A 113,926-nucleotide genomic window follows, 5' to 3' on the forward strand; every position below is an offset into this window, starting at 1 on the left:
AGCCACATCGGAGCCAGAGCTTTAGCTAAAAAAGTTCTGAGATGGGGATATTATTGGCCAACCATGGTACAAGAGGCAGTGCAGCTCGTCAAGACATGCCCGAAGTGCCAAATCCATGCAAATATCCCAAGGATGCCGCAGACCGATCTATCCACTATGCAAAGCCCTTGGCCTTTTATGCAATGGGGTATAGACATAGTAGGACCACTACCACAAGCTCCTCGGCAAATAAAATTCCTAATCGTTGCCGTGGACTACTTTACGAAGTGGGTGGAAGCTGAACCATTAGCTACGATAACGAGCTCGAAGGCATTGGATTTCGTCTGGAAGAACATAGTGTGCCGATTTGGCATACCCCACATCCTCATCTCGGATAACGGGACTCAGTTCACCGACAAGACGTTCAAAAATTGGTGCCAAGAGCTGAATATTCAACAGCGGTTCACTTCGATCTCTCATCCACAAGCAAACGGACAAACGGAGGTAACAAATCGTATCCTGGTGAAAGGGTTAAAAGCTCGGTTAGAACAAGCCAAAGGACAATGGGTAGAAAATCTCCCTCAAGTCCTATGGTCCTACCGAACTACACCCACAACCTCCAACGGTGAAACTCCGTACAGTCTTGTGTACGGCACTGAAGCCGTGATTCCGGTGGAGATCGGCATACCCAGTCCCCGAACTCTAAATTTCTCAGCAGAAATGAATGACGACGGACTGAGAGCCGAGCTAGATCTTGCCGAAGAAAGAAGAGAATTGGCATGCATAAAAGCAGCCAAGTACAAGGAGCAAGTAGCCCGGTATTATAACCAAAGGGTGAAAAAGCTGCAATTTCAAGTGGGAGATCTCGTCTTGAGAAACAACGAAGTAAGCCGAGCAGAAAAGCTGGGCAAACTCGAACCCACATGGGAAGGTCCGTATCGGGTGTCAGAAGTCCTCGGCAAAGGGTCTTACAAATTGGCTCACATGTCAGGAGAACAGGTACCCCGAACATGGCACATTTCCAACCTCAAGAAGTTCCATTTGTAAGAGACAGTCCGGTCAGTCAGTCAGTCTTGAGTCCTGTTCGGTCAATGTGCTTTCTTTGGTTTGCTTGGTCTTTTTGTCTATGTGCGTTTTGTCTGTCTATGTGCGTGTCGTCTCTTACAAATGTTGCTGAGGTATCTTGTTCTTCGAAGGCTGATCCCCTTTTTAGAACATATATAAGCTAACGATTGTGAGTCAAAGCTTCTAAAGAAGATACAAGGCCGCAATTCAGCTTAAACAAGCAGTTCGTCTGAAACGAACTGCAATAAGCCAACGATTGTGAAGTCCAAGCTTCTAAAGAGGATACAAGACCGCAATTCAGCTTAAGAATCAAGCACTTCGTCTGAAACGAACTGCAACGAAAGTCCGATTCTCGCGATAAAACTTGCCTGAATTAGGACAAGGGAAAGTCCGATCCCCAAATTAGGACAACGGAAAGTCCGATCCGAGCGATAAAACTCGCCAAATTAGGACACAAGACAAGTCCGGTCAAAGATGTTTATTTCATCAGACCAAAGACGAGTCCGGTCAAAGATGTTTATTTCATCAGACCAAAGACGAGTCCGGTCAAAGATGCTTATTTCATCAGACCAAAGACGAGTCCGGTCAAAGATGTTTATTTCATCAGACCAAAGACGAGTCCGGTCAAAGATGTTTATTTCATCAGACCAAAGACGAGTCCGGTCAAAGATGTTTATTTCATCAGACCAAAGACGAGTCCGGTCAAAGATGTTTATTTCATCAGACCAAAGACGAGTCCGGTCAAAGATGTTTATTTCATCAGACCAAAGACGAGTCCGGTCAAAGATGTTTATTTCATCAGACCAAAGACGAGTCCGGTCAAAGATGTTTATTTCATCAGACCAAAGACGAGTCCGGTCAAAGATGTTTATTTCATCAGACCAAAGACGAGTCCGGTCAAAGATGTTTATTTCATCAGACCAAAGACGAGTCCGGTCAAAGATGCTTATTTCATCAGACCAAAGACGAGTCCGGTCAAAGATGTTTATTTCATCAGACCAAAGACGAGTCCGGTCAAAGAAGAGTTCACTTCATAAGACCGAGGACAAACATCAACTTACCCCGTACCTTTATCCAGAATGCCGAAGTAATTCACTTCGCTTTCCGGGGGGGGGTAGTGATGGAGTACGTACTAAACAAGCCCAACAGCAGTAAAGCCCATCAGCCTAAAGCCCAAGAAAGAGTATCAGTTCGGCGTTACCAAAGAGTTCGGCCCCAGCCTATAGCTCGGTAAAAGCCGACCAATCAAGCTCTACAAAGCTGCTCGGCAATAGTTCAGCAGTTCGGTCTCAGATCGGCAAAAGCTGCTCGGCAATACCGAACTGGGAGCCACGACCTCCACTACACGATCTATCTAGTGGTGGACCCATGCAGGCTCTCATGACCTCCACGACATCCACGACATAATTACTGATGATGTAAGCCACTGCCTAGTTAGTGGCCATGCAGGATCTCATGACCTCCATGACCTCCACGACTTAGGGTGGTGATGCAAGCCACGATCTCAGTTCAATATATAAATAGAACTCAGATCTGATAGACCAGGATTTACTAACTCTAGAGATAAAAGATCATATAGCAAGTCTGTGTTGTAAGCTGTAATCCCAGATCAAGCAATACAATCTTGCCCTCCCTTCTTCCCGTGGACGTAGATTTACTTCAGTAAATCGAACCACGTAAATTCTTTGTGTCGTAGTCTTTATCTTCTACCAGCATTTACAAACATCAGAAATTCGCGGATTCATCATACTACACAAAAACTTTATAGTTATACTATAATTACATTACATGACTATATAGTTCACATTTCCCACAACAAAATACACCCAAATGCAGTGATTGGTAAAACATCCAGCACGTGCGTTCTGTTATTACCGTTTATCGGTTTCCTTATTACTCCATTTGAGAAAGAATGAATATTATTCTTTTATTCTGATCATTCATTAATTAGAATATTATACTTAGAACCATATCATATTTCTCACGACAACAAATGATATAGAAATAAAATAACTGTAATAATAACAATATTAATCTAAGACATTCACCTCCTCATTATCACCTTTACAATGGCCATCCTTTTTAGAATTCACCCTTTTTCTTTTCGAGTGGTGCTAAATGGCCATATTATGGCAAGCCATAATTTATCTTTTAGCTAAAAATTAAATGAGTTCACTTAATAATTAACTCACCTTAAAAGTATCAAAACTCTTAAGACAATTCTACCCCCTACCTTAATTTATAAAGTAAGTACTTTATATTCATCCATCCAACAATGTTTTTATTATTTTTAGAAGATATTTACGTTTTATTAGAGTACTTTATATTCTTTTGCTTTTTATTCAGATGTTTATTTAAAATAATATTACTCGACATATACTGTAATCTTAAGAAATATTTTTATCATTACTATTATTATTTTTATTTTTATAAATTAAGTATGACGAAAAAGCTATCATAAATTCATAATTTAGTTATAACTTAATATTAAGTTTCAATACTATGTTGTCATAATATTTCACAATCTAATAATCGTATATCATAGTACACTATAATATATTATTATTAGATTATAATACACCTTAGTGTTTAATACATAAATTATTGATAGGGCTCGTAAATTGTGATGCTAAATGTAGAGAAAATGCTAAATAATTATGGAGAGAGAATGCTAAATAATAATGATTAGAAATAGACAAATTAAAAGGTAAGTAAAAATAAATTGTGCATAAATTATTATGGAGAGAGAATGTTGTAAATTTAAAGTTGAAGTAAAAAAATTGAGAAAGGGGTAATTAAGTAAAATTATCTTAGCACTAACTATTACTATTAATTTATTGCATTGACTTTAATAATTACTCCATCTGTCCCATTAGAAATGAAACGTTTTCCTTTTTGGTCTGTCCTATTAAAAATGAAACGTTTCTGAAAATAGAAACAATACTCTCTCTACTTTTTCTTCTCTCTTACTTTACTCTCTCTTCATTAACTCACAAAACAACACTACATAAAATCTCGTGCCGAAAAGCAAATGGTGCATATTTAATGGGACGGAGGGAGTATTTACAAAAATGCCATTGTGTGGCTGGTCACATTATGACCACATAGCATTACTCTTTTCATTAAGAGCTCTGAATCTGATTCAGAGCATCACACACAAACATATATATATATATATATATATATATATATAATTTATATTTTATTATAAAGTTTTTGTTGCATACATGTGCCTTTTGTGGCCCCATTCCCTTAACCTCTAGCAAATTGTTTCCTTTCCCTCAAAGATTTCTGTGTTTTTCTTTAGTAAACAATAGAAGAAGAAAAAACAAGAAAAGTAGCACCCAAATCTTGATCTTTCCCCAACAAAACTAGGGTTTGTTTTTGTTTTATTTAATCAAAAACATATCTCTAGTAGCCCTTTTGCGGTGTTGAAAGAAGGCAGGGCAGAAAAGGTGGCTCTTTCTTCACAACAAAGGAAAAATGCTTTTAGGCTTACTTTTTAGTTACATGAATATAGTAGGTATCTGATCCAACAAGGAAAAAAAGAAATGTGATGTTGTTGATTGAATTAAAAAAGAAAAGTGAACAAGTTTGAAAAAAAGCTAATTTGATGTATTTTGGCAAAAACAGACAGCTTTCCACATTGAGTGCATTGTTGATGATTGTAATGAGGGTTGTTGATTGAATGTAGGTGAAAGATGTTTTTTCTGATTTGGGTGTTTGAGGGGAGGAAGAAAAGGATATTTTGACAATAGATAAGGGAAGGGGGTTGAAGATTGTGTAAGAGTGAACATGGAGGCTCCTGCCAACCCCCGGAAGAAGATGGTGAAGCAACTGACCGGGAAACGGGAAGACACAGCGCTGCATTCTGCGGCTAGAGCAGGGCAGATTGTGGCTATTAGGAGCATCATCGATGGTACTGAGGGAGAGGAAGAGCTTAGTGCTTTGCTGTCGAAGCAGAACTCAGCTGGTGAGACGCCGTTGTTCGTTGCTGCTGAGTATGGCTACTTGGAGGTGGTGCGGGAGATAATCAGCCACTACTCTTTAGCCGATGCAGGAATCAAAGCCAAGAATGGATTTGATGCCCTCCACATTGCTGCCAAGCAAGGCGATTTGGGTAATACATATATATTATGTTTTGACCCCCCCCCCCCCTGTCCTTTTTTTGGGGTAAGTAGTGGTACTAATAGTTTTGTGTGTTGCAGGAGTGGTGAAGGTGTTGATGGAGTCGCATCCGGAGCTATCTATGATGGTTGATTCATCGAACACGACAGCTCTGCATACAGCGGCGACGCAAGGGCACATGGAAATAGTGGAGTACTTGTTGGGGTGGGAGAGAAATCTGGCTACTATAGCCAAAAGAAATGGCAAAACAGCACTCCATTCTGCAGCAAGAAACGGACATTTAGGCGTTGTCGACGTCCTTCTGGAGAAGGAGCCCTGGATCACTACACGAACCGATAACAAGGGCCAGACCGCACTCCACATGGCCGTTAAAGGCCACAATACTCATGTGGTTGAAAAGCTTATCACGGTCGATCCCTCCACCATCAATATGCTCGACACTAAAGGAAACACTGCTTTGCACATCGCCACTCGCAAAGGCAGAGCTCAGGTAAGGTATCTGACAGAAGGAGTGACCTATAGACTTATATAGTCGTTTCAGTTATCTCTTTATGTGTGAATTCTAAGCAACTCTCTGCAGATTGTGAAAATGCTGCTCGACCGGAAAGAAACAGACACGAAGCTAGTCAACAAGTCTAACTGATGGGGTACGTACTAAACAAGCCCAATAGCAGTGACGGCCCATCAGCCCAAAGCCCAAGGAAGAGTATCAGTTCGGCATTACCAAAGAGTTCGGCCCCAGCCTACAGCTCGGTAAAAGCCGACCAATCAAGCTCTACTCTCAGATCGGCAAAAGCTGCTCGGCAATAGTTCAGCAGTTCGGTCTCAGTATTCGACCGAACTGGGAGATAGTGGACTCATGCAGAACCTCCACGACCTCCACTACACGATCTATTTAGTGGTGTCAACTCATGCAGGATCTCATGCAGGATAGCGGACCAAACAAAGAGATAGTGGACCCATGCAGGATCTCATGACCTCCACGACATCCACGACCTAATTAGTGATGATGTAAGCCACGACCTAGTTAGTGGTGATGCAAGCCACGATCTTAGTTCAATGTATAAATAGAACTTAGATCAGATAGACTAAAGGGGAAAAAAGCTCTCTAGACATCAAATATCATATAGCAAGTCTGTATTTGTAAGCTGTAAACCAGATCAAGCAATACAATCTTGCCCTCCTTTCTTCCCGTGGACGTAGATTTACCTCAGTAAATCGAACCACGTAATTCCTTGTGTCGTGATATATATTTTTTACCTGCATTTATTACCATCAAAAATTCGCCCATTCATCACTGGCGCCGTTTGTGGGAAACAGAGAACCAAATTTGTGATAAAGCGAGTTTTTGATCCTCTTCCACCAAAAAAATGCATACCAGATCACGTAACACCCATAATACCGTTCGTGATAACCATGAGGAAGCTAGTCCAGCCCGCAGGTCTGGAAAACAGCCTCGGGAGAAATCTACTTCCAGTTCTCACGGAGAAGGAACAAGCCGCTCAAAGACTCATCGCACCGAGTCTTCCCAGCAGCCCGATTTGAACGAGGCTGTCAAGTTGTTTTTGGCCGAGAAGCAGGAAGAGTTCTTAATTTTCCTGCAAAAGGGCCAAAAGCCGGAAACGAAAACGATGGATTCTCCCTCCTCATCCAGACATGAAAGTCACTACCGCAGTAGTGCCGTGTCTTCCAGGAAGAAGAATCCTCAACCCCGACATGTTCATGTTCCTCCTCGGTACCGGAATCACAGGAGAACTCCATCTCCTCCATACCGAAGAGATGTCGGGTTCGCCATGTACGGAGCATTGAAGACTCTGTTCTCGGACGATATCACCCGAACTCCCTTGCCGCAGAACTACCGAACTCCGTCGATGACTTATGACGGGTTAGTGAATCCTCGTGACTTCCTGGGACGCTATCAGTATAACATGGCGAACCAGGGTCTCAATGAGGTCCATATGTGCAAGCTGTTTCCCGAGCTGCTTATCGGGAACGCAAGAAGGTAGTTCGATAGCCTCCCCCAAGGCAGCATTAGATCTTACCGAGATCTAATGGATGCTTTCCACAGAAGGTTCTTTCAGAAAGCGGAAGCCCGAATCACTTCGGCTCAGCTGCTTTCTATACGTCAAGGTCGCGACGAAAAGATCAGCGACTTTATGACGAGATTCCACAAGGAATGTCTACAAGTAGATGATCTCAATGATCTACTTGTCATTTCGGTATTCCAAAATGGAATCCTGCCCGGAGCTCTCTACAGAAAGCTCGTGGAATGCAGTCCGCAAACAGCTCAAGAGATGTGGGACATTGCGGACCAGTTTTCTCGTGCCGATGAGGCAGACCGTCGAAAACGGTCTTTAGACAGCTCATCTAGAGAAGACAAAAAGAAGCCCGATCATAGCGATCAGAGGCTTCCTCGCCGAACTCCTTCCCCACTAAAGGAGGGATAGCGGTCATCCGAGGTGATCAAAAAAGAGCAAAAGAGTGTTTGCAGATTGCGCTTAAAAGTGCCGAGCAATCAGATCGGCACCATCAAGCATAGCAATCACAGCAGCCGGAGTCAGAGGCAGGCGAAATGACCGAAGTCACACCGGAGCCGAACTCGATGGAAGTTCGGTTATATGAAGATGATCCATCCAGAACGGTGAAGATCGGTTTCGCGGGAACACCTCTACTCCGGGAAAAGACCATCCAGCTCCTCAAAGAGTACAAAGGCGTCTTTGCGTGAACTCCGTACAGTCTGGTGTACGGCACTGAAGCCGTGATTCCGGTTGAGATCGGCGTACCCAGTCCCCGAACTCTAAATTTCTCCTCAGAAATGAATGATGACGGACTGAGAGCCGAACTAGATCTTGCCGAAGAAAGAAGAAAATTGGCCTGCATAAAAGCAGCCAAGTACAAGGAGCAAGTAGCCCGGTATTATAACCAAAGGGTGAAAAAGCTGCAATTTCAAGTGGGAGATCTCGTCTTGAGAAACAATGAAGTAAGCCGAGCAGAAAAGCTGGGCAAACTCGAACCCACATGGGAAGGTCCATATCGGGTGTCAGAAGTCCTCGGCAAAGGGTCTTATAAATTGACTCACATGTCAGGAGAACAAGTACCCCGAACATGGCACATTTCCAACCTCAAGAAGTTCCATTTGTAAGAGACAGTCCGGTCAGTCAGTCTTGTGTCTAGTTCGGTCCTAGGGGTATGTGCTTTCTTTGTTTTTTACTTGTTTTTCATGTTTGTCTTTATGTGCGTTGTCTCTCTATGTGCGTGTCGTCTCTTACAAATGTTACTGATGTATCTTGTTCTTTAAAGGCTGATCCCCTTTTTAGAACATATATAAGCCAACGATTGTGAGTCCAAGCTTCTAAGGAGGATACAAGACCACAATTCAGCTTAAGAAACAAGCAGTTCGTCTGAAACGAACTGCAACAAAGGGAAAGTCCGATCCACGCGATAAAACTCGCCGAATTAGGACAAGGGAAAGTCCGATCCCCAAATTAGGACAAGGGAAAGTCCGATCCGAGCGATAAAACTCGCCAAATTAGGACACAAGCTTAGTCCGGTCAAAGAAATTTACTTCATAAGACCAAAGACGAGTCCGGTCAAAGAAGTTTACTTCATAAGACCAAAGACGAGTCCGGTCAAAGAAGTTTATTTCATAAGACCGAGGACCAAGTCCGGTCAAAGAAGTTTACTTCATAAGACCAAAGACGAGTCCGGTCAAAGAAGCTTACTTCATAAGACCGAGGACGAGTCCGGTCAAAGAAGTTTACTTCATAAGACCGAGGACGAGCACGATGAAATAGGACTATTCTACTGTCCATGGTTGCTAAAGTTGAGCCATCTATTCACAAAATCCTCGTGAAGCCGAGTTCGGCCATTCCGGGCAGCTGAAGAATAAGCAGGTCGACGAGATGCTCTAATCGACCTACCGCCTCTTCCCTGAGCCCGGGAAGCTCTAGCACCTCGGCGGCGAAGAGTCTCTTCACGAATCATTTGCCGATCTTGCTCACTCATAGTCACCGCTCCTCTGCGAACTTCAGTCCGTCCTCGTCTTGACGTCTCCGGTTGTTCCTGAGTTCGTTGCTGACTTGGAGTAGGGTTTTGAGCAAGTGAATCAGAGGTTCGAGCTGGAGTGCGACCATCTGTTGGCGGGAAATGCCTAAGGAATCTCTCGATTGAGGGACGCCGGGAAAGAATGATGTCGTACCGAGAAGCCCAGCGCCGCAATGATTTCACGACTTGTTGGCAAGCCGAGCTCTCCAGCGCATTGTTCCTCCGGAGTACATGATATTCCTCCCACAGTTCGTCAACTCGTTCCTGAACTTCAGAGATGGTCATTCCCCCGCGCCTGCAGATGAAATCCTCATACGCAGTCCTCTCAGCGACGGCAGTATTCAGCTCGGCCTCCAGATCTTTCTTTTCGGACTCTAAGTCCTTATTGTCGGCCTCCAGCTTCACTAAACAAGCCAAGAGATCGTCATTCTTCATCTGGTCAGCTATGGCTTTTTTCTCAGCTTCGTCTAAAGCGGAAGAGTACAGCCGCTTCCAGTGAAGTACCTCCAGCTCCTTAAGAGTTAAGAATACAAAGCAGCTATGTCAGTTCGGCATTTCATTTTACTGAGCAGGTAGTAAACCACAACACGAGTAAAAGAGAGTACGAAAAGCTATACGAAGACACAAGTGTAGAAAGAAGAATTTTTTCATTCATAAGAAAAAAATTTTTTTTTACACAAGGAGGGCTTCAAGGCCATTTTACAAGAAGGAAGAAACTAAACTAAGAGAAGGGAGACGAAATCATACTCCGCCAGCTTCGTCTCCGGCTCCTCGGTGAGGTTCAGCTTCCTTCTCCTTGTCTGCCTCAGCTTCAGCCTCGGCCTCCCTGCTCCCCCCAGCCTGCTCGGTGCCCCCATCACCGATCAGCAGCACCTCTTGCTCGGCCTGCCTGTCTCCGGTCTGCTGATCAAGCTGCTCGGTCTCACCCTCTCCGTGGAAAATTGGAGCGGGTGAAACTGGCCCTAAGGAGGCAAAGATAGCCTCCATATTCTCGTCCCGGTCAGCTCGGCAACTACGAACTCGGTCAGCAGAAAGCAAGACCGAGGACGAAGCAAGCTCCTCAAGGAGCGGCAGACTCTGGAGACGAGCTGCTATCTCTCGGCCGTACAGCGGCAGGACGACTTCGGGCCCCTGCTCGGCATTATCGGTCATCAGTTTCAGCAGATCACCGACAAAGGCCGAAAATTGATTGCTCAGAAAGAGTTTCTCCGCGAAAGCACGGAGAACCTCCCCTTGGGCAACCACGGCGGCAGCATCCCTCCGTTTCGTCTGCTCTCGCTGGATGACGAGCTGGTTTTTGGCAAACTGGGCTTCATCCTGGGCCGAGATCCTAGCAGCTCTGGCCTTCTCAAAGTCTGCCTTAGCCTGTTCGGCCTGGTGACGAGCAGCCGCCAACTTCCTCTGCATCTCAGCATAGTCGCTGGACGCTTTAGAGAGTTCGACTGCGACGAGCTTGCTGAGCATGCTATTCCTCTGAAAATGGAAAAAGGAAAGAGTCAACAGAGGGGCCACCAAAAAAACATACGAAAGAAGCAAAGCCAAAGATTCAAGAAGAGAAGTTACCTCGGCAAAGTCCGTTGGCCATGCAAAAGGCTCACAGACATGCTCCGAAGGGGGCGCCAAGACGATGTCTCTCTCCGGCGCTCTTGGGGGCTTCTGGGTCTTCCCCGTCCCCTTTGCCGAAGTGGACTCCGGCTTTTTTGGATCCGAAGAAGAGGTCTTCTGCCTCTTCGGATTCTTCTCGGCATCAGGCGCTGAGCTGGTAGCCTTCTGTTTCTCCGGCTCCTTAAGCTCGGAGGATTTGCGGCTAATCTTATTTAGCAAGTTCACTGCCAAAAAGCAAGAAAGCAAGGTTAGTTTTCGCCACAAAAGCAGTAGGGCACAAAAAAGAATTCCTCACCCTCAGTCTCTTCGTCCGAAGACGAGGAGTCGAACACGAAGTCGCCCTTGACGAGCTCAGACTCCAGGTACTGCTTCCTAATCATAGGAATCTTATTGAGCTCGCCCTCGAGCTCGTTCAACGGTTCTAACCGAGGATGAGGAATCACGGACTTCGGCCCTCTCCAGGGAAAGCCCGGAGCCGCTGTCCTATTATAAAAAAAGAAGCGATGTTGCCACTTTGGCCACTTGGTTTTGCAGAAGGCCCTAAAAGGCTGTAAAGGGATCAAGTAAAACCAAGATCCTTTTCTCTTAAACTGGAAAAAATTAAGGATTGCCCTCAGAGACAGATCCTTATCTAGCCTACGCAGTTCGGCAGCAAAGGCCGATAAGTGCCTCCAAGAATTCGGAGTCACCTGACCTAAAGGGAGTTGGAAAAAATCAAGCAGCTCTACAAAGGCAGGGGGAAGAGGGAAACGAAGCCCGCATTCCAAGCCGGCTTCATAAACGGTGGCGTAACCCTCCGGCGGCGAGTCAGCCCTATGAAGGTCGTCGGGAATCGCAACCTTCCCCCCAGGAAAAAAATATTTTTCGTGTAGGGATATCACAGTATCCTTACTCAAGATGCTGTGAAAATACTCTACGGTCTTCTCCCCGGATTCTTTCCGGCTAGAAGACCCCTTACCCCCTTTCCTACCGCTACCTGACTCAGAAGAAGAAGAAGAAGACATGGTTCTTACTCTTTGAAAGTCTGAAGAAATTCTGAAGAAATTCTTGAAAGCGGAAGGAAATTTTTACGCAAAAGAGAGAGAATGCAGAAGAAGCAATAGCAAAAGTGTTCAAATGATGAAGAAAGGACGTATTTATCAGATTCGGAGAAGATTTCAAAATCATCGCACCGTTTCGAATCCCACCTTTTCAGGATTCAACGGCCGGATTTTACTGTCGCATTTAATGCAGTCACGCGCAAGGCACGTCCCCTGACGTCAGCCTCCCCCGTACCTTTATCCAGAATGCCGAAGTGACTCGCTTCGCCGAAGTGATTCACTTCGCTTTTCGGGGGGGGGGGGGGGTAGTGATGGGGTACGTACTAAACAAGCCCAATAGCAGTGACGACCCATCAGCCCAAAGCCCAAGGAAGAGTATCAGTTCGGCATTACCAAAGAGTTCGGCCCCAGCCTACAGCTCGGTAAAAGCCGACCAATCAAGCTCTACTCTCAGATCGGCAAAAGCTGCTCGGCAATAGTTCAGCAGTTCGGTCTCAGTATTCGACCGAACTGGGAGATAGTGGACTCATGCAGAACCTCCACGACCTCCACTACACGATCTATTTAGTGGTGTCAACTCATGCAGGATCTCATGCAGGATAGCGGACCAAACAAAGAGATAGTGGACCCATGCAGGATCTCATGACCTCCACGACATCCACGACCTAATTAGTGATGATGTAAGCCACGACCTAGTTAGTGGTGATGCAAGCCACGATCTTAGTTCAATGTATAAATAGAACTTAGATCAGATAGACTAAAGGGGAAAAAAGCTCTCTAGACATCAAATATCATATAGCAAGTCTGTATTTGTAAGCTGTAAACCAGATCAAGCAATACAATCTTGCCCTCCTTTCTTCCCGTGGACGTAGATTTACCTCAGTAAATCGAACCACGTAATTCCTTGTGTCGTGATATATATTTTTTACCTGCATTTATTACCATCAAAAATTCGCCCATTCATCACTAACGAAACAGCCATGGACACTGCAGAGAAGCTCGGGCAGGGAGAGGCAGGGGCCATCCTGCAGAAGTACGGCGTGGTGAGCGTGAAGAAAATCAAGCCCGACCCAGCAAGGCGGGCGCGCGAGCTCAAGCAGACGGTGAGCGACATCAAGCACGAGGTCCACGGCCAGCTGGAGCACACGCGCCAGACGAGGAGGCGAGTGCAGGGGATCGCGAAGCGGCTCGACAAGATGCACGCGGAAGGGCTGAACAATGCCATCAACTCGACCACGGTGGTGGCGGTGCTCATTGCCACGGTGGCGTTCGCGGCCATCTTCACTGTCCTGGGGCAGTACACGGACGACCCGCGGGACCTGGCCCCGGGGGTGTCTCTCGGTGAGGCAAACGTAGCGCCGCAGCTGCCGTTCCTCGTCTTCTTCCTGTTCGACTCGTTTGCGCTCTTCAAATCGCTGGCGGTGGTGGTGGTGCAGACGTCGGTGGTGGTGATCGAGTGCAAGGCAAAGAAGCAGATGATGGCGATCATCAACAAGCTCATGTGGCTGGCGTGCGTGCTCATCTCGGTGGCGTATATGGCGCTGGCGTTTATAGTGGTGGGGAGGAAGGAGCGGTGGCTGGCTATTGGGGTGGCGGTGATCGGAACCACAATACTGGCGACGACGTTAGGCACCATGTGTTATTGGGTGGTTGTGCATCGGATTGAGGCGAAGAACAAGAGGAGTTTGAGAAGGAAAAGCTCTCGAGGCACCAGATCCCGGTCGATATCGGCGCTGTCTGATTCTGATGTTGATTTCAAGAAAATGTATGCAATTTGAACAATCCATGCATCTCAAATGGTCTTGTTTTTCTTATATACACAAGGCGGAGATAGTTGCAAATTAAATCCCAACAATGGAATTTGAAAGTTGGACACCAAAATTTTCATTAGTTTTGATACAAAAAGTAAAAATAATAAGAAAGACAAAATCTAGTATTTAACAGCCTGTCAAATAATTACTCTCTTTTGATAATTTATGGAATGGAACAAACGTCTACTCTCTTTTTACCATGAATAGACTACTTTATTTTGGGTCTGTTCTAGGCTTGCACAATCCGGCCCGGCCCGCCGGTTCGGGCCCGCCGGTTCATGAACCGGAACCGGGCCCGGAACCGGCGGGTTGAACCGGCTGAAGGGTCGGAGGGTCATAAGGGCCGGTTCAGGTTCGGGCATAACTTGAACCGTGAACCGGCGGTTCGGCGGTTCGAACCGACGGTTCAAAGGGTCGAACGGCTAGGGTTCGTAGGGGTTCAAAGTAGGGATAGGTATGAACCGGCGGTTCGCCGGTTTTGGGCGAAAACCGCCGGTTTTGGAGGAAAACCGCCGGTTTGAACCGGCGGTTCCGACCGGTTTCAGCCGGTTCCGGAAGCTTTTCAGGCGTAGGGGGCTAGGTGAGGTCAGAAACCGGCGGTTTGTGTCGGAAAACCGTGGACCAACCCGCCGGTTTCGTGGAAAAACCGCCGGTTTTGAGGTTGAACCGCCGGTTCAGGCGGTAAACCGGCGGTTCGGCCGAAAATTTGAAAGTTTGAAATTTGAATTTTTTTTTTTATTTCTTCCAATTTTACTCCTATAAATACCTCACTTCTCCTTCATATTTCCTTACCCCATTCTTGTGTTAACAAGGATTTCATTCTCAATCTCCATTTCTCTATTCTCTCATCATTCTCTCTAATTGCGCAAGTTTAATTCTACACTTTCTACTCACTACTATATTTGTTGTGCTCATAATTTACCACTTCTTTTATACTTCATACATATTTTATTCCAAGTCCATATTACTTTTCATTTATCAATATATTCAATATGTCTTCTTCTCGTGGTGGATCGGGACGTGGTGATCGGGGCAAGGGAATAGCCCAAGATCAAAGCACTACGCGTCCCTCAAAATCTCGACGACCTAGTCGTCGAGATGTTATGGACGAGGTTTCCCGATTGGCAGCCGAACGCATGCAAGTAAGTAATGAAAAATTTGTTTTCCAATTCACATGCACAAAATTTCATTAATTTTTTTTTGTGTTCATACTTTTAACTTCTACGTACATAATATTTGTAGATGGAAGAAGATCATAGGACCGCCATGCTACTTGCTGAAATGCAACAAGGCGGGGGTAGGGGAGATGAGGAGTTCGACGTTACTATATCGTCGGACTCGGACAACAACGAGGATAGATCGCATTCTCGTATTCCTTCTAGCACCGGCGGAAATGAGGAGATGCCTCCCCCTGCACCCACTAACACGGCAAAACCTTTGAAATCGGACATTTTTATCAAACACTACAAGAAGGTGGCGGTGGTGATTCCAAGTCCTCACGATCCGAACTCTCAAGAAGAGACTTCGGACTTTCATGTTTATTGCAACTATTGCGATAAAGTGTACAAATGGTCCGCCGGTGGTGGATATGGCACCCTCCGTCGCCATTTAGTGGCAAAGCATCCGGTAGAATGCGGCACTGCCTCTACCCAAAGCCAACTAAACTTCCAACCCGCCGGCGCCGGCTCGGGTTCGTCAGGTGCGCCTCTATTTAAATATGATAAAAAGAATTTTGATGATACAATGACTAGATGGGCGGCTATGAAGCATATGCCCTTTAATGTTTTTGATGACAAAAGTTTTGAGGTTACTATGCAAAGTGGGTTGAATGTAGCAATCAAAAGAATAGGTCGAATGACCGTGCAACGATCTACCGTTCGGCAGTGCTTGGAGAAAAAGGTAGAATTATCACGTTATTTAGTTAACATGGGCCACAGGGTGAACATTTGCTCAGATGTTTGGACGGATTGTTTTAACCGTCATTCATACATGGGTATTACGGTTCACTTTGTGGACAACAGTTGGACTTTGAACAAGCGTTTAATTGGTTTTAGAGAATTTGAAAGTCCACACACTGCACCAGAAATTGCTTCTTTGATTATACAAGTGTTGAATGAGTTTCAGCTATGCAACAAGATATTTTCTATTGGTTTTGATAATGCAACTGCCAACACCGCAAGTATTGCCGATTTGATTGCGGCTTGTACACCGGTAATTGGAGGTAAGTATTTTCATCAAAGATGCATTTGCCATATTTTAAATTTATGTGTACAGGATGCGCTTGAATTATGGCAAAAGCATGTCTCTCCTATTAGAAATGCAGTTAGATTAATCCATCAAAAGCCAGCTATTGGCAAAGCATGGAAGAAATATTGCCATCAAAAGAATGTCAGGTACACGAATTTTACTATGGATGTGTCTCATAGATGGAATTCGACATATGATTGTCTGAATTCTACCTTGACACATAAAGATGCTTTATGTGATTTTTATAGAACTAACCCCTACCGTGATTTATATCTTTCGCATAGTTGTTGGGATAACAGTTTGGCTTTATTTAAATTGTTCAAATATTTCAAAAATGCTACTGTTGAATTGTCGGGTGTTTATTATTGCACTGCTGTTCGTGTTTTGGACCATTGCATGTACATATCCCTTGGTTTTAAAACTTCAATGAAAAATGCTTCCTCTTCTCCCGAGTTAATGTGCGTTTTGTATTATATGATTGAAAAATGGCTCAAGTATTTCAGTGAGATTCCTAACGTGTTTTTGATTGCAAAGGTATTGGATCCAAAATGGAAATTAGCAGGTACCTCTAGAATTTTAGATTTTTATTATAACAATTTGAGTTCAATTGATCTTGGTCCCCTTCAAGCAATCCAATCCGATACCAGTGACGAATTTGGAGTCGACCTCTCAGAAACCTTTCAAATAAACCTCCCGGACCGGTCAGTTGTGCAACAAAACCTCGAGTATAACTTGCGCTCTCTCTACACCGAATATGAAACCAAGTATAACACCACTCACCAAGTCAGAAGACCCCCTCCTCCACAACATAACTATGGCTTTGCATTTCAAGCCGATTATGATGACCCCGACGCGCAATCCCAACTAGCCGACCTATACAACTAGAGCACCGGCGGAAGGTCCTCAGGTATGGTCAGTGAATTAGATTTATATTTTGAATCACTCTTTTCCTTTGGTGATGAAGGTCCTACTCCTCCCGCCCAAATCGACGTCCTCGATTGGTGGGGAACCCACGAGAAAGATTTTCCCATCCTTGCTTCAATGGCTAAGGAGATTTTTTCTGTTCCGGCTTCCACCGTCGCCGTCGAGTCCGCTTTTAGTGTTGGCTCGCGCGTTTTGGATGAATCAAGAAGTAAGCTCTCGGCGAAAAATATGGAAGCCGTGATGTTACTTGATGATTGGGCCAAAGCTGACGTCCGAGAACAAGAAAATGATTGGAATGATCGTCAAGAGGGATCACAAGATGAATTCACCGGGGATGAAGATTAGGCCAACCGTCAACCGCCGCCGGCCAAGCCAAATAGGTATGTAAGGTAAGAGAACTACGTGGACTTTGATTCCCTAATGCAAATGAGCAATTGGGATACGTAGGCACCTCAACTTAAATTTTTAATTTAAGTTGAGTTCAAGTCCTTTTTCTTTTATTTCTTTTTTTTCCCATTAATTCCTACTTTAAAAATATGCAAATACAATTGCATAATTGTATTTGTATATACTCTAGTCGATGAAGTATATTTCTCTATACGGCTTAATGAGGGAAACTTTTGACAATTCTACTATAATTGTTGATTGTTAGACGAAACTCAACATTTAAAGTTGAATTGCTAAAGGTGTCCTTAATTTAGTTATGTAGAAAGATCTTCTTCGCCGGTTAAGAGTATATATATAATACACTTATACGTTTAAGAACTTCAACGTCGTTTCTTGTCATTTGTAATTAGTTCTTCACTAGTAGTCTCATTTGTATTTAAATTTTGTTTAAGACTTCAAGACCGCCATATGTTTTCAATTTGTAATTGTTGTAACTTGTAACGTGTAATTTGTAAATATGCAATTTCAATAAAATTGCAACTTTAGCCGTATTTTTTTCAATTTTATTTACTCACATTGCATACAAAAGCAAACTTGAAAAGTGTAATGTAATTTGATTAAAATTGAAAAGTTGAAAAATACAAAAAAATAAAAATAAAAAAAATCGTCAACCCGCCGGTTCGAGCCGAAAACCGCCGGTTTTGAACCGGCGCGTAACCCGCCGGTTTTTTGAACCTGAACCGGAACCGCCGGGAGCTAGGCGGGCCGGTTCAGGTTCGCGAATTTTCCGACCCTTGACCCGCCGGTTCGGGCCCGGAACCGGCGGGTTCCGACCCTTGTGCAAGCCTAGTCTGTTCTATAAAAAAAATAAGTACTTTTATTTTTGGTAACATTTTTCCATCTCTAATGAGATGGATCATTCTCAATTAATAGTATTTTAATTTTTTTTTTCTATTTAACTTTATCCTAGTTTATTAATTACAGTATGAATTAAACTCGTGTCAATCCAAAATACTTCTTCCGTTTTGAAAAAATAGACTAGTTTATTATTTTGGGTTGTCCTCCAAAATTAGATTAAAGGGAAGTTCTTAACCAATTACACACCACTAATAATGTGGACCCAATAATCTACTAACACTACTTTCGTTACATTTCCCTCTCTCTTACTTTTTCCAATCTCTCTTTTACTAGACCTAGTGCACATTAAAAACCATATCATTACAAGTTTGTTTACTTTTTAAGGACGGAAGAAGTATGTTATTTTTATAAGACGAATAAAGTATGAAATTGTTAGTACTATGTGGGCAACAGGGCAAGTGCTAGGCTCAACACAGTAAATTCGAGGCTCCTTGCATCAAGAGGCCACATATATAGAGTCCATCTTTTGAATTTGAAACTCCTCAAATATCATTAATTCGAAAAATAATACTTCCCCCGGTATCCATAAAATGTCTCGTTCCATTTCAAATACACATATTTTTATGGGACGTAGAATTGAGGTCGGACATGTCTTGGTTCCTCTTGTAGTTCAACTTCGACAAATATCACAGCTCAGCAACCGTGGCGCCCACTGCCTAACTTGATCATTGTATATATGCATCACCCAATTGTTCCACATCAAAATGAGTCCACTTGATTAGTTTCTACACCTCCAAATTTGTGTATAAATTGTGAAAAAAGTAGTACTATAATATCCTAAATGTTGTAGGTGAAATTTAGCTATATATGGGAGAGAGAGTGTGTGCGGATGATGAGTAATGAGTAGTTGGTTTGATCTACAGCGGTATACCGTTGTTGGTTGAAACGGTTGGAGAGAGAGTGTGTGCGGATGATGAGTAATGAGTAGTTGGTTTGATCTACAGCGGTATACCGTTGTTGGTTGAAACGGTTGGTTTGAATAATGAATTAAGTTTGTGCATTTAATTTTGGAAGGATACAAAATAACTTCATCACAAAGTATACCTACAACTTGTTCGCATTTGTGGTGTCAATTTATTGTCATATGTGTGTGTGTGTTTACAGCACGTGCACCTTATTAACTTTGATTAAAGATCTGGATATCTGTTAACTCAAATATATACTTCATGTCATGCCCTAGAGTTGCCATGTATTATATCTTAATTAAGTGTCGCTTGCAAACACATACATATAGTACAAAAATAGTTTCATTACGGCGTATGTTTGGTTATACCAAAGTGCTAAAGTATAAAAGAGACAATGATAAAGCGATTGAAGTATTATTAGTTGATTTTAAAATTTATATCTTGAAATAAATTTATCATAAATAAATAAATACTAGTACTAATTTTGGAAAGTTGACCATAATGAAAATGCAAAATTGTTTTTTTGGAAGATGTAATATAGATATTGGCTGAATATTACGTGTAGCTTTTGCACATGTACTGATGTACACAATCTATTGGATCTTGATTGCCTAAATCAGAAAGTCGAAGTGTCATAAATCTAAGTGCATATTTAAAAAGTGTAGAAAACTGATAGGGAGACTATAACTTTCCCTTTAATAAATCCATCAATTTGACTATGCATATATCACACAAAATGAGATATTCATATCATGATGAGCTACTTAAAACACTCAAATAGAGACATTGGGGCCCCAAAATTAAGTTTTGGGGTGAAAGATATCCCTTTCGATCGACTTTTCCAATAAACATATATGCCCCGTAGGCACAATAAGATAAAATATATATATAAAAACAAATCATATAGCTATAACAGTTACTCCCTCTGTGCATAATTAAAGGTTTCATATTTGACCGGTACTATTTTAAGAATTGTTTGACTTTATAAAATAAAGTGGATTATAAAAAGCTAGTGGAACATGATACTTACTTTCATATACTCCTTCCGTCCCGCACTACTCGCACTTATTTCCTTTTTGGGCATCCCAAGTTACTTGCACTCTTTCCATTTTTAGTAAAAAATTTCACCTACAGCCGTCATTTTTTACTTTCCTATACACTCATTCCTTAATCTCCGAGCCGAAAAGGAAATGAGCGAGTAGCCCGGGACGGAGGGAGTACTATTTATTAGTTTTATAATAAAATATGAGTGAAATGAGTTAATGAAATTTAGTGTCCACTTACTAAATATAATAAAGGTAAAATGTGATATTTATTGGTGGATGAAAAAAAAATAAGACACTTAATGGACGGACTGAGATAGTTAAGTATTTTAAAATAAGCGCATGAATATATTATAGGGTACAAATTCCATTTCCAAAAGTGGTTAGTATCCTCCACTTCATCCATCAAACCACCCCTATGGAAACAAACAATGCCAGAGGAAGGGATCAGAAAAATATAATAAAAACAAAACACACGTAATATAACAAATGATTAAAACATAAAAACAAAAAGTAGTGATATCACTCCAGAATCTGATAATCATCTGGAATGTTGAAGTTATCATCCGCATCCTGAACCCATCCAAATTTATCAAAGAAGGGATTGGTCAAATTCTTCTTTGGGTAACAATCAATGAAACTCTTCCACACATTATCACCATTCAAATCCCTGACAACCTCCCAAACACAGCTATTGCACTTGAACCCTGCCCCAAAACTTATCATAAACACCCTGTCTCCCTTCTTCAACCTCTTCTTCGCCTCCATGTACGCCAGCACGTACCAAAGGCTACTCGCCGACGTGTTCCCGAACCGGTGCAGCGTCATCCTCGCCGGCTCCACGTCATACTCACTCAACCCCAAGTTCTGCCCTATCGCATCGATCACCGCCTTCCCCCCCGTGTGCAGGCAGAAGTGATCCACCCCGCTCTTGAAGTTGATCGTCGCCGCCTTCCCCGCCGCCGCCTTGTTCCATCTCTGCCGCAGCTTCCGGAGATTCTTCGCCGTCAGGAACCGGATCAGCTCCCGCATGGGAAGGATCTTCGGCGCTATCTCTTTCAAATTGTCGATGAACGCCCGCGTCGCCGCCTTGGGGAGATTCTTCCCGAGGTGGACGCCCACGAACCCGAGGTCGTCCTCCTTCTGCTCGCAGCACCCATATGCCTCGTCGTTGGCGCCGTGGTGGGTCCGGACGAGGGTTTTCAGCTTGAACATGGCCTTTACCTTTAACGATGGCTTGTTTGTTAGGATGAGAGCGCAGCCGCCGGTTCGGAATAGGCAGTTTGCGAGCATCTTTGACCGGTCTTTGCCCATGTACCTGGTATAACAATATTTCGTAAATAGAGAACTGAAATCATTATATAAAAGTTTGTTAGCTTTTAGGATGAAATTCTATGAATTTCTATTACCAGTTAGGGCTAAGGGATTCGGACGTGACCACCATGGCTACTGAATTCTTCCGAGTTTTGAAGACGTTCTCGACGACGTTGATCGCGACGACGCTGGCGCTGCAACCCATTCCGGTGAGGTTGTACACCTTGACGTCGTCTCTCATTTTGTAGAGATTGATTATGCGCGCCGAGAGGGACGGGGCAGTGGAGAGCATGGAGATGTTGACGACGAGGAGGTCGATGTCGGAGGCGGGGATGGCGGTCCGCTTGAGCAGGGCGGCGATGCTGTCGAGGAAGAACTCGTCCATCTCGAAAAGGCCGTCGTCCAGCGTGGCGGAGGCCTCGCGGCCGTCGAAGACCATCTGCGGGGCGTAGGTCTCCTCGCCGATGCCGGAGCTGACGATGGTCTTGAGGAGGAACTTGTACTCGTAGAGGCCGAGTTGTTTGTTGCGGTGGATGACCTCGCCGGAGAATTTGGTGCTGAGCTTCCTCTCGTCGCCGGGCTTGTAGCACTCGTAGTCGAGGATGTAGCATTGGCGGCGGCGGCGGCGGTCGTAGGCGGTCCACAGGGAGTAGGAGAGTAGGAGGAGGAAGAGGAGAGAGGAAAACAAGTCTATAACATCCATGTTTTCTTCAAAATAATGTGAGTTGGAAATGGAGTGGAGACTTATATTAATGGTGGATGACAAACATTACTTCAAACTTTTATTACATTTGGGAACAAGTTGGGCATGTGAAACATTATGTATATAAAGAATTTAACATTGCACAACTTCCACCTACTGAGATTGGTGAGTAGTAATGTAGTAAGTTTAATACAATGAATCATAGGCCGCCCCAACAGTGATCTATCTACATACATTGAGAGCAACCCAAAGTAAAAAATGACTATAAACAAAATATGTGAAACCGAAAGACAATAGGGCCCTACTTGATATGGTGGAATGGAACGGGGAATGGAATTACATTCCTACATTCATTTCATTTCTTTGCTTGATAAATTTTTTTCTTAGGAATCACTATTCCATTCCACATGGGAATAGTCATTCCATCCATTTAGCTAAGGAATGACCATTCCATTCCATTTCATTTTTCTTTCTTCTTATTTTAAATTTTAACAAAATTATATAAATATTATGTAATATTATATTGAAATATAACAAAATTATATAAATATTACTATTTAATATTACATGTAAATTTAATATCATCTCAATTTTATAATAAAATTAAAATTTTAAAATTTTTAATAATTGAAAAAAATACACGTGCGCGCTCGCACACACACTAACACATATGCACACACACAACACCACATATGCACACACACCGCCACACGTACACACACAACACCACATATATGCACACAAGAAAAATATTTGGCAAAAATATTTTTGAATAAATATTTTTTTTAGAATCAACATATTAATTATTCGTATTTCATTCCATTCCATTTATATTATTTGTAGTTATCAAACATAAGAATGGAATCAATCAAGGAATAACAATTCCATTCCATTTATATTATTTGTAGTTATCAAACATAAGAATGGAATCAATCAATGAATAACAATTCCATTCCCTTTATATTCTTTGTGCTTACCAAGCACAAGAATGGAATGGAATTGTCATTCCATTCTCATCTCCATTCCATTCTCATCTCCATTTCATTCTCTCCTCATTCCATTCCATCATACCAAGAAGTCCCTAAGCCTTTTCTTAAGGAAGTACCACTACAATTTGTGTACCAACATCTATGTTTCTTAATTAGTGTACTTTTGCATGTCCCTAGCTCATTAATTTCCGAAATTGAAAAATCATACATCTCCGAAATATATGAAATCCATGAATTGAGATATCGAATATATGATGCAGTTTCAGGTCTCAGCAGACGACACCGAAAATGTCGACGGTATCACAATGACTTGAAATTTGACCGATGTTTGCGAAACGGGCTGAGAAATCAAAATCATAGTTACGCCATGTTTTACAATGGATGTTAGTCATCCGGCATCGTTTAGAGGAATATAATTGTAGCCATCTATATTTCAACTTTTATAAAATATCATCATTCAAATCAACATGTGCATCCACATAACACAGGTAATGGAAAATAACTGCTTTTAATACTTATATGCAGAGTGCTAGCTTTTAATACTTATATGCAGAGTGCTAGCTTTTAATACTTATATGCAGAGTGCTAGTAGTACTAGTATATTTTGCAAATTATAAAGGCCATTAGAAATTTGTATGTAAAGAGTACAGTAGATATACCTATATCTGCCTAACTTAATTAATGTTGAAACTACTTGTCCTTTTTTCTTCTAATATAAATAAATATGAAAGAAGTTAAAAATAAAAATTATTTTTTATCGTAAGAACGTAGAACTATTTTTAGCCCTTCGATCGTTATTCGTTAATGTCTACTATGGAGAAATCTCATTTGTTGGACCGTGGACGAGTGTAGTATCAAGATTTAAACGTTAACCTTATGACCTGAATTTTTTTTTGAAATATTGTTTATTGTCAGCGTTAATACAGTGATTTAAAAATGCGATGTATCCATAGGAGTACTTAATTTTTAGGATAAAAAAGTACTCCCTCAATTCCATACTAGTAGAGTCATTTTGGCTTTTCGCTACGTTTCCATAGTAGTGGAGTCATTTATTCTCTCTTACTTTATTTTCTCTTTATCTCTCTACCTTTTTCATTTTCTATTTTATTCTTCCTTTAGTTAACCCACTTAACAAAATTTTTCTTAATCCCCGTGTTATAAAGAAATGTCTCCACTACTATGGAACGGAGGGAATAGTAATTTTTCATCATCCTACCCTATCAAAATATAAAACTCATATGTACAGGTCACGTTAAAATGCATATAATATATCAATACATAATTAAGATTGATTTTTACATCATTAGTTAAAATAAGTGATGAAATTAAATCTCATGGATTTCAATAAATAATAGTACATAAAATATCAATAAAAGGGAAGATAGTCAATCTGTTATAATGTGATAATTTTAGTGGTTTTTCTTATATCAATATATTGTATTAAAAATATCAATACAATAACATAAGTATTTCAACACAGTATACGAAAATATCAACACAATTTTATTAATATTATACATGTAATATATTGAAAACTTTTGATGCATTTGTTGATATAAAACTGCTACATATATACAAAAATTGAAATTTCATTATCTGATCATCGTCCGAACATATGTAATTGAGATCTCGTTGGATTCCTTATAAAATTATCTTTAATTTGCTACAACCTCCGTCCCTTAAAAATAACAATTATTTCTATTTTGAATCGTCCCTTAAAAATAGAAACTTTCTAAACTATTTCTTATATTTACTGTTCTTACAAAAGATTGAAAATCATATTCAATATTGGATTTTCTTATGAATAAAAATTAAATATAATGATCCTTCTCAACATTTAATTAAGAGGTCAGATTAGTTGCACAGGTAGTTGTAAGGTGATAGGGACCCAACTAAGGAAGACGAGCCTCCGTCGATCGTGAGGAAGGACCAAGAACAACCACAGAGAGGCCGGCGTAGAGAGAGCGACTCCGACACAGGCAAGGAAAGAGAGACCACGAAGGAATGCTTCTCGACCCATGAAGTTTCAGGATTTCACGTCATATTAGGATTAGGATTTACCATCTTTTATTTAATTATCTTTATTTGTTTTTGGCATTATTTTTGGAACAATTACCTAGTTTAGTTTATCAAATCTTTTCGGGTTTTCTTCTTGATTCTTTCCCGAATCGAAGAGTCGAATCAAGCAGGGTCCGAGCCAGGAACACCGAAGTACGCGTGCCAGATCCAAAGCCGGTAGTCGGCAACGGCCTCGAGTACAACGGTTGGGTGGGTGCCTTTGTGGCCGCTCGTGTAGGACCCCCTCCAAGCCACCGGGCAATTCTTCCATTGCCAGTGCATGCAATCGACACTGCCAAGCATCCCGGGGAATCCGTGCACTTGTTCGTGCAGGTTGAGGAGGAACTGACAATCCTCCGTGGTTGGCCTCCGGAGAAATTCGTCACTGAAGGCTGCCCGGACGCCTCTGCAGAAGTTGAGCAAGCACATGCGCCCAGTGGTGTCTCCGATGTGCAGGTATTCGTCGAATATGTCGGCCGTTTGTCCAGTCGCAAGCTGCCGGATGGCTGCAGTACATTTCTGCAGCGTCGTGTGGCTGGGACGGCCGACCGCGTCGAACCCTTCTTGGAAGAACTCTTCCCTGGCCGCCAAAGTATTCGCTATGTGGAGAAATAGCGGTTTCCGCATGCGAAAACGGCGACGGAAGTAGGTATCTCCCCAAATCGGGTTATCGCAGAAGTAGTCGCGTACTAACCGTGCGGCGGCTTCCTCCCGGTTCCGATTGATGTACTTCCGGGAGCGTCGTGGGGGTGGCGCGGCTTCCTCCGCCTCTCGTCGTCGATCTTCTTCGAGTGATTGTTCCATTAATTGACGCATTTGTTCAAAAGGATCCATTTGTTTGAGTTGATTGAAGATGGAAATTGGAGTGATAGAGAGGATTTGAGAAGAATAGATGTGTGTTTGTGTTTGAAATGAGTATGAGATAGGATTATTTATAGAGTAAAATATATAAAAAAAATTAAAAAAATGAAAATAAAAATTTAACGGTAATATTACCGTTTGAATTTTTTTTATTAAAAGTCGAATTAAAAAAAAAACGAATTATTACGTCATCAGTGACGACGCCCACTCGCGGGCCAGCGAGTGGGCGTCACGCACGCATGGGGACGAGACACGTGTCGCTGGCGCGTGGTGGGACAGCGCGTCCCGTGTCTCGACGAGACGGGCTACGGGACGAGACGGGCGCGGGCTAGGGACGGGATGGTCGCTGCTACGCGTCCCTCGGAGGACCCGTCCCTCCGGGACGAGACGCGAGCCCGGCGCGGGACGCATAGTGGATGGTCTAATACTAGTATAAAATTTGTAATGTATGAAAGAGGAAAGATAAAGTGAGTAAGTAGAAAAAAGAAAGAGAAAATGTGGATTAAGTTGGAGAGTAAATAATATAAAAAAGAATGTTTATTGAAAGTAACTTTTTATTTTTATCACGAGACTAATTTTGATGGATGGATGGATGAAAAATAGATACATGACTGTATATTTTTTTTCATAAGAAAGGAGTACATAATAATAATAATACTCATCTTCCAAATTGGGACTAATTATGCTCAATTTTAATTTAAACTAAAATTGGTGGGTCCCAAATTCCACTACCACACACCATTTATTATACACTCTAACAACTTTCTTAAAACCCGTGCCCGGGAGAATTGGGACTCCTATTGCTGGACGGAGGGAGTATTTTCTTGAAACAAGAATCAAGTCAGTGAGCTTTTTTATTGGTGGGGCGGCTTCTTATTGGCTGGCGGCGGGAGTTATGGTCTAAATTGAATCAATTGATCATACTGGTCTTATCCAAAAGGATCATCCTTTACAAATCCACAGCATCAAAATTAATTATACGTACGATTTGGGGACAGAAAGATTTGGAAAATAGAAGAAGAGTGATATCAAGTCTTCTAGCATGTGGCATTTTTTGACTTTGGAGAAAACGAAATCAAGAGAAAAATAACAAATTAAAGAAGTTGAAGTGAGAAAAGAGAGAGAGATGCGGGAGAATTCATTAAATTCATGAGGCTTTGGTTTAATATAAATTATTTGAGGAGTTTGTTAACTACTTCTGCGACTGCAACTTGAGGCAGTATTTATTGGGATACTTCCAAATATTATTCATTACAATTTTTATGTAACACTATGCATTGTAGTATAGTAGAGTCGGAGTATTATATAGTGGGCCGTCAAATTTATACGATATGGAGTAGTATTGACTTTTTTTTAACTATAATGAAATTTGTTTATGAACATTAATTTGAAAATCTTTTCTATAGATGGTATTTAAAGATGCAATAAAGGATCCAGCTTGCATAAAATTTGTTTGCCTAGTTCAAAATGGTTCAAAATCGTTTCCAAAGTTCCTATTTTTAGGATACGGAGGGAGTATTATATTTGTAGTTAGAAAATAACGACTTCTTTAAATAGATTAAAACCCATCTATGCTTTTACGAGTTCACTTTTCTAACTAGGTTTCATTGTGTATTTTTCCCATGAGCTAACATACATGATACCAAAATCAAATTTCGTTATTGGATCCATACAATCCTAGGCTCCTAGCAATCGGCATATTTGCATTAAGAGTGTGAATTTAATTAATTGCAGCAGTATTATAATTAATAAATGTAGCACTTAAGAATAAATCCAGTACTTACAAAGTTTGCACTACAAAAAAAGTCATGCTAATTAATGGGAATTAGTGACGAAAAAGCATAAGACACTAATTAGTGACAGATTAGTCCGTCACTAATACAAACTTACAATAGCAGGTATCCTATGTTTTCCGTCAGTTAATTTAGTGACAGACTAAGTTGTCACTAAAGTTTTAGTAACATGCTTTTTTATTACGGCTCTGTCCAACACTAATCTGTCACTAACTCTATTAAGATCATCCCCAACCATTTGCACCAAACTCAAACTCATTTTTGAGTATAGGTCGCACCAAAAAGTAATTCTACTCCAATCGTTTACACCAAACTCAAACCCAAAAAAATATTCCATATTCACATACTTTTTATGCCTTTTCAATTATATCTACATACTTATTTAAATTACATATTAGTCCCAAAATATTTTATCAATAATTTATATATAAATTAAATAATTATATAAATGTTTCTTATTAATATAGTATTTATGTATTAAATTTTTAAATATACTTTATATTGAAAAAAATACACTACTTTTAACATTAAAAAAATACTATAGTAAAATTCTAAACACTAGTAGTACTTAGACAGATTTCAAAAGTCAAAAATTTGTTCTACATAAATAAAGAAGGACTTGGACTTTATTATATCAAAATAAGCCTAGCTATAAAATAATTAGTGGCCCAAATTCGAAAAGAATAGCCGTCTTCTGCAATAGACATATCGTCTTTGATGGAGTACGTACTAAACAAGCCCAACAGCAGTAAAGCCCAAGAAAGAGTATCAGTTCGGCATGACTAAAGAGTATCAGTCCGACATGACTAAAGAGTTCAGTTCGGCACAACCAAAGAGTTCGGCCCCAGCCTACAGCTCGGTAAAAGCCAACCAATCAAACTCTGCTCTCAGGTCGGCATCAAGCTCTACTCTCAGATCGGCAAAAGCTGCTCGGCAATAATTCAGCAGTTCGGTCTCAGTATTTGACCGAACTAGGAGATAGTGGACTCATGCAGGATTTCCACCTCCACTACACCCACGATCTATTTAGTGGTGTCAAGCAGTCATTAACTCATGCAGGATAGTGGACCCATGCAAGATCGCCACGATCTCCACGACATCCACTACCTAGTAAATAGCTGCATGCCACGATCTTGGTCCTTTGTATAAATAGAACCTAGATCAGATAGATAGGGTTAGCTTCTATAGACATTTCTCTCGATCTCTAGAGATAAAATACAAAATAGCAAGTCTGTATTGTAAGCTGTAGAAAACAGATCAAGCAATACAACTCTGCCTTCTTTTCTTCCCGTGGACGTAGATTTACCTCAGTAAATCGAACCACGTAAATTCATTGTGTCGTGATCTGCATTTTCCTGCATTCATCAACATCAAAAATTCGCAGACTCATCACTGGCGCCGTCTGTGGGAAACAGAGAACCAAATTTGTGATAAAGCGAATTTTTGACCCTTTTTCCACCCCAGAAAAATGCATACCAGATCACACACTACCCGTAATACCGTTCGTGATAACCGTGAGAAAGCTAGTCCAGCTCGCAGGTCTGAAAAACGGCCTCGGGAGACATCTACCTCCGGTTCTCACGAAGAAGGAACAAGCCACTCCAGGAGTCATCGCACCGAGTCTTCCCAGCAGCCCGATTTAAATGAAGCTGTCAAGCTGTTCTTGGCCGAGAAGCAGGAGGAGTTCTTAACCTTCCTGCAGAAGAGCCAACAGCCGGAGAAGACAACGGCGGATTCTCCCTCCTCATCCAGACATGAAAGTCACTACCGCAGTAGGGACGTGTCTTCCAGGAGAAAGAATCCTCAACCCCGACATGTTCCTGTTCCTCCTCGGTACCGGAACCACAGGAGAACTCCATCTCCTCCGTACCGAAGAGATATCGGGTTCGCCGTGTACGGAGCATTAAAGACTCCGTTCTCGGACGATATCACCCGAACTCCTTTGCCGCGGAACTACCGGACACCGTCAATGACTTATGACGGGCTAGTGGATCCTCATGACTTCTTGGGACGCTATCAGTATAATATGGCGAACCAGGGTCTCAATGAGGTCCATATGTGCAAGCTGTTCCCCGAGCTGCTCATCGGGAACGCCAGAAGGTGGTTCGACAGCCTTCCTCAAGGCAGCATTAGATCCTACCGAGATCTAATGGATGCTTTCCACAGGAGGTTCTTTCAGAAAGCGGAAGCCCGGATCACTTCGGCTCAGCTGCTTTCTATACGTCAAGGTCGCGACGAAAAGATCAGCGACTTCATGACGAGATTCCACAAGGAATGCCTACAAGTAGATGATCTCAACGATCTACTTGTCATTTCGGCATTCCAAAATGGAATCCTGCCCGGAGCTCTCTACAGAAAGCTCGTGGAGTGCGGTCCGCAAACAGCTCAAGAGATGTGGGGCATTGCGGACCAGTTCTCCCGTGCCGATGAGGCAGACCGTCGCAAACGGTCTTTAGACAGCTCATCTAGAGGAGACGAAAAGAAGCCCGATCATAGCGATCAGAGGTTTCCTCGCCGAACTCCTTTTGAAAGAATTCAAAGGGCACCGGTACAAGGCAGATTGGGGCCACGTCTCAATCCTGAGAAGCCGCCCGCTCAGTTCGTACCATTGAACAAGTCAAGAGCGGAAATTTTCGAACTGCATTCCGATATGTTCGAAAAGCCAAGGCGGACGACGAAATCGGCTGCGCGCCGACCTCAGGATCAATATTGCTCCTTCCATCAAGACTACGGTCACGATACCGAGGAGTGCCGACATTTGGCTGCAGGTATTGATGCCCTTGTGAAAGCAGGGACGTTAAAAAAATACCAAAGCAAGCAGCCGAAAAAGAACAAAAAGCAGGGAGGTGCGAACTGCGCTCCTCAGGATCCGAAAAGGCAACAGGATCCCGAAGACGACAACGAGCCGCAATATGATGGAGTAATCCTAACTATTGACGCTCTCCCTGCCGGGAAGACTAAATCGTCTCTGAAGTCATAGAGCAGAAAAAGGCTTTTGACGAGCTCAAAAGTTATTTAGCCGAGCTTCCAATTCTCTCTGCTCCAACAGATGCCGAAGTGATTTTCTTATACTTAGCGGCATCCGATCAAACCATTAGCGCGGTGCTTGTACGAGAAGAAGGCCTAAAGCAGTTTCCCATCTACTTTACAAGCCGAGCATTAAGAGGTCCAGAAACAAGGTATCAACCTCTGGAAAAAATTGCTCTGGCGTTAGTAAATGCAGCAAGGAGACTGCGGCCATACTTCTATGCTCACAAGGTATGCGTCTTAACCGATCTGCCTCTTCGGCAAGTTTTGACCAAGCCAGAAGCATCAGGCAGAATCGCCAAATGGGCCATAGAGCTGGGAGAACACTCAATCGAGTACCTACCTCGGAAAGCCATCAAGGGACAAGCCTTGGCAGATTTTCTTACAGAGGCCAAGTTCGATCAAGCAATCCCTGTCATTGCCGAACAGAAAAATTCTGCCAATGCCGAACTAGCACAGCCCTTGGAATCCGAAGTAGAGCCGCCAGACTGCTGGAGCGGATTCGTAGATGGAGCTTCAAACAAGATGGGAAGTGGAGCTGGTATTTTACTCGTCGCTCCCGACGGACACGAGGTAACCTACTCACTTCGGTTCCTATTCCCCACTACTAATAATGAAGCCGAGTACGAAGCCCTCCTTGCCGGACTCCAGTTAGCGCAAAGTCTGCTCGTCAAATCTCTCAAAGTCCATTGTGATTCACAAGTCATAGTAAATCACATGTTGGGTACAAGTGAAGCTCGTGACGAGAGAATGAAGAAGTATTTGGACAAAGCGCAAAGCATCAGCCGAAGTTTCTCCTATTTTCGGATAATCCGCGTTCCCAGAGCGGAAAATAGCCGAGCAGATACCTTAAGTAAGTTGGCCTCAGATCCGAGCTCAAAGGCGGAAGAATTAATGCATCGAAGCATTGATGAAGCCGAGGTACATTCAGTATCCAGCTCGCCGAACTGGATGACGCCGATCTTGCAGTATCTGGATCAAGGACAATTGCCCGAGGATAAGAGAGAAGCTCGGAAGATCACGTGCCGAGCACTTCGGTACGAACTTCATGAAGGAGTCCTCTTTAGAAAGTCTTACCTCCAGCCGTTATTGCGGTGCGTAGAACCAGAAGAGACGGACTACATCCTCAGAGAAGTTCATGAAGGATCGTGCGGCAGCCACATCGGAGCTAGAGCTTTAGCTAAAAAAGTTCTAAGATGGGGATATTATTGGCCAACCTTGGTACAAGAAGCAGTGCAGCTCGTCAAGACATGCCCGAAGTGCCAAATCCATGCAAATATCCCAAGGATGCCGCAGACCGATCTATCCACTATGCAAAGCCCTTGGCCTTTCATGCAATGGGGCATAGACATAGTGGGACCACTTCCTCAAGCTCCTCGGCAAATGAAATTCCTAATCGTTGCCGTGGACTACTTTACGAAGTGGGTGGAAGCTGAACCATTAGCTACGATAACGAGCTCGAAGGCATTGGATTTCGTCTGGAAGAACATAGTGTGCCGATTTGGCATACCCCACATCCTCATCTCGGATAACGGGACTCAGTTCACCGACAAGACGTTCAAGAATTGGTGCCAAGAGCTGAATATTCAACAGCGGTTCACTTCGGTCTCTCATCCACAAGCAAACGGACAAACGGAGGTAACAAATCGTATCCTGGTGAAAGGGTTAAAAGCTCGGTTAGAACAAGCCAAAGGACAATGGGTAGAAAATCTCCCTCAAGTCCTATGGTCCTACCGAACTACACCCACAACCTCCAACGGTGAAACTCCGTACAGTCTGGTGTACGGCACTGAAGCCGTAATTCCGGTGGAGATCGGCGTGCCCAGTCCCCGAACTCTAAATTTCTCCTCAGAAATGAATGACGACGGACTGAGAGCCGAGCTAGATCTTGCCGAAGAAAGAAGAGAATTGGCATGCATAAAAGCAGCCAAGTACAAGGAGCAAGTAGCCCGGTATTACAACCAAAGGGTGAAGAAGCTGCAATTTCAAGTGGGAGATCTCGTCTTGAGAAACAACGAAGTAAGCCAAGCAGGAAAGCTGGGCAAGCTCGAACCCACATGGGAAGGTCTGTATCGGGTGTCAGAAGTCCTCGGCAAAGGGTCTTACAAATTGGCTCACATGTCAGGAGAACAGGTACCCCGAACATGGCACATTTCCAACCTCAAAAAGTTCCATTTGTAAGAGACAGTCCGGTCAGTCAGTCTTGAGTCCTGTTCGGTCAATGTGCTTTATTTGGTTTACTTGGTCTTTATTTGTCTCTGTGCGTTTTCTCTGTGTGTTGTCTGTCTATGTGCGTGTCGTCTCTTACAAATGTTACTGAGGTATCTTGTTCTTCGAAGGCTGATCCCCTTCTTAGAACATATACAAGCCAACGATTGTGAGTCAAAGCTTCTACAGAAGATACAAGACCACAATTCAGCTTAAACAAGCAGTTCGTCTGAAATGAGCTGCAACAAGCCAACGATTGTGAGTCAAAGCTTCTACAGAAGATACAAGACCACAATTCAGCTTAAACAAGCAGTTCGTCTGAAACGAGCTGCAACAAGCCAACGATTGTGAGTCAAAGCTTCTACAGAAGATACAAGACCACAATTCAGCTTAAACAAGCAGTTCGTCTGAAACGAGCTGCAATAAGCCAACGATTGTGAAGTCCAAGCTTCTAAAGAGGATACAAGACCACAATTCAGCTTAAGAATCAAGCACTTCGTCTGAAACGAACTGCAACAAAAGTCCGGTTCTCGCGATAAAACTTGCCTGAATTAGGACAAGGGAAAGTCCGATCCACGCGATAAAACTCGCCGAATTAGGACAAGGGAAAGTCCGATCCCCAAATTAGGACAACGGAAAGTCCGATCCGAGCGATAAAACTCGCCAAATTAGGACACAAGCTTAGTCCGGTCAAAGATGTTTATTTCATCAGACCAAAGACGAGTCCGGTCAAAGATGTTTATTTCATCAGACCAAAGACGAGTCCGGTCAAAGATGTTTATTTCATCAGACCAAAGACGAGTCCGGTCAAAGAAGAGTTCACTTCATAAGACCGAGGACAAACATCAACTTACCCCGTACCTTTATTCAGAATGCCGAACTAATTCACTTCGCTTTCCGGGGGGGGTAGTGATGGAGTACATACTAAACAAGCCCAACAGCAGTAAAGCCCAAGAAAGAGTATCAGTTCGGCATGACTAAAGAGTATCAGTCCGACATGACTAAAGAGTTCAGTTCGGCACAACCAAAGAGTTCGGCCCCAGCCTACAGCTCGGTAAAAGCCAACCAATCAAACTCTGCTCTCAGGTCGGCATCAAGCTCTACTCTCAGATCGGCAAAAGCTGCTCGGCAATAATTCAGCAGTTCGGTCTCAGTATTTGACCGAACTAGGAGATAGTGGACTCATGCAGGATTTCCACCTCCACTACACCCACGATCTATTTAGTGGTGTCAAGCAGTCATTAACTCATGCAGGATAGTGGACCCATGCAAGATCGCCACGATCTCCACGACATCCACTACCTAGTAAATAGCTGCATGCCACGATCTTGGTCCTTTGTATAAATAGAACCTAGATCAGATAGATAGGGTTAGCTTCTATAGACATTTCTCTCGATCTCTAGAGATAAAATACAAAATAGCAAGTCTGTATTGTAAGCTGTAGAAAACAGATCAAGCAATACAACTCTGCCTTCTTTTCTTCCCGTGGACGTAGATTTACCTCAGTAAATCGAACCACGTAAATTCATTGTGTCGTGATCTGCATTTTCCTGCATTCATCAACATCAAAAATTCGCAGACTCATCAGTCTTCTTCATTAATCTACTGCAAATTTTACAGATAGAACAACAAAAAAAGCTCAGAAATAAGACATCCTGCAATATTTACAATAACGAAATAATAAGGGCTGAAATACAATATTTCAAACTTTTTGCAGTAGCTACCCATTTTTGGTGTTTACCCTAAATTTGGTGTTATTTAATACAAAAACCCAAAAATGGGTTTGGGCATGGTGTATGGTTGGAAAAGATTTTTACACCAAAAATGGGATTTGGTGTATGATGGTCTAAGTGACGGAAATGTGCTTATCAGTGACGGAATAATTCGTCACTAAATACCAAGTTTTTTGTAGTGGTTTGTGAGTTGGTCTAGTGATAAAGTGGTTAATATCCGAGGATAAAGTCTTGGGTTTGTTGGGTTACAAACCTATCCCACATCGGATGAGTGATGGAAGTTGGAAGATGTACATAATTCCTGTCCAACCCCAATTAGTTTGAGGCCTTTTGGGAGTGACCCAAAACAAATCCGTGCGGGCTTGACCCAAAGCGGACAATATCAAACTAATGTTGCAGTCGACGATCCTAACAAGTGGTATCAGAGCCCAGGTGGCTATGGGTTGTGCCTGGATGATCCCCGGTTAGGGTCGAGCCTTGAAGGACTCGGGTTAGAGTCGGGCCCAGGATGACCCAGGGGCCAGGGTTGGAACGACCCACGTTTATGTCGACTGCGTTCCCGATGTGGTCTCGGTTTGAGGGGAGGTTTGTTGGGTTACAAACCTATCCCACATCGGATTAGTGAGGGAAGTTGGAAGGTGTATATAATTCCTGTCCAACCCCAATTAGTTTGAGGCCTTTTGGGAGTGACCCAAAAACAAATCCGTGCGGGCTTGACCCAAAGCGGACAATATCAAACTAATGTTGTAGTCGACGATCCTAACAGGGTTCAAATACATTGTTAAATCATTCTGAAATTATATAGTGAAATCTATTGCTTGGCATCACCCTCAGATGTAGATACACATTGTATCGAACTGGGTAAACAATTTCTTGTGTTCATTCTCTTTCATATTCGTGATTGCCTGTGTGTATTTCCCAACAGCTAGTATCAGAGCCCAGGTGGGCTATGGGTTGTGCCTGGATGAGCCCCGGTTAGGGTCGGGCCCTGAAGGACTCGGGTTAGAGTCGGACCCAGGATGACCCAGAGGCCAGGGTTGGAACGATCCATGTTTGTGTCGACTGCGTTCCCGATGTGGTCTCGGTTTGAGGGGAGTGACATGTCTAGGGCAAAGATTCTAGATTAATGTATATATGTTGGTATAGAGTGGTTAACGTCTAGGCTACTGGTTTCAATCTAAAATGATATTTTAATATTTTAGTTATAATAGGAGTAGTATTTACATTATGTTGGTATAGAGTGGTTAACGTCTAGGCTACTGGTTTCAATCTAAAATGATATTTTAATATTTTAGTTATAATAGGAGTAGTATTTTTGGGATGAGATCCCCTACTATGCAATAATACATAGCAAACGCTGTTGCACAAGAAACACACAAATAATAAAATTTATTTTCAAATAATTTATTTACACTAATAAATATGAAATATTATAAAATTTATTTACATTTTTAATTATGATAATTCGAATATGCAAATATGCTAATTTATGAATGTAAAAAGAAGTTATTAATACTTTATTGTTTAAATAGAAAAAAACAGTTCACAGTAGAAATGAAAAGAGTATAAACCTTGCGTTTCATTCATTGAGTTGTATGCACAACAGCATTTCCTGTTTATTACTCCCTCCTTCCAAAATTAGACTAGTTTTGCCATTTTAGAATATCAACAAATAAGTCTTATTTCTAAAAATGAAAAGTTTATCTTTCATAGTACTTTAGAGCATTAACAGTGGTATGAGTCCTCCCACAGCCTTCCCAATAGCCCTCCAATTTAATTGTTGGTGTTTATCAAATATTAAAAAAATGAAGTGCAATAAGTTGTATATATAGAGTATAATAAAAAAAATTAAAAATCGGGAGGGCTCGGCTGTGCGCGCGCAATAGGCGTCGTCCCGACTCGGCCACCGCCGTGCTATAGGCACTTTCTCTCTCCTCGGGAGGGCTCGGCCAATGGGAGCCTTCCTGACCGCCTTCCCGAAAGGCGATGGGAAGGGCTCCCATGTGGGAAGGCGGTCGGAAGGGCTCCCATAGTGAATGTTCTTATCCATTTTTAGGGCTCTTATCCATATTTTATCCACTTTTTCTCTCTATCTTTCTTACTTTACCTACATTTTCTCATTCTCTCTTACATTATCAATTTTCTCATTAAAACTCGTGAGTCCGTGACTCATAATTGGAATTTTTTTTGGAAGAAGGAAGTATAAAAGTGCAATTCAACCTGTCAACCCACCCCTAAATTCCTCTGACGTATATATATTTATAATAAACAAAAACGAATTAAAGTAAAGAAATCACATACTATTAATCATTTCACCATCCAAAATACTATAATTACAAAATCCATCATTTATAAAGCGTATTTATAAACATTCTAATCCGCACATATAAATGACATCAAATATCATAAATAATTTCAGACCCATATGCATATGCCTCTTTGTTCAATTTATTATTATGTGACAAATCAAGTCTGGTATCTGCTCCGGATTTCCATTGTATACGACCCGAAGATCCTTTTTTTTATTTGACCTTTCCACGAAGGCCCTTCTTTGATTTGACCTTTTCACGAAGGCCCCTCTTTGCATTTGACCTTTCCACGAAGGCCCCTTTTTGATTTGACCTTTCCACGAAGGCCCCTCTTTGCATATTTTCTTTGACCCGTAGGTCCATTATTATTGTATATGACTCGTAGGTCTATTTCCATTATCATTGACATCAGACCCAGGGTAAGACTGTCATATATCCTCTTTAATCCAATGATTCAAGAAATTCTAATACCATATATAAACATATCAATAGCACCATTCACATATCTATTGCACCAATCACATATCTATGTCATATTCCACCATCGATGTCAAATAACACAACTATATCATATTTAAATCATATAATCCAAATATTCACTTCAAGTCAACACATAGCAATTAACTACATAACACGTGTAAAATTAAAAGTGTGATTTATTTATACACATCTGATCACGAATATAACCTAACTGAATATTACACTTTCCGTTCTCCATCTACAACTCTTGATCCTATTTGTCCGTAAAATTTAGAGCTACAGTCAAGGTCAAGGAATCTCTCCCTTTCTCCCTCAACACCATTTCTTCACAACTATTTTATTCCCCTCCCTATTCTAAGTCTCAATCTAAATCAACTATCTTTATACATATATGAATACGGTTCCGCACATATACGAACGATCTCTCCGCTGCCCATCTAAAATTGAAATCTAATAATTGAAAATTACCTAAGTAGAAAAATATCACTAGCATGTAAAGCTAGCAAATGATTCATCATTATTATGTGTTGTACTTGTCCAAAAGTGTACACGTATTACTTATTAACCATCATAAAATACATATATATTGCATGGATATATTAATAATATAATATCTTCAATTTAGTTTGTAAAGATATATATGCACCTACATTATTATGAGCTTTTCACAATTGCAGGTCTTACATAGTGCAAAATGAACTCACTACTTAATATAATAAAACCCTTCTTCCACGTACACATAATATATATAACCTTTGGCTTCATTTAATTTATTTTAAAGTTAACAATAGGAGTATAAAATAAAAATCTATCTACTGTATGTAATATATAATTATATGTTACACTAGTCAAACTAATTTAGTTAAATAATTAACTATTAAATCATGTTTAGCCTTATGTGCATTGGCTTCTCATCATTAATTAATTTAATCTCAATGATACCTGATTAGTATTTCTGTAATGAAAATGAAACCATATTATGAAATGAAAAAAATTATATACAAGTAAATAATCATATTTTGAGTCAGGGATGTGACACATCCCTCTTTTAGAAACCCTACACTCCTACCACAATTACCATATCAATTAAGAGTATTTTGGGAACTATAGTAAAAAAATCCCAACTTTTTCACTGTCTTTGCTACTACAAAATTGATATATTTAGTGGTAGCATATTACTACCTTTTAATGATTACTACGAGTAATAGATAATTGACATAATTGTTTTCTACTTAATTTATAACCATCAAAGAACTAATGTAATTTTTTATAGTTGAAGTTAAATCCAAGCGAACCAAATGATACTTCGATGCCTTTAGAGCATCCTTAATGCGTAAAAAAATTGGGGCCGGACCGCACCTGGGGTCCGGCCTAGGCCCAGCAGAGTTCGAGCATGGTTTGTTGCGGCCTAGGCCACGCCTGGTGACGCAGGTGTGTCCCGGGCCCGCGCCCAGTTCCGGCCTGGCCCGGCGATGGAGCTTCTGGGGCCGTGACCCGTTGCGTCCCTGCCCGGCGTTGGAGGGCCTTCGGGGCCGAACCCCCTACATTTTTTATTTTATTTTTTTCTTTATATATCTCATTTCTTCAACATTCTTCAACTACTTTCTCATTTCTATACTTTAAATTATATCATTTTTTGTTGTTCAAATGGATTGGTTTAACAGCGACGAGCGCGAGTTGAACGAGTTCGTCAACGCCAACAAATGGTACCTACCGGGATCGCCGCACAGAAATGTTGTGCATAGTCCGGGGGTGGCGTCCACCACGGGCCCCATGGACTTGTCATCGCCGCCGGTTAGCAGTGGTGAGTTTGACATCAGTGATATGGAGCCTGTCGTAGGCTAGGCTGCAGTAGCTGATGATCAGGGGACGAAGAAGTATAGCCCAGAGGAGACATTGTGGCTGGCCAAGAACTTCGTCGACATCTCCGAGGATCCTATCGTCGGCAACCGGCAGAGCGACAAAGTGTTCTGGGAGCGGATTTCCCAAAAATATAACGTTGGTCGACCAAGAGGGACGTTCGAGCATAGCTACATGAAGCTACGCAAGCATTGGTGTCGGGTCCAGAAGGATATGACGAAATGGAATGGCAAGTAGACTAACGTAGTCCGGATGTGCCCGAGCGGTCACAGCGAGATGGACCTCGTGGCGAAAACCAACGAGGAGTTTTATGATGACGGGAAGAAGCACTTCAAATACTACGACGTTTTGATGCTTATCAATAAGAGCCTAAAGTACACGGGCGGGACAGGAGCGGAGGGAAGTGGGATGCCGAAGAGAACCAAAGTTTCCGCCACCAAAAACTACTCTTTGAGCGAAGGAGGTCCGACAATCGACCTCAACGTGACAGACGACGATGGGAACTAAAGCGACAAAGAGGAAAGGGAAGGGGAAGGCCGCTACGAGTTACCACACTATGCTGTCGCCGCCACCCAATCTCTGGATAAGATATCCGGCTCTATGTCGGATATGAGTGGTACCTTGCAGATGGGCCATCTGATGGAATTGACGTCGAGGGGTACCTCGACAATGTCGGAGTTCGAGCTCGAGTTGCACCATGAGATGATCTCCTACCTTCGCGCACAAATGAAGTAATTTTTTTTTTAATTTCTAGGACTTGTAATTTTAATTTTTCTATGATTTGTAAGTTTTAATTTCTAGGGTTTGTAATTTTTTATTTTCTACTAAACAATGAATTTTTCGTGTTTTAATTGTTCAACGTTTTTTATTTCACACGTAAAATAGGTGGTAAATTGTGAATAGTGAAATTAAATATGTGGCTTAGATGAAAGTTAGAGGAGTCGTGACCTGAGACTGAAATTTAGAGAAATGATGATATGGAGGGGACTTGAGGCCTGAAACCGGGACAGGATTAAGGATGCTCTTAGAACCCACCAAAAAAAACAATTGAATAGCTGATGCAATTACAACCAGGTCTCCAATTCCAATAACAAAAGGGAAAAAAACGATTATGACAACCAAGTTGAGAACCAATTTGTCAAGAATGGACAAGGCATTTATCCCACCAATGAAACTGATAAACCGAAGTAATATAAAATAATCAATCAGAGTTAGTTAGCTATCAGATCAGACTATCATGATCTTTCTTGCATGGAAGATGATAATGTAAATGCAAAAATTGGGATACATGTCTCAACAACACCATTGAACAAAATGCAAATAGCAAACTTCATTGCAACAAAATATTGTCATTCCTTAAGATTGGGAAACAGAAACAAAATCAGTTGAATTAAAAGTCTAACTTAAACTTTGATGGCATACTTCCTTAGAGGGAAATACATCTCTTTCTTCTTCTGCTTTTCTGTCTTCAAAGATGCCTGAAACAAGGACAAATATCAAGTCAGAAATTTTGAAAATCGAGTTGATAATTCGATCAGGTACAAAGAAACTAAGGGTGTCCACAATGGTGGCCCTCGAAGGCCACCAAATGTGGCCCGGCCACTATTCGTGGCTCTTTTGTGGCCCTCTGCAATGGTAATTAACAAAATTTAACAAAAACAACAAGGACCACCAAATGTGGCCCTCTAAAAAAAAATAATTTGTTCACTTTTTTTAATGTTATTTTTAATTTAACTTATTAAATTTTATTAGACTTTAAATTTATGATATTTATAAATTTAATTAAAATAAAATAATTAGGATTGTAAATAAAAAAATTCACAACCTAGAAACAAAATGTAACAAGAACTTCGTTGTATTATATTAAAATAGGAAAATTATACAACGAAAGTTTTCTAATTTAAAAACAACCCGAAAACCCATATGACTCTGTGGCGCCCCTTCTACGGTTCCAGACCTCTTCAACCATATCAGCCTGCAGTGATGTATGCGATATTTGGCTCCGCATATCGGTGTACCGCTGGATCAAGTATTCATTACTACGTGGTACACCCATCTGCAGGGGCTCCATGGCAATACCCGAGCTCGAACTAGCACCATCTTCCGGTGTCCATCGCTCTGCAGCAACTCCTTCGTCATCTATTATCATATTGTGCAATATGATACATGCAGTCATGATGTCTGCGACATCATTTTCGTGCCATTGTCGAGCCGGGCACCGTATAATGGCTCATCGCGCTTGGAGTACACCAAAAGCTCGCTCAACATCCTTCCTAGCACCCTCTTATTTTTTCGCGAAGTAGGTTTGCTTCGGCCTAACGGGTTGTCGGATCGTCTTCACAAACACGGGCCAACGAGGGTATATCCCATCGGCCAAATAGTACCCCATGTTGTACTGAGTGCCGTTGGCCATGAATCTAACTTGCGGACCCTCACCCCGGCTCTCGTCATTGAACAGGTGTGACGATCGTAGAACGTTGATGTCGTTGTTCGATCCAGCGACCCCAAAATACGCATGCCAGATTCGCAATCGGTAATCAGCAATGGCTTCCAGAATCATCGTGGGATGTCTGCCTTTGAAACCAGAAGTGAACTGCCCCTTCCAAGCCACCGGACAGTTCCTCCACTCCCAGTGCATGCAATCGATGCTCCCCAACATCCCTGGAAAATGATGTGCAGTCCCGTGCATATCAATCAATCTCTAGCAATCATCGGCCGATGACTTCCGTAGATACTCCCCTTTGAAGATATCCTTAATGCCCCTGCAAAACTGCCTCAACGTCTGTAAGGCAGTCGTTTCGCCCATCGGTAGGTATTCATCGAACATGTCAGCGGGCTCGGCATAGGCAAGCTGCCTAATTGCCATCGTACACTTCTAGTATGTCGACAAGCCGGGTCGGCCGATGGCATCATATCGCAAGTTGAAGCACTTGAACCGCTGCGTCAAACACGTCGCTATATGGACGAAGAGATTTTACGACATTCTGAATCGCCTACGGAAAACCTCTGGCGGATAACGGGCGTTCTAGTTGAAGTAGTCTTCCATCAACCGGCGGTCAGCCCCGGCATGATCACGGTCGAAATACCGCCGATGATAGAATGGCCGAGGGACTGCCACCGCCGCCGCCGCCTCCGCCGCATCTTCCGCCTCATCGGCTTCACGTTGCACCGCTGCAACAAGGTTTTGGAAGTCCAGATCTACCGCTTGTTGGAATTGTTCATCGTCGGAATCCATAATTGCAAGGTTGAATTGAAATTGGAAGGAAATATTGGAAAGATTGGAGGAAAATGGAAGTAAAATGGAGTTGGAAAAATGGAATGGAAGTGTAGTATTTTATAAAGAATTTTCGAAATTTACAAAAAAAAAATTAAAATCCGCGGCCCGCTGCAATGGAGGGCCGCGGCTCACACGGCTCAGCCGCGTGAAGGCCGCGGCCGCAGCTCGCCCTCGGCTCTCGGCCCTGCGCCCCGCCTCTCGGCTCTCTGCAATGGGGGGCCGCGCACCGAGCCGCGGGCCGCCGCTCCCCATTGTGGACACTCTAAAACCCCCGAAACAACTGACACACCCACGAGGTAACTCAAACCCATGAGTAATTGGCTGCAGGAGGAAAAAGGTTAACAACTAAGTCGTGCTTCATCATCACAACAGCCACAAATATGTTTAAAAAACAGTTATTCATTAAACATGCAAACAATGGAAGGGCTCAGACTGAGTATGATATCAAGAATTGCCATACTCTTAATTTACAGTTGAACATATAAAAATTCATTAACACCATTTAAAAGTCTATCGTTTATGGAGTATAAGTTTAGTCACTATTGAAATGTGCCAGAACAAAGTCAAGTGAATTAATTATGAGCTAAGGAGAATCAATAGCTGAAAATAAAAAGGAGTGCAACTCAAATGGAAAATATTAGTCTAAATTCTGAAAGCCTTAACAAAAAATAAACAGTGATGATTCTAAGGCAAAGAATGAACAATATTGCAAGCGAAGTTAACTGCCCAAGATTTTATTTTTTCTCATTAAACAAAAGTACTCTTAAGAAATTGCATTATATTCAAATATTATAAGATAAAAAGAAAACATATATTCAAATAAAGAACATAAACATTCTCAATTAACTATGATTGAAAGGAATGATACCTGGTGCTTGGTGAGGCGGCGGCGGATAGCGCGAGTCTTCTTAGGGCGGAGATCAAGGGGCAAGTATTTCTTGTTCTTGTAGGCTTCTCGCAGCGCGGACTTCTGCTTCTGAGAAATCACGGTCAGCACCTGCGCAATCGACAGCCTAACCACCTTGATCTTCGACAGCTTGTTCGGAGCGCCTCCGGTCACCTTCGCTACGCGCAGCAGCGCAAGCTCCGCCTTCAGATCCTTGAGCTGCGCCAGCAGCTCTACCTTGTTCTTAAGCCTCAGCTCGTGAACCTTAATCCTCGCTAGACATTTCAATTAAAACAAAAAAACTATCAATGCATGAAAAATAAAATATGACAAACATTAATCTTTTTTCTAATTAGATGGAATTATTGTTCTTACCCATCCCTTTCTTTGTGATGGAATGGAGGGTTGTGGGAGATGAGCAGAGTGAAATGGTGCTCCTCAAAGAACCCTAATGTATTTATCTGTTATTGCCTTGGGCTTCGTTTCTTTTGAAATGAGGCTTTGATTATACTATAACAAAATGTGCCCTTAAATTGAGAAAAGCCCAAATATTTTTTGAGTGATGGGCCCATATCAATTGCATCTGTCAATATTAATGTATTTTCGCTATAAATCTCAAATCATTTGATTTTCACACTCAAGAAAATGATTAGACTAAAATCTCCGATTTCTATAAATTGGAAATAATTACCCATTTTTTTAGATTATTCTTTGGGATCAACAAAACCATATGGAAGGCGTGCACAAATAAATGTAATTGATTCTGGAAGAAAATAATAGAGCGGATGAAAGTGTAGTTTGTGTCAGGTGTCGTTTCGAGCAAATGATGTATCCTACTGATCAGGATGAAAATCTCAGCTAAGCCTGAACCTGGTATCAAAAATTCATCAACCCACTTCTACTGACTAGTATAGTGGACGTAAGGGTCGAATCCCACAGAGATGATGCATTTTGGTATCGTGGTGATATTCTGGAAGGGTTGGTTAGCTACCACGCTTTGGGTTGAGACTTAATCTAGGCTGGAATTTAAGATGTACTCTACTGACTAAGAGGTGGGAGAGATGTTTGACAGGCGGCTGTGTACGTGAGAGTGGGGAACATTATGTTTCAGAAATTTTGTGGGAGGTACGAGGTTACTATAAAAGGCTAAACGGAATATCAGAGGAAAGGAGGTAGTTAGGTGACTAGGCCTACAAATCTGAAAAGTAACAACTGAAAAGTAAAGGACAAAAGTAAAAGTGGTTAAAAAGCAAAAGTGGTCCCAAAGTGGATGGAGATGCATTCTTCTTCAACATGAATCAATTCAGATAAGCAAATCCAGACTTATCACCATAGAAACACAGATTAACAACTTCATGAACACAGATCTACAATTAAAACTTCAAATTAAAAGATCGAACACCGAAACTGTAACTAAACTTACTGGGTGACATGCAAGGTGGCAGAAACTACGTAAACTAGGCCTTCACACTTAACCATTTCAGATCTAAAATCTAACAGCAAACTGAACTCATAAACTCAAATCTATCAATTCGGAAATGAAAACAAGCTCGCAACAACTGGAAATTACCGTAACAACTGGATCTAAGCTATCTAGGCAGAAAAGAACGAAATCAAACAAGAACCGATGCAGAAAAACAACTTCATAGCAATAAAAACGTTCAGATCTTAACCACAGTACTTCAAGTCAGAAAGTATTGAAAATGCAACAAATCCAACGTAAGAAAACAAGTGTGATTAACTAAGAAAGCAAGTAAAGATTGTTTTGCCACTCTGGGCGATGAAACTGTTAACACTACGAAACACACTAACTGGAACGAGAGGATAGGGAACTCCGGCGAACTGATGAGCTTCAGGTGACCATGGCTATGGAGAGGAACGAGAATATGAAGGATAATGCTGTAGGAACTGATCTACCGAGAGAGGATTCTAACTAAGTGTGAAAGGTTGATGATCCGATCTCTGTTCTCTCTCTAAGTGGCTTCCTTTTATAGGGAGGTCTGCCCTTGATTTTTAGGGTAGACTCTCTTCGCAAAATGACCCCTTTGCCCTTACTTGTGGCTGATCTTCCCAGCAATCCTTCTTCTCCATCTCGAGCCTTTTTTGGCATGCATACTGGTCAGTATAGCAACATTCTGATGCCCTTTTCACCTGAGTTATCCGATACCTTTCCTTCTAACTGGAACCCTTTCCCTGCACACTTTAGTAACTGTTTTGCAGATATAATCTAATTATGCACGTCATACTGACCAGTAACCAAGGCCTAGAATACAACTTATCAAACTGCTCACACTTACCACATGCTTGTCCTCAAGCGTGAAGAACAAACAAAAAGAAATAAGTCGAATTCTAGCCTGGTTACACCCCTGACCGACTCTATCCTAACCTAGACCCTAAACTATGACGCAAAGAAAAACATTAAAATAAAGACAAACATACATAAAAAACAAAAGAAAAAAAACTTAAACACATTAATCGGGCTCAGGCTCTTGGCTGTCACTTCTGCTTGGCTGGACCTTTCCTGAAGTTGCTTCCCAACTGGTCAGTAGCGTCTTGGGGCTTTGCCACCCTTGTTCCTTCTCATTTTATTATTTTTTTGTGGTCAAGTATTTTCGACCATTTTCTTCACATTTTACTTCTTTTCGTGGCTTCGCCACCCTTATTCCTTCTTGTTTTTTTTAAGACCTGGAATGATTTCCTGGTCGATTTTCTCCTTGCCTCTCAATTTCTTGCTACAGTTGGTTTCTTTTTTGTCTGTCCTTCTGGCAAGTGGCCTCCTTGCTCATGCCTTGCACACAACAGTCCCAGTGGCTAGGGGTTATATCTGGGTATATACGACTAGAAAGTGTGGTTACAGGGTGGTTTTTTTTGGGGGGGGTTTCCTACTGCCTTCAGTGTTTGCTACACGTGGTCACTTCACCCTAGGCAACTTGTGGCAGCCACTCTTTTCTTTCCTGAATTAGTGGAAAGTGGTTCCACTTTAGGCTTTTATCTCACATTTAAAGAGGGTTTTTGTGTTTGGGCTCTAAGGATGGGCTTTTCTCTCATACTTGCATCATCTATACTGCCTAGGAGATACTAAGGGGGTCGGTTTCCATTATCCAGCATGTCTTATCTCCCTCAATTCCCCTCACCGTCAGACAGTTGAGTTTTAAGCCCAATCAACACGTATAACAGACCTAAAAAGACCTAGAAAGAAACTAACACAAACACTAAACAAGAAAACACATATGTACACATGTCATACTGGTCATTGCATCCCCCCTCCCACTTCACAAGTGTCTGTCCTCAGATAGAGCTGTGAAGTGGAAAAAAGGTAATGGCCAGTATGGCTGACACACAAACACACCAAACAAGCAAAACACATGCGTCTACTAAAAACTTCTCACACTTAGACTATATAATAGGCTAAGTGGGTGAAGTTTAAAACCTAAACAGAACACAACAAACACAACACATATACACCAAACTCCTCACACTTAGACTACGCAGTAGGCTAAGTGTGAGCTACATGGACACGAAAACAAAACAAAGAAAACACGAACACATGCGTCAAAATAGTAAACCCTTTACTTCTCACACTTAGACTATTATATAGGCTAAGTGTTATGAAAGGGGTTTGCTCACATACTACACAGATTATATTACCTAAAAAAAACACACATAAAAATGAAAAATGAAAAACTAAAACTTAAGAAAAACTAACTTGTCAGGTGGGGTGGTGGTCACGCGTTTCTCCTGCTCCTCCTCGGTGCAGGGAATGGTGCAGGTGGTTCCTCCAAATCCTCTTCCTCGTTTCCGGATGGTTCTTCCTCAGATTCCTCTTGTTCCGCTTCTTCTTTCTGCTCTGCTTCTTTCGTCTCGGGTACTACCTCCTCTGATACTCGTGGTTCATTAGTTCGGCCTCCGTGGCCACTCGGTCCGGCTTCTCTCACTAGCTTCCCCGTTCCCAACTCCTTCAAGATTTCTTCCATCATGTTAGTCAGGCGAGCCAACTCTGCCCTAGCTTGTCGATTTTCTTCCGCCAACTATTCCACTGCCTTCTCTAGCCTCTCCTGTCTCTGCTCACGATCTTGTGTCCCCGGATGTGCTGCAGATCTCCCAGGTATAGCTTCCTCACCCATCGCGTAAAACCGTGGTACTTCTTGTCTCATGTACACAGTATTCGTCCGGACGAAAAATGGAGTATCAAACAACCCAGGGGGGTCTACCATGATCTGGGGAGATAAGCCTTCAGCCTTTGTGATGATGATGTTGTTTCTGACGAACACTCCCAAGATATGGCAGAGAGTGAGGTTTCTCGCTGGGTGGGTGGCAATTAGATGGCATTGGTACGCTGTCCAGAATCCTAGATGTAATTTCCTTCCGCGCTTCGCGCACCACAGAAGGTATAACTCTGTCATTGATGTTCTTACCGCGGAGTTCGACTGCCCCAACAAATTGAAGTCCAAGTGAAGCTGGACTAGGCGTAGGATTGAGTTATTGAAATGGATTGAGCGAGAGAGAGTGGATGCAAATTCCCCGGAGGTTGGGTGAGTTAACTCTACCCACGCCTCATGGGGTTCGAAATCTACGTGGCTACAGGGAATTCCCCGTTCCCTGCTCCGCCACTCCGATCCTATCGCCTCCTCCAGACTGCACATCCCCAACCTTACTATCCACTCAATCAGATTCATACTTATTTCCCCCTCCAAACAACCGGAAACTTATAGAAACCTCATCCAAATCTGTTGTGACCCTAAATCGGAATGTGGTAAAGAACTCCTTTGCTAACCTAACACTGATGTTCGGATTCCCATTCTCCAACAACCATTCGAATCCTAACACTTGCAAATAAGAGAGAAACTGCTCGCGGGCACCCAACTCATCTAAAGAAGGAATATGAAGTACCTTCCCGCTCTTCACTTGCTTACTCTCTTCATCCTTGCTATCGAAAACTTTTTGTAGCTTCTTCGAGTCGAATAGCTACATCTCCTCCACCAGATCATCAGTAAGGTGCACTGTCCAGCGCCGGTACCTCAGTCTCTCTACCGGGGAATGTACTAGCTCTCGATGATCGTGCGGAAGCTGTTGCTCACTGTACTCCTCATTTTCCAAGGAAATATCACTGTCCGATTCTGACTCTTCACTGACAGCGTATTCGCTATCACTATGTTCCCTGCGGCTTGGTGGGGTTCTCTGAACGGCTTCAGTTATGACTACGCCTGTATTTGTTGTGCGCTGCCTCTTGACACTGGGTTTTTTCTTCATAAGAGCTTTCCATTTTCGCTTCCTTTCTTCCTGATATCTAGCTTCCTCTCCATCATCCTCGTCTTTCTCTTCTTCGGGTTCCTTCTCAGCTTGTGTTGAAAATTGATCCTAGGCAGTAGGACTGGTCTCCTTGTGGCCTACTGACCTGGATGCGAGGTCCAGACCCTCAGCCATCCCGTCAGCCTCTTCACCTTGGCCACTCAGTGTTGGAAAGACCGCTTCGTTTTCCCTTGCAGTATCCTCTAAGTCAGTAGTAGGTAAAAACTCCTCCCCAGGTTTTGTGGGAGTAGCCCTTTCCTCATCACTCAAGATCTCCACCGGATCTGCCTCTGTGTTTGGGTTCGCCTTGCTAGATGCCCACTTTCCGAGACATCTTTGTGATACCCTCTCTGGCTTCGGCCTCTCTGCCCTCGGATAGCGCTTCAACACCAACTTCCTCTTGACTGCCTTTGGTTTCGTCACTGGAGGTGCTACTGGTTCTGGTACCTCCGCTCTTGGTACTGACTCTTCCTCAATATGCTCATCACTCTCCCGCACCTCTGTCTGGGGAGGTTCTAACTCTGGCTCTTCCTCTCCTACTGCCCTAGATGTGAGGTCCAAATCCTCAACCATCGTGGCAGTATCATCTTCCCTCTGATTCACTCCATCCAAAATTGCCTGAAATTTGTCATCAGTCATTAAGCCTTGTTTCTTGGCCGTCTCATTCAAATCTATCTCTTCCCTTGCTGCTTCTTGAGGAATGGGTTCCGCCGTTGGCGTTTTCTCTAGTTCATCGCCTCCCTTCTGGCCCTTTTCCTCCTCCCTTCTTCTCGCTTCACGTTCTTCTGCGTCGGAATCGTAATGGGCGGAGATGGGGTCAACCTCCATCGAATCACTCTGTTGTGGAGTTTGGGAGGGTTCCGCAGACTCAGGCGGTGCGATAATTGAGGGAGATTCTCTTCCTGGTGGAATTTCGGAGGAAGTCGGAATGGAGCTGGGTGGTTGTACCGTGGATTGCACAATCGGTTCAGATGGGGTTTCTCCGGTCATGCTCCCTTTTCCCCCGATTTGACTAAAACCGGCCAGCGCCGCCCCCCAATCTCTATTAGGGTCCTGCTGTCGAAGGAATTCCACCATTGCATCCAAGGAGACCATTGTTGGCGCCTGAGGAGTCGGCTCCGGTAGTTGCGATTCTGGAGTTTCTTCCCCACGGGTTGAAGTGGGTTTGATTTTCTTTGCCCGTGCTTTCTTTCACATGGCTTAGATTTGTGATTTTCTGTGTGTAATGTGGAGGTTTGGTGTTTGTGGAGAGATGGTGAGAAATTTTGCAGAGAGAAATTGCATGTGAGGGTTTTGAAATGAAATGGGAGAGACGGTGTGGTTATGGAGTTGGAATAGGCAGTTGTGGGTTGTAATTGGCTGTAGGCGGTTTCCAGGTTGCGCCGATTCGAGTGAGAGACGGTTGGTAATGCTGGTCTCTGATTGGACGTTGCCTCTCGTTTCTCTGCTCACGCGCCCTGCCAGCCACTGTCACCCTGCAAAAGCTGCAACAAAGTCCCAATTCAAATTCTGCCCTTTAATGATTTCCCCCTATGTTTTCCTAGATTAGAAACAAAGTAAAAAAAGGACACTTAAATAAAATATGAGTTTCACCAAAATGGGATTCTGATGGTCAATATATACTCCAAATTAATAGTTGAGGTCCGAAAATATTTTTGGGTTTTCTTAAAATTAACTAACAGGCAAAGATTAAATTAACTACTACGTATTTACACTATTTACATCTCCCTTGGGAAAATTGGAATTCTACTTTGTCAGCATATGTAAATTACGCTAAAAGGAGCTAGCCCAGTGGAATTCCAATCCATATCCTACCGGTCAGTATGAAACCTGAGTATGTGGTTGCAATGGAATCTCATCCACCACAGCCATATCACTATTGTCCCTAAATACCTTTAGCTTATGCCCATTCACAATAAAAGGTTCAGAGTTAGGAAAACTCCCTGAAATCTCCACTGCTCCATTAGAACGGAGTGCAGTGATGACATAAGGCCCTGTCCACTTCGACTTGAGCTTCCCAGGCATGAGCTTCAGTCTCGACTGGAAAAGTAGTACTTTCTGCCCAACATGGAGATCCTTGGTCCTCAGATTCATGTCGTGCCACAACTTGGTTCTCTCTTTGTACCACATGGCTGAGTCGAACGACTCCAATCTAAGTTCATCTAGCTTCTGCAACTGCAGCTTCCTTTCATCTTCACAGGCTGTAGTATCCACATTTACTTGCTGTACTGCCCAGTATGCTCGATGCTCAATCCCGACGGGTAAGTGGCACATCTTTCCAAAAAACAATTATGTATGGGGACATTCCTATGGGAGTTTTATAGGTTGTCCGATATGCCCATAGAGCATCCTCTAACCTCACGCTCCAGTCTTTCCTAGAAGGATTGACGGTTTTTTCCAGAATCTTCTTTATCTCTCGGTTAGAGATCTCGGCTTGACCGTTTGCTTGCGGATGGTAGGGGCTGGATAATCTGTGGTGCACACCGTACTTCTTCATCAAGGCTTCGATGGTACGGTTACAGAAGTGGGTGCCTTGATCGGATATTATGGCCCTTGGTACTCCGAACCGACTGAAAATGTTACTTTTGAAGAACTTGGCTACCTCTCTTGCTTCACACGTACTTGTGGCCTTGGCTTCTACCCATTTGGAGACGTAGTCAATTGCTACTAAGATATACAAGTTCCCATACGACGAGGGAAAAGGCCCCATGAAATCCATCCCCCATATATCGAACAACTCACAAACAATGATCGGGACTTGTGGCATTTCATCTCGTGCTGATATTCCACCGGTCAGTTGACAACTCTCACAACCTCTACAGTATTCGTAGGCATCTTTGTTGAGGGTTGGCCAATAAAATCCGCTATCCAGAATCTTTCTTGCCGTTTTCCTGGGACAGAAGTGTCCTCCACATGCCAAAGAGTGGCAATGCGTCAATACGTCCATCTGCTCCCACTCAGGAACCTTTCTTCTAATCACTTGATCTGCTCCTACTTTCCAAAGGTACGAGTCGTCCCAAAAGTAGTATTTCGCTTCACTCTTGATCTTCATTCTTTGAGCTTTGGTGACGTTCGGCACTTCTGAAAGCTCTCCTGAAACCATGTAGTTGGCTAGGTCCGCATACCATGGCTCCTGCCCTATTTTTCCCTTTCCTTTTTCTGTCACATCCTGGCCAGTAAGTTTCATCACTCCTTCCCAGTCAATTTTTCTAGCGGCGAAAATCACTTCACACAAGTGTTCCTCAGGAAATCGATCTCGCACCTCATCGCTATTCCCATCCTGCACTATCCTGCTCAAATGATCCGCAACCTTATTTTCAACCCCCTTCTTGTCTTCCACCTCCCAATCGAACTCTTGTAACAAGACTACCCATCGGATTAAGCGGGGTTTGGATTCTTTCTTGGTAATCAGGTACTTAATGGTTGCATGGTTAGTATAAACGATGACCTTTGACCCCAACAAGTACTGCCGAAACTTCTCGAATGAATAAACCACGGCCAGCACCTCCTTCTCAGTGGTATCATAATTCCTTTGGGCTTTATTTAAAGTTTTAGATGCATAGAAAATTATATACCTTCTTCCCTCGATCTTCTGACCCAGCACAGCTCCCATTGCATAGTCGCTGGCATCACACATGACTTCGAAAGGAAGCTCCCAGTCAGGAGACCGAATAATTGGTGCAGATACCAGCTTCGCTTTGAGGAGGTTGAAAGCAGTCTTGCACTGTTCATAAAAATTGAATTCCACTTCGTTTTGAAGAAGTCTGGTAAGGGGTTGGGCAATTTTGGCGAAGTCTTTAATAAATCGGCGATAAAACCCCACGTGCCCCAGAAAATCCCTTATTTCCTTCTGGTCAGTAGGGAACGATAGTTTGGAAATGACGTCCACTTTGGCCTGATCCACCTGGATACCTCTCTCTGACACCACGTGCCCTAGGACGATTCCCTCTGTGACCATGAAATGACACTTCTCAAAATTCAAGACTAGGCTCTTCGCTCGACACCTCTCCAAGACTACATCCAAATGACGAAGGCATGAGTCGAAAGAGTCTCAGTAGACTGTGAAGTCATCCATGAATATTTCTATACACTCCTCAATTAGATCGGAAAATATGCTCATCATGCATCGCTGAAATGTTCCCGGAGCGTTGCAAAGTCCGAACGGCATGCGTCTGTACGCATAGTTTCCAAACGAGCAGGTGAAGGTGGTCTTATCCTGGTCTTCAGGGTTCACGTAGATTTGAAAATACCCACTGTACCCATCCAAAAAACAAAAGTACTTCTTCCCAGCCATTCGCTCCAACATCTGGTCGATGAACGGTAGAGGGAAGTGGTCTTTCCTGGTCGCGGCGTTCAGCTTGCGGTAATCTATGCACATCCGCCAACCAGTGACTAGCCTTGTCGGTATCAGCTCATTCCTCTCATTTTGAACCACCTGAATCCCAGACTTCTTGGGAACCATGTGCACAGGGCTGACCCACTCGCTATCGGGCACCGAATAGATAATCCCTAATGACAGTAACTTCAAGATTTCCTTCAATATTTCATCCCGCATGTTGGGATTCACCTTTCTCTGCGAATCTCGATGTGCCTTCGCCCCTTCTTCTAGCCTAATATGATGCATGCAGACGTTAGGGCTTATTCCCACCAAATCTGTAAGGCTCCATCCAATTGCTTTCTTGTTCCTGCCTAGGACGGTCAGTAGCCTTGCTTCTTGCTCCTTTGTCAGGCTGCTGCTTATGATCACCGGATATGAATTTTCCTCCCCGAGAAAGGCATACTTCTGGGTTGCTGGTAACTTCTTCAACTCAACTTGTGAGAGAAGTGTGTCTGCTGGTAGAAAGTTCCTTGCAGCATCCCCTTCCCTTTCTAATTCTCCCTCTGAAAATTCATCTGTACTGACTGGTAGCTTAGCCCCTGCGGCTCCAATAAATTCTGATTTCTGGCAGAAGTCCTTAATAGCTCCTTCTATCTCTTCATCAGTTAACCCTTGGCTACTGATCAGGTCACACCATGCAGCTGCCTCTACATCAGCCTGCCCATATACATCCAATGCTTGTAGCTTTTCCTGCAATAATTCAGTCTCAAGAAAATCTTGGACTAGGGGGTCAATTACTTCCACATAGCATAGATTTTCAGAATCGATAGGTTTTTTCATGGCCTCATTGATATCGAAGGTAAACTTTTCTCCATGAAAATCAATGCAAATTGTTCCCTCAACCATATCTACAATCGTCTTGGCTGTCCTAAGAAATGGCCTTCCCAACAATACACCGCTAGACTCCCTAGTTTCAGACTCACCCATCTTGATCACGTAAAAGTCAGCAGGATAAGTAAAATCATGTACTCTCACCAACACATTCTCTAACACACCCTCAGGACTTATACATGACCTATCAGCCAGTTGGATTAATACCCTAGTGTTAGATAACGTTACTACCTTCAGCCGATTATAAACTGACAATGGCATAACATTTATAGAAGCTCCCAGATCACACATTGCATGCTCGATTTTTACATCTCCTATAGTTATGGGCAAAATGAACATACCTGGGTCTGCTCTCTTGGGCGGTAGCTTTTCTTTCACAATTGCCGACGCTATTCCTTCCACCATGATCTTCCCATCCTTCTGGGCTTTCCCGGCTATGAATTCTTTGATAAATTTTCCAAGCGGGGGTAGCTTCACGGCTTGGAGGAATGGTATGGTGATATCCAGCTTCCCAAAAATTGACATGTAATCCACTGGGTTTTCCTTCTTTCTCTTGGTCATGAACCGGTAAGGGAATGGTTTTTTTTCTTTCGCCTCTTCAGTTGGTCCTTCAACAGCCTTCCCGGAGTTTTCCTTGGGTACATTCTGGGCTGGAGCCTCATTCGTGGGTTCCGTTTCCTTATGAGGGTCTCTCCTGGGCAGTACTTCTCTTGTTTCATTCTTTTCCAATGGTGTTTTATCCAAAACGAATAGATCCTGCATTTAAGGTAGAGGTCTGTTGAGCTCTCCCTCCGAGACTACATCCTTCAGTATATTCGTCCCACTGGGCTCTCCGTTGGACTTCTTCGGTTGGGGTCCCTCATAGGCAGTACCGGACCGCAATGTGACCTTGCTCACGTTCGCCTTTTCAGGAACATGGGTTGTAGATGGGAGTTTTCCTAAATTTCCCTTCATTTCACCCATTGAACTCGCCAGCTGAGCCAATTGCCTATTCATCATGTCTATGTTCGCCTTATGCTCCTTCTGGGCATTGTGCATCCCTGCACTACTTCATTATTGGACTGCAACTCACCCTTGATACTTTGCTGCGAAGCGAGCAATTCTCCCATCATGTCCTCCATAGATCTCCTCGACCTGTTAGGATATTGGGACTGATTTGGTCCTTGGTGATGGTTATACTGGGGGTTTTGGTTGGGTTGGTAATTTTGGAAGTTTTGCTGGTTCTGGTTAGATGGGTAGTGGTTATACTGGCCAGGAGGGTTGTACTGGTCTTGATGATATTGATTCTAGTTCTGGCCTTGGAAATGGTTCTGGCTTTGGAACTGGTTTTGGTTCTGCTGATGTTGGGAACCTTGATTATGCTGACTCTGGTAATTTTTGAAGTTTCTCTGGTGGGGTGGTACATAAACAGGGTTTGAGTTTTGGTTCTGTGGGTTCTGGTTATGGGTTTGTTGGTTCCTTCCTGACCAGTTGGCCTGGTGGTCGGGATTTGCTGGGCCACGATTGGGATTTTGGTTCGGGTGGGAGTTGTATTGGTTCTGACCTTGACCTTGGTTCTAATTTTGGTTCCCGTCTCCCCATCGAAAGTTCGGATGGTCCCTCCATGGTGCGTCCCGCTGCCTTCCCTGGATCCAATGCCCACTAGAATTGTAGTACCCGGCAGCATTAACTTGCCCCATATTGACGAAATCATTAGGCTGATCATAGCCCAGCCCTTGAATTCCCTGCTCTGCACCTTTGTAGCTCCCAGTTGGGGAAGGTGGTGGTGCGTTCTTCTCGATCGCGCTCACAAGTGTCTTCTTCAATTCGTCTATCTTCAAATCCATCTTCTGCTCTATTTTATGCTCCTGGTCAGTAGACAAGGCACTAGCAATTCTTTCTCTGTTGTAGCCATCCCTAGAATTGTCGTACTCCTTCTTTGCACTCAATAACTTCCGTAGGACCCTTTTAGCTTCGCTGACCCTTAACTGCGTGAAACTTCCTCCTGACGAAGAGTTTGCCAAGTCTTTCGTTGCCTTGTTCATCCCCTCATAAAAGGTATGATGTATTTCTATATCGGCCATACGATGATTCGGACATGCATCCAAAAGACTCATATACTTCGCCCAATAATCACTCAAGGGTTCATCATACCCTTGCTTCACACTGGTTATCTCTCTCTTCAATGCACTCGTCTTCGATGACGGGAAGAATTCCCCTAAGAACGCCGACTTGAAATATGCCCAACTCTCAATGGAATTGGGGGGCAGTCGCATGAACTAGGTGTTAGCCTCCCCTTTTAGAACGAACGACAAAGCCTTCAATCTGTAGTCATCCTCGGTCGCCCCTGCTGGTCTTCTCTGTGCCCTACAAATCTTACAGAACTCATGAAGGAATTCGTAAGGGCCTTCATAGCTCTTTCCACAGTACGTGGGCAGGATTGCAATAACATGGGGCTTCACATCACAAGCTGTCTGCCCCGGGGTGACTACTATAGCTTGCGGTGGTTCTCCTTCGGTATGCGCGTTTAGCATCCCGATCTCTGGATCGTCATCATTGTGGTCTGCCATTCTCCTTGGGTTACCCTCCAACTATAGTACATGTTCTGGTATTCCTCCTTCTATGGTGTCTTGCTCCTCGTCACTACTCGTGCATATGTCAGACAGAGCTGTTGACAAGCCAGATCGAGTGGTATTTTTTTTAAGCCAGATCGAGTGGTTACGAGTATAGATCCTCGCTGAAGTATCTTCGGTCTCCGATGGTCAAGAGCCGTCAAACTGCTTCTCATAAACTAAAAGAAAAAGAAAGAGAAAAAAAATTTATGGACAATATATACGCCAAAGTATCACAGACAATAACAGCTAATAACGCCATTCATCCCCGGTAACGGCGCCATTTGAAAGTACAGGTTTGTGTCAGGTGTCGTTTCGAGCAAAGGATGTATCCTACTGATCAGGATGGAAATCCCAGCTAAGCCTGAACCTGGTATCAAAAATTCATCAACCTACTTCTATTGAATAGTATAGTGGATGTAATGGTCGAATCCCACAGAGATGATGCGTTTTGGTATCGTGGTGATATTCTGGAAGGGTTGGTTAGCTACCACGCTTTGGGTTGAGACTTAATCTAGGCTGGAATTTAAGATGTACTCTACTGACTAAGAGGTGGGAGAGATGTTTGACACGCGGCTGTGTACGTGAGAGTGGGGAACATTATGTTTCAGAAATTATGTGGGAGGTACGGGGTTACTATAAAAGGCTAAACGGAATATCAGAGGAAAAGAGGTAGTTAGGTGATTATGCCTACAGATCTGAAAAGTAACAGCTGAAAAGTAAAGGACAAAAGAAAAAGTGGTTAAAAAGCAAAAGTGGTCCCAAAGTGGATGGAGATGTATTCTTCTTCAACATGAATCAATTCAGATCAGCAAATCCAGACTTATCACCATAGAAACACAGATTACCAACTTCATGAACACAGATCTACAATTAAAACTTCAAATTAAAAGATTGAACACCGAAACTGCAACTAAACTTACTGGGTGACATGCAAGGTGGCAGAAACTACGTAAACTAGGCCTTCACACTTAACCATTTCAGATCTAAAATCTAACAGCAAACTGAACTCATAAACTCAAATCTATCAATTCGGAAATGAAAACAAGCTCGCAACAACTGGAAATTACCGTAACAACTGGATCTAAGCTATCTAGGCAGAAAAGAACGAAATCAAACTAGAACCGATGCAGAAAAACAACTTCGTAGCAATAAAAACGTTCAGATCTTAACCACAACACTTCAAGTCAGAAAGTATTGAAAATGCAACAGATCCAACGTAAGAAAACAAGTGCGATTAACTAAGAAAGCAAGTAAAGATTGTTTTGCCACTCCGGGCGATGGAACTGTTAACACTACGAAACACGCTAACTGGAACGAGAGGATGGGGAACTCCGGCGAACTGATGAGCTTCAGGTGACCATGGCTGTGGTGAGGAACGAGAATATGAAGGATAATACTGTAGGAACTGATCTACCGAGAGATGAGTCTAACTAAGTGTGAAGGTTGATGATCCGATCTCTGTTCTCTCTCTAAGTGGCTTCCTTTTATAGGGAGGCATGCCCTTGATTTTTAGGGTAGACTCTCTTCACGAAATGACCCTTTTGCCCTTACTTGTGGCTGATCTTCCCAGCAATCCTTCTTCTCCATCTCGAGCCTTTTTTGGCATGCATACTGGTCAGTATAGCAACATTCTGATGCCCTTTTCACCTGAGTTATCCGATACCTTTTCTTCTGACTGGAACCCTTTCCCTGCACACTTTAGCAACTGTTTTGCAGATATAATCTAATTATGCACGTCATACTGACCAGTAACCATGGCCTAGAATACTACTTATCAGCGGATAATATGAATAATGGTGAGTATTGACATTAATTAGTTAAATGATATAGTAGTAATTGATTAATAGTGATTTGAGTGGCCCGTTTTCATGATCTTCTTATATTGACATGCTCCGAAATCTAGACGTATCCTCTAATTTCTTCCTCATGGATAATTGTCATAAGCTGAAATTTTTTAAATGCCAAATTTTCTATCCACGCAAAATGTTATCATTTTTATAATACTCCCTACGTCCCATAAAAATAGGTACAATGAGTATGGCACGAGAATTAAGATAAAATTGGTAAAGTAAGAGAGAATGAGTAGAATTGTATGGTAAAGTAAAAGAGACGAGGAAAATGACAGTTAAAGTAGTGTTAGTAGATAGTATGACCTACATTATTAAATAGATATAAATTTTCAAAAATGGAATGCACATATTTTTGTGGGACGGACGATAATGGAAAGTGCACATATTTTTATGGGACGGAGGGCGCATATTTTACTCCCTCCATCTGTCATTACATATTCCATATTTCCTTTTTAGTCCGTGTGCCAATAAATATCTCATCTCATTTCACTTTTACTATATTTAGCAAGTAAACCACACATTCCATTAACTTACTAAACTTACATTTTATTATAAAATTAATATTTAAAAGTAGAACTACGTTCCACTAACTTTTTCTACAACTTTCTTTTATAAAGTTAAACAATTTCTTAAAACTCGAGCCGACAAAAAATGAGATTTTTATTCATGTACGGAGGGAGTAGTTAACTTTTATGGGATACTGTTAATAGTTACATGCACATCCATACAATTGATGACAAGAAATTAATACACGTTATAACCTACTGGACGTAGGATATAAATATAGAGTTAAATAGTTATTTAAATTATGAAGTTTAATCAAATTATAGTTTATATTATAAAATGTTGAAATTGGAATTGTTTCATTCATGCGCAATGGTCGTTTTTTAATGATATTCAAAATGACATGTTTTATAAATAAATATTTTTTCATATTTTTTTATTTTCTTATTTATCTTCTAATCTATTGAAATATTGTTATTTTTAATATTATTACCAAAAGACATTGATTAGGAGACAAATAAGGCATTGTACGCCGTGAGGCTCTAATAAATAAGGTAAGTGGTGTTTTGGGAGTTTCAGTTTTGTAGACGAATAAGAAGATCCAATAAAATAAAATGCAACTCACAACAATCAAAGAAAGAAAAATCCAGAAAGTAATCAATAAGCAAGATAAGCAGAAAGTAATCAATAAGCAAGATAAACAGTGATCTGCAGCAGCGTCTCCATCCCATCCGTCTCGTGCTGCCCCCCGGGAAAGGTCTTTACGGTGGCGAAACCCTTTGCGTTGACATGCTTCCCGGTGCCGCCCATGATTGCGAGATGCGACTCCGCCACAGCTGTCCGGTGGACCCCAAAGAAGGTGATGCTGTCAGCGTATCCTCCAGCGGCGAACATGACCGTGAAGGCCATGGTCTGGCTGTTTCCGTCGACGGAGCTGTAGATGTAGAATCCCTGCGCCTTCCCGACCAGCCCCGACCCGAGCTCGTGGCCCTCCGTCACCTCGTCGTCGAACACGGTCATCGTGCCGAACATCAGCTTCTGCAGCGTGCTGCCCGACGGGAACTGCGCGCTGTTCAGCACGGGGAACCCTGGCATTCCCCCGATGATGCCGTTGTTGTTGTTATTGCTGCCGATGTTGGAGGTGAAGCCGCTGAGGCCGGTGAGGAAAGGGACGTTGTTGTTGTTGATGATGCCACCGTTGGCATTGTTGGTGGGGACGCCGTTGTTCACTGGGAGGACGGCGCCGTTAGGCTTTGCGAAGGGGACCTGCCCGCCCACGGCCGGGTTCGCCACGATGCCGGTCACCGCGATGGCCGAGGGGCGGCTGCCGCCGAGTATGTCGTGCATGAAGAAGGTCAGGGGTTGCTCATCTGGCCCTAAGCCGGGAGTTGTGGCGGAGCCGGCTGCGGCCGGGGCAGCCACCTCCTCGTCGAGGATACGGGCGGAGGTGGAGGAGGAGATTGCGAGGGCGAGAATAAGAAGGGAGAAGGTGGTTTTGAGTTGAAATGCCATGAAGAAAATTTGTTGATGTTTTTGGTGGTGTTGTGATGAGTTGTAGGAAAAGAATTTAGGTTGGGAATATATAGAGGTTAATATGGGGGATTAAGTAGCAATGATAATCCTAAAGTGTGCGATTATGGAGTTGATGGAGATGGATTAGTTGTGTGTATTATCTCTTCATTTAAGGTGGTTGGGTACTGGCGATGGTGGTGAGGGTATAATGTACAACTAAGCTTTTTCATTTTTCAAATTAAAAATGAAAAAAAGATTTCTTAATTTTTCATATTGCAAAAAGAGAGAGAAAATATTTATGATCATTTTTTCTTTGTTAAAGAAGTATAGTAGTTGATGGATTCTTTAATTTTCAAGGAAACTAAATAGGGAAAAGATTTAAGATCCAAAATTGATTATTAAGATTCCCAGAGAAGTAGATGGTTCACGTTTTAAATCAGTATCTCAGTTCTTTTTCCATTGACTTTCTACGATTTTTCGATTTTGAACCAAAATTAGATGTTCATTGTCAATTTTTGATTCGAAATATTTTGAAGGAAAATAGATGGCTGCAACTGAAATCATGTAGCCCCAAGTCAATTGCTGCGGTACCGCAAAAATCAATTCAGAATCGCAGATTGGCATGTGAGAGAGGGGAAGCAGAAAAAAATAAAAATAAAAATAAAAAAATCTTTGGGAGAAATTGGATTTTAATTGTAAATCCTAAAGAAATGAAAAGAGTGTTGTTTGATGAAACTGTCTGCGAGTCCACCTTAGCATCCCAACATGCCACGTCGAATCAAATCTTTGTGTTTTGCCAACTAGTATAATGTTTGTAGAAAAAAAATCATGTATTTTGGATATGTTTCATGTAATAAAAACCAAATTTTATGTTTCAACCAAATTCTTAATATGAATAAGGCGATAGGGGAGTATAAATGAAGAAGCAACTACTCAATCTATTGCCAGACACAACGGACATTTCTCAGCCAATTTGAAATTTCCAAGCTTTGGTATTGCCTCCTATCTAAATGAAAAGCTCTTCATACACCATATATTTTGCGTATCACAAACAAGCAATCAAATCCCTCTTCAGACTAACACACCACTTAAAAATTAATTAAAGAGAAGCAATAAGATTAGATAAGCACTCAACTGAATATTTATCATCCTTGCATAAACCAGCAGCTAAAACCTCCCATAAATCCTGCCCCAAGCTCATCTTCCTCTTCTGCATCTCCTCCAAAACAAACCAACCTTCATCCGTTTTTCCACACCTCAACAACCCACTACACAAACAACGAAAAGTTTCAACTCGTGGTGAATGATCGCTATGAAGCATCGCATTCAACACCTTCAAACCGCCTGCAAAATCCTCAACTCTAATGAAACCATCAACCACCATTCTATAAGTGGCAGCATTTGGTTTCAATCCCTTCACCTGCATCTCAACCAAGAGCTTATACCCCTCAGAAACTTCACCTTCTTTGCACATACAACCAATCAATATGTTATACATCACCATGTCGGGATTAATCCTCCTCTTCTTCATCTCAAGAAGCAACCCTTTTGCTTCATCAATCAATCCTCTTTTGCAAAGATCAGTCATCAAAACGCCGTAGTTCACAAGCTCGGCTTTGCATCCATGGTACTCCATATCGAACATCAATTTCTTCGCGTCGTTGAACCTACCTAATGAGCACAAACCTTCCATCAGTACAGCGTATGTGACTGCATTTCCTCGCCTCCCCTTCGACCTCATATCCTCAAACAACGTTTTCGCCTCATCCACATCACCCCTTTTACACAAGAACCCAATTTGAGAATTGTAAGTCACAACTGTAGGCTCAACTTCTCTCTCAAGCATTTCATCGAACACCTTCATCGCCTTCTCCCAATCATTATTCCCCAACCACATTTTGATCATTACATTATAAGAAACCGAATTCAACCTGAATCCCATCTTCGGCCCCTTCGCGAACAACTCGGTCGCATCAGAAATCCGCCCGCCGTTGACCAAAACATTCAAAATTGTGTTGAACGACTGCGTCGTGCGCGCGCAGTTATACGACTTTCCCATCTCGCGGAAAACCTCGACTGCTTTGTCGATCAAATCGACCTTCCCGTAATGCCTAATCAATCCGATAAACATAGGCTCGCCGCATCTAATGTCGTGGGTCCGTATAAAATTGAGGACGGCGTCGACATCGTCGAATCTTCTGGCGCGAGCGAGCTTGTAGACGAGAGAAGCGTAAGAAGGGTAATCGTGTTTGTAACCCATTTCGTTGAAATCGTTGAAAATGGAGAGGAATTCGTCGGGGTTTTTGCATTGTTTGAGATTGTCGAGAAACGGGATGGGTGATCGGAGCTGATTTTTTGTGAACTTGTGAGGGCGTAGCTTTTTTGTGGGTTTGCTACGGGCGTTGCCATGGATGTGATTAGACTGTATAAATTTGTGCAACTGGTTTTGCAGTTTGAGAGGGGTGAGCTTCAATCGTGGATTTATCATGGTTTTCGTGGAATTTGATGCCAAGTGAATCTATATTTATACACTTGTCAAAATTCCAATTTGTAGATCTTAATTCTTCATTTTCTTTATTTTATTTTTTAATTACTAGTAAAATTCATCTACAGATTAAATAAATTAAACTAGAAAATAAAATAATTAATTCATATCCTAATTAATTTATACTAATAACAATTTAAATATATTACTTTAAATAAATTTTTAATTCAATTCTAACTACTGTTATCGATTAGTTTTGAAGAGTGTTAATTCGATTTATAATTATTGATTGAATAGTTGTTACTTTGTTTGGTTTATATAGAATTGAAAGTTATGGAATTAATTGGAGCCTTTAATTGCAACTCCAATAGGAGTATTTGGTATGACAAAAATATTTGAATTTAGAATGAAATTACAATTTCAAATCTCTTATTTCTAAAATTTGATCATTCCACATTTTCAAGTAAATAATTAAAATTCCAAATAGTTTTAAGTTTGATACACACACTATATATAAAACATACACACTCTGCACGAAATACGCACACAACATACGTGTTTAGTTACGCATTATGAGATTTCGCACGAGTTTAGTTACACATCCTAAGAATGCATAACACCCTTTGCATAATTTAAAAAGGTGTCCCGTTTAGGAACACATGTTCCAAACACGACTACTTCAAGAATTTTGCCCACTTTAACTAAGTCAACTTCAGATTTGTAAAGTTTTAAATAATGTTTTTTCCGTCGACATCTTCATAAAGCTACAATTGAAGTGATTTTTAGTATAGAGGGAACTACATAAATATTATCTGATCTTTCACTTTCGCATATAAATGATATCTGATCTTTATTTTATATCGTTTTTGGTACCTCATGATAAAAATAACCTTAGATACCAAATATGTGATTTTTTTGTTATGGAGGATATTTTTGGAAATTTTAATTAAATAGAATCAAATATGTGATTTTTTTTTCTTCCTTTCTTATTTCTTTTTTTCTTCTTTAGTTTATCCTTCTTTCTTTTTTCTTCATTTTCTTCTTTCTTTTTACTATTTTATCTTTCTTTCTTCTTTCTTTTTTCTCCTTAGTTTATGTTTCCTCTTTTTTCTTTTCTCTTCTTTTTCTTCTTTCTTTTTAGTATTTTATACATACATCTAATTGCATTCATAATATAAATCAATAAGAAAACACCTAATTAAATTAATTATTTAAAGTAATTAAATCAATTGAATATTTTTAATTAAATTATTTATACTCATTTTAGGGTTGAAACACCTAACTAAAAATATTCAAACTCTTTATTATTATGAATACAATTCACAATTTTAAATTTTGATTAAGACTATATTGATTAGTTATTAATTTAATATAAAATAATTATTATTATTTATTAATTACTAATAGTTTTTACTATTATAACAATAATATTATTATAATAATTAAATATAATTATAACTATAATTATGATTAAGTCTATTTAAATGATATTAACAATAAATTAATTATTAATTTATAACATAAAAATAATAATATTAATATTTATTAATAATAATAGTAGTATAAAGAGTGAGGAGAATGGGAGAAGATATTATAATATCACTTTTGGTACTAGTTTTGTCAATGCCCAAAATACCCTTTATGACACAAATGGAAAAATGAATTTGTTTAGAGGGTATTTTTGGGTGAAAATTGCATCAGGTACCAAAAATGTGATTTATATGTATAAAAAAAATGATCAGATATCCTTTACGCGCGAAAGTAAAATATCAGGTACCATTTATGTAGTCCACTCTTTAGTATAAATATTCCGGCAATTGCAGCCAACATAATATGGCACCACTTTTATTTAATGTGATAAATGTTACAAAAGCTGATGAGTTACACAAAAGATTCAACTTCATACTTCCATAGTACTACTTAGATATAGTAGGAATTACGTTTATTAACTAGAGTATAAGTAACTAGAATTGCACGGGCTCTACGAGGACCATTTTAACCATCTCTTTGGTCTTAGTCTTGGGATTACCATATGAATCTTCACCAACATACAATAAATTTATGACTCGAGCAAGATGGACAATGCGCACTAGTATAGCCATTGATGCTGCCCTTGGCTCTAGACACTCCTCATTTATATCCTTCCATGCTTTTTTCACTCTCTTCCAAAATTCATCAAAAGCTTCCATCTTTGAGCACCCATTTTCTTTCATGTAACAATCCACGCTTGTGGTTTTTGCCTCAATCTATACACACAGCCATGTTATTAATTACTTTTATCAACAAAAATATATATATATCTTTTAACTAGCTAGCTTACCCCGTGTCCAACCATGTCGTCCATTAATCTACAAATAACCGAGGCGGCTCGCACAATTGGTGGCTCGGTCGTAATCCAATCAAAATCATCTTGGGTAATAGGGTCTCCCATTCCAACCAAAGAAGTTGTTGATAGCATCATGTAAGCTCCCGATACGAGTGCTAATTTCATATACTCGTCCATTGTCGGAACATGCTTGCTATAACACCATTCCGCCTCTTCCATATACACCCCCGCCAGCTTTATCATCTGCCAATTTCCTTTATTACTTTTACAACATATAGCTTTGTGTTACAGACCAAACAGGGAGGGAGAACTTATCTCAAAGACTAGTATGTTATTGCACTCACAATTGAATGAGACATTGTGTCCATACACTTTACAGAGTCGAGTTAATACCTCTTTTCTCGCATACTGAAGGCGATATGACTGGCCTCGTTTTGCCATTTCATCTTCCATCTCCGAATAAACGCCTAGTAGAGCTTCGTAACATATCCTCATGTACGGCGGCAATTCCTCAGCAGCGCTAATATCCCATCTGATCAACATATATATTAGAAGAAAAAAATTTGAATGGATATAATATAATTAGATGAAGTATACACTCACCCTCGGATAGCATGGGTGAAGAGTCGGAGTTCATCTAACGTCCCATAAACATCATAAATGTCATCAATGATGGAAGTTAGAGCTATGACTTTGGTCATGAATACTCTTGCAGTGTCGTATTGTGGCTCAAAATAGACTCCCACAATCCAAAAGTAGCACTCCGCCACTCTATCCCTTGCAAATGGTAGTTTTTTTCCAAATTCCAAATCCTCCCACCACCTGCAGCTTTTGTTTAATTTATAGTACTAAGTTAGTAGTAGTTAAGTAAGGTAGTATGTCAATGATGTCATGAGTTGGTGTGGTGGTGACCTTGTAATGTGGTGTAGTTCCCTCTGATGTATTTTCTGCACAATATTGAAGTCCAATTTGGCGAAATTCAATAATGTCTGATTGTGCGACTCATCTAGTTGGTACATAGATATGAATTTCTTGGCCCCGAGTCTGATCAAACTCTTGCTAATCGGCATCTCTAGAGCTTCCTTCACTCTATTCGAAAGAGAAGTGCTCATTGTTTTGTGGAGTGAATTCCGAAGATGTGAAGAAGAAAATTCTAAGGCTTTGTCAAGAATATCTTCTCCGTTTATTCCGCAGTTGGATGCCTCGTACAAGCTTAGCATCCCTTCAACGTCGTCTATCAACGACTCCTTCAGATTCCCTTCCTTGTCTACCAATCCGTTGAACACGTCTGCACGCAGTAATTAAATATAGAGTATTGTGTCAATTTTAACTTCAAGATCCGTTTTGTAGGAAATAAACATGATAAGAGCACACTTTAAGTCATTTGAGGTCAGATAACTCAAAGATAGAAGAGTTATCTACCCTAGCAAACAGAGCCTAAGTTTTTAATTGAAATTTGAAAGTGATTAGGGTTTATAACTCACCGCATGAGACGCGATAACCATGCTGTCTAAGCAGACGAAAACGGAGAGCAAGAACTCCAACATTGTTCTTGTCTTTGCTACTTTGTGATTCATAATTATGGTGAATTTTGCGTAAGGAATCGTCTATTTCTTTGGAAAAATGATAGGCAACACCTAGACGTTGGATTGCATTAATGAGGTCCATCTTGAGCGTTGAATCATCCGGGGTTTGAGCTAGCAACTTCTTCACCTCTACCTTTTGCTTTTCGAGCATTTCCTTGTCAGTGGCACTGATTTCCTGCAGTTACAAATTTTGGAGTATCAGTTTTGTTTTTGATTGGCAAATGAAGGTAAATTTAAAGGTCTGGTCATGGTGGAGACCTTTGAACTTGAGACCTTTGACCTCAAGTATAAACCACAAAATCAGTAATTAATAGTATACCGTAACGTGGTTAGTATAGGCAAGAAAATGATCTTTCCAAACGCAAGGAATATATGTTACAGATCGACGACTAACATCTACATTTGTATTATTTGTGGAGATGGGAACAGCGGATGCATAGATATTGGCCATTTCTTTTTCACAAAGCTCTATACTTGAATAAGTAATGTGTATATTTTCTTGTATTTATAGATGATCAAATCAGCCCAGTTTTTTCTTCAATTTCTCCGCCCTTTTTTTTAATTTAGCAGACCGACCCCAGCTAGTTATATTATAATAATGGCAGTAATACATACTTAGCTAATTATATTACCCTTAAATAGTAATGTAATATACGACTTGAAACTTGGGTGTTGGTTGGCACACGTTTGGCACATTTCAAGATCCCTCCAGGCTCCACCCAATAAATTATAAGCATCTGGTTTTTTACAAATTAGAATGGATTGGTGATCAAGATATGAGAGTGAAACGACTCCTTCAAATGCGTCCCATCACATCTATAGTCAAACTTAGCACACCAATTTTAAATTTTGCTTTGTAGCTAGCTATTGACTGGACACTTAATTTAACACAAGATAAATTGATAGAAGGGAAGGGAAGGGGAGGTAGAGGCGTCAGTCACACCTGAAATTAGCTAATTGATCAGACCATCCACTACGATGTCTCTATACCGTCCCTTAACCCGTCTCTTAACTACTATTTGACCACTATTTGAGGGCCCCACTGTCCTTTTTTCCTCCATCCCTTAACTAAGGGACGGAACCTGCAACGCTCCGTCCCTTAATCGTCCCTTATTCTGTCCCTTATTCCGTCCCTTAATTACTATTCATTCAATTTCATTTTTTATTTTTTTTTACAACCCAATTAAATTTAAACAAACACAATTCATTAAAATTAAAACAACATTACAACTTAAACTTATAAAAAAAGAAAAAAAGACATAATTAAAATTCTAAAAAAATAAAAAAATGACATAATTTAATCTTCTCCGCCAAAGTTTTCCCAAATGTGCTCAATTAGATCCTCTTGGAGTTGGGTGTGGGCGCTAGAGTCGCGTGTCCTTGCCCGAATAGCCAACCGTTCTTGTATAGACGGATGCGCTCCACTTCGCGGCGGACTACTTGCGGTTGAGCTTCCGGGAGATTCGGGGTCGAACCAATTTCCCGCATCGGGTCCTTCGTCTCGGACAATCATGTTGTGCAAGATTATGCACGTATACATGATGTCGACCATGCTCTCCATGAACCAGGAATGAGTCGGGGCTTTGATGATGTTGAAGCGCGCTTGGAGAACCCCAAACGCCCTCTCCACATCCTTGCGCGCAGCCTCCTGCTTCTGCGCAAAAAGAGCCTGCTTTGGGTTCGCAGGCCTGCCGCACGTCTTCACGAAGGTCAGCCACTTCGGGTAGATGCCGTCGGCGAGATAGTACCCCATTTTATACAGCCGGTTGTTGGCGACGAAGTTGATGGCCGACGCTTTACCATCCAAAACTTCGGTAAAGAGATAGGACTGGTGGAGCACGTTTACGTCATTGTTCGAGCCAGGGACCTCGAAGTACGCGTGCCAGATCCAAAGCCGGTAGTCGGCAACGGCCTTGAGTACAACGGTTGGGTGGGTGCCTTTGTGGCCGCTCGTGTAGGACCCCCTCCAAGCCACCGGGCAATTCTTCCATTGCCAGTGCATGCAATCGACACTGCCAAGCATCCCGGGGAATCCGTGCACTTGTTCGTGCAGGTTGAGGAGGAACTGACAATCGTCTGCGCTTGGCCTCCGGAGAAATTCGTCACTGAAGGCTGCCCGGACGCCTCTGCAGAAGTTGAGCAAGCACATGCGCCCAGTGGTGTCTCCGATGTGGAGGTATTCGTCGAATATGTCGGCCGTTTGTCCAGTCGCAAGCTGACGGATGGCTGCAGTACATTTCTGCAGCGTCGTGTGGCTGGGACGGCCGACCGCGTCGAACCCTTCTCGGAAGAACTCTTCCCGGGCCGTCAAAGTATTCGCTATGTGGAGAAATAGCGGTTTACTCATGCGGAAACGGCGATGGAAGTAGGTATCTCCCCAAATCGGGTTATCGCATAAGTAGTCGCGTACTAACCGTGCGGCGGCTTCCTCCCAGTTCCGATTGATGTACTTCCGGGAGCGTCGTGGGGGTGGCGCGGCTTCCTCCGCCTCTCGTCGTCGATCTTCTTCAAGTGATTGTTCCATTAATTGACGCATTTGCTCAAAAGGATCAATTTGTTTGAGTTGATTTAAGATGGAAATTGGAGTGATAGAGAGGATTTGAGAGGAATAGATGTGTGTTTGTGTGTGAAATGAGTATGAAATAGGATTATTTATAGAGTAAATAAATAAATAAAATAAAATAAAATAAAAATAAAAAATTAACGGTAACTTTACCGTTTGAATTTTTTTATTAAAATTCTATTTTTTTAAAAAAAAATCGAATTTTTTAAAAAAAAATTGGATTATTGCGTCATCCGTGACGACGCCCACTCGCGGGCCAGCGAGTGGGCGTCACGCATGCATCGGGGGCGCGCCACGTCGCCCGGGCGCGTGACGGGCCGACGCGTCCCTTGTCTCGCGGATGCAGGCTACGGGACGGGCTAGGGACGGGCTACGGGACGGGACGAGGGTTGCAACGCGTCCCGCGGCGGAAGCGTCCCTCCGGGACGGAACGCGAGCCGCGCGCGGGACGCGTAGTGGATGGCCTCAACGTTCACGGAACACATGATATCATTCATTGTTTTTATTAATCTTGTATGGTAGAATGATTCTAAATAATAGAAGTATGAATGAAAACTGGAGGAGTAAGTTAAATGTTACCGAGGGCATATACGACATTTGAACCTTCAAGAAAACGATCACGGGTAGGGGTGGGTCGATACTAGATATCGTATCGAAAACGTTGTATCGTATATCGTATCGAAAATATCGATATGAAAAAATTTCATATCTTTATCGTATCGAAAGTTTCGATATATCAAACTTTCGATATGGATAATATCAATATCGTTATCGTATCGATATTTCGATATATCGTACCGAAATTCGATATATCGATATATCGAATTTCGGTACGATATATCGAAATATCGCTATCGTATCGAATATCTGTATATCGAAAATTATAATTTCAAAACTTAAAATTCACACAAAATTTAATAAAACTTCAACACAATAAAATTAATAGTGTTCTTATCTCCATAATCAAAATAAAACACAGCCAAGTACAATTAAATGGATTTATATATATTTATAATTTTAATATGTATTGAATTTCAATATGTTTCGATATATTCGATATAAAACGATATATCAAAAATATCGATATATATCGTATATTCGATATAAAACGATATATCGCGATATAAGGAAACTCATATCGTTATAATATCAAAAACTTACGATACGGTACCGTATCGTATCGAAAATTAGAATATATCGAAAATTCGATAATTTTTCGATATTTTTCAATACGATACGAGCGATATATTATTTTTTCGATATTTTTCCCCAGCCCTAATCACGGGCCCGGGCCCTCTTGACTCATGAAAAACCAATCACCCATTCTCGATTTTGCTACATCTTTTGGCTTATTCATTTATCCAATCCATCCAACTCAAACTCGTACTCCTAAGTTGGAGATAGGATTGTAAAACGTGTATTAAAATTGACCAAAATACTTTAAAACGTTTATTTAAAAAAAAGAACATAATTTATATACTAACAATAATTTTAAAATTGACCAAACAATTTTAAAACGTGTAGTAAATTCCTAGTTTAGAATTAGGATTTTAAAACTGACCAAACAATTTAAAAATGTGTATTCAAATATAAAGTATATAATAATCATAATAATACGCCAATCGTCCATGAAAAATAGTCTCATTTGTTGACGATACGAGTTTAATGAGAAATTGGTAAAGTATGAGAGAAAATTAGATAAAGTAGAATAGAGAAAGAGAAAAAGTAAGAAAGATAAGTAAAAGTAGATCAAACGTAAGAGAAAGTTTGCATTTTTGAAATGAGACTATTTTTTGTAGACACTCTAAAATGAAAAAAATGAGACTATTTTTCGTGAACAGAAGAAATAATATTTATAATAATAATAATAATAAATAATAATAATAATAATAATAATAATAAAGTAACAATAGAATTATTATTATATTAAAAATATGATGCTTATTAGTATTCTTGTAACCAAATATCGTTATCTTCAATTCCTGCCAACAATTTTAATATCGTTCCGAATTTTCCTAATTTAAGCACTTACCTCTAATATACTCCATATGGTTAACTTTATAAAGGTTACAAAATAAATACATTAGATAAAATTGGTTATTAAATATTCATTTAGAGTGAACCACGTTTTTAGTACCTAAACTTTGCACTTTTTAAACTATTTTTTTATTCAAAATACTCTCAACCCCAAAATGACAATCGTTTGTTTGATGATATGAGATAAAATTTGATGTATAAACTTATTTTACTTCAGAATTGAAAGCCTCGTAAAAGCTTAGCATCTCTTCAAATTCTATACTCTCTCCGTCCCTAAATAATATGCACTTTGGGTTCAGCATGAATTTGAATGTAAAATTAGTAAAGTAAAAGAGATGTAAGAATATGCACTATGGGTTCGGCATGAGTTTTAATGTAAAATTGGTAAAATAAAATAGATGTAGAGATAAAAAAGTAATTAAAGTATTGTTAGTAAAGAATATGTCTCACCTTATTATATAGAAAAAACTTTTCAAAATTAGAAATTATATATTCTTGTGGAACAGACTAAAAAAAAGAGTACATATTTTTATAGGATGGAGAGAATATTGTTTACGATAATAGATTACTTCAATTTTCATTACTCGTCTACCAATTTGCTGCATGCACTATAAAAAAAAGGTTATTTTCGCTGAATTCGTGATGCTGAATCATCAGATAATACATTGGGATTCTTAAATTATACACTAAAGCATATAGACTATAAATCTTTGGCGTAAAGCGTAATATCTCTGCGAAGTATATTGAAATTAGCACATTGAAACAGGTGGTTGGCATATTGAATTCACCTGTGGTCTTAGTAAAACAAAACTACACTTCAAAATCTTAGTAAAGCCGCCAAAAATATTTATCTTCATTCTATAATCAGACATCAGATGCGGGGTTACTTGACAGAATTCTGGGAAAATTACTCCAACCCAAGCCTAAGCATTAGAGTTAGCAGCCAGCCGCCCCGCCTTTTTACGGAAAGTTAGAATTAGTCGGAGATTTTCGTACATCCGTAGTTGTGTACCCAATATTTCATGCGTTATTCCTTGGTGGACTGACAGCTCTATTTTCTGCTTCTTCAGAGGGCAATGGCTTCGGTTTACTTCTAAAATAGCTTTTCGAGTATATGGAACCAAACACTATAACCTGGGAGATGAAAATCAACCAATAGAGGTTAACGAGACTGAGAATTTACAGGAATGTAGATAATAAGGATCGGGAGAACTGTACTGCTCCAATCAATTGTTCTGCGGTGAGCGGGTGAGCAAACCACACACAAGATAGTAGAATGCTGACCAGCTGTATTAAAAATATATCAGCTCAAGTCTACGAGAGCGAACAACTGGAACTGTAATAAATTTGAGTACACTTTGGCATAACCACGGATAATATTAACAGTTGATGTACCTGTCTTGTGGTCATTATGGTGGCAAAGGTCAGAGCTCCAAAATTGCGGATGGTGTACGAAATGAAGAACTGGCTAATTGTGGCCACCTGCAATACATTTAAGCTCAAGTCAGGTGGAAAAGTGTAGAGACGATTCAAGGAATGATAAATGTGAGGGAAAGAAATCGAAAAGGAATTGGCAGGGATAGAAATACAAAACGCAGAAGTAAAGAGAAAAGATCTGAATATAATGACTTACAGTTGAAAGTATAATAATGTCAATGAAACAATCATTATGCCGAGAAACAAAGTCTATTGCCAAGAAAAGATTTCCTTGTAAGATTAAACCTACATCAGAATCAAACTTAACAATTTAATGAGTATCGGCACCTAAAAGTTATACATTGTTAAAAAGTAAATATTACACATGCGAACGCTAAATCTGCCAATGAAACAAAAGATGCAGTTCTATTCTATTATCAGAGGAAATAGTCAAGCTATGCGATCCTGTGTTACTTCATGTTACTGAAGCTGTATAAGATGCTCATGATTCCGCAACTAAACCAGGTGGTTTATAAGTAAATGGTTGGGAGAAGCGAGTCAAACATAGTTAGCAAAAGAAGAACTTTCTAGAACCCTTATGCATAGCAATAACCACCAGACGTAGTAATCCTTCATTATTGATTACTTTCACTATATAGGCAAGCTTCTCCAATCTCCACTGATTGTTTGTATGGCTAGTAATATAAATAATAATCTGTTCCAGTGTCAAAAATAACCATATAAAAAACATAAGCAGATGGAGTTGCCACTCAGCGACTTTGGAAACAATAAAGAAGAAATGATAATAATTATCCAAGACTGGAGTTCAAAACACACCAAATTGCAAGTGAAAAGAATCTTCCTTGATATTAAAGCAAATATCTACCTTTCAAAACAGCATTAATAGTTCCTTTAAAAGTTAGTATTTGATTACCATTTAATCTATAGCACACCTATAAGTGGTAAATGATGTATCTTACCAGTGAAACTAATCATGCAAGAACAAAGAGTCGTGTAAAATATCTGGTTGTGTATGTCCATATCATAGCCTTTAAAAAGTTTATCCTGAAATGTGCTAGTGAAGCCATCACACCTGTTAACAAAGACAATAATAGTTAGAGAACATGCTTGGACCAAAAACATTAAATTTAAAGTCCATCCTTTTATACAAAAGCATGGTAGCTAATAGGTCGCAAGTTCTATAACCAGAATACAAGGCATGTCTCGGAGTGGGACAATAAAGCCAAATAGATTTAAAGCGGAAACAGATAAAGTGCTGATATATCTAGAATGATCGAGATAGGTCGAGAGGAAATCCCAAGGCAAGCATGATAAATGGAATATAAATAGAACTTATTGTGGAGGATGATTTAGCATTTCAGTAGAATGAAGACAGCTAAACCGGTGCACTCAAAGGGAGTAGACCAAGAGCCTCACCCAATAACCAATTTCAAAATAGAACCTTCAGCCCGACAATTTTAAAGCTAAGCATACTACAGAGAGTGTGTTTCGAATTCCCCTTTGTTAGACTATTTTCACTTCTAAAGTAAATTATCACTTTAACAAAGCTGATATAGTTTAACAGCAAATGGTCAGAAAACTCGTGGCAGTTAATGACATGACCAACCCACCCACCCAAAAGAAAGCGATGGAAAAGAAGTAAGCAACCCACCCACCCAAAAGAAAGCGATGGAAAAGAAGTAAGCAATGAAGAGATATGCGCGAAGACAGAAGTAGTTCTAGTTTAGAAGTTAGGAAAACAAAAGAGCGGTAATATTTCAATTTTCATCTGTCCTCAGCACACACAAATATGGATGAAACTTTAAAACAGCAAATAAGCATTTCCTTATAACTTCTTTTCACTTCAAATATTTAGACAGTACCACTAGAATGGGGAGTAAAATTTCTAGTCATTTATCAAAATGCGACCTTCTCTAAACAATTATCAGTATTTGCACCCAAGATCAGCCATGTAAAAATCAGTTTGCTTTTTCAGGATAATTAACGTCACCTGTTGTTTTCAACTCTATTTAGTTGCTTGTTTTGAAAACTAACAGCATACTCCGTAATATATAACCAAATATGTTATGATTTTGTTCTGGGGGCATATTTCAATGGCCCAAATAAGATTTGGATTCTAAGCAAATTTAGATAAAAATCAAAGAAAAAACAGGTGTATGAAACATCAACCTCAAAAGGTTACATATTAGTATGAAGTAAGATGAAGCATATTGTCAGAATCAAACCAATTGATCAAGTATAAAATAATGAAAATGAGTTACTTGACATTACCCGAGATAACCAATCATCAAAGACACACCCCAAACAGTGCTTTCTCTTCCTCTACTGTATGGACTAATATCACCTGCGGCCTACATTTGAAATATTTGAATTGCAATTAAGTACATCATTGATTAACAAGATAAAGCACATGAATTAAGCTTCATAGTTTCCAAACAAGAGAAGCATCATATTAAGATGTTATCAGGTTCAGCCATATTTTCTTCATGATACAATTATTTCAGATTTTTATCATGATTTCAAAATAACAGTAAATGGTTTGTTCATTTACTTATCCAACCGCTTTTTAGCCAGGATACCTGAAGTATGAATTATAATTTCAAAGTCTCAAGCACTTGAAGCACAAAACAATTTTGGACTAGAAAAAGTCTGAGCACAACTTTTTATGTATAAATACGGAATTACGGATGCAGTACAATGTATAGTTCTTGATTTAGAATAAAAAGGTATGTCATCAGAAGTTGGAATAAGGAAAATGTCAATAATTTCATCTCATATAAAGAGTATTTTTCTTGGAATCGGCATGAGAGTTAATTGGCATGCAGAATAACAGTGAGCATTCTTAAGAAATTGTTTAGAATGTTTACCGGAAATAATATAAATATTGAGCATCCAATAGTGACTAAAATGGCAAACAAATAATCTTTTCCAGTGTACTTCTTTTGCATGATGGCAGTGCCCCAAATCTGCACCAAATGAGAATAATTATGAGACAATAGAAAGGGGTGCAGGCCGTGCAGCTACAAACATCCAAAAGATTTAGCTAAAGCTTTATAATTGACTAGTTGGACTCACCTAAGGTAATGAATAATGGTACAAAATTTCAAGCCCATTCCAGACTTTCAACTGTGTTTTATTATCAAAAGCAACATGTTTATATATCAATTTCAAAAACCCACAAATGAACTGCAATAGTGATCCATTGGAATTTGGTTTAAGTTAAAATTGTAAACGCCACTTTCTTGGAACTGTTGTCACTTATCAGTGAACTTTTAGAAATATGCACAGAGATTAGATTTCTGATGGTGGTCAAATAACATAAGGACATGAAGATGTAACAAAAAAGATATCAGTCGAAATTCACTATCCAAAAGGTTATGTCATGGCTATCAATGAGTTTAACTTAAATGGGGCAGACAACGGAGGTTCTGATTAAAAATTGACGAGTTGCAAGTACTGGTGATCTACATGGTCTTCAGTTCAAAATTCACATATGTATTTTTAATTTATTTCTATTACAGCTACTTTGGCTCTAAGGAATGTAGTCCAGATAGAGAGAATATTTGAAACCCTGAAGCATAATCAATTCTCAGGGTACTCAAACTATCATTTGGATTGAAGTTGTAATAGATTCCAATTCATCTTTTGGGTTACCTAATAAAAAGAATTTGTAAATTTCATCCCTATCAGTATCTCAAGGGTTTCAAGCCTTGAAACAGAACCTATATAAGAAAACTAGGCAAACTCACCATCACAGGTATCATTTTGGCACACTTCGCCAGCGTTTGCACTGGAAAACTGACATATTTAAGGGCCTGAAATGTATCAAAAAACTTTTCATGTTAAGCACTTCTCCTTACAACTGAACACAGCAAAATATTTCCTGCGCGACAAGGTCAGAAATATTTGAATTTATTTACTAAAGATATTTGAATTTATTTACTAAAGTTCCTCTCAGGGTAAAGTTCAAAGAGAGTTTCTTTCAACCGGCCAAAGAATACATCTCACCTCATACTGACAAGTCGTAGTGAGTATATTAGACACTGATATAGCACAATACTTGTAAATTGGAGCAACAGGATCAAGGACCTTTTTACTTCCCTGAAGAGCGACAGGAGCAGGTAAAATAGCATCAAAATATGAGATCTAAATTCCAACATATCTAGATAATAGTAAGCCAAGTTCCATCATATGCCGCAGTACCATATTATGTAATGCCAAATAGAATATGAAGTCAAACCAATTCATTAGAAGTGAACTTTAAAGATGATTTCCAGTTACACGACACAAAACTAGCCACTAAATATTCAATTGCAATTACCAGTAGAATTGCAGCAGACACAGCAGAGGTTGAAATGCGGTTGCAGAAGACAAGAAACAATGAATACTTAAAAAATTCTTTGTTTGGACCATATGGAACTCTCATAATCTTTTCCTGCAACAAACAATTTTCTGTCAGTTTCTTAATAAATGAAGATTAAAGCAAGACCATCTCTAGCTCTAGTGTTCAAAAACTCCATACTCTTATAGTATATAATAGTAGTACTTCATAAAGATTCAAAAAGGAATATCTTTTTTTGCTTAACTTTCAGAAGGTGGGGTTATGAGTAAAACTAAGAAATACTTGACTGAATAAGCATATTGATGCTAGAATAAATTGCTTTTATTTGAGCATGGACCTGCGCTTTACAAATTGGAATCTCAGTAACACATCACTAAAACCTTAAGCAATCCAAAAATAAATAAAATAAAAATAAACTACACTAAAATTTCATATAACCGTGTAAGATCTTGTTTTTATAACACCCAACCCAAAACACCTGTGCCTCGCCATAGGAATCTGAGGCAATCGACAAATTCGTAATATCCTCAATTTTTCCTCTTTAATGATAAATCCAATCCGCTCGCAATTAATACGATTGAAAAAGAGAGAGAAGAAGATAAATTCGCACCTGTAATACTCCATATATAAGAAGAGTGGACATGATTCCAGTCACGGCGAACGATAATTTGAATAGCTTGTTCTCTTTCAATTTCTGAATGAGCTGCGATGGAGGCTCCGCCATCTCTAAATCCAATCATCCGCTGCCGCCGTCGCCGCCACCACCACTCTACACAAAACCACCGAGGAACATCTTATTCCACCAAGTAAATAAATTAATCAAATACACAGAAAATTACACATTATTCTGGCAGAATACATACATGTAACAAGATAAATTACGCGATAAAGCGATGGTGCGGCGCCGTTCCACCGCAAGAAAATTGTTTGAAGTGATCTGGAATTTGTTTTGATCGACTACTTAAAAATATGTAGGGGTTTTCGCCAGCGGAATCACGTTTCTTTCCCTCGCACTCTTTAGGCCGTCCACAACGCTGTTCCTATACCGTTCCTATCTCGTTCCTTAAACCACTATTTGAGGGGCCCACTGTACTTTTTTACTCCATTCCTTAACTAAGGAACGGAACCTGCAACCCTCCGTTTCTTATCCGCCCTCCGTTTCTTATCCGCCCTCCGTTTCTTATCCGTTCCTTAAATTACTATTCATTCAATTTCATTTTTTATTTTTATTTCCAATCCAATTCAATTAAAACAAACACATTTCATTAAAATTAAAATAACATTACAACATAAAATACAAATACAACTTAAAATTCAAAAAAATAAAAAAAGACATAATTAAAATCCTAAAAAAAATGACATAATTTAAAATACAATTTTATAGAGACATCCTTAAATGTTTTATGTTTCACTTTCGATGTGGGACAAAATCATTCAAGGATGTCTCTATAAAAGAGAAACAACCAAGGATGATTTTATCCCACATCGAAAGTGGAACATAAAACATTCAAGGTTGTCTCTATAAAAGAGAAATAACCAAGAATGAGTTTGTCCCACATCGAAAGTGGAACATAAAACATTCAAGGTTGTATCTATAAAAGAGAAACAACCAAGAATGAGTTTGTCTCACATCGAAAGTGGAACATAAAACATTCAAGGTTGTCTCTATAAAAGAGAAACAACCAAGAATGGTTTCATAAATTCGCAAGTCCATCAAATTTATATGGGATATTACGAATTTCTTGTATTCATTTATTTGTAAAAATTGTTTTTAATTATAAAAACAATTTTTATAAATAAAAGTATTTTTTTTAAAATTTGATTTTTTTTAAAAAAAAATCGAATTATTGCGTCACCGTGGCGACGCCCACTCGCGGGGCAGCGAGTGGGCGTCACGCACGTCGCGGGGAGAGCCACGTCGCCGAAGCGCGTGGCGGCACAGACCGTGCCGCGTCTCGTGCCGACGGCACCCAGGACGGCATGGGCACGGAACCGTGACGAAACGTAGCGCCGCAACGCGGAACGCCCACGGCCCGCGTTGCGGGTGCTCTTATTGCTGTATCACACTATTTTTTTTATTTTAAAGAAATCAAAATTACTTCCTAAAATGATAATTACTGCAGGAGTTACTTCCTAGGAAAAAGTAACCGAATATGTTACGCAAAATATTGCATAATGGAGTGGAAATGATTGAAATCTATCTATACACATATAAGAGCATCAGCAATAACCAATGTTTTAAAAACCGGACCGGCAAGCGAACCGGCGACGTTACTGGTTCACGGTTCAACCGGTCCAACCGGTCGAACCACCGGTCTAACCGTTTTACTGTTGCAAATATATATAAAAATATATTAAGTTTAGTAAATGATTTAAAATTAATAATATATCACAGAACATTAAACCTTATAGACAATTAGTGATGTATAAATATAAATAATATTAAAATTTAGTAAATATATTCAGATATATATTTAATATTAGTTAGTCTAGATAAAATATTTAATATTTCATGTATTAAAATAGATAATGTTTATATTAATTTAAGAAAATTTATTTCGTAAAATAATATATAATTAAATACGAATTAAGTACTTATTAATTAGTTTAGATAAGATTATTCATTAATATCAATAGCTAGAGTATATAAATTAAGTATGTAATATAAAAAAATTATTTATAGTAAATAATGAATCTTATATGATACTAATAATAATATAGGTGGTAAGTAGAGCATCATTAAAATATAAAGGATGATAATTATATATATTATAATTAACAATTATATTAAAGAATAATAAAATTAAAATGAATTATTAGTTTTTGTAGATAAAATTAATGGTTAATGTATAAAAATATTTAATGTTCAAATTGTTCAATGAGCCCATGTGGTGGATTGGTAGAGGTCTTCTTAACTAGAAGAGAGGTCATGAGTTCAACATCTACCAACAACAAATTTTTAAAAAATTTTGAAAAAAAAAATAGAAAACCGGTTTCCGGTTCCCGGTCCAACCGGTCCGACCGGCCAGTTCCACCGGTTCACGGCGGTTCAATGCAGTGGTGGTTTAAAGGGGTGAACCGGACCGGACTATCTACCGGTTCACGGTCCGACCGGTCGAACCGGCCTGTCCGGTCCGGTTTTTAAAACATTGGCAATAACGGATAGGGGTGAGAAAAAAACTGAAAATCTATTATCCGAACCGAACTGAACCGAACCAAACTGAAAATTTGAAATTCGGTTCGGTTTTTTCAGTTTTTCAGTTCGATTCGATTTTAAAATTTTAAAAATTTCAATTTTTCGATTCGGTTCGGAGGATTCTTAAAATTCCGAAAAACCGAATTTTATTTTAATATATATATATTATACTATATATACTTAAAAAAGACTCTGACCCTAATTTCTCTCCTTTAGCTTTCCGCCTCCTTTCCAGAATCTCTCCAAAATTTGAAATCTAGATTCTCCATCTCTTCTCCCATCTCTTCTCCACCTCGTCACCTCGCCTCCATCTATTCTCTACCCCGTCGCCTCCATCTCTTCTCCACCCCGTCGCCTCCATCCTCCAGCCGTGCTCCAGAGTCTAGCCCGTCGCCTCCGGCCTACATGTCGGCGCCCCTCCACCCACGTCTTCAACTTCACGCCCTTACCGGTAACATCCGTCATCCGGCCATCCACGCAGGCGACGCGACTCCAGATCTGGCATCTATCCCTAGATGCTAAATCTCTCCGGCTCTAGCTTAGCAGAATGCTATGTAAATGAAATATATTATGGAAATTAAAAACTTTTGTATCGAAATGTGTACTCTTTTTGTTGAAATTGTGGTAAATTGTTGTTGATGAGTTTACTATTTACCCATTTTGATTTAGATTAGTTAATAATGAAATTTAAATTTTTTGTATTTCAGATTTTGGTTGTTCTTTGTGGATGATAATCAGTATTTCTAATTTTTTGATTTTAGCTTTTTTAGGTTTTTAAAAATCTTATAGAATTTCAGTTTTTCGGTTTTATTCGGTTTTCAGTTTTTCGGTTTCGTTTCGGTTTTAATTTTCAATAAAATTCAGTTTTTCGGTTTGGTTCGGTTCGGTTCTGGCAAAAAACCGAACCGAAACCCGAATGCTCACCCCTAATAACGGATGTCCCGGAGGACGTCGGATCGGCGTGCCGGTCGTCCGTGCGTGACGTCCGTTATTAGGTCGGAAGAAGCGGACGCAGACGTCCCCGGGGGATGTGAGGTATCCGTGGCCATCTGTCGATGTCCGTCGTGACGTCCACTATTGCGGACGTCCCAACAGACGTCCGATTTTTTATTTTTTTTAAACTCTATATATACGGCTTGTTGAACTTCATTTTCATTCGCACCACTTGGGCAGCATAGATTGTATACATTCGGAGTGGAAGAACTGCCCTGCCCCTGGAAATAGGTGTGCACGACCGGCTTCAATGGCAAGAATCTCACGATGTTCCTCGAAGCTGTAGCTGACTACCGGCGATGGATTTGTCATGCGTATTTTGGAGTAGCCGGGTCGAACAACGGCATCAACATCCTCCAGTTATCGCCCCTTTTCAACGAGCAGTGCATGGGCGTCGGTCCGGGCGTCGCTTTCGTAGCCAACGGCAACCGGCACGATATGGACTACTATTTGGCGGATGAGATATGTCCTATGTGGCCCGTCTTTGTGAAGACGATCAGATGCCCTGTAGAAGAAAAGAAGATCTACTTTGTGCAACGTCAGGAGGCATCGCGCAAGGATGTGGAGCGGGCATTTGGTGTGCTACAGGCTCGATGGGCGGCTGTGAAGGGTCTAACACGGCTATGGTATATTGACAGCATCGCTGATGTCATGTACGCATGTATTATCATGCACAACATGATTGTCGAAAATGAAGGTCCAGCACTGACTGATTGGGCCAGTGATGATGTTGATGTTACCGGTCCAAGCCACGGCGTGGCCACCTCCAATGTACGTATGGGGATACCTCTTGGAGACGCCGATCGGGTCCGTGCATTTGCCAACATGAGCCAACAAGAAGCTCATATTCGACTCCAGAATGATATAATTGAAGAGCTATGGACGCGGAGGGGTGCACGTTGATATTTTTATAATGTAATTTGCTTAAATTATTTTTTTTGTTGAATTGTACTTTTTTTATTTAATGAAATTATTATTGCGCTTTCTCTGAACGTATTCGTGTCGAAATTTTAATTCCGTAAATTTGGTGAATTTGGTGAATTTTTATTGTTCTTGTCCATCGGGATGTCCTTGGGGATGTTCGCTATTGTGCAGTGGGATGTCCTTATGACATGACAGTGCAGTAGGATATTCTTATGACATGGCATGAGGTGTTTTTGGGGTGTCTGTCAGGATGTCCGCCGGGATGTCCGTCCTTATTGTGGATGCTCTAAAAAGAGAGTTTTGATTAAACATTATAATTTATTTAAAACTTTTAATAATTTTATAGAGCTTAACAGTTGTATAGATGTGAAGGTTATGATCATTTTTATTTAAGCTGGCGTTACTATTTTATATTTCTAGATGTTTAAATTTCATCAACTAACATTATTTGAAACATTTTATATTTTATATTCCTATGTTCAACATTCAATCTCTTAATTCGTTGTTGTACATTTTTAACTGAATTTGTATCCACACATTTCATCTCTCAGGGCAAGCAACATATTTTACCTCCCTTGCATTCCGATACTATTCCATGGAATCGATTAATTAGTTGTATATGTTGAATCATTGACGTATGTATTTATTGATATAAATCCACAATTTTGTGAGAGTTCGTTAATATTGAACTTGCATATGTGCAAATGGTTGGTGTTTGGTTTGAATGTAAGGGCAATGTGAGACAAGAATCGACTGGGTCTTTTCACGGTGACACATTTTTCTTTGTTTGTAAAAGTTTTTAGTTGGTTGTATTTGTTAAAATTTGGATTCTATTTTATTCTTCTTAATATTTTTGTGTTTTTTTTTACTTCTTTGTTCCTTCAATTGTTATTTGTCACGTCGTGTGTCTTGTTGGGTGCATGAAATATGTTAGAGATTTAAATTCATTTTGTTGATTGAACAATGAATAATCACATATTAAGTGGATGTATGTTAGAAACCAAAGACTCAAGTTTAAAGTATTACAATTTCAAAGTATTACAATTTCATAAGGTTAGAGTTGTTGGTATTATTAGAATTGCAATAACTGAGCTACTCTATCCTCTAATCATTTCTCCATGGGTTATTATTCAACTTGAGAGATCAGTTTGGTTCTTGTAATTTTAATACAAATAGCTCCAACTTTTAGTTCCATAATCTTGGTTCTCCTCAATCCTAATATGCCTTTGTTTCTACTTGATAGACTGATGTTTAACCTTGTGCATAGAACCATGGCTTATTATTCAATTCTATTTTTTAAGGATAAAGTAAATTTTTCTATCGATGATCGATCTATTCAAGTTTGTTATGATCTATTCAAGTTTGTTATTAATGGATCTTTCTTTATTTGATTTGAAGCAAAAGGAGAAAGAGGGTTTGGTGCAAAGAAAATAGGTGAACCACTCGTTCATTTGTAGAGGATTTGGAAAAGATTGTCCAAGTTTCGAGTAAGCGAAGGAAAAGGTCGTTGACAATAGGGGTGGGTCGATACGATATATCGTATCGAAAACGTTGTATCGTATATCGTATCGAAAATATCGATATGAAAGAATTTCATATCGTTATCGTATCGAAAGTTTCGATATATCGAACTTTCGATATGGAGGATATCTATATCGTTATCGTATCGATATTTCTATATATCGTACCGAAATTCGATATATCGAAAATATCGATATATATCGTATATTCGACATATATCGTATATTTGATATAAATGATATATCGTACCGAAATTCGATATATCGAAAATATCGATATATATCGTATATTCGATAAACGATATATCCAAAATATCGATATATATCGTATATTCGATATAAAACGATATATCGCGATATAAGGAAATTCATATCGTTATCGTATCGAAAACTTACGATACAGTATCGTTTCGTATCGAAAATTATGATGTATCGAAAATCCGATAATTTTTCGATATTTTTCAATACGGTATGAGCGATATATCATTTTTTCGATATTTTTCCCCAGCCCTAGTTGACAAGTCTCAATGTCAATGCTGAGAGTAGTGGCCTGGATGTAATTCACTGACCTAACTGATCCCATTATTTATTTAAGACGACATTCTGACGAGCTGTTGATTATTGAGTTGATGATTCATCTATCGTTAATTTTAAGACTGAAATACGTAAATGGTCCTGAACTATATATTTTGCACGCAAATAATACCTAAATTTTAAAAATATCATGGGTAGTCCCTGAACTAAGGTGTAATCACACTTTTTTATACCTTTTCACCATTCATCACAATTTTGCACCAAAAATGCCCCCAAAGACATGAAGGGCATTTATAAACTTTCATATCTAGGTACTGGATTTGATATTTTCTTTAGCAATATGATATTTTCTTATAGTTCGAGTACCTAAAATTATATTATTCATTTCACTTTTTCAATCACTTTGTGTCAGATCTTCTTTCTCTCTCTTTCTCTAAAACTTTTAGAAAGTAAAAAAGATAAAATAAAAAATACTACTATGAAATTCTTAAATATGGATAAAATTTAAAATTATAAATTTAAATATCAAAATAACTTGTAGCTAAATTTAATTTTGATTCTGATACGATTATTTTTTAATATTAAATATTAAAAAATTAGGATTAATTAAAAATTTCATGTTAATTAAAAAAAATTAATTTTAAATATTAAAAAATAAATTAAATCACAATCAAAATTAATTTTTGCTAAAAATTTATAATTTAAATTTTTACAATTAATATATTTAAGAATTTCATACTATTTTTTATTTTAATTTTTTTAAATTCTAAAAGTTTTAGAGAAAGAGAGAAGAAGATCTAACATAAAGTGATTGAAAAGTGAAGTGAATAAGGCCACCCGCAACGCGTCACGCGGGTGGCCCGTGTTCCGTCACGAAGGAACGAGACGGCGCCGTGGCGCGTTGCGGCACCCCGTCTCGTCCCTTGCCCGTTCCCAGCCCGTTCCGCGTTTCATCCCTCCGAGACCCGTTGCGAGACGTCTCGCCACGCGCTCCCGCGACGTGGCGAGCTCCCAGGCCATGCGTGATGCCCACTCGCCGGCCCGCGAGTGAGATTCGTCACCCTGATGCAATAAATCATTTTTTAAAAAAAAACTAATTAAAAATAAAATAAAATAAAAATTGGCAAACAGTAATATTACCGTTTTCTAGCCGTTTTCTATTTTTTTTATTTTTTTACTCTATAAATACTCCTAATTCATCCTCATTTCACACACAACTACACATCTATTCTTCCTAAATTATCTCCATTTCCTCTCTAATTTTCATCTCAAATCATCTCTCTTTTATTCTTTCCCTAAATTTAATCGATCTCATGGATCCGTATGAGCAAATGCGTCGAATAATGGGAGAATCACTTGAAGAAGATCGACGCCGGGAGGCGGAGGAAGCTGCGCCGGCCCAAAGACGGTCTCGGACTTACATCCATCGTAACTGGGAGGAAGCCGCCGCAAGGTTAGTCCGCGACTACTTCTAAGAAAACCCGGTGTGGGGAGATACCTACTTCCGTCTCCGTTTCCGCATGCGGCGACCGCTATTTCTTCACATCGCAAATACATTGGCGGCCCGGGAAGAGTTCTTCCAAGAAAGGTTCGACGCCGTCGGCCGTCCCAGCCACACGACGCTGCAGAAATGTACTGCAGCAATCCGTCAACTTGCGACTGGACAAACGGCGGATGTGTTCGACGAATACCTCCATATTGGAGATAGCACTGGGAGAATGTGCTTGCTCCAATTCTGCAAAGGCGTCCGGGTAGCCTTCACCGAAGAATTTCTCCGGAAGCCAAGCACGACAGATTGCCAGTTTCTGCTCCGCCTTCACGAACAATGCACGGATTCCCCGGAATGCTTGCCAGCGTCGATTGCATGCACTGGCAATGGAGTAGTTGCCCGGTGGCGTGGAGGGGGTCGTACACGAGCGGCCATCGCCGACTACCGGCTATGGATCTAGCATGCGTACTTCGGGGTCCCCGGCTAAAACAACGAGATAAACGTGCACCACCAATCCGACCTTTTCGCCGAAGTTTTGGATGGTAAAGCGCCGGCCATCAACTTCACCGCTAACAATCGGCGTTATAAAATGGGGTACTATGTTGCCGACGACATCTACCCAAAGTGGCCAACCTTCGTGAAGACGTGCACTAGGCCTGTGAACGCAAAGCAGACGCTTTATGCGCAGAAGAAGGAGGCTGCTCGAAAGGATGTGGAGCGGGCGTTTGGGGTTCTCCAAGCGCGCTTCAACATTATCAAAGCCCCGGCTCGTACGTGGTTCATGGAGAGCATGGTCGACATCATGTATACGTGCATAATCTTGCACAACATGATTGTCCAAGACGAAGGACCCGAGGCGGGAAATTGATTCGATCCTGAAGCCCCCGAAAGCTCAACCGCAAGTAGTCCACCTCGAAGTGGAGTGCATCCGTCTATACAAGAACGATTGTCAAATCGGGCAAGGACACGTGACTCTACCACCCACGCCCAACTCCAAGATGATCTAATGGAGCACATTTGGGCAAACTTTGGCGGAGAAAATTAAATTATGTATTTTTTATTTTTTTAGGATTTTTTATTATGTTTTTTTAATTTTTTTCAAATTTTATGTTGTAATGTTATTTTATTTTTAATGAAAAGTGTTTTTTATTAATTGAATTTGGTTGTAAATAAAAATAAAAAATGAAATTGAATGAATAGTAATTTAAGGGACGGTTAAGGGACGGAGGGTTGCAGGTTCCGTCCCTTAGTTAAGGGATTGAGTAAAAAAGTACAATGGGGCCCGCGAATAGTAATTTAAGGGACGGTTTAGTGACAGCGTTGTGGATGGCCTAATATAATTTTAGGCACTCAAACTATAAGGCCATCCGCATCTCTGACTCAATACCGTCTCTTAACCGTCACACCCTTCACTATTCATGGGCCTCACTGCACTTTTTACCCTATCTCTTAACTAAGAGACAGCATCTGCATCCCTCCATCTCTTAACCATCTCATCCCTTAACTATTCATTCAATTTCATTTTATATTTTTATTTCCAACAAATTCAATTAATAAAAACACACTTCATTAAATAAAATAAAATTACAATTTAAAATCCTAAAAAAATAAAAAAAAAACACATAATTAAAATCTTACAAAAAAATAAAAAAAGACATAATTTTAAATACTAGAAATTAAAAATTGCACACTTAAATTATAAAAACTACCCCGCCGGCGAATCATCTCCCAAAGGCGGTGGCGGTGCACCCAAGCTAGATGGAGGCGGAATACCAAGTTAACTTGCCAGATACTCAATGCCGGCAAGATGGGCTTGATATTGCGCAGGCGTCATGCAGGAAGTGTCAGCCATCGTGGCGGTGAAGTACAATGACATTAGGGAGGACGAAGGCCCTTGGGAGCCCGCCTGGCTAGATTCGCTACGACGCCTCCCCCCTCTAGCCGCCTTCGCCACCTTGTTCCCTTGCGGCCGACGACATGTACCGGAGGAGCCCCCTGCATCGGATGTCGGGAACTCAACCTCTTGTGAGGCGTTGCCTTCCCCGCCATCACTTCACGAGTATTGGCCACCCACCGTATGCTTCGTGCGTTTCGAGCTCGAGCTTGTGCTGGAATCGACACCGTCAGCCCACCTATCAAGATGTTTGACCGCCTCCCAAACATCGGGAAATTTGAAATATTTTTTGGTGTCGAATTTAAAGACTCGCAAAGCCACTCTCATAATGTCGGCTCCACTGGCTCCGCTTTGGTATTACTCCGTTTCCCTCTTGCAGATCCCACAAAATCTTTTGACATCTCTGTCGGCTCGCTCAAAATGAGCGTGAAGCATCTTCAGGTTGCGACTGAAGGCCCCCTTCGGCTTTTTTTGCGTTGTATACTTGGGTGACCTTATCCCAAAAACACTTGCAGGTTTGTTGATTCCCGATGATGGGATCGTTCGACGTGCTGATCCAAGCGTCGAAGAGAACCATCGTCTCTGCTAGTGTGTATGGATAACGGCCGCCGTCCTCACGGTCATCCACCGCCTCCGAAGTGTGTTCCTCCGGAATATCCTCTCTAATTTGGGATAATCCCTGCGTTTGCGTGCTCCTTGGACCGGCGGGACGATAGTATGCATCAACTGGAAAAGATGGTGTTTTGTACGCCGGCGTTGACGAGCCTTGGGTGGATGGCGACGAACCGAAAGTACCCAAAACATTGTACATGCCCCCCCAGTCGACAAGCTCGTCGCCCTCGACAAACATTGTACATGCCCCTAGTCGAAAAATGGTCAAAAAACGGTCAATTTTTTTTTTATGTTTCAGATTTAAAAAAATAATTAAAAATAGCCTAAAATCGACGCCCACTCGCAGGCTCTGCGAGTGGGCGTCACGCCCCAACCGCTGCTCGCCTCGTGGCCGACGCGGTGGCGAGACAGCCCGCCAACCACCCCCGGGCTACGAGACGCGACAGAGCACCCGCATCGGTGTCTCGATGTGGTTTCATCTCGCCGGGATGAGACCGAGCCCGCATCGAAACACCGATGCGGGTGCTCTAAGAAAATATCATATTAGGTACTAGAGAGAGAAAGAAAATATCAAATCCAGTACCTAGATTTAAAAGGACAAAAATGTCATTCATGTCTTGGGGGCATTTTGGGTGTCAAATCCAGTACCTTAGTTCAGGGACTATCCATGATATTTTTAAGTTTAGGTACCGTTTGCGTGCAAAACTCATAATTCGGGGACCATTTGCAAAGTTCACTCTAATTTTAATAGAGGAGTCGTGGTTTGCCTTTGTGTTTAGTCTCTGTTGTGATAGAATAGAGCAATTGTGTAATCGAGACAAACAGAAAACCTAAAGAGACACAGAATTTACGTAGTTCACCAACGTTGTGTTGGCTACGTCCACAGGCTGGAAACGGAGAATGGATTGTATTCAGAGTGTTTACAGATTACATAGTTATGTACCCTACTTCTATATAAATAAGCACACAGACATATTCAAGGCACATAATTTACGTAGTTCACCAACGTTGTGTTGGCTACGTCCACAGGCTGGAAACGGAGAATGGATTGTATTCAGAGTGTTTACAGATTACATAGTTATGTACCCTACTTCTATATAAATAAGCACACAGACATATTCAAGGCATACTAACAGTTTATTGCTTTCTTTATGTGGATAAAAAAATGAAAGTCGGGATAAATTTAAATCTTGCAAATTAGATTTGATAATGACCGTATAAAATATAAATGGATTTAAGATTACAAAAGGTTTTGGAAAGTATTTAGATAAATGTAAAAAATCATAATATAATTTCAAAATTATAGGTATACTAAATAGAACCTGATAATTGCGCCATTATATGTAGAAATTAGTAGTATGAAATAAAATGTGGTAGTTATACAAAATATATTCAACATGACCAAATACACTCCGGAAATAACTTAAATCGTGCAAAACAATAAAGAAAGTCAAGTAGTACTACTAGCTTTTTTAGAATGCCAAAGCAAATGAATCCATATCTATATATCGTGAAAAAAATATCTCTAGTATAAGCAGGATATTATTAGCGTGTTTAAATCTTATCGTGAAACTCGTAAATATATAGTATTACTCTATTAGTTTTTTGCACTTATTTTTAAAAAAATAATAATAAATAGTTAAAATGAAGAAAGTCAAGTAAAGGAGACTCAATTATAGTGTAACAAGTGAAAAAAAGTGACTCATTTAACAACCAAGAGAATACAATTATTGAGAAAAATGAACAGACACTGCTATAGTGAAAAGAAAATTACTAGAGTCCCTCAAAAAAGAAAAGATCAATGTTCCGGAATATAATCCTTATTAAATGATTGGGCATCTTTATTTTAGCAATCAAAGTAGAGTAACATTTCAACCTAAATTTCAAAAACTTGTTTCGGATGCAGAGTCAATTTGAGTAGACAATACATTCAAGCATACTCAAATTTACGGATATTTTAATAGTTGAACTCGTGGTATAATGATATGGATAACATCAAGACTCTTTTGACACACATAAATCTCAATTGAAACCTCATTTTTCAAATATTTATGTTGCAGAGTATGAGTAAAACAAAACACCAACAATTTAGCAGCACATAGCATTTCATAAATTCCAACCAAAATAATCAAATATTAACTCCATTTACACGAGGCGCCCTCCATCACCTAATTGTACAAAAAAATTGTGCGGTCCAACAATATAAAATCAGTTTAAATAAATTCAACAGAACCTCTGGCGTTTGGGGAACCGGAAGCCGCCGCCGCCGCCGCTGCTACTTACCGCGGCAGACGGTATCAAAGAAGCATTGGCCCCATAATCCAAACCACCAAAATTCGAGACAATCGAACCACTCACCACCTGCTGCCGTTTGATAGCCATCGGCGGTATCTGAAACGGCTGCATCTGCGGCGGGTTGCGCCACCGCGGCAGCGGCCCCGCCACCATCAGCGTCTGCAGCAGCGGCTCTGCCTGGAGAACCGCCTGCAGCAGCATCCCCTTCCGCGGCAGCACTCTCCCCCTCGAGAGGTTATCGATAATCATCGACCCCCGATCCACCACGGGATCTACTTGGACGATCGCCGGCGAAGAAACGGCGGCGGGAGAGTGATAATTGTGCGTGTCGGTGAAGCTGTTGGATTCGGTTATGCTCGAATTCGCCTTGGCCGCCGGCTTCAGCAGAGAGGTGTCGCCGCCGGCTTGGAAATAGGGGGAAGAGATTGCGGTGGCGCTGATGAGTTTGTCGAGCTGCCTCCTAGCTTCGTCTCGCTCTTCGATGGCGCATTTCAAGAGCTGGATCAGTTGATTCACGTATTCTTTGTTCTTCTGCATTTCTTCCATCGCTTCAGATTTCAGCTTCTCCAGTTCCAGGCTCGTGTACAGCAGCTTCTGCCCCAATTCATCCATTTCTCCGTCCTGATTTTACAATTCTTATTGTTATTGCATTTTATACTTTTTTGAGATATAAAATAAAGAGATTAACTAGAAATGAAAGATCCATACCTCTGCATAACTCCAAAGAGAAGCCATCTCTCCCATTCTCCACAATTTTGAATTTCTATATATCTTACGAAATGAAATGTTGCACAAGAAAACAACCTTTATAGGAGGGATGAGAGACAAATTATTTGATGGTTATATAGAATGGAAGGAGCAATAAAAGACAAGAAGAAATCAGCAAGAAACTTTACTGAATAAAAACAACCTATTCAATTCACATATTCAAAATCATAATTGTGAACCAGAAAAAAAAAATAGGAAATGGGTATTATCTATGGAATCCATGGACCTTCCAAAAGAAAAAGGTCTTCTCTTACCTTAATTATATTAATTAATAAAACATACCCCTCCCATTATTAAATGTGGCTATTTTGTTAGGATGTTCAAATAGTATAATATTCTCTTAAAATAAAGGTGCATGTAGCCTTCCTGGACAAAAAAGGTTCCTTTAATTAGCATTTCAAAATTTTATTTTGAGAAGTTATACAGGGGAACATGGTCAGTAATTACTTATAGTTGAGTATTAATAGTAACAAATTCTGTGTGAATATTAATTTTGTAGTATTATTATATTTCTATGATCTAGATATGCTTTAATAATTCGCCCTTGACAAATAGCTCTTGTTTTATTTGGAGCCTCTCAATGGTAATTGTAAAAGCAAGTTGATAATTACGCGGTTTTGTTAGTTAAGAAAAGTAGAGTATCATTGAACTTATTTTTTTATATATTTTACTGTTTCTTAATTAGAATATAGTCTTTCTTTTGAACTTTTTACTGTTCGTTTTTCCCTCTCTTGTCCAGTGGTTAAAATTAGGGTTTCACTTTCATCATTGACGGCATTTTCAAGACCTTCATCACTTTGAAATTTTCTATATAAAAAAACTCCACTACATTGTCACTCGTATTTATAAAAATAATTTTAAAATTCAATAGGACTGCTCGTTTTTTAAGATTATATCTCATAATATGTATTATGTTTGGTTCATATGATTGAATCTCACAATTTAATTCTAAATACATAATCATATGATATTAGTCATAATTATTTATCTCCAACAAAAAATGTCACAATTTAATCCTGAATAGATTATCATGTCAAGCGTATGACACCGATATAAAGGGCGATAATTATATCTAGCCAGATCTCCTAGATATAACTTTTTTAACGCATCCATGACTAATTAATATGGCGGACAATGTTGTTTCTGTAACTTCTAGAATTATATTTAAATTGTTCATGATTATAGTATTATTTTTTACTATTAGTTGACAATATAAATAACTTCTCTAAGTTAATCTTTTGGCGAATTCTCCATGAAACTGATTCGAATTTTATTTATGGCAATGTTTTGGCAGCTCTGCTGTCATTAAAAGTACAATTTATATATAGCGACATTTTATGACTTTGGCAAGTTCATAATATACTTTCCATTTAATACAAATATGTAATTAAGGCTAAATAATCTTTTATAAAACTTAGCGGATATAAATTTGGTTATTCGCCCATAGGAATCAGATAACACGGTTTTAGTTTACAGCTCAATCATTATAAATAATTTTGATTTTAATACTCCTATACAAGTGCAATAAGAAGGCGTGCATTGACTTCGACTAGCGCAGGGTATTCAGTCAGTTCAGTTCTAACCGAACCGAATACCCAGTTAACCGAAATCAAAAGGAACCGAAACTGAAGCACCGAACCGAAACCGAATTTGCCTCGGTTCAGTTCGGTCCCGGTTAACCGAACCGGAACCAAAATTAAAAAAAAAAAAGTGATTTAGAAATTAAACTTTAATTCTTCATTAATTGATCATTTGTTAATGGAATGGGTTGATAATAAAGATCAAGTCAATTAATTTGATTTGTTTTTCTTTTCCGAATTCTCCTATTTGAAGATTCCCCATTTTGCGGAATTAATATTTTTTTTAAAAAAACACCCATTGTGGGCTGGAGGTTTAGGCAGACCTTCAACCCGTAAATAATATTACAATGTAATGTTCCAAAAACATGATCTTAGCCCAAAAGTGACTAAGATCTAAACAAGAACACGAGGATGCAAAGTAGAGGTCCCACAAGACGAGATCCTCCGTGTTATCAAGTGGAAACAGATAACTAAATACATAATAAGAAAGAACCGAAATTATCAAAACCAACCACCAAAAAGCTAGATCAACCCACATTAATATGTTTAATAGTTTCGTGTTGTGTTCGTATAAAATTTGCAATGATTACGGCAATTATATAGGAAGGAGAACTTGATCTTAATTTAGTTGGAGAATGAATAAACAATTAAATTGGTAAATATCAAACAATACACAAGCTTTCAAATATCGATGTGTAGCATTAAAAGGGTGTAACTATCCAAATATTTGAAGATTATGAATTTGTTACTATGATTGTTACGAAAATTTGAAGGAACAATTATGATAAGTAGTAAATGTGTAGGATTTTGACCCATCATCACTTGATCAGGTCGGTGAGAAAAGTCCAACTCAAAAACCAACAATTCAAACTTTATGTATGTATTTTATATTAGAAATTAAAAAAAAATAAAAACAACCTATAACTTGCTTAATCTAACAAAACAAAAAAGTCAACCTGCTAAATCCAAAATTGAAATATTTATAAAAGTAAACAACTACAATATCAAAGCTTCCGAAACAACAAGATCAATCAATCAAAGTATACAATCTACTTATAATATGCTTAATCCAAAAGTTGAAATATTCAAAAAGTAAACAACTCCAAGTTCAAAAATTCCAAAAAAACAATATCAATCCATCAAAGTTTACAACCTACTCAATTCAACAACCATTCAAAGTTCAAATATTAAAAAAAACTCCAAGTTCAATATTTTCAAATTCCAAAATAAATGCACGATAAATTTAACTTTCATCATGATCACTTGAATAAGTTCTTTCATATTCTCCTAATTCTGCATCGTTCAATGGCCACGTCACTTTGCCATCGTTATGGAGTGCCCCCACGCTATAAAAAATAATGAAGTGAAGAAAATGAGTTCAAAATAAAGAATAAATAAATATATTAGTAAATAGCAATGAATTACTCACTTTCATAGTATTGCTTTTTCAAAAATGGTATTGGTTCTTCTTCTTCTTCTTCTTCTTCTTCTTCCATGAGATCGGCAGAACTAGAACTAGACCTCAACCAATCCTCAGAGCATATCAAAGCTTCTACCATTTCCGGTGCCAAAGAGTTTCTAAATATCGACAGCACACCCCCTAGACATCACCAAACCGAACCGGCCCGGCTGAACCGGCCCGGAACCGTCACCGGCGGTTCCGAACCGGAACCGGAACCGTCGGCGGCGGTTCCGAACCGTGACCGGAACCGGCGGTTCCGACGGGCCGGTTCAGGTTCATGAAATTTGCGAACCGTAACCGGCGGTTCCGAACCGCCGGTTTTCACCGGAACCGGCGGTTCCGAACCGGCGGTTCACCGGTTCCGACACCTTTTCAGGCTACCACCGGCCTAGACGTAGCCTTTTCAGAAACCGGGTCAGAAACCGCCGGTTTTTGTCAGAAAACCGTTGACGAAACCGGCGGTTTCTGACCAAAAACCGGCGGTTCAACGAGTAAACCGGCGGTTCCGGCGGTAAACCGGCGGTTCCGCCGGATTTCAAAAATTTGAAATTTTTTCTTTTTTTTTTCTTTTTTTAATCACATTTTTCCCCTATAAATAACCCCCTCATCTTCATTTTCTACTTACCCCATTCTTGTGTTGATAAGAATTTCTCTCTCAATCTCAATTTCTCTATTCTCCATCCTCTTTCTCTCAAGTTGTTTACGTTATTTGCGCTCATAATTTACTCACGTTGTTCTTGTTTACGTTAATATCACATAAACACTACTCTCTATTCTCTACTTCCAATTTCCATAATGTCATGTCTTCATCTCGTCGTGGTGGTGATCGGGGCAAGGGAATTGCCCAAGATCAAAGTGACTCTCGTCGTCGTCGTGCCCCTTCTAGAGCACAAGTTGCGGAGGAGGTGGGAAGGCGAGCCGCTCTTCGATTACAAGTAAGTTCTAAACTTCTAAATTAAATGTTTTACTATGTTAATATGTTATAATAAGTTTTAATATGTTAGTAGTTTTTTAATATGTTTTATTATGTTATATATATAAGTTTTAATATGTTAGTAAGTTTTAATATGTTTTAATATGTTATATGATAAGTCTTTAATTTGAGAGCACCATTTGGTATACTTGCTCGGAAAAAGATTATGTGCGGACTACCGCCTTTTCTTATATCCTTGTGCAAGATGGCCTATTGTGGAATGCCTCAGCGTCGTCCTTCCTTTGATTTATATGTTATAAGTTTTAATATGTTTTAGTAAGTTTTAATATGTTAATATGTTTTAATATGTTTTAATATGTTTTAGTAAGTTTTATATGTTTTAATATGTTTTAGTAAGTTTTAATATGTTTTAATATGTTATATGATAAGTCTTTAATTTGAGAGCACCATTTGGTATACTTGCTCGGAAAAAGATTATGTGCGGACTACCGCCTTTTCTTATATCCTTGTGCAAGATGGCCTATTGTGGAATGCCTCAGCGTGGTCCTTCCTTTGATTTATATGTTATAAGTTTTAATATGTTTTAGTAAGTTTTAATATGTTAATATGTTTTAATATGTTTTAGTAAGTTTTAATATGTTTTAGTAAGTTTTATATGTTTTAATATGTTTTAGTAAGTTTTAATATGTTTTAATATGTTATATGATATGTTTTAATGTGTATAATTCTCGTAGGAGGAAGAAGATCGAAATGCGGCCTTGTTACTTGCCACCCTCGGCGACGAAGAGCCACATTCGGATTCGCGTTTCGAATACGATGTGAATCTATCATCGGACGAAGGCGACGATGGATCGCATCAATTCCCACCTTCTAGCGCCGGCCAAGTTGGCGAAAATGACGAGGAGGCCGAAGCTCCTCCTCCTTCCGGGAGACAAAAGAAGAAGATGCCTCCAAAGTTGAAATCCGACATCTTCACCAAACATTACAAGAAGGTCCCGGTGGTAATTTCTAATCCTGATGATTCGACCACTACCGTGGAGACAGGCGAGTTCAAAGCTTATTGCAACTATTGCGATAAAGTCTATCCATTTGTAATCGGTGGGGGATATGGTACTCTCACACGCCATTTGAAGGCAAAACACCCCGTGGAATTTGGGCATTCTAGATCCCAAACCCAAATCAACTTCCCCGCCGGCTCATCGTCTCAAACAGGTACGCCACTATTTAAATACGATCCCAAAAATACTACCGATACCATGGTAAGATGGGCGGCAATGAAACATTTGCCGTTCAATTTTTTTAATGACAGAAAATATGAAATGACTATGCAACAAGCTTTTAATGTTGCTGCAAAAAGAATTCCCCCCTCTACTGCTCAAAGATCTAACAACCGGCAGTATTTTGAAAAAAAAATGGAAATTGCAAAGAGTCTATCCACCTTGGGGCACAAAGTTAATATTTGCTCCGATGTGTGGACGGATTCTTTCCAACGAAATTCTTACATGGGTATTTCTTGTCATTTTATAGACAATAGTTGGTCTTTAAATAAACGTTTGATTGGTTTTAGACAATTTCCTTCCCCACACACCGCACAAGCAATTGCTTCTTTAATTATTCAAGTTTTGAATGAGTATGAGTTATGCAACAAGATATTTTCGGTTGGTTTTGATAACGCAACCGCCAACACCGCAAGTATATCCGATTTAATTGCGGCTTGCTCCCCGGTGATAAGTGGTAAGTATTTTCATCAACGATGTATTTGTCATATTTTAAACTTATGTGTACAAGATGCTTTGTCTTTATGGCAAAGACATATTCAACCTATTACTACAGCTGTATCCTTGATCCACTGGAAGCCTCAAATTGGCAAGGCGTGGAAGAAGTATTGCCACTCGAAGAAAATAAGGTACACAAAGTTTACTTTAGACGTTTCTACTAGATGGAACTCTACATATGACATGTTGCAATCTACAATGGAGCATATAGACTATTTAGTTGATTTTTATAGAACTTACCCTGTTGATGATTTATATCTAACATCTTCTTGTTGGGAACAAAGCCTGAGTTTATTTAAATTATTCAAAAATTTTCGAAGTGCAACTATGGAGTTATCGGGTGTGTATTATTGCACATCCGTTCGTGTTTTAGAACATTGCATGATCATATCACTTGGTTTTAAAACTGCAATGAAAAATTCCGCAAACAATCTTGAGCTTATGTGTGTTTTATATTACATGGTTGAAAAATGGCTCAAGTATTTCAATGAGATCCCAACAGTTTTTTTGCTTGCCAAAGTTTTGGATCCAAAGTGGAAACTAGTTGGTACTTTCAAAATTTTAGAATTTTATTACAACAGTTTAGCTTCTATTGATTTTGAACCACTCCGAGCTTTGCAAACTGACGACGACGACAACTACATAAACCTTGCCCAAACATTCCAAATAAACCTCCCCCACCTCCCAAGCCTCCAAAGAAATTTTGAGTTCGACTTGCGGTCTCTCTTTCACGATTACGAAGTCAAGTACAACACTACCCACCAAGTTCGACCTAGACCCCCCCGTCAAACACAGAACTTTGGCTTCTTCCAAGTTGATGACCCCGACACCCAATCCCAATTGGCGGACCTATACGCCTTCAGCAGCGGAGGAAGGACGGCACATTCGGTAAGTGAGTTAGATTTATATTTAGACTCACACTTTTCATTCAATGAGGAAGAAGGAGGTCCCGTTCCCCAACAAATCGACGTCCTAGATTGGTGGTCTTCACACGAGAAAGATTTTCCCATCCTTGCATCAATGGCCAAGGAGATCTTTTCGGTTCCGGCTTCCACTGTCGCCGTCGAGTCCGCCTTTAGTGTTGGAGGCAACGTCTTGGACGACCGAAGAAGTAGGCTCACCGGACAAAACATGGAAGCCACCATGTTACTTGATGATTGGTGCTCCGCCGAAATTAGAGACCAAGAACCGGATTGGGACAAACTAGTAGTACAACCCGACCAAGACTACTTCCCCGACGAAGAAGAGTAGGCGCCAATACTTCCGATCAAGCCAAATAGGTAAGCAAGGTAAGAGAACTACGTGGACTTTGATTCCAAAATGCAATTGAGCATTGAGGATACGTAGGCATCTCAACTTATATTTCAACTTAAATTTTAAATTTAAGTTTAAATTTAAGTTGAGCTCAAGTCCTTTTCCTTTATTTCTTTTTTCTCCCCTTTATTTCGAATATGTAATTTTGTAAATTGTAATGAAGACTTTAAGTCTTTTGTAATTTATAATTTTGAAGTTGTAATTTCTAATTTTTATGTTGTAATTTGTAAATTTTAACTTGTAATTTGTAATTTTAAAGTTGTAATTTGTAATTTTGAAGTTGTAATTTGTATCAATAAAATTACATTTGTACATCGCTTCATTCTAATGTTATTTACGCAAGTTTTTTTACATTTTAAACTTGAATTACAATTTACAAAATGCAAAAAAAAAAAAAAAAAATCAAAACGAACCGCCGAACCGGCCGAACCGGCCCGGAACCGGCCAATCACCGGCGGTTCCACGGTTCACTTGAACCGGCGGTTCCACGGTTCACGAACCGGAACCGCCACACCTTGGCCGGGCCGGTTCAGGTTCATCAATTTATTGAACCGGAACCGGCGGTTCCGAACCGTGAACCGCCGGTTCCGGAACCGTGGTGACGTCTAACACCCCCCATGCTGAATGCCGACTCAGAAGCAACGCTTGATATAGGAATAGCAAGGATATCTTTAGCATCTCTGATAGAATAGGATAGGAAATACCGTATGTCTTCCACCACATAAGAATGTCAAAATCATCATCTTCATTGACCATGTATTGCCTCTCTGCGAAGTAACGAATGAGCTCTGAGCTTCCATCTTCATCATCATCATCCTCACTAGCAACACAGAGAATGTTACAAGAACTTCTACCAAGAAATTGCAGATTAGTCGATCTATTCGACATTTGGCTAGCTAAGCTGTTTGTGGTTGTGTTTTGGCAGCCACTGGAGTGAATTTTCTCTTGTACAACTCAAATAAGTCAAAGACTGACTTTCTCAACTCTTCTGCCAACTTATTTGCCCGTGCGTCACCATACAACGTCTTCAAACAATGTTGCACATGCTTCATCTTTGTCTAGGATCTAGCATTGCAGCAATGTACAGAATTTTGTTCATATTTGGATTAAGCTCATCTCCCTCTAACCAATACTTACCAAGTTTTTCCATCATCTTCTTGGCCATGTGTCTAATCTCAACATCTTCATCATCCTCCAACCTTTTTATGATAAGGAATATGTCACACATCTCCATTAAAAATGAAAATGATGTGGCATACGTGGTGCCAGAGACGAGACGAGTCATAACATAAAATGATTGGAGAAAACTACACATCTTCCTCACTTCAATCCAATCTTCTTCTCTAGGTACGCTAACTGTGAGGTCGTTGTGTTTCAGGTTTCTCAAATCCCTACCAAACTGGGGAGTGACGTTACTGAACAGCTTCATAACCGGCTTATATGGCAATACCGCCTCGAGCATTAAGTAAGTCGAGTTCCTTCTAGTAGGTACATCTTGACATAATAATTTTTTGGTATCAACCTTACATACCTTGGCAATATTCTTGAAGGTCTTAGACCTTGTTGATGAGCCATTTATCCATTTCACGGCTTCTCTAACTCGTACAACAGCCAAGTTAAGTATGTGTGCAACACACCTCTGATGAAAATATTGCCCATTGGAAACAAGCATGCCTCTCGCATTGATGGTGGACTTCATTTCCTTGATTGCTACACTATTGTTTTTAGCATTGTCCATGGTGCAACAAAAAAGCCTCTGAATGCCCCAGTTCGTAAGAGCCTTTATCAACACCTTAGCAATATCATCCCCCTTATGACTAGTAATGTCAAAGAAGCTGATTACTTTCTTGTGCAGCCTCCATTCCTTGTCGATGAAATGTGATGTAACACAAATAAAGCTTTTGTTATTGACTCCAGTCCAACAGTCAATGGTAATTGATACTCTACTCATGCCTGGTCTAGAGAAAACCACTTTCAATAGTTCCATCTCCTCTAGAGACACCTTCACACAATCCGATCTTACCGTGTATCTGCTCGGGATATTAAAGCTTGGTAACATATCTCAGCAGAATTAACGAAGTCCATCTCGTTTCACCAATTTGAACGGTTGTTCATCAAGAACAATCATCCTGCATAATGCGTATCTGCCCCTTTCTTGGATGTCTTGCTGCAATTCATCTTGGCCGAGTGGTGTTTGATTCTTTTCCGCTTCATTTTTCTTCAAACATGAAGCATGATGCTTCCACATAGCGGATGTGCCATTGTTCTTCGGATCAGCACATATCGTATTTCCACTCAGTTTTGCATTCCCTTTTTGAATTGAATCTTCAACCACTCTATCAAACTTTTTCCATATATCCGACCTCACTACGTGTTTGCGCTTTTTTTATGCTGGCGGCGCCATTCCCTCTCCCTCTTCCTTTCCCTCGAGCCCTAGTTCTTCAACTTCAATATCTTCAAGCATATTTTCATGGATTGGCTTATTGCTCCCTATGTCTTGGGTAGAAGACTCTGAATTTGACATCTTCAACTAAAACTCTACAAGTCTGCACAAAGATAAGTAGATAACTGTTACAAATCTGACCTAGTATGATATTAATAAAAAAATAGAATAATTCAAAACAGTTACACTGATCCTTGAAAAATAACATGTATTGCAGCATAATAAACATACATGCAGCAGATATAGATGAACAAAGAAGTAACAGAAGGATGCTCCATATAATTCAAGGTAAAACACCGAAGCAAAACTAACTTTCTTGCAATAGATAATTCTGGAAAAAACAGAATAAAAAACTAACAGTGAGGAATAATGCAAACAATTAATTCTCGACCCCTTTTCAATTCTGGCAAACAGAATAAAAAACTAACAGCAGATAATTCTTGCAATAGTGAGGAAGAATGCAAACAATTAATAAGTCCCATAATCAATCCAAATCAAGTCCTACTATTCTCGGCCCCTTTTCAATTACCAAACTTAGGATTTAATTTCATTATACTCTATCCGACCCGATAACCGATATTGGCAATTCTCGGTTAACCGATGACCGAATTACCTGCCCTAGGTGGCGGAGCGTGGCGGAGGAGTTGAGAAAATAGTTGGCGGAGGCGGATGAAAAGAGATTTAGGGGTTTAGCCGTTTAGGGTTCTGATTATTTGGATTTAGGGCTCATTAGTATTTTTTTAAAATTTAATCCTATTTAATTGGTTCCAATGGTTAATCGGTTATTACTCGTCGGTTATCGGTTCCAAACCGATAACCGATCAATGCCTAAATCCGGAACGACACCGACCCGATAACCGCTATTGGCGGTTCTCGGTTAACCGAAATTATTATTTTTCGGTTCGGTCATCGGTTAACCGACTAACCGATGACCGAATTACCTGCACTAACTTCGACGGTTAACACATTAAAAACAATATAGTATAATATTTTGTTTTAAAAATAATACATCAATCTTTTTTATATTTTATTTTTTTAATATTTGCGACAGTTGTACCATTTTTCATACGCTAGTTTGCAATAAGAAATAAAACGCATATAATTTATATAAATGCAATACGATTCGTTGGTCGTGATTCGTGAAGTGATTCAGAATTTCAGATTGTTTACTTTTTTAGTAATACAATAGATTTGGTTAATGAAGGAAAATATGTATTGCCACTTTCATAGATGAGCAAGTTTAACAACTTCATCCACACCACCATGTGTGAATTTTGTATTTGATTCAAAAAAACTAAACTACTCATAATTTTGACCGACAGAAGTCAATATTTATTTTTTGGCTTTTAAAAAAAATATTTTCCATTTTTTCTTTATAATACTGTCGAAATTTTAGTGATTTAAAAAAAAAAGCCCCAAAGAGAAATTTCTTTCAATTTTGTTTAAGGGAGACTGTTGATGTCTTAAAAGTTGCACGAACTTATTTACGTGTATGCATAAAAGTATCATAATTTTTCTTTAAAAAATCGTAAAGGTATCATAAACATTATTGAAAACACACATCAAATAAAAAGATCGTCGCAAAAACTTCGAAGGTAATTTATTGATAGAAACACCTAAAACTTTGAAGTAAAGTGGCTAAAAGAGAAGGATGAAGTTGCAATTCGTGTTTATTGAACTTCAAAATTGTATGATAAATCATTGAAATTTCAATTTTGTAATTGTTCTTAAGCCTACAATGTATTCTCATAATAGTGCGCTACTATGCAAGTGTTTGTTATCAATATTACTTACTCCCTCGTCCACGAAAAATAGCCTCATTTTGTTATTTCGAAATATTCACAAAAAATAGCTCTATTTCTATAAATGGAAAGCTTGTCTAATTCTCTCTCAACTTTACCATTTTTTCTCCTCTCTTCCGTACTTACTTTTTCACCATATCTCTCTTACTTTACCTACTTTTGTATTTCAAGTTTTAACTTAGAAATGCTTTTAATTTAAAAAAATTATTTTGACATATTTCTTCATCGTTTAATTGATCAATTTCATCGTGAATTTATCTAATTAAATATGTCTAAAAAATTATTGAAATTATACACTCCTTCCTATGTGCTAAGAAAGTTGGGTCGCTTCTTTTTTTTTGCACTCGTTTTGAAAAAAAATGTAATAATAAAGAGCTAAAATTGATAAATTGTAAAGTAAAAGTGAGAATAACGTAGAGAAGAGTATTCTCTATATTATTCTCTCTTTTTAATTTACAATTTATCCATTTTAACTATTTATTTATAATTTTTTAAAAATGAATGCCAAAAAAAACGACTCAATTTGCTTGGGACAAAAGGAATTTATAGTATGAGTAAGATTTTGAAGGATTAATAACAATTATGGATAAGTGAAAAAAATATTATGTGTGGACACCTACAAAGAAAAGAGAAGCTAAGGATATTTTATCATTCAATTAAGGGTTCTATTTTGTATCCTTAAATACAACACCTGCACTTTAAAAAACTGTCTTCATTTTTAGTGACCCAACTAAATGACGTAAATAAAAGTGTCTTAAAAAATAAAAGATTAAGGGTGTAGTGGATAATTGTGTCAACTTAAGGGCACTTTTATCTGCCCTCAAAATGTTTACCATCTTTTACGATTTTCCAACACGAGTAATTTTGACTCTAATTTTGTATCCTTGTAAGACGATTTTTTGCAATGGGAGTAGTTTTTTTTTTGTACTGTGATGCTTAGTCGGTAAATATAGCAATTATATGATAGTCCGTCTGTCGTTTTTCCCGATATTGGCGGCTCTTTCAACATCGACACTACTTGTAATAATAACCGCTGACAATTCTTTTATTTTTATCACTCATCCTATAATTCTCTCTCCCTTTCGCATTATCTATCAGGGTCTTATATCGCTAATGTTGCAACTACTTCCAACGACACTGACATTGATCTTAAATTTGAACACTCGATCTTAAAATCTTGGCTCTGTCACTATTGTCTATTAACACGTGTTGGGTCTCATGTTGAAGGAATATGATTGATGAACTAGTACTGTATTTCCAAATGAGATTCATTATAATATAATGTTTCATTAGGTTTATATTTTAGACATATATATCCAAAAAAATGAAAGAAAAATAAGTCGAGTCAGACAAAGAGCGTGAACATGGATGACATATTTAAAAAAAAAACATGGATGACATATTTCAGTGGATAAACTATAGTACATTATTTGTTTATTTAATTTAATTTAATTAGAAGTACTTTATCCCGACAAGCCGTTTCCATTAGATTTTTATGGTCATTTAATAAAATTCTCTAATTACATACTTTTATAATACGGGTAGTTGTGAAATTTAAAATTTGTGTTATGCATGGCTAATGTACAATGTATCTAGCGGCTTTCTCTCTCTTCATCCAACTGTTTGAGCAGCACGATTGCGTCGTGTGTGTACATGCATTCCACACATTACCTATTACTATTCAACATTTCATCCTAGGTATCTAGATCTTCACGTATATATTTATTCCTCATAAAATATGAAAAATGCAACATCCATCCTTTATAAATAAAAAAAATATGTATATCGAGGAAATGGTATATATAGGTCAAATAATTTATAACTTTAATTAGGAGTATATTTTATTAATTAATAAAATACTGTTTTTAAGATGTTAATTATTTTAGCCAGAATCTTTTGAATTAAATCTGTGCTTATAAGCCTTTGGATTGAGAATTTAATTTAATGCCCTAACTCTTTTTTTTTTAATGCCCTAACTTAGCTCATGAGGGTCGTAATATAGGTGATAATAATTTGTATTGACGTATAAGTACTAATTAACCTGAGATGCTTGTATAATTATTCCTTGGCGAAGACAGCCAAATATAAACAAATGTCTTCTATAATCTCCATAAATGCGACTCCAAGGATGGAATTTCGCCGTAAAATTCAATCCAAAAGTATAATACATACATTAGGACACAATTATCACGACTAAGATAGATTTTCTCATTGAAATAATAAATATAGCCTCGATTGTCACAAATCGGCACATAATCACATTTTAAGCAGGAAAAAACGCATGCTATATAACCAATCTATAAAATTTATTATGACTTTACACTCCCTAAATACATTATTATCACTTGTATGTATTACAATTTCATTGACCCAAGATACGTGTAACGTACTCTATCGCAGGCAAAAACAAACAAACGACTACCAAAGATTCTTCAGAGAGAAGGGTATATTTTCAATCTATATATACGATTACTACGCATTATATCGAAGACACCAGACATAGTAATTTAAGAGCATCCGTAGCGGTGACGGACACACGTCCGTCCGTCCGTGTCAGCGGTGCGGCACCGCCTAGAGGTGCCCACGGTTCCGGAACCAACGGTTCCGGTTTTGGAAATTGTCGAACCGGAACCGAACCGCGAGGGTGTTTCGCGGTTACGGTTCCGGTTTCAAAACCACCGGTTTCGGTTTCGGTTCCGAACCGGTGGTTTTTTTACGGTTTCTCATGGTTCCAAACCGTCTGTTTTTTGCGGTTCCGGCTTGGTTTCACGATTTTCCGGAGGTTTTTCACGGTTCCGGTTTGGAATCGCCCGGAACCGGCGGTTCAGCACGGTTTCGGTTTGAATAGTTTTGAACCTGAACCGAACCACGGTTCAAAAATCGACGGTTTCGCTTCGGGTAAATTCTCACAGTTTCGGTTCGAAACCGTTACCGGCGGTTACGGTTTCGTTTTTAACCGCCGGTTTGGTAAACCTTGGGCAGGTCTAGCACCGCGCTGCTCGATGCATTGAGCACGTCCGTGCCAGCGAGCAGCTGACGTGGCGCGTTCTGATTGGCCAACGGCATTTCTGTTGGAAATTCATTTTTTGTGTTTTTTTTAAATCGAAAATAATTCCAAAAATTAAAAAAATATTTTTTTCATATTCCCAAAAATATGGCCATTTTTTTTTTACCGTTTTTCTGAAATTTGTTTTATTTTTTTCCCAAAATCATCTATAAATACACACATTCATCATCCATTTTTCACATCAAATCACCTCTCATTCATATTTTTCATACAACTTATCTACATCTTCCTCTCCCACTCAAACCCTCTCAAATGGATTTCACCAATCTCATTGCGGAAGCGGAGCGCGAAGAATAAGAATACTATGAACAATATTGTGCCGCCTATGAAGCCTATGTCGCCGCGAATACCCCCGCCCCTCCTCCTCGACCAACTAGATCAACTCGCCGCTACATCCATCGTGACCGGGAGGGAGCCAACAAAAGGCTCGTTGCCGACTATTTTTCCCACAAGCCGCGGTTTCCGAAAGATTACTTTCGGTGCCATTTTCGCATGTCAAAACGCTTGTTTATGCGTATTGTCAACACATTGTCCGTCTGTGTTGAATACTTTCAAACAAGTACAGACGCAACCGGTCGGCAAAGTCTCTCGGCGTTGCAAAAGTGTACATGTGTCATCCGACAACTTGCTACTGGGCAAACGGCTGACCTCTTCGACGAGTATTTGCATGTCGGTGAGTCAACTGGAATCATTTGCCTTAAAAAATTTTGCGACGGCGTGACTTCAGCTTTCGTTGAGGAATTCCTTCGGGCACCCACCACCGATGATTGCCAACGGTTGCTTTGTCTTCACGAAACAGTCCATGGTTTTCCTGGTATGCTTGGCAGCATTGACTGCATGCATTGGAGGTGGAAGAATTGTCCGACTACTTGGAGGGGGCAACACTTAAGCCACCACAAAGGCGGCGACCCAACACTTATCATTGAAGCGGTCGCCGACTACCGCCTATGGATTTGGCATGCATATTTTGGTATTGCCGGATCTAACAACGACTTGAACGTGCTCTATTCTTCACACTCTACAATGATGTTTTGAATGGTGTAGCACCGACGATCGACTTCACCGTCAACGGAAATGCATACCACATGAGTTATTATCTCGCCGATGGTATCTACCCAAGGTGGTCGACTTTCGTGAAGACGCTCAGCAACCCGCAAGATCAAATGTATATATCATCTCTATTTTTTTCTTCTCTTTCTTTATCCTCTATTTATTAACTAATAAAACAATACTATATAAAATCTCGTGTCGAAAATCAAATGTTTTATATTTATTGGGAACGAGGGAATATTAAATGTGCTCTTTATAGCACAATCCTTATTTACTAATACTACTTCACTCACATGATGTCATAAGGGGGGGGGGGTTGAGGGGTAGCTATATAATTAGGAAATCCTATATCGTAAATCAATAATTTGACTCATAATTATGAAAATAGTGCGCGGCCTACAATACTATCGTCGAACAAAACATGAATTAAGAATGTAGTAGTGCTAGATTATTGAATGAAGGCATAAACATTGTTGTCGTGTTGCGCAGCGGCACATGGTAAGAAGTAGTCGGTCATGTGGGAGTTACTGCTGGAGCGACACGTGTACCAATAACGATGCTTTGAAGATTGAACTTTAGGCGGTCTACTCTACTGAATCGCTGACTGTGCGCGTACGTCTCATGGCGTAGGCCGTGTCGAATGGCACATGCGGCTGTGGACAGTTACCCATAGTAGGGAGCACGTGCCTCAAGCTCACCTCAACAAATTTAGAGTGTCCACCGTAGACCGGCAGCGCCACGCTACGTCCACAAAAACTTGTTTAGTCCATAACAGTCACGCCACAGCCACAAATCATATTATTTTATTATTTATTGGTATATTTTTAATTGAATTAGAATAAAAATAATTGGATGAAAATAATTAAAATATGGTTGTAGGATTAAGTGTGGACGTATGAAAATAATTAAAATATGGTTGTGGAATTATAGTGTGGATGTATGAATTAAAAAATGAGAGGAATGGGTTGTATTTATAGAAATAAATTAAGAAAATTTAAAAAAAATTAAAAAAATCATCTGCGCGTCGCGGCTGTCGGCAGTCTGCAATAGACCGTCGTAGCGGCCGCCGCGTCACCGCCCCCTTCCACGCCGCGTATGCAGCTTCGCCCCCTGTCTGCGGCGCCCCTCGTCCAGCAATAGACCGTCGTAGCGGTCCTATTGTGGACACTCTATGTTTGAGCTTTTTTCTTTTTCTCTATTAAATGGAAATTATTTTGTTAGGTTATCCATTTTTATACTAGTACTCCCTTAGTTTCATAATAGTAAAGTCATTTTTTCATATTGGTCATATTATAGTAATAGAGTCATTTCCCTTTCTAGTAAAAATAAACACATTTTCTCATTCTTACTTTTCCCTCTCTCTCTCTTGTTTTATTCTCTCTACTTTTTCTCCTCTCCTATTTTAGTACTCCCTCCGTCCCACAATAATTGTCACTCTTGGTGTTGGCACTGATTTTAAGGAATGCAAAGAAAAGTTGGTTGAAAAAGTTAGTGGAATGTGAGACCCGCCTTTTTATATTGGTTTTATAATAACAAGTGAGTGAAGTAAGTTAGTGGAATGTGGGACCTACTTACTATTTATGATCAAAATGATGTGTGACAATTATTGTGGGACGACCAAAATGGAAAAAAGTGACAATTATTGTGGGACGGAGTGAGTATATTTTTATTTAATACATTACACACGTTTTTCTTAATCTTCGTGCTAAAAAGAAATGTCTTCACTACTATGAAACGAATGGAGTATTGGATTGGTGCAGTGTATCATTCCTAAACTGTTACTCCATCTTGTAACAAACATTCAATATAAGTAAAACTCCAGATTTTCGTAAGAGTAGAAATTCTTTTCGTTTTGGTTCATACCATAAAAATAATTCACTTCTATTTTAATAGCCTCTTTTTCTTTGGCGAGGGGGATTTCATTCTCCACTAACATACTCCAATAACTCTTTCTTTCTATCACTCGTACTTTACCAATTAAACATTAAAACTCGTATAATATCTATATTTTTAAGGGATGGAGGGAGTATATTTTTCTTACCGAAATATGGTATATCAATTTTTTTATGATCAATTTCAATACAATATACCGTACCATCTTTCTGATATGTCGTAGCAAAATTCGGTAATCTATAAATTAACGGCACACTGCAAATCATAGCACCATTATTTATATTATAAATATATTTAACATATATGAATATATTCAGTAGTCATTGTATATATCAATATATACGATTCTGGTACATGAAAACTTATATAATTACCATATTAAGATTTTAAAAAATATAGTACTCATATTGTCCCTAAAATTCAGGATAAGTATGATAAATTAGTATACGAACACTCTGATTCATCTCGATACAAATTGATTGTATCAACATCCATGCTCGTTGAGTGTTGGTCCGAAGACAGAGAGCTTTGCTCTTTTGGGACCAGATGAAGTAACGTACGAAAACTTCATGTGGCTTTGAACAATTGTGTACGCATATTCATACTTGAATTGCTTTTTTCATACTTATAAAAGTCTATGAAAATCTAATAATGAATATTAGTATTTCAGCTTACTAGTACAATCTCATGCTGGCTGTTGGATAATGGAGTAATCCACAATGCTTGAATAATTTCAATCTTTTGTATTACTTGTGTCATTACGGAGTATTTCATTTCTATTTTTCATTTTATTCCAATTTTATTTCATTCTGTTATATAAAGAATGATCTAATTAAGTATAATTACATGTACCATTTATTTAGATTTTTAATTATTGATTAATTCAGCTGAGCTACCAAACTGTACATTAACGTCATTATTATATAACAAAGTGCGAATTTGACTTCATCAAGATGGTTAGATATGATTAAAGTAGAATTATGATTTTTTATTTCAGTTTTATATAGCAGCATTTCTTGTTTATTTGAAAGATTAAAGTTTTTTTCTATCTCGTTATTTTTAATAAGACATCATTAATTTGTCTTTCTTTTTTAACTTATTCGAACTTATGTCTCTAGTGCGTATTAATTGAGCAAATTTTATTTACCTAAAAATTGTAAATTTGATGCGTAACTGCAAAATTTCAATGGTTAATATGGTTTAACGAAAGTTGTAGAGTAATATCTTTCAAGTGTGAACAAAATCGAAGTGTCTAAAATGTTAATCATACGGTGAATTTGAATCTGATTAACAAGACACAATGAAAATGACAATTAATGATTGCCTTTTAGGTGCACCGGATCCACATTGATCGATTTTACCCATAGGATTCTTTAATTATTTACTTTTGGTCATCATCAACAAATATTAGGATTAGACATTTAATTATTAAAGATGTGTTACTTCTATTTAGTCTCAAAAAGAGTAAACCGTACAACCTTCACCAATAAGAAATTTCAATAGACACTTTATAAACAAACCAAAACATAACCTTTCATACGAATATTTTTCTCTCTTTAAGGAAGAAAATAAAGCCAAATACTATAAAATAAAAACCGTATAGTAAGTTAATGTTGAAATTCGAATGGCGTATTAACCAAATTTTCTTGCCCATGCCGTGTTGTATATGAAATTAATTAGTAATTTAAAAAAGAATAATATGAAAAAACTAAAGTATTGCATATAATCGTCATGGTTTTGCATTGGTGAGCACATAATTGTTATCTTTATGATAGTTTAGTAGAGTTAATGATTAACAAGCTTGTTCTTTTGAAAAAAATTATACTCACTCGTGTATTAATTCACTCCAAACGTGAAACGGCATCATTTTTTCTGTGTAAGCATTTCCACATGTTACCAATGGCCAATTGTATCGTTCTACACCGGTAATTATTACTTCCCGGATAAATTTTACACAGATTTAATTTAAGTCTCCGGTGATAAATGTGGACCACGCTCAATTATTATTTGTTCATTTAATTAGGATTTTACACAAAATTAATTGGACGTGCATGAATCCCATGCGTCCCCACAAAATCAAATTAATTATCAAATTAAACAAGTGTATTTACCATTTTGCACAAAATCATTTACAAAATCTTGTGCTTAAAACATAGTAGTATTTCACAAAAACATGGTCCACAACTTAAATAAAAGTAATTTAAAACTAGCAATCAACGGCACTAGAAACCACAGACAATGTCAAACAGTCATGATTTTATTTACTTATATGAGAATAAGATCATCATTGTTTGATGTATTTCTCATAATTGGGAATTTTGACTATATATATTTGGTTTGTGATGTGCGTAGGTACATTGGCGGCAAAGTTGAAAGAAACGCAAAAATGTGGTCAAACAACAATTTTATTCCTTCTGTACGAAAACAACTTTATTAATTACTCTCTATTTTTTTATGCAATTTGAAATTGCCACCTTTGCAGAACAGTAGAATTTTAAGATTTTTTTGTTATTTTTGAGGTATTGTATTTATCTGGTAAGTGGTAACTATGAAATTGGATAGATATTTACTACTATTAAATGCTTTACAAAATTGCCATATCAGTTTTTTATTCAAAGTTCAATTTGTATATTTGTAGTGTTGTGAAACAAGATTTCGGGAGTTCATAAACTTAGTTTAATTAAATTTTATTTTCACAATCCCACAACATCGAAGCTAAATGAATAAAATAATTTAAAATCTACATTCATTTTAATGTCTTTGTTAACTCAAAATCAACGAATGCAATATGAATAAGGACTATAATGAAATACTATGAACCTTATTAAAAAATCAGTGGGTCTTTAAATATCTTTCGGAAGTAAATATATTTACTGAATCTTAATTGGGACTCACTAAATCATTTTTGATGCTCTGTTAATGGAGAATAAAAGTCCATTATAAATAAGCAATATCCGAAAATGGAATAGTGTGGCCCCATACATTGAGTAAAATTTCAAAAAATAAATTAAATAAAATTGAATATCGTAAAATAAAAAGAATCCGATGAGAGGTGATGAAAGTCGAGTATGATTAGTTAGTCCCGACAAAAGATTGGATTCAGATTGGGGATATGATTGGTTTGGTGTGAGACGAGAGTTGCTATATTTTTTCCCCCTCATTGCTTATATAACTCAAGATGTAACTCATCCACCAACTAAAATAAAATGTAGAACAAAAAAGAATTCTTTGTCTTTTAAAGTAAGGAGGTGATCAAATGCAAACTATAAATATTATACAATCTTCAAACTATGATCTGAATCGTTAGAAAATGTCAACATATGACAAAATTACAGAAACAAAAAATGACAACACAGTGTCAACAATTGACGTTGTGTTATCAAAATTTTAAAATTTTAAAATGTGTTGACACTTTGTTGAGAAGATTGGAGTTTGTACAATATATAGAGTTTTCATTTTATTATAACCCTTTATATTTACTAAATATTTTAGGTTATTATTTGTTTAAATTCTCTAAGACCATCCACAACGGAGAGCATGTGCTCGTCCGCCCGTCCGTGCCAGCGGCGTGGAGGAGCTGTCCGCCGCTGGCATGGCGCTGCTCGATGCATCGAGTACATCCGTCCCAGCGAGCAGGCGACGTGGCAGCGTGTAATTGGCCAACGGCATATCCGTTGGAAAATCATTTTTTTTTAAATCGAAAATAATACCAAAAAATAAAAAAAATATTTTCCCAATCCCAAAAAAATGGTCATTTTTTGGCCCTTTTTTATGTATTTTTTTTTATTTTTTTGGATCCCCCCCCCCAAAATCATCTAAAATACACACATTCATCATCCATTTTCACATCAAATCATCTCTCATTCATATTTTTTTTACAACTTAATATCTACACCTTCATCTCTCACTCAAAACCTCAAATGGATTTCACCCATCTCATTGCCGAAGTGGAGTGCGAAGAACAAGAATACTACGAACAACATCGTGCCGCTTATGAACCATATGTCACAGCGAATACCCCCGTCCATCCTCCTCAACCAACTAGATCAACTCGCTGCTACATCCATCGTGACCGGGAGGGAGCCCACAAAAGGCTCGTTGCCGACTATTTTGCTGACCCGCCCCGATTTTCGGAAGATTACTTTAGGCGCCGTTTTCGCATGTCAAAGCGCTTATTTATGCGTATTGTCAATACATTGTCCGCCCGTGTTGAATTCTTCCAAACAGGTCCAGATGCAGCCGGTCGGCAAAGTCTCTCGGCATTGCAGAAGTGTACGTGTGCCATCCGACAACTCGCTACTGGGCAAACGGCCGACCTCTTCAACGAGTATTTGCATGTCGGTGAGTTCACTGGAATCATTTGTCTTAAAAAAATTTGCGAGGACGTTCGTACATCTTTCGGTGATGAATTCCTTTGGGCACCCACCACCGATGATTGCCAACGGTTGCTTCGTCTTCACGAAATAGTCCATGGCTTTCCCGGTATGCTTGGCAGCATTGACTGCATGCATTGTAGGTGGAAGAATTGCCCGACTGCTTGGAGGGGGCAACACTTAAGCGGCCACAAAGGCGGCGGCCAAACACTTATCCTTGAAGCGGTCGCCGACTACCGCCTATGGATTTGGCATGCATATTTCGGTGTTGCCGGCCCGGATCCAACAACGTCTTGAACGTGCTCTATACTTTACCCCTCTTCAATGATGTATTGAATGGTGTAGCACCGGCGATCGACTTCACCGTCAACGGAAATGTATACCACATGTGTTACTATCTCACCGATGGTATCTACCCAAGGTGGTCGACTTTCGTGAAGACGCTCAGCAACCCGCAAGACCCGAGACGGGTTCTTTTTGCGCAGGGTCAAGAGTCCGTGCGGAAAGACGTCGAAAGAGCCTTTGGGGTCCTTCAAGCCCGATTCAACATTGTGAAGGCCCCGTCTCGGCTGTGGTACGTGAAAAATATCGTCGACATCATGTACACGTATATTATCTTACACAACATGATTATAGCCGACGAAGGACCGAGGGCGCCTAGCTTTTACGACGAGGATGAA

At 39.8% G+C, this 113,926-nt stretch overlaps 8 protein-coding genes across 8 annotated transcripts; 1 reads left to right on the forward strand and 7 right to left on the reverse strand.

Moving 5' to 3' along the window:
- The first annotated feature begins 4,839 nt into the window (after positions 1-4,839).
- LOC121804550 (ankyrin repeat-containing protein At5g02620-like) lies at positions 4,840-13,639 on the forward strand. The gene is made up of 4 exons (XM_042204144.1): positions 4,840-5,164; positions 5,253-5,662; positions 5,753-5,806; positions 12,827-13,639. Exons 1-4 carry the CDS (start codon positions 4,840-4,842, stop codon positions 13,637-13,639), a joined length of 1,602 nt encoding a protein of 533 aa, XP_042060078.1.
- Positions 13,640-20,421: 6,782 nt separating this feature from the next.
- LOC121795627 (3-ketoacyl-CoA synthase 12-like) lies at positions 20,422-22,210 on the reverse strand. The gene is made up of 2 exons (XM_042194174.1): positions 21,506-22,210; positions 20,422-21,414 (listed from the first exon to the last, which is right to left on the reverse strand). The coding sequence occupies exons 1-2, from the start codon at positions 22,111-22,113 to the stop codon at positions 20,619-20,621; spliced, it is 1,404 nt and encodes a 467-aa protein (XP_042050108.1). The 5' UTR covers positions 22,114-22,210; the 3' UTR covers positions 20,422-20,618.
- An 18,526-nt stretch (positions 22,211-40,736) lies between these two features.
- On the reverse strand, positions 40,737-44,084 carry LOC121741913 (60S ribosomal protein L35). The gene is made up of 3 exons (XM_042134869.1): positions 43,970-44,084; positions 43,577-43,869; positions 40,737-40,909 (listed from the first exon to the last, which is right to left on the reverse strand). Exons 1-3 carry the CDS (start codon positions 43,971-43,973, stop codon positions 40,835-40,837), a joined length of 372 nt encoding a protein of 123 aa, XP_041990803.1. The 5' UTR covers positions 43,974-44,084; the 3' UTR covers positions 40,737-40,834.
- A 15,541-nt stretch (positions 44,085-59,625) lies between these two features.
- Positions 59,626-60,570, reverse strand: LOC121804746 (dirigent protein 10-like). Its single transcript, XM_042204393.1, has one exon. The coding sequence runs from the start codon at positions 60,550-60,552 to the stop codon at positions 59,725-59,727; it is 828 nt and encodes a 275-aa protein (XP_042060327.1). The 5' UTR covers positions 60,553-60,570; the 3' UTR covers positions 59,626-59,724.
- A 942-nt stretch (positions 60,571-61,512) lies between these two features.
- Positions 61,513-63,044, reverse strand: LOC121795636 (pentatricopeptide repeat-containing protein At1g07740, mitochondrial-like). The gene has a single exon (XM_042194183.1). The coding sequence runs from the start codon at positions 63,038-63,040 to the stop codon at positions 61,652-61,654; it is 1,389 nt and encodes a 462-aa protein (XP_042050117.1). The 5' UTR covers positions 63,041-63,044; the 3' UTR covers positions 61,513-61,651.
- A 1,957-nt stretch (positions 63,045-65,001) lies between these two features.
- On the reverse strand, positions 65,002-67,400 carry LOC121804437 (germacrene-D synthase-like). The gene is made up of 7 exons (XM_042203983.1): positions 67,269-67,400; positions 66,848-67,124; positions 66,276-66,651; positions 65,967-66,185; positions 65,757-65,895; positions 65,358-65,606; positions 65,002-65,283 (listed from the first exon to the last, which is right to left on the reverse strand). The coding sequence occupies exons 1-7, from the start codon at positions 67,398-67,400 to the stop codon at positions 65,002-65,004; spliced, it is 1,674 nt and encodes a 557-aa protein (XP_042059917.1).
- A 4,807-nt stretch (positions 67,401-72,207) lies between these two features.
- On the reverse strand, positions 72,208-78,334 carry LOC121741922 (UDP-galactose/UDP-glucose transporter 5B-like). The gene is made up of 12 exons (XM_042134881.1): positions 78,192-78,334; positions 77,939-78,097; positions 77,308-77,421; positions 76,995-77,087; positions 76,736-76,801; positions 75,854-75,952; positions 75,258-75,337; positions 73,946-74,058; positions 73,183-73,271; positions 72,945-73,031; positions 72,768-72,836; positions 72,208-72,683 (listed from the first exon to the last, which is right to left on the reverse strand). The coding sequence occupies exons 2-12, from the start codon at positions 78,050-78,052 to the stop codon at positions 72,570-72,572; spliced, it is 1,038 nt and encodes a 345-aa protein (XP_041990815.1). The 5' UTR covers positions 78,053-78,097; positions 78,192-78,334; the 3' UTR covers positions 72,208-72,569.
- A 12,243-nt stretch (positions 78,335-90,577) lies between these two features.
- Positions 90,578-91,656, reverse strand: LOC121803640. Its single transcript, XM_042203276.1, has 2 exons — positions 91,494-91,656; positions 90,578-91,406 (listed from the first exon to the last, which is right to left on the reverse strand). The coding sequence occupies exons 1-2, from the start codon at positions 91,527-91,529 to the stop codon at positions 90,714-90,716; spliced, it is 729 nt and encodes a 242-aa protein (XP_042059210.1). The 5' UTR covers positions 91,530-91,656; the 3' UTR covers positions 90,578-90,713.
- Positions 91,657-113,926: the final 22,270 nt, after the last annotated feature.

Source organism: Salvia splendens, chromosome 1, assembly GCF_004379255.2.
Source record: "Salvia splendens isolate huo1 chromosome 1, SspV2, whole genome shotgun sequence".
Classification (NCBI taxonomy): Eukaryota; Viridiplantae; Streptophyta; class Magnoliopsida; order Lamiales; family Lamiaceae; genus Salvia; species Salvia splendens.

Excerpts from the sequence above, each read along its gene's own strand:
- LOC121741922 (XM_042134881.1), bottom strand. The coding sequence starts at position 78,052 with ATGGCGGAGCCTCCATCGCAGCTCATTCAGAAATTGAAAGAGAACAAG. Across the intron at positions 75,338-75,853 it reads CAATATTTATATTATTTCCG|GCCGCAGGTGATATTAGTCC; the intron begins GTAAACATTCTA and ends TTTCAAATGTAG. Across the intron at positions 74,059-75,257 it reads TTGATGATTGGTTATCTCGG|GTGTGATGGCTTCACTAGCA; the intron begins GTAATGTCAAGT and ends CTTTGTTAACAG.
- LOC121741913 (XM_042134869.1), bottom strand. Across the intron at positions 40,910-43,576 it reads GCCGCCTCACCAAGCACCAG|GCATCTTTGAAGACAGAAAA; the intron begins GTATCATTCCTT and ends TCCTTGTTTCAG.
- LOC121795627 (XM_042194174.1), bottom strand. The coding sequence starts at position 22,113 with ATGGATGTTATAGACTTGTTTTCCTCTCTCCTCTTCCTCCTCCTACTC. Across the intron at positions 21,415-21,505 it reads GAATCCCTTAGCCCTAACTG|GTACATGGGCAAAGACCGGT; the intron begins GTAATAGAAATT and ends TTGTTATACCAG.
- LOC121804550 (XM_042204144.1), top strand. The coding sequence starts at position 4,840 with ATGGAGGCTCCTGCCAACCCCCGGAAGAAGATGGTGAAGCAACTGACC. Across the intron at positions 5,165-5,252 it reads TGCCAAGCAAGGCGATTTGG|GAGTGGTGAAGGTGTTGATG; the intron begins GTAATACATATA and ends TGTGTGTTGCAG. Across the intron at positions 5,807-12,826 it reads ACACGAAGCTAGTCAACAAG|ACTAACGAAACAGCCATGGA; the intron begins TCTAACTGATGG and ends CGCCCATTCATC.
- LOC121795636 (XM_042194183.1), bottom strand. The coding sequence starts at position 63,040 with ATGATAAATCCACGATTGAAGCTCACCCCTCTCAAACTGCAAAACCAG.
- LOC121803640 (XM_042203276.1), bottom strand. The coding sequence starts at position 91,529 with ATGGGAGAGATGGCTTCTCTTTGGAGTTATGCAGAG. Across the intron at positions 91,407-91,493 it reads CTCTTTGGAGTTATGCAGAG|GACGGAGAAATGGATGAATT; the intron begins GTATGGATCTTT and ends TTGTAAAATCAG.
- LOC121804746 (XM_042204393.1), bottom strand. The coding sequence starts at position 60,552 with ATGGCATTTCAACTCAAAACCACCTTCTCCCTTCTTATTCTCGCCCTC.
- LOC121804437 (XM_042203983.1), bottom strand. The coding sequence starts at position 67,400 with ATGGCCAATATCTATGCATCCGCTGTTCCCATCTCCACAAATAATACA. Across the intron at positions 67,125-67,268 it reads CCTATACTAACCACGTTACG|GAAATCAGTGCCACTGACAA; the intron begins GTATACTATTAA and ends TTGTAACTGCAG. Across the intron at positions 65,607-65,756 it reads TTCAGTATGCGAGAAAAGAG|ATGATAAAGCTGGCGGGGGT; the intron begins GTATTAACTCGA and ends GGAAATTGGCAG.